The following is a 109,520-nucleotide window of genomic DNA, read 5'->3' on the forward strand; positions in this document are numbered from 1 at the left end:
CTTGCCCAGCTCCGCTTGGCATGTCTTAACAAGTACTGACTTACCAGCTCTGTAGGCAGAGGAGAGCTACTGCCCTCCAGTCCTGCTGCCACTGCTTGTGTGTGAGCTTGGAGCAAATCCCATGGCCCTCCCCCTTGCTCCCACTTTTCCTGTAGGATGTGGTTCTCCTACAGCTCTGTCCTTTCTGCAGAAGATTTTGTAGATGTGGGTTCTCTTAAACACACAGGTATGCGTTGCTGAAGCATAAAGAAAACAGTGCCCCACAGTGTCAGTTTGGAGATGTTGGTTTATTGTAGTAGGTGATTTGAACAGTCACATATACCAAAGCTGGGGGGATGTGGAACAGCTGTGGGCACTGCTCCCTGAGAGCTGGCTGTCCCTACCTGGCACGGAGGGTGCGTGGCAGCTGGGCCCCTCTCTGCAAAGGAACAGCCGCAGTCAGGGGAATCCGGGGGTCTGGCTGCCTGCTAGGTCTGGAGGAGCTGCGCCCTGAGCCCGTGGGAACCCCAGGCCAGTTCCTGCAGCCGGACAGGGATCTCTTGCCAGGCCAGAAGGCCAGGAGGCTCCCTGTCTCTGGAAAGCAGCCAGAAGTGCTTCCAGCTGCTCTGTAGTGAAAGGCAGAGGCAGGCAGCTGAATCCCTACATCATCCTGCCATCTGTGTCCATCCCATGCCATAGCAGAGCTGTCTAGACGTGCCAGAGCAAAGGGGAATGGAGTATGAGCAATCACCCTTAAGGACAAAGGGGGACAATCCCAGCACAAAACATCAAGTTGCTTTCAACACGCCTCATTCCCTTTCCAGCCCGCTGCCAGGGACCATGGCATCCTCCAAACCAGACAGGCAGCTCCAGTGGCCCTGCTGAGCCACACAGGCTGTGCCCCGCAGATCTGGGGCAGCCAGGCAGCCCTGTGAGGGCTGCAGGAGCAGGGCCAATGACCTTGCCTGGTGGAGCTGTGCCTGCAGGGCTGGAGAGCTCCATGTACCTGCTTTAGGGGCTGAGCAGGACTCTGCAGTGAGGCTCGGACAAACCGTTCATGGATTTTGCTCTGGGTCAGTGCTTCCTCCCCACTGCTGTGAGCGAGCCAGGCGGTGAAGCACAAGCTCAAGACTGCCCTGCAGCAGGCTGCAAGCACGCCTGCCCACCCCTCTCCTGCTATCCAGCACAGTGCTAATTTTGCAGATTTCCAAGGCTGGGCCGCAGAGCTGGAGGGGATGGTGCCAAGCAGCGGAGGGAAAGCAGGTGCTTGGGCTGGAGAGTCTGCCTTAGCGGGGGAGCAGGACTGAAGCATCTCTCTTCACTGCCTTAGGTGTGTAAGTCGTGGGGGCCTGGGCCAGACAGGAGCTGTAGAGCAGCTGTGCAGCTGCAAACAGGTATGTGGGGTTGTTCTCTGGGGACAAAACAACCCTCAGCACCCAGAACTGCCCAATCTTGCTCTGGCCTCCCTGGGTTACAGGGTCGGCGGCTTGACCTTTTCCCACAGCAACTGGACCTTCCTGCCCACTTCCCTGCAGCCACGCAGCCTCCGACTCCCCTCCAGATAGCACAGGAAGGAGCAGAGCAGACCTGAAGGCCCCCAAAGCATCTTCCCAATGGCAGCAGCCTTGGGAAAGGACAGAAAATGCCTTGCACACTCGCCCCTTTGGCTCCTTCCCGGTGGCCTGCGTTACAGTGCTGACTGGCACCAGCAGCCCCACAGCACAGAGGAGACTCCAACGTTGCAACTGCTGCCATGAGCCTGCTAGCCCTTTGGGGGCACAGCCAGGCTGGGGAGAGCTCTGCTGCACTTGGTGCCGAGTGCTGGCAGTCTTGACCCACCCTGGGTGCCCACACTCACCTTCCCCACTCCCACTGCCCCAGGAGCATCACGCTGCTGTCATGCTCCCAGTGGGATTTTGCAGTGTGGAGCTGAGAGTCAGCACTGTTCCTCCACCATCTCAGCCCTGCAGCCAGCTCTGCTCCAAACCCCACAGCAAAGGCAGGCTGGAGCCGAGGTTCCCACTAGAGATCGCTGCCTCAGGACAAGGACCCAGGCCCGGACACAGGATTGTCGCGCCTGGGGCAGCCCAGCACCAGGACGGCCTGGGGCAGGAAGCAGGTAGGTTCGCTCCCAGCCTCCGAGCACCGCTCTGGGTGCGAGGTGGGGAACCCCAGCAGCTCCCCCTCTCTCTGAACCAGGCCCTGGGCATGACCTCCCCACAGAGTGCAGGCTGGGGGCCCCCCCACTAACTCAGCTCTACCGCTTAGTGTTGCTTCCCAGGGAAATGCCACAGTAATAAATAAGTGTAAAAAGAGACCAATGCACCTTTAAAGCAAAGGAAAACCACGAGGAGAGTTACAACTGGAGACTCAAGCACAGCCGAGGTGCACACCAGGGAGCAGAGGGGCAGGCAGGGCGAGGACCCCTCATGGGCTGGCCCCATGAAGCCACCGGTCCCGGCGAGCCTGGCCGTGCTTTTGGCTGTGCCAGGCGGCAGCTAGCGGGACAGGGGCGTCTGTTTGAGGGAGATGAGCACTGAGCGCATCCGCGAGACATCCTTGCTCTGCTTGCTGCTCTTGGGGTTGAAATCACAGAGCTGGGCCACCTTCTCCCACTCAGAGCCTGGGGCTTCCTCCTTGGACTCCTTCAGGAATGCTTCCTCCGAGGCCCTGCAGAGATGTCAAGGGTCATCACCGGCAGAACCCTTTCCGAAGAGACCCTTCCCTCTGCCTGGGAACCCCTATATCCCCATTCCCAGTCCCATCGCTCCAGGCCATGAGCTCAGCTTCCTCCAGGATCCAGAGGCCCCAGGATGCTCAAGGCTGCTGCAGGCTGCACTCACCCAAGACAGCATTCATCCAGGGGCACTGGGGTCCCTGCCTGCTCCCGTGACTCCTCTGCCTCCGGGGATGTCCCCCTAGAGGCACAAAACCCCATGGCTTTGCCTCTTCGACCAGCCCCCACAGGGGCATTTTCAAGACCTCTGCTTGCCTCCTAAGAGTCCAGCATTTGGAGATGCTCAGCTGTACTGCCCTCCCACCAGGGCCCTCATGGGAGCCCGCTACCTCCCAGCACCCCCCCTTCCCTTGGCTGAGCAGCCAAAGTGCCAGGGCCAGGACCCCTGGACCTCGCGGGGCAGGATATGGTCTGTAGGAGGCACATACACATAGCCAATCACATCGGCGTCCGGCTGCTGGTAAAAGGCTTTGTCAGCGATCCTAGCCCCCGAGGCGCAGATAGAGAGAGAGCGCAGAGCAGACAGGCAGGCAGAGGGTTAGAGAGAGAGAAACAGAGAGGGGTTAGCGTCCTCCACAGAGCGCAATCAACTCATCATGGCACACAGAGCACCAGAAAAACCTGCCACTGATGACAGGGCTGCACAGAAACAGTGCCCCAACCTTGTCCCCATGTAAGGCCCAGCAGTAGCCCAACCTCCAGCTGGGGCCAGGGCAGCTTGGCACAGCTACCAGAGCTGCACAAAGCGCTGGGGCCTGCCCTCATCTGGCAGAGTTACCTCTCTGCAGGGCTGGGCTCCACCGTGGGGACAGGGACCCCCAGACATCCCAGGGAGGCAAATCTGAATGTACAGCAGCACCCTCCAAGCCCCGCAGTGGCTTCAGCCCTAGCGGCCGTGCTGACTCCCACATACCTGTTGTTCGCACGGTTTTTCTCCATCTGCTCGTTCTGACGCAGGTTCCACTCCTCCAGGTCCTTCTTGGCCTTCTCGCGCCATTCCTGCTCAGTCACCTTCGATGCCGCATCTAACGCCAGGGCCAGAGAGACAGACCCCATCAGACAGATAGGCGCCCCTCTGGCTCTGCTGGGCACCCCCCCATAGGGAGGACAGTTGCAGATCCCCAGCCCATGCCTGTCCCCAGTCCCCACTAAAGAACGGTCTGAAAGGCATCACTGCCTCCAAGGACGGCAAATTGTTGGCAGGGGTATCCATGTGGTGTGGGGCACGAGAGCCCTCTCTGGGGTGCAGCAAGTTGGCTGCTAGATGAGGCTCCCCAAGGGCCCCAACTGCCACATCACAAGGTGCTACAAGGGTGGCCACACACGGCTTTGCGTCTCACCCAGCTCCTCCAGCCGCTTCTTCTGTTCCTCCCTCCACTTGCGGATGCTCTCAGGCTCCTGGGTCAGCCGGTCAGCCTTGGCTATGGCTGCGTAAGCATCCGTGGGGCCGTTGGACTCCTGCAGGACACAATTGCCTCACTGTCAGCATCAGCTTCTCCTGCAGCCCAGCTCAGCCACCTCGAAGGGCTGGCACCGCAGGACAGGGCTCTGTGTTCCCAGCACTGAGGCAGGCTGAAGCGGGTGGTAGGGACGGTGACAGCCCTCCACACGCCAGCCCAAGGCATCCAGCACAGCGTCCCCAACAGCATTGCTCAAGCTGCCACCCCAGTTCCCAGCCCCAGGGCCCAGGCCCCGCCAGGCAGCAGGACTCACCAGCCCCCCTCTCCTTGGCTGGCTGCTCGCTGCCAACATGACGCTCAAGTTCTCTGCGCGTCCCACAGCAGAGAATGTCCAGGCAGCTCTGTGACATCGTGCCCACAGCTGTGACATCACAGCACCACGCTTTCACAGCCCTGACTCGGGGTAGAGGCAGGAGCGGTAGGGCAACCCCAAGAATTAGCATCATCACAGGTCTGGCGGTTTGGCCACCACAGACTGAAAGAGCCCAGGAGAGCAGCAGGACCCAAGGGAGGCACCACTATCTGCCTGGAGACCTGCCTGCAGGCAAAGCCTCCCTCACTCCTCAGAGCAAGCTGCCCCTATAGCTCCCCCCAAGCCCAGCATCCTGCTCTGCCCACATCAGTACCTCTCCCAATCCCTACCGCTGGTCAGGATGCTCAGCCCCGTGCTAAGCTCACTGATGGGATTACAGCTCTCCTCCAAGATCCCCAAATCTAATTAAGTCTGTCCCATCTCTGATGCGATTATCATCCCATAAACTAAGCACAGGCAACGCACATGCCACAGCGCTTGGCACTGTGTGGGGTGAAAAGCTTGTCAGCTTCTGGCACCACTTCCCCTGTAGCCACCATAGCTGGTCTTAGGGCTCCCTGAAGGAGCTGAGACCCAGTCAGGAGGCCCCCTGAAACACCCTTAGCCATAGAGCAAGTGGGTTTAATGAGAGATGTTGCCAGGGTGCTGCAGCAAGACCACTGCCATGTGCCAGCAAAGGGGGTTCCCCACAGCAACCCTGTCCTGGCTCTGGACTCTGCCAAGAGATGCTCCCGACTGCCCCAGAGGCCTCCAGGAGCTAGCCAGGCTGGAGAGAGGAGGCCTTTGCGGGGAATGGAGGATTTCTCCAGGTTTGTCATCTGCTCTTAGGACCCAGGCACTCCTTCAGGGTACAGCCCACCTGCAAACAGATTTGGGGCAAGCTAGGGCACAGTCAGAAGAGGATCAGGCTGGTTCTGCCAGTCTCAAAGCCTCTAATTCCCAACCCTGGGCCATGGCAGCTGGGACCAGACTTTCTCTTTCACACAGAGGTGAGAACGGAGCAGCCAGGACTCCCTCATGTGAGACCCAGACTTTCCCAGGAGCACCAGAGTTGATCTGGGCTGGATAGCAAAGTCCAACCAATCCTGCGGACAGGGCACTGGAGTGCTGGCCCCACACCCACCTAATCCCCCTTGGCACCACAGGCCAGGGCAAGGGGCTGAGCTCTCACCTGAAAGACGTCTCCATTGATAGTGGCTCCTCCGTTCTGGAAACCAGCTGAAGAGGAAGGAAGAGAAAAACAGCTATGGCAGCTGCAAGTGACCCCACAGGGGCTGGTGTTCATGAACTAGCAGCAAGTCAGTTCATGAGGGATGTGACTTTGCTGCTTCCAACCCAGCAGGCCCATCCACAACAGCCCTCCACACATGGGCCCCAGACCGAAGACCCCCAGGCTGGTCAGAACAATGGACACCAGCTGAGCCACATGCCAGAGCTCGAGCAGAGGCCAGCAAGGTCTCTGTGTCCAGAGGAGAACACGTTCCCAGCCTAATCGGTTCTGCCTGCTCCTAAATCTCATCCCTTTTCCAAACAGAGCAGAACACAACAGCACAGCCCACCCTGCCCACCCTAGGCCCCTCGCCTGCACTGCCTGCTGAGGATGGCAAGGGGAAGGGGAAGCGCACTGTCTGCACTGGTGGCCAGAGGCACTAACCCAGCAAATCCTCCCTGAGGCGCTGCTGTATGGTACCTAGGGTCTCCTTCCACCTTCGAGGGCACTCAGGGCCGGGTCCAGTGGTCTCCTGCCCCTGGCGGGATTCAGCCAGCACCTCTCTCCCTCCAAGACAAGTCTCCCTGGGCATTTATGTCTTTATGGTGTTTTCACTGGTGTTTTATCTTATCTGGAGATTAGGGTGACTGTTCAAGCACGGGGCTGGATACAGGCAGGTACTTTGACTGTAGAGAGACAACCTGAGTAAACCCCAACCTGCAAATGGCCAGGCAGAGGTTGCTTATGGAGACGGACTGGTGGCCCTGCAGCCGTCGGCTAAGTCCCCAGCAGAAGCAGGGCTGTTCTGAGCCTGCGACAGGAAGGCAAACTTGCCAGGAAGGGAGACGCTGCAGTGCACTCCGTGAGCAGGGAGGAGGGCGGCTGTGCATACCGAGGTCCTCAAGAGCCTGCCTGGGCAATGCGCGCAAGACTAGCTGCAAGATTTGGGCAGGGAATGAGGTGCTGCCGATACCCATGGCTCCAGTACATCACCACCTCCCTCCTGGCACCAGAAAACACCCCAAGAGCTGCACACCAGGGCCACGAGACCAGTCCCATGGGGGCTCTCTGCTGCTGTGCGGAGGAGAGGCTTTGCAGGAGGCAGACTCCAGGCCCTGAGCTCTTGCCAGTGACGGCCAGGCCAGCCGGGGCACAGGCAGGCGCACAGCCACAGCGCACTTCTGGAGCAGCCTAGGCAAACGCCCTCCCTGCAGTGCTGGCCCTACAGCTTCGCCTGCACCCAGCTTCAGCCTGTCTGACTGCATTTGCTGCCACCACTGCCAATGCCTTTCTGGGCTCCAGACCCAGCTCTGTGGCCCTGCTTCTGGAGAGGTGAACCGCCACCCCGCAGCCAGCACCAGAGGGCCCTGCAGGCCTGCCAGGTGAAGGAGCCAAGAGGACTGTGGCAGCAGTGGGGCCCAAATGGCAGCATCAGACCACAATTAGCGCCTTCTGCCTCCAGGGGCTGAGACGCCGATGTTCCTACTGGAAATGCTTTCCATTTTGCACCCCGAAGTACTCTGTCTCTGGGCCAGTGAAGGGGCTGCCCAGCCCCACCTGGATGGCTCACTGTCCCCTAATCCCACCTGGATCCCCCTCACCCTGCCCCAGCCAGGGGGACGGAGACATGGGGGGAAAGGGGGGTGTCCAGCCTGGGGAGCCTAGCCTGACCACACAAAGAAAGAATTGCCCCACAGCAGGCAAGGCCAAGCTCAAGGGCCACCCCACATCCTGAGGTTCAAGGGGAGGGAACCCCGAGCCCAGCTCCCTGGAGAGTCATTGCTGCGATGCAGAGGTGGTCCATAGGGGGGACCCCACTGCTTGCCCATTAGGGGCGCAGCACGGACCCAGCACATGGGGGGTCCCCATCACCCACTGAGGGCACCGTGCAGCCCATGGGGGACCCCAATTCAGCAACCACCAGGGGTGCAGCACAGGGATGACCCCTCTCTATGCCCTCAGGGGTGCAGATTGGAGGGGCCCCCCACACGCCACCCCTGTCCTTCAGGGAGCAGTCTGTGGGGATTCCCTCTGTGCCCTCGGTGGAGCAGCCCAGAGACGGATCCTCCTTTATATCCACGAGGGGTGCAGCCCAGGGGGGACCCCACTCTGTGCCTATTTCGGGGAGGGGGAACCCCCTCTTCGTGCCCCCAGGGAAGCAGCCCAGGGACCGATCCTCCCTCAAGCCCATGGGGATTGCAGCCGGGGGGGGGAAGCCTCCCCCCGTGCCCTCGAGGGCGCAGCCCGGAGGACCCCGCGGCCCCCGGCCGTGCCCACCGGTGTGGCACGGCGCTCACCCGGTTCCGGCGGGGCCGAGGCTGGGGCCGCCTCGCCGTCGGTCGGCCCGAAGCCCTCGTCGTTCTCGATGCCCGCGATCTCGCTCTCCTGCTGGGCCAAGAAGGCGGCGGCCGGGTCCTCCTCGGCGGCGGCGCCCTCGGACGAGGAGAAGAAGCCGAAGTCGTCGGCCATGGCGCCCCCCCCCCGCTCCCGCTCCGGCTGCAGCTGCAGGCGCGTCGCGGCGCGGCCCGGGCGTAGCTGTCACTGCGGCGGCGGCGGGGCCGGCGGCTGACATCAGCGGCGGGGCGGGCCCGGCGGGGCCGCGCACCGGGCCGGGGCCGCGCACAGGGCGCCGCGGGGCCCCCAGCCCGGCAGCTGGGCTCCCCCCGCCGGCCGCAGCCCCGACGCCGGGAGGGCCGGGGTTGCCCTGCTCCCGGCCGATGGGGGCCGCCGTGCTGGGCGCTGCCTCTCTGCGGAGCAGGGCCCTGTTTGCCCGTTACGCGGCACCGTGGCCATCCTGCCTCAGCCGGGCCCCTGGCTACCTGCCTCCCACCACCTCTTCGCGGTGCTGCCCCCGCCAGCGCCAGAGCTCCCACGGGCCGGGCTTGGGCCATTCCCTGTCCTCTCCCCCAGGACACGCTCTCCTGCAGGGCAAGGAGCCCCCGACCTCCCTCCAGAGGCTGCCTCGGCCCGAGCCACATGCTTATTTTTAGCCCTTCTCATTTCAGCGCGGCCCCGCCGCTGCCCTGGCGCTGGCAGCCCCGCACCTGCCATCTTGGTTGGGACCCGACCCCTCCCCCCCGTCCGCCATCTTGGGTGCGGCCACTGCCTGAGGATGGGTGTCCTCACAGAGCTGGAGGTGCTTGTACAAAACCCACCCGGTGGTTGAAGACCACCTCAGTGACTGGCCGACAAGCCAGCGCCCCGTAAGCTCCGGCCTACGACCTCCGCCACGGTTCCCCCCCGGGGTGACAGGCGCCAACCCGCGGCCGCGAGCCTCGGCCGAGCCCGGCTCGTATGGCCACGGAGCAGGCCTGAGGCAGCCCCCGCCTTCGGCCATCTCCGGAAATGCCCGAGCGCTTTTCGGCACCCTTCGGAACTCCTCGTGGGCCAATCGGCAGCACCCGAGCGGGTCGGGCTCGCGAATCCTTCGGATGGGCTTCGGGCATTTCCGGAGATCTCCGGGAGCTCTTCGGCCATCTCCGGAATGCGGCCGAGTATTTCCGGCTGTGGCCGAGAGACGGCTGTTGGGTTGCCAGTCGCGCGCGCGGGCGCGCGCCCTCCCCGAGAGCCGGGGCGGAAGTGCTGGTGGGCGACGTCAGTTCCGGAGAGTGACGGAGCGGCGGGTCAGAGGCGGCAGGAAAATGGCGGCGCCTGAGGAGCGGGAGCTGACGGCGGAGCAGACCGAGAAGCTGCTGCAGTTCCAGGTGCCGCGCCGGGGGGCGGCGGGGCGGCGTGCGGGTGCGGAGCGCCTGGGCCGGCCTGCCGGCCTGGGGTCCTGCCGGCTTGTCCCGGGCCGGGGGGGGGGGAGGGGCACGGGGCGCCCGCAGACCCGCTGTGGGCCCCGCCCGGAGCGGGCCCGGCGGGGAGCGGGGCGGAGGAGGAGAGCCCCGCGGGCCTGTCCCGTGTGGGGGCGGCGAGGGGGCCCGCAGCGGGGGGTGAGCGGGCCGCCTCCAGGCAGGGCACGGTCTCCGCCCCCCCGCCGGTGGGGGACCCCTCCGCTGTGGGCCTGGGGCCGCTCGCGGCCCGCCTCTCTGAGGGTCGGCCGGCGCTCTGCGCGCTCCTGGCACTCCGTGAGGAATGGTGTCTATCATCGTTAATTTGGAAGGCAGGAAGTGACTGGTGAATAAACCCCATCATCTCTGCACGGGAAAAACTTCTCGGTCTGTTCCGGCCATTTTAATTATCTAGTCTGAAAAATTCCCCTTGTTGCTGTTACTGGTGAATGAAAAACCCTTACTGGTGTGTGAGAAGGATTGGCCAGTGGCTTTCTACAGAATGCGGTTTCTCACAAAATTGTTCCCAACCCTCGTGGTTGGGTGGTAGCTGCTGGGGGAAGGCCACTGGGGATCATAATGATCTAATCTCACTATCTGCTATATAACACAGGCTGGGCGACTTAACCTTTGGTTTGCCAAGTCTGTGGGGCTGTGCAGCAGTCAAATAATTAAAAAAAAATCCAAATTTTCTTATTAGGGAGAAAACTGTGTTGCAGTCAGAGCTGAGATACTTTAGTCTGCTCAGTGAAAGGTAATTAAACTGTTGCTGACTGATGAAAATTGTGGTCAGGTGTCTTGTGCTTGTTTCTGAATTGAAGGGCATTGCATGCAGTTTCTTGATCACTTTTTTACCCCCCTCCAACAAATGTAATCTTTCTTTCTTCAGTGGTGTTTTGTCTAATTTTGTTCCTTCATGTTCATCTTAGGAATGTGCTTTGCTTTTTTCAATGCAACATAACTGTAGAATTACAGAGTTTAAACAGATTTCAAAAGCATCCAGTCTTGTTTCCCACTGCTGAGACAGGAGGAGGTATTCCTGGTCATTTCGGACAGATATTTGCCTAGCCTTTCTATTTGACAGTTCTGAGCAAGGGGATTCATCAACCTCCTGAAGTCATGTAGTACAGTGTTTCTCCATGGTTAACTTTTTGCTGATACCCCATATAAATCTGTACTGCAATTTAAGCTGATTGGACAGCCTTAATTTGCAGTCAAATGTTCATGAATAGCACTAATGATTGCTTTCCTATTGCCACTGTTTCCTTGGTAAGTGTGTGGAGTTTAAGAGACCGACTTGTGTCACATGTTATTGTTAATGTATGTGCAAAAATCAACTTTTGGGTCTGTTTTCCTCAATGTAAGATATCACCATACTTACTCATCTACTGAATCTGGACAGATAGGATCAGCTGCACTCATCTGTTTCACTGCTGCTATTTTCAAAGCCCTGTGGGCAGCAGTGGGGCTGTAAGGAATTGTGTCCATTTTCTAATGCTACCTGGTATTGCTGTGAGTAGCAGGCTAGGGTGCTGGAAGTGTTGGGTGGGGAGGGGAGGAAGGATTCAAAAGGGGGGGCTCTCTATGTTAGTCCAGCTTTCTTGTGAGCTCTGGTTTGAAATGGAGGGAGGGGGTGGAGAGAGAAGCTCCATGGAAAAAGCTTTGCAGTTAAAAGATAGCGGCTGACTAGAGCCTGATATGAAAGATGTAATCTAGAAGGCTGCAATACCAGGATCCTCTCATTCATCTATAGCCTAGAGTACACAGGATTAGCTTTTCACCAGGGTTGCACTAAGGATGGACTTCACTGGTGATGTCCATCTCCTGTGTTATCTTTATACCTGGCTGGAAGGTGCTCAGGCATGCAGTCCTGCTTGTTGGTCTGGAATGAGAGAGTAAATTAGTCCATCTGGAACAGTTTTTGTTTCCTTTAGGTGTCTGAGAAACTCTGGATTCTTTTAAGTAGCATGTGCTGTTTGGAGAAGACTTACGTCTTGCTAAAGTCATTTGTATGTTGCTGTTGTTGCAAGGCATGCTTACAGTTAGAAAACTGCAAAAGTTTCAGGGATTCACAGCCTCTTGGCAGGGGGCACTTTTCATATGCTTTCAAAGGTTGCTTTATGCTTTCATTGTGATGCACAATCATAACAAGTAATTTTTGCAAAATTCTGCCATTCCAAAGCATTGTGTTGCCACAGAAGGCATACCACTACAATGTAAATAAAGCAGGCAAGTGGGTTAGGAAGGAAGGAAGTGCAGGTAACTGAGATGAGAAAAGCAATAGCAGAAAGTCCTCAATAGTGTGTTAGTTAAATGGAGAATGAAGCAGAAAAAGATGCAGCTAGAGCTGTAGACTGGCATTCACCCAGCAAATAGCTCTTTTCATTGAAGATACCATCATCTTTGACTGTTTATCCTACCTCTGCTGGAAATGACTGCTTCTCAGGTAGAGTTGTAAATGCCTGTTCTCCTGTTCCTGGCCCAAGTTAGCTAGGTTACTGTAAAGTTTAAATACATACTGGGCATTAATCCTGCTGATGTTTGCCTGACATGTTTGGGAGTGCTCATATAAACAGCTCTGCTGGCAAAACTGTAAAAGTGGCAGCTCTTTTCCTACACAAAGGGCTGGAATAGGATTGTTATCTACCACCCTGGTGTGGTAGGTTAATGAGGGGGGGTGGCATACCAGTATGGAGAGATAATTAGGATAAATATGGAATAAAAGCAACAAAAAGCACTCCTGCATGCTTTCAGCCTCCCATTTACTGCTGAGACATTGGCTAATATAAATGAGTAAAAACATTTAAATTTTTCATCTGTCAGGGCTTGGCTGCCTGACATCTGTAGGGAGAAACTGGATGTGAATAGCTTAAGAAAGCTAGGGAGATAGAAGAAACAGCAAAGCAGCTTTTGTATGATTTTGTTATTGATCTGTGCCTGTTACATCTGGGCTGGTATCTACTGTAGTTAGAATATGCTAATCTAAAGCAATGCAGTGTTGTTTGCAAAGGAGGGGGGGGGGGGGAGTTATCACTCCTGATACCATTTCTAACTTCAACTGGGGAAAACAGAACACTCAAGGCAGAAAACATCTCTAGCTGAAAGAGGTTGGAGGAAATAAGACACTCCAAGCAGCTTTTCTATGTAGTGCATTGCATATCGATCAAAAACCCTCGTAAATGCATTTGCTGTAATGCTCAAAGAGAAAGTCTAATGGTAAAGTGTGGGGGTTTTGTTTGTTCCCCCCTCCCCCCCCCTTTCCTGAAGTCAGATGTTCTTTACCCTTGGAAACATAATTCTCTGGAATTTGGCAGTGGGTTTGGAATTAAGAACCGCGCCAGTTACAGTCGTGTGGATTTGCGTCTTTTATGCTGTGTTTCAACATATGCTTATATCTGGAGAGGGAACAATTTGCCTCTTTCAAAAAGTCCAGTCTACAAACTTTGTCCACTCAAGGGTGTTCCTCTGACCTTTAAAATGTGGAATTGCACTTTCTGCTACTTAAGTATTAAAAAGACTTCAGCATTCTAAGCAGTGTCTCAAAGGTGAGAGATAAGAAGAATTATACCTAAAACCAGCTTCAACATGTTTTGGGAAGGTGCTTCCCTTTAAGAATGGTGTTTGAGAAGGCAATGTTGAATGTTTCTGGCTTTTGTGTGCTTAGTATTTTGTCTTCTAAAGATTGTTATCAACTGTATTCAGTTTAGATCTGCATTTATTTGGAGGCTTCTATTTAAGAACTTGCTATTTTACTGGAATTAGTTGTATCTTTTTATTTAGTGTGTCAATGTAAGACATGGTCTCTGAGGCATGTAACTAGTGACTGAAAGTGAGCAGGAAGCTAGTAGCTGGTGATTGTGTTTGAAGATGCTGTTTATTCTATTAACCTTGGAGGAAATTAAGAGTATGCTCATTTGTCATGTTTGAATAATGTAATTGGCAGAATGGCTGCAAGATTTGCCAGAAATGGTAAAACTTGGAAGGTGGAAATGATGTGTTGCTTCAATTTTCTAATCTGTTTCTGTGACTAAGGTGAAGCAGTAACCATAGAAGGTGCTGAGATAATAATACAAGTGGTTGTTGAGTGTGATAATGAACAGTATCAGTGTTTACCAGGAAGTATCATTTAAACTGACAGTTGAACTGTCTACATGCTGCTCCTTACATTGGCTGCAAGTTATTCTGAAAATGTCTTTCAGAACATCTGGCAATAGTAGTGTTTTGCTCTGGCATCTGGGTGGTTTTATTACTGTTTCTATTGTTGAGAGCAACTGTATCAAGATGCTGAGGAAAACATAAATTTACCTACATTGAAAAGTGCCATTGTAGAAGTGTGTGAGATCTGACAAACACTGTACTTGTCACTGTGTAATGACAGTCGAAACAGTGAAGTTAGCCAACATGTAGTCTGTCTCTGAAGCTCAGTAGATCTGGCAAATACTGCAGAGATTCAGTGCTTGTTAAATGCTTGTTGCTAGTTACGTACCACTGTTACTTTAGCTGCTTTCTGACCTAAAACTGCTACTGCATTTTGCATAATTTAAAAAGGAGAGAGTGTTCAGTCATGAAGCCTTGTTAACAGTGCCTGGCAATGTTTCGTCTTTAGAGACAAAGGTGTGAATGAGTTTCTGAATCATTTAAATTTGCAAACACCAGCAGAATTTCTGGGGTGTTGAGAAACGGTGATCAGAAAACTAACAATGCATGTATTTCAAAGATGTAAGACTCCATTGTAAAATCAAATGATTAAACAAATCACAGATGCCTTTTAAAAGATGTCCTTTTAGGAGGACTGTTAAGGATTTTTTTTTTTTTTTGGTAGGAGTTTGGGGTAAAAAAAAAATCGGCCTACAAAAGTGGAATTTTACTCAGTGAAACAAATCTTGTGAGATCCGTAAGCTAAAATGCTACTAATGAAACTGGCTGGTAAGCTAAAGTATTCTAGCAACAAAAACTAAGTTCACTAAGCTTCATTTCTTCTATGAAATTCGTCTGAAGTAGTGTTCCAGTGCAATGTGTGCTGCAGGCTTACTTTTTAATAAATACTTATGCACCATTGGGCAGCAACTGAATCTTTCTATTAAATGACTACAGTCGCCAAGTTAGTCTCAGTAATACTTTGAGGAGTCCAAGTCTGTGCAGCAGATTGGAGCAGTGATCCTTGCCCAGTAGACTGGAGAGAGGGTAGAAATCTGAGGAGGCTTCTTGAGAAAGAAACCAAGAAGTGCTCAAAAGTAGCAGAATCTTCACTTGAACCCAGCTGTTGAATAAGGTGTTTGTCCATGGTGTGACTTCAGAGTGGAAATAGCACGTGGGACATTTGAATGAGGTGGAGGGGAAGGAGCGGAATAGATGCACCATCCTTCTCCAGTACAGAAATTAAAATCCCAATTTGGTCCATTCTGAAATGGTCAGCCAACACTTGTCAGGAGAGCCTGACAGTCTTTTAAATGAGGCAAGAAATTGGAGGAGATGGCGAGCAAAGCTGAATGGGAGTGCTAACAATGGACCGGAGCAAAAGGTGGAACAGAGGCTGCCCGAAAGGATTTATATCAGGTCAATGCTGTGCTTTAGTCATCACAAGCTGCCTCCTGCAGAAAGGCAGTGCTATACTGGGTGGCAGATGCAGGGAGCCAAGGTTCCCGGGTCTTCACTGAGCTCCTGCAAGGCTCAGAACTTCTCAACTCCTGCATAAGAGTCCACAGAACTGGCAGCAGCAGAACAGGCAAAGCTCTTGGGTAGTTTAGTTAATGTAACTTCTGTGGCTCAGCAGGCGTGGCTCAAGGAAGACATCTACTTAATTCCTCAGTTCCGGTCCCTGGGCAACTGAGGGAGATGAACCCTCCTCTTCCACTTTTAAACCACCTAGCTAGAGACACATTCATGACCTAGCAGATGTCTTGAGAGAAATCCATCAGGTCAGAACAAGAAGCCTTACCTCTGGAGTTGCCTTGTCACAAATGACCTTGCTGGAGAAACTGTCATATTTTGCCAGTGTTCTTGTATCATGGGCACATTTTTTTCATTGAATTTGTTACATTGCATGCGACAACTAAATGAGTCCTATCATTCCTTCTGCCATCTTGTATCCAGGTTAAATTGTTTCTGAAAATGTAATGTTTTTCTTGGCTTTCTGTTTCTCAGTGGAAAAACTTTTTACTCCTTTTTATTTTAAAATAAAACTAGGACTACCATTCATTCTCTTTCCTACAGAGTTGCTGGTGTTGTTAATGGCATCACCTGTAATGAATGTAACTTTGACTGACTGGTTCAAATGGTGGTTGTTAAAAGGTTAGCAGCAGCACATCTGTGGCTTTATGCTTTCCCATAAAAGTGTGTGCTTAGGCTTTGTGGTGATGGGCACAATATACAGTCCTGAAGTGTCTGCTGAAAGATCTTACAATGAGTGGTGTTGAGAGAGATGTATTTCTTTGGCACAGTGACAGGAATGTTCACTTCAGTGAAGATTCATCTCCATTTAAGAGATGCCGACTTGGCATCTTGTAATAACAAATACTCTTGTTTGCTCTCTCGTGCAGAAGCTCTGATGGCAGAGGGTTAAATATGCATTCCCAAAGGTTTACCTGAGAGCAAAGAGACTGAGGTCTACGGGTGGGTTTGGATTGTGTTTTTTGTTGAAGGTGCTGTCTGGTTTGGATTGGACTTCTTACTACAGCATCTCCTGTGAAGCTGGAGGACACCACCTTCAGTAGTGTTTGGCTTGTTTTGTTTTTAATGTCTGTTCATACTTGTAGTGAATGAAGTAACAGTCTTTAAGATTTCAGAAATACTTTGCCTGTGCTGTTTAAGGGGATGCTTTGAGGTGACGCTTGAGTGCATCTGCTTGCCATAGCCTTCCAGAGTGAAAATCATAGGCAATATCACCTGGATAGCCTCCTTGACTGGGCTGAATGCAATTCTAGTTACAGACCTCACACACCGAGGATTAACTAATGTTGGAAGAGTGCAAAGGCCTGTTTGAATTCAGCCACTTTCCTGTGCGTTTATGGATTTGGATTGGCTCAGGTACAGTAGCTCCAGCTGTTCTTTTCTGAACTGAGAGCAGAGAGCTTTAGAAAGGAGCCCTGGTTCTTAGCACTGTATTGCAGTAACTCCCGATTGTGCTAAAGCGTTGCAAGGAGCAGTAAAAATACAGCACTTCCCTGGCACTCACTTACTCTATCTCCTTCTTTAGGACTTGACTGGCATAGAGTCCATGGACCAATGTCGTCACACACTGGAGCAGCACAACTGGAACATAGAGGTACCATTTAAAATTAGCTTTTTGGCTGTTCCCAAGTACCTGGATTAAACTGAGTGCGTGTGGGGAGGGGGGTCTTCCTGCAATAAGATTTAACCTGTTAACCTATATATTTACACTAGCAGTTTCTTATAAGAATATCTTGGTATTGATAGAGAGCTGGTTTCAGGAATGCAGAATTTAAGGCTGTGAACAATTGCTTGGTTGACATATTATTTAAGTTCTCATGGTGTATACATGCAGAGTGCCTTGAAAAAGATTTTTGCATATAGAAATGAGTATTGGTGTTTACAATACATTGTAATGAGTTGTGCTTATCTGATGCTTTGGGTCTATGGACAACTAATACCTACTGTTAGTGTTGAAAGTACAGCAAAGATGTTTCCTGCCCTTCTTAAATGTCCAAAGCATTCCTTTGCCCTTTCTTGCATCATAGGCAGCTGTACAGGACCGACTGAATGAGCAAGAGGGTGTCCCGAGTGTCTTTAATCCACCTCCGTCTCGGCCATTGCAAGTCAATACAGCCGACCACAGGATCTACAGCTATGTCGTCTCAAGGCCACAGCCAAGGGCAAGTTATCTTACAGTGAATTTTGTCGTATTTTTTGGATGATTTCTGTGAACAAAACATGCCAAAAGGGAAAGGAACTGTTTCCTTTGTATGCTGTTACCTTCTTTCTAAACATTTTATCTTCTTGAAAACAAAATGTAGAACTGTTCTTTCAGCCTTTATTATTACTTTAGATATTTTCTCCCTGGTGGAATTCACAGTACGTGACAATTTTTTTTTGTTGTGCATCTTCTTGCTGTGATGTAGTAAGAGTTGTTGATCAATTGAGCTGGAACAAAGGACTGTCCCCTCCTTATTGCAGAGTAGTAATCTTTTTTCTTGTTAAAACCTCTGAAGAGCTGTTATTTATGTATGCCAACATAATGTATGTTAACTTCAGTACAGGATAAACTACTTGCATTAACAGTTCACAAGCAAATGTACACAAGTCCCTGTAGGACTCAGTGCTATTAATCCCATTGTACAGTTAATAAAACTACAGCAGAGAACAAAAGCATTGCTCTTTGAAGTAGTCACACCAGTTCTCAAAAATGTCATGTTGAATTCTTGGAGTGAACTGCATTAGATTTGATTTGACTTGTCCAAAGTCATGAAATGTTGCTGAAGTTTTTTTGCGGTGGTGGGTTAGAGGACTAGTTGCTTTCACATATGTGTGTTTGCTGGTGAATGCACTTGCTTTGGCAGGTTTGTTTCTGGGGTAGAGACTGTTCTAATTTTTTATTTATAATTGCAGGGTCTGTTAGGATGGGGTTACTACTTGATAATGCTTCCATTCCGATTTACCTATTACACATTACTTGATATATTTAGGTAAGTAGTTTTTGTGTGTGTGTGTGTGCGCACTGTCTCTTTTTGTATTGATTGCATGAAGGCACAATCTAGCTTAGAGTTGGCTGTCCTTCTGTCACTTGGATCTTTTTATTAAGTCTAATGACATATCTGTCTTTCCCTATATTTGCTCATGTGGCTTTATGTGTTGCCTTGTAAAGTTCCTACGGTATTTAGTAAAAAATGAACCTTATTACAGAGAAGTGTCTTATAGCTCTGTAAACATTTAGCTGGAATTCTAAATCAACATGACTTTACAGTTTGTGAATGCCAGACAAAGGGAATGCAAAAAGCAGTGTGAATTTCATGAATATTCTTGGAGAAATGTGCAACTTGGTCAGAATCTTGTGCCATTGGGCTAGGGTCTGTGTTAACCTGTTTTAGTCCCTGCTTTAGAATACACAAGATGAGATGAGAAAAACAGAAGGAAAATGTATAGTATATTACTTGGCAAAACTCAAACTGTAAAAACATCTGCTTTTTCCCCTTTTTGGTGTCTCTTGCATCTTCCACCTTTGTTGCCCCAAAGGGCTGGTTCATCTTGCCTCCTTATAATTCATAGAGAGAAAAGGGAAAGTTGAAAGGTGGTAAGTCTCCAACAGTCCTGCCATCTGCCTTATCTTGGCAGTTCCTGTTACTTTTTTTTTCCTTCTTAAAGGCTTTTCCAGAGTTCAGTATAACCTGTTTTTATGCATAACTAAAACCAAACCAAGGCTGATACCTGCCTTACAAAGATAGCTTTTTCAGCATTATGAGAACAGCTGTTTCTTTTCTCTTCACTTACTTGATTCCTAGTGTAGTGTCCTCTTCCTGCAGCTCTTTACACATTAGAATTGTGGGAAAGCAGAAATGCAGTTGTCAAAGTTAATCTGGAAGGAACTCTGATTTTTAACAGCCAGTCTTTTGACTAGTTTCCTCAAACCTCATTGCTGGTGTGGCCTCTGCCTGATGCTTCAGAAGTTGAAACTGTTAATCATACAGTTGTATTCAGAGAATGCAGGTACTTGTTGAAGTCTGACATGAGATATGTGACTGAGTTTTTCTGTAGCAGTGCTATCAGTTTGGAGCAGGTGGCAGTTTAGGTTGTAATTATAAAAGTTCAAGGGATTCAGCTGTGACTTTTTTCTCCTTGTGAATGCCAGTGACTATTTGCAGAAAAGAAAACATGTTCTTCAGGAAGTCTAGAAAGCTGAATTTCCAGTGTCCTTTGCTTCCTTCCTAGGTTTGCTCTGCGTTTTATACGCCCTGATCCTCGTAGTCGGGTCACTGACCCAGTGGGTGACATTATTTCGTTTATTCATATGTTTGAGGAAAAATATGGGAGGATACACCCTGTCTTCTACCAGGGAACTTACAGCCAGGTCAGTGTCACATGTTGGTGCATAGATATTGGTGAGATGGAGAGTGGGAATTCTGCCAGATGGTATCAGGGCCTACATGGCAAAACCACTTTTCATCTAAAAGCCCAGCCTTTGTCTCCAAACTCTGTAACAGGGTAATGGAGATCTAGCGAACAAGTGTATTAGAAAAACAGTGTCTGCCAGGCTCAATGACATGCCAAGCCTACAAAGTTGGAAAGCAAAGCTGCTCTGACTGTTCCTCGACCGTCTGTATGGCTCTGTAGCCAGCAGCTATTCTTTGTAATCCTGCTTTTGTTTTTATAAACTGATGTGGTGTGCCAAAGTCTGTCCTGTTCACCAAATTTGAATTGACTGCCTGGGCTTGTATCATAATGCAGCTCCAGAATTTGGTCCAGCACCTCAAAATTTAAAGTGGGAATCGTTGAGGAAATTGAGAGGTGAAGCTCCCGTATGCTGGATCTGGGTTTATGATGTTTTCTGTAAAAGAGGGACATCCCAATAGGTACCACCTCTTCTGCAGCTTCTTTCAGCTTAGTCAGGAGAAGGGCCTCTTGCAGTGCATCCTAGCAGACAGTTGGATCAGCACTACTCCTTGAATGCCAGAGAAGAATGTGGAGTCTGTATCTGTTCTGTGCTCCACAGTCGTGGAGCTTGCTGCCTCCACAACTGTCTTGCCTGGAATCCAGGCTTAAATCACCACCAAATGGTTAGGCTACCAAAACTCAGTGCCAGTTAAACAGGGAGCCTATTGTACACTTATTCTGCGGTCTTGTTAAGAAATGTTCTTGGGTGGGTGGAATACAGAGATTGTAGATGCAAAAAAGTGTTTTGTCCAGGCCTGTAGCATTATTAAGTTGCCTTTTTTTCATTTGTTGTGGTCTGAAGACTGCATCCTGTACAGGGTGGAGTAGAAAACTAAGCCTTGCCTGCTGTGAGTCTGAGGGGTGAAAGAGGGTTCATGCTGCTAGCTGAGTCTGGTGGGGGAGTTGCGGGGGTCCAGCTGTGCAGTTGTGTATCTGGCTTTGATCAGAGTTCAGCATTGTCCAAAGCCACAGTCTGAAAAGAGTATTGGAGATCATTATTGTGGCCCTCCTGAATGAGGATTTAGTTGGAAGGTCTGGTAGGCTTGTCCTCCATTGTCACTTCATTAAAACATTATTGGCAGAGTAATGTCCTGGGTAAATGCTACTGACCTGCTTCATGTAAGTCTTGTGGGTGCCACTTCCCTTTGCCTAAAGACCCTATAGCTTTACCTCCTTTGCTCTTATGCCCAAGGCACTGAACGATGCTAAGCGGGAGCTGCGTTTCCTGTTGGTTTATCTTCATGGAGATGACCACCAAGATACTGATGAATTCTGCCGGTAGGTCTGAGAAAAGCTTCCCAAATAGTTACCATTTCATTTTAAATGCAGTCTCACTCACGTGTTGTCTTCTTATCCTCTAGCAATACGCTGTGCGTACCTGAGGTGATCACCCTCATAAACACTAGGATGCTCTTTTGGGCTTGCTCAACCAATAAACCAGAGGGATACAGAGGTGAGTGTGTCCCACCTGGACTTTACCCGATTACCTTGATTCCTGTCTCTGGAACAAGCCAGATGTTCCTCAGTGAATTTTTGTTTGGAATGCTCTGGCTTCTGTGAAAGCAGACAAGAGATTGCAGGATTGCATGGGGAAACATGCTGTATTTTGTGAGATATTTCAGAGGGCCTGTTTTGGATCCTAGGGAAATATCCATGCTGTTAACCTCGATTGTTCCATATATTTCTGGGCAGTGCTAGTTGCTTACTGTTTGCAGGCATTCAAGCTACTTTCAGTGGTTTGTTAATGGGAGTTGGTGGGTCTGTACCAAGGATTAAACTGAGTGTAGAAACAAGTATATAACTAGCATGCCCTTAACAATGGTTTGTATTATGCTTGAGGCTAGAAGTGACTTGTTAGGTGCATTCTTCCTTCTCTTCAGTCATTTTTACTCCACACCCAGCCTTTCTGTCTCCTTGGAAGACCTGGCCTTCCAGTGTTTACAGTAGGGTTTTGCTACAGATGGAGACTTTTTTCCAAAGTTCTGTTTATGCCTTCTGTGCTTCTTCTGACCTTTCCTGGTTTATGGCAACAGAGGTTTGGAGTTCTAGTATTAAATCTGGATCATTCCTGGCTTCATAGTTCATCTGCCAGCTATTGACATCTTGAAAGAATGGCTTTCTAAGCAGACATTTTTACCCAACTGCTGTTTGAAATTGATGCGGTACTTCGGAGTCATGGCCTAGAGAGCCAGGCTGGAAGAGATCTTGGCCTTTAGTCTGTGGGATGCTCAGATTTAGTTTGGAAGGCTCTGCTGGTGATGATGGCTCCAAGCTCTGTGACATGCTGTGCGTGTTTTAAGGAGGAGGCAGTCAGCTACAGGGAGGGTTTGTACACCATTAGTCATAGGTGAACAGTGACTTTAAAGCCCCTGATCTGCTCCATTCCCTGCCTCAAGACAGAGTCAGTCTAATTTGTTCTGAAGTGTCCAGCCTGGAGATTCTGCCATCTTCCCTGTGACAGTGTATTCTGGGGTCCAGTTTTTCCCTGCATTTAGCCCATGTTTCTCTTTCTGCAGTTCAAACCCATGGCTTCTTGTCCCATTCTGAATGGACATTTAAAGCAATCTACTTCCTGCTTTAATTAAAGAAGCTTTTTAGTAACTTGAAGGCTTGTTTTCCCTCAGTAACTGTGTTCCAAGCCACTTTCTTTCCTTGCGGATTTATAGGCTTTAGTCTAACATCATGGAGCCTGAGACCTATTCTGCCTCGAAAGAGATAGTGGCTGTGGAAATTGCTTCTCTAGGCCCTTGGTGATGGGACAGTATTTGTTCTGTTCTTGCTGACCCTTCTGGAAGGGCTGGTTATGGTGATGTTTGTGCCCATCTCCCAGTCTCCCAGGCTCTGCGAGAGAACACATATCCATTCCTGGCTGTGATTATGCTGAAAGATCGCAGAATGACAGTAGTTGGGCGGCTAGAAGGCCTCATCCAGGCTGATGACCTCATTAATCAGCTGACATTCATCATGGATGCCAACCAGACTTACCTGGTGTCAGAGCGCCTGGAAAGGTATGCCGGGACCTGAGCTCCAGTAATGCTGACCTTGTGGAGGTAGGCTCTGCTCTGTTCCCCTCCTCTCTCCAGACACACCCTATGTAGGCAGGTGGGTCACCTATCTCCTGTTCTGTAACGCAGCCCATCTTCACAGTGGGAGCACTGTTGTAAGCAATGCTGTATTCTGGTCCAGAAACTCAGGACACCTTCATGCCAGGAAGTTGTGTTGTCCATACGTGCCCAATACTGAAAGATGAGGGTCATGGCTCTACTCTAGCTTCTACAGTTGGAGCAAACCCTTAGTGTGCTGGAGCTTTGCAGGTAAAGTTTGGACATAGTCAGCCAGTAGGAGCTAAGTGGGAGCATAGGCACTGCAGGCAGGAGGAGAGCTGATGTCTGCGGCCAGTTAGTGAGTGGTGCTGCTCAGGCTGGATGTGCTGAATGTTGACACGCTGCTGCGTTGCTGTTGGTGCCTTGCTAGCACAAGCTCCAGTTACTGATAAAGCTGTGGGGACTTACAAGCTGTGTCCAAAGCAGGATGCCATCTTCTAGGCTTCTGTCTTCCCCTTTTCTGCCCTGCAGTCTCTGTGGGGGGGTCCAGTAACATGTTTTTGATGCTTGTGGTTTCTAAAATGCACAAGGAATTATCAGAAGGAGATAAAACCATGGACAGTCTCAAGTGTGAAACAAATTCTAAGCACTGCTCAAATGGTATTTGTCCACTCAGCCAAGCTGCACTGGGTGAGAAATCTCATGTTCAGGCTGTTTCCATTCAACCTCAGCTTAAAGAAACAGTCTGTGGGCTAGGGACTGTAGAGAATCAGCCTGCCTTTTAGTAATATGCAGTACTCTGCACTGTAAATGAGGTGCTACCTAGTGTGCATTCTCTTACATGTTTGAGGCTCTACCTGCACCCTCAGGTCTGCCATCAGTCTCCCTTGCCTTAGCCTCTGGCCTTGATAGCCCTGACCACCCCTTGCTCTCTTTTGCAGGGAAGAGAGGAACCAAACCCAGGTTCTGAGGCAGCAGCAAGATGAGGCTTATCTGGCATCCTTGCGTGCAGACCAGGAAAAGGAGCGCAAGAAGAAGGAGGAACGGGAGAGGAAGAAGAAGAAGGAGGAGGAAGTGCAGCAGCAAAAACTAGCAGAGGAAAGACGGCGACAGGTGAGAGCAAACTGGGTCTGCCAGAGAAGCTGCTACATTCTGTTGGATGCTCAAGGCATGTAGCAGTAGTGCCTGCAGTAGGGTTTTCTGGTCAGACTGAAGTTGCTAGTCCTGTTTGGGGCTTGCCTGTTTTCCTCCAAGCCTCCTGGAGCAGCCATGCTGCATGGGATAAGCATAAATACCAGTTCAGTGCATACCCATTACTCCCACTCCTTCATTGCTTTACAGACGCTGCAGGAGGAGAAGGAGCGGAAGTCTGAATGCCTTCCTCCTGAGCCACATCCTGATGACCCCGAGAGTGTTAAGATCATTTTCAAGCTGCCTAATGATTCCAGAGTGGAGCGGCGATTCCACTTCACACAGTCATTGACGGTGAGCTTGGGGCAGAGCTGACAGGCTTCCCAAACAGAGTAGAAAAGATGTAGGAGATTCTCCAGGTGGCTCAGGAAAGCTTTGACTCTATTGGGCTTGGCCAAATAGTGACCTTTGCCTAGAGCCTTAGCAGGCAGACTTGTTCTTGGGTAAGGAGGGCATGTTTTGTCTCTGGGCCCAATCCCACCAACATAGGAAGCAAAGAGAAAGACTAGAGGAAAAAAAAATGGAAGAAATTTATTATCTTCCCAAAAAGCTGAGAACTTCTGTTGCTTCTGATTAAATAGAGGTATGGGAAAGCCAGAAACAGTATGTGGACTCTCCAAATATTCTGTGACAAGTCCTATTTCATTCATGCTAAAAAAAGGCTCTCATATCTATAATGCAGTGATGGTGCAAATTCTGTAACCTCCCCCCCATGAGATTGCATTCATGGTATCTAGTTGTGTCACTGCTCCCCCAGCTGGTAGTTATTTCTGTGCTTCCTTCCCAGGTGATACATGACTTCTTGTTCTCCTTGAAAGAGAGCCCTGAAAAGTTCCAGATTGAGGCCAACTTCCCTCGCCGTGTCCTGCCCTGCCTGCCTACAGAGGAGTGGCCCAACCCACCCACGCTGCAGGAGGCCGGACTCAGCCACACGGAAGTCCTCTTTGTGCAGGACCTTACGGACGATTGACACTTTTCCAGAATACACAAATGGAAAGAGGAAATTCATATTATTATTATAATACAATATTTTTTTTAAATGACTGCATACGAACGAGGGATCAGAGACCACATCGCCTGTGCCAGCCGTGCTATGTGTGTGCACTGGCGAGAGGAAGTGTGTGTGCATCCTCACACACTCATGCACACAGCCATCCCCTATACTTGGAGGGCAGAGAGGGAGGGGAGCTGGTGTTGCCCCTCCACCCTCCCTGGGGAGGAACAGGAATGGCAGCTCTTGGTAAATATTGCTTTTATTGACAATAATAATAAAACTCCGACAACCTGACATCTTGTGAAGATTTGATACTCTGCTGCTCCTGAGAGCCAGCCAGAAGACTGGGCACCTGAATGTGCTGGGAGTGGGGCAGGGGGGAGGGCTGGACAGAATCTCTTCAGCTTCCCTCTGTATAAATACCTTTCTTTTAATATTTCTCTTGCTTTGTAATGACCAAAGGAGAATGGGTTGACTATAGTATTAATTTTTTTGATAAAGAGCTGGTTAGATTCTTACCCATGTGGGATCTTGCCCAGGGTTCTTAGCCTGCGTAGTGTAATAAACTCTGCCTCTAGCATGTCTGTGCAAGTGCTTTCTGCGTGTGCCACATGCAGTGCTGCTGTGCTGTGGAAACTGAGTGCTGGGGATGGGATTCCAGCTGCTGTGACTCTACAGCAAGTCATTGCTCCTTATGTGGTGCTGGATATGCTTAACCTCTGGCCTGTTTTGGTTACTTGTGCCAGCAGAGAGCTGTAGGAGTAAGATAAACATGAAGTGTACACAAAGGTGGGGGGGAGGTGCTGTTGTACCCATGATATCAACTCTAACAGGTGAGTTTGGGCAAAAGGAAGATTACATGGAAAAGGGCAGGGAGAGGAGTGCCTGGCCTATGAGCTGCACTGTGGAAAAGGCTATAGGACCCTCTAGAGCGGGGTTCCTTGTGCTGTGAAGCCCCTGTAACCCAGGGTCCAGTTCAGAGCTGGTCCTGCAACTTCAGCTCCTGGCCAAAGGGAGATTCTCACTTCCCACCCCCCCAAAATCTGTTAGTCATATCTTTTTGGATAGAGAATTAGGTTGTTCCATTCAGTGCACTTCATTTGCTTGTGTGAAAGACAGGAGAGAGAAGGACTCTTCCCTTCCTGCTCAGGCTGCTGGAAAGAGAAATCTGTAGCAGATAGTCCTTTGCTTCTACTTCCTGAACATAATCCTCCTTTTCATAGCATCTCCAGGGCTGGGCAAGGCCTTGGGGGAGGATAATGAAGGAACCCTCTGCTGAAAGAAGAGCTGGTCTCCTCCTGGCCCTGGAATATTGGAGCAGCTTCCCTGCTCCTGATCCTAAGGAGCCAGAGCTGCTGCCCTCTGTCTCCCAGGCATGTGTGGGGTGTTAAGAGTTTCTCTTCCTCAGGCCTTATGCTGCCCTAGCTGAGTCTGTATCTGAGCACCTGGGCTAGTGCAGCTGGGCACCAGCATGCCCTCAGTCCCTGGGGTGAGACAGAAGTTGAGGGTTTCTGGGTCAGCATGGGCCTGGAAAGACCCTGGGCTGTAGGGTGTGGTTGGGGTACTACTGCCATGATTCCTTCACCTTGAAATGCCCTGCCTGTGGCTGCTGAAGGTGCCTTTTGGGGCAGCCTGGCTGTACTGGCTCTTGGTATCCTGCTTCCTGCACAGAGTGCCACCGGGGCTGGCAACACGGGCTGGACACACTGGCACCCACCTCAGCCTGGGTGCCCCATAGGGACTCCCAGCAGCATGGCCCTGGACGCCCCAAAAGACACCCTGAATCAGTCACTGTTCTGCAAGCCCCATGCCAGCCACCCCGGCCCCTCACCGAGCCCCCGCAGAGACAGAGCCAGGCACAGCGCGTTGGTATACATCATACATTTATTAGTGAATATCCCTCTCAAAATCAGCCACAACATTAAAAAAAATAATGATTGCACTACTTGGTCAAGCAGAACTAGCAACTTTCATTTTAAAAAAAGTACAAATCTGTTAAAAATTTCAATCAGTATAATACACATATATATAATACAACATACTAGTTATGTTAAATGCTACAAAACCAATATGATTCCAATGGAATGGAAAAAAAACAAACACTTTTAGAGCTTTAAGAACCTTTTTTCTATATATTAGCCTTTTTTCAAATACATACATGGGAAAAATGAGGTAACTGTAAAATGTGCAAGTAACAGAGCAAAAAAAATTATATATATATATTTATATATATATATATATATATATAAAAACTTTCTAACACAGAACACACGTCCTAGCACCTTCCAGGGACCCGCGGGGGGCCGCGGCGTTCCCACTGGAGGGCCCGGGGACTGGTATAATAGAACAGTAAACAGTCCACTATCCCACCACAGGAAATCATTGGTAAACAGTGGTATCTACAGCGCAGTCAGCAATCACAAACACCCTAAATAATTGTTTTTTAGTATTTTTTTGTATTTTTTTCTATTTTTTTAAATGATACTTTAGCTGCTCATTGGAATAAATTCTGCAGCACACGAGCTGTGAGCTTTCGAGTCGCCGTCAAAGGACCGTAAGGCTTTCCTGGCTCCCTGGGCACCACGAGGGCGGGAGGGGAGGAAGGGGCGTCTCCGGGGGCGCGAGGCCGGCTGCGGGCTGGGCCGCCGCGCGGCGCGGGGACTCCTTTGGTTATCTGTCACTGAGCGAGGGACGGGGAGGGGGCTGGGGTCCTGCCCGAGGGCACCGAGCCCAGCGGTGCCAGCGCCCGCCGCGGGGCCAGCGGCACCCTGGCTGCGGCGTGGCCACGCCAAGGCCCATGGTGCTGCTGCGCCAGCCATTTTGTATGGAGGGCAACCGCCGGATTGGCCGGGAAAGGGAGGCAAGGGGGAGCCACCCAATAAAAACATGGCACTTGCCATCCCCCACGCCCAATTGGCTGGGCAGTGACCGGCACCAGCCAACCAGCACGTGGGAAGAGGCGCCCTGATTGGCAGAGAGGGTGCATGGGTCTCCACCAATCAGCAGCAGGTGCGCCTCAGTGGCCCTGTGCTTGGCACCCCCCTCCCCGGACCAATGGGGCGGTGGCAGGGTGGCACTGGTCCACCTACACACGTGCAGGGCCTCGCGCCCAGCATGGCGGCCGGACCCCCAACCCGCCGCCGCCTGCCCCCCGCCCCGCGGGGAGCCGCCGGGCCAGGGGAGCCCCACGGCGCCCGGCCCCTTGCACACGCCGCCCACCGCCGCGGGCGCCCCTGGCCGCCGCCTCCGGCCCGGAGGGGCGCAGGCCCTGCGGGGACGGCCCTGAAAGTCTCACGGTCCTGCTGTGGCGTTGCGGACATGTGCAGTACAGTGCATGGCAGTATCAGCTGAGCACAAAAACCCCTCACCCCACCCCCCTCACCCCACAGCTGGCTAGACGTAGCCAATACCACGTTCCAAGCTGGTCATACATGCATGCATATTTGTGAACATTTACATAGGGTTGGCGTCCTCTCGGAGTCTCCCACGCGTCAGCAACACACACCGTTAAGGGAGGGCTCGTCTTTCCTTCCCCTCCCTCCCCCCCTCCCTCCTCCTCGTTAATTAATCATGCAAAACAACTTCGGCGATAAGAATTTCTGGAACCGGGTGGTGGCGGGTCGGTGGCTTCTCCCTTGCCTCGGGCCGGCGGGATGACGCGCGGGGGCGGGGGGGGGGGGGGGGGGGCCGCGCACCCTGCCGCCGGCCCCCCGGTGCATACGAGCAATGACGGGCCATTGCCATGGCCGGAGCCGGGCGGCCCAGGGCAGGGTTCCCCCGTGTGGCCCCGTGCTCGGTGCCGGCCGGGGCAGGGAGAGGGGGTTGGCGCTGAACGGGCCACTCGAGACCCGATGGGAAGATACACCACAAGGTTACGGATTAAAAAAAGCCCCAACTTCGGGGGGATTTTTGGGGGGGGGGGGGGTCGGAGAGGGGGTCCCCCCCGGCTGCAGCCATGCCAGCCCCCCACTGCCCACTGGCTCGGGACGCTCGGCGCCGTCCAGCCAGCAGGACGAGGTCGCCAGCTTGCGTGTGGGGCCATTTCCACCGGTGGCAGCGGGACCGGGAACCGGCGGCGAGGGGGGCCTGGCAGGGAGCCTGGGGGATGGGCCGGGGCCTCATCGCAGCCCCCGGGCCTGGCTGCCCCTCGGGACCTGCCCCCAGCCCTGGGAGCTGCACTGGCTCTCGCTGGGCACGAGGGAGCAGGGAAAGGGGCTGGGGCTGCGTGAGCATCGTCCTCCAGTCTGGGAGAGAAACCAAGCTGCCATCGCCCTCCTGGGCTACCCGGAGCAGCCGGGCCGGGCAGAGGGGCTGCGCCGGGCTCTGTGCGGGAGCGAGGGACGGACGCGGTCGCGCCCCAGTAATGCCTTGGGTTGCTGGTGTCCCACCTTCGCCGCGCTCCACTGACCAACTCCTGCGGCTGCCCCCGGGGCCGGTCCAGCCGCGGGCGCCCGCCCAGCGCTCCGGCTTGGGGCGGCTGCCGGCATCAAACCCGCGATGCTTCCTCCTCCTTCCTCCCCACTTCCTCTGTGAGCAACGCCGAGGGGAGGAGCCGCGCGCCGCTGGGCCGAACGGCCACGAAACCAAAAAACACAACGGAAAAGAAAAGGAAACGGAAAAAAAAAGTGTACCAGCATTAAAAAAAGGAAAAAAAAGAAAAAAAGAAAAAAAAAGTCCCTAACAGTACAAAGACCTGGAAAGCGATGGAGCAACAACAGCGTCTTTGGAGCGCGGAGAACACGGCCACGCGCCTCCCGCCACCAGCACAACACGATTCGGGGCCCCGGGAGCGCAGCGGGCAGGCGTCCGGCCGAGTCCGTGCCACGGCGGGGAGGAGGAGGACTGGCCGGGGTCCCGGATTGCTCAATTCTCACCACATCCGAGGAGAGGCTTTGGGAAGGGGGTAAGCGCACGGTCAGGCCCTGGCAGCGGGCAAGCGGCCCCCACCCCTGGCCCAACGTCCTCTTCCTCTAGCGAATTGTGCGGCACAGTGTCTGCCAGCCTCAGTCCGCCTCCCGCTGCACCTCCGACGCGTCCGCCCGGCAGATGGGGCACGTGCGGTTCGCCTGCGGCGGGGAGGAGAGACAGGGGCAATGAGCGGGGCGGCTCGAGGTGCAGGGTGCCACTTCCAGCCCAGCATGGAGGAGGGCACTCGCCCCATGCTCGCCCCCGAAAAATTCACGCCGGGAGTTTGGGCAACTCCCCGCCTCGGCGGTCATGCCGCAGCGCCGAGGCCACCCGAAAGGCAGCGCCCTGCACCCCAAAAAGCCGCCCCGCTCCCCAGGCCGCAAGGGGCAGTACCTTTAACCATTTGTCGACACACTTGGCGTGAAACTCGTGGTTGCAGGGCAGGACGCGGAGAAGCTGCCGTGCCTCGAAGTCGCTGAAGCACACGACGCACCTGGGAGAGGCAGCCAGTCGTCAGTGGGGCCCCACGGCGGCTCCCACCACCCCCTCCCGCCCCCCGGTGCCGCCGGGGCACTCACAAGGTCTGCTCGGACTGGTGGCTCTCAGGGTTGAAGCGGTAGGACGGGAGGTGCTCGATGTCTGCTTTGGTGAGTCCCCGCGGCTTGGCCTCCCCCAGCCGCTCGGCCAGGTTCAGCAATGCCTGCAGAAGGACGCAGAGGACGGCTCTGCTCAGCTTGGCTCCCGCTCTGGCACGGCACCCCCTGGGCTCTGGCAGAGGCACCCCAAAATCCCAGCCGCCCTCCTGGACTCTCACGGCTGCCTGCCCGCCCTGTCCCGCCGCGGGGAGGCGCAGCCGACGCACCTCGTAATTCTCCATCTCCACGTCATCCACGTCCAGGTCCAGGCTGATCGTGGGCCCCACGGCCGTTGGCGACACGGGAAGCATGGAGCTGCGGGGCAGGAGGACGGGGCAGTCGGCGTGGGGCCGGACAGCCCCGCGGAGCGCGGGGGGCTGGAGACCCCGACCTCCACCCTGGCATCCCTAGCGGGGGGGCAGAGCCGCCAGCGCCATGCCACTGCAGTGCCGTGGGGCCCCTGCCCCACAGGTTCCCCCCGCCCCAGTACTCACAGGAAATAGGGCAGGAAGCTCGGGTAGTATGGAGGGGGTGGTGGCGGGGGCGGCGGCGGGGGCAGCGCCTGCTGCAGCCGGTACCGCTGGGCGTTCAGCCGCCGGGGCATCATGTGGGGGTATGGCTGTGGGGAGAGATGGGGTGGTCAGAGCCCCACAGCACGGGCCGCCCCCCACCCCCAGCCCCACGCCGGGGACTTACCACGCCAAATGGCAGCTCTTGGTGCAGCGGGTCGTGGGGGAGGTAATGCAGCGGCACGGAGGGGGACAATGCGGGAGTGTGGTGGGACGGGGGGTATGTGAAGCCCGCGATGGGGTGCTGCTCCCCTCGCAGGTCCACGTCATTGTCTATCCTCTGCAGAGGCTGCCGGGGGGAGAGTTAGGCTGGCAGGGGGGTCCCCACCCCCCCGGCACCAGCAGGACGAGGTGCCCCTGGAGCCCGTCAGCCCCAGGTCACACCCACGGGGGCTGCAGAGAGACGAGACCCCACGGTTGTCCCCGTCTCGGGGCCCCCCCAGGCACCCCCCTCCCTGGGGCCCGGCCCTGCTGCGGGTGCGCAGTGCAGCCGTCCCCCCGGCCATGCCGCATCACCCTGCCCCTGCCCCCCCGCTCTCCTACTCACCATGCGCGGGTGCTGGGCTTGGAGAGGTACGAACTGCCCCAGGGGGGCCATGTGGGGTGGCTGGTGGGGGGGCACCGGTGGCGGCGGGGGGTGCAGGATGTAATGGTCGCTGGAGATGATGGGGGGAAACGTCTGGTAGGAGACGGGGAGCTGTTGCATGGCGCATGCCTGGATCAGCTGGGGGCCCGAGAGAGAGGAACACGGGTCAGACGCCAGCCGTGGGCATGGCTGTGCCTCTGCACCCTCCCTGGGGCTCCAACAGCCCCGCTCCCCCAGAAACCCTCACCCCAGCCCTTGCCCTCGGGCTGCCACTCACCGGGGGTGGGAGGCAGCAGAGCGGGTAGTGCTGTCCACTGAACATCACTGAGCATGCTGGGAGCTGCTGGGTGCTGCACCCAGGGATGTGCTGGCCGGTGTGGATGGGGAAGCCTTGCGTCGTGACGGTGGTAACCGTGTAGGAGAGAGGGACAGGTCCCTGGTGCACCTGGTGGCAAGGCACCCGAGGGTGCAGTCAGAAGGGGTTGCTCGTACCGGCCGGCTAGGCGCCAGCTGAGATCCCACCTCCTTACACAGTGGCAGCAGGGCGCTGAGCACCCGGTGCTGGGACAGCCCAGCAAAGGGTCCGGCATCTCCCCAACGCAGCCAGAGAAGCAGGGCTGGGTTCGATGCTGGCTCCGGTCCCCAGTTTGCTCCCAGCGGGCAGACTGGCATGGGCTCCAACCCAGCACCACCACTGCAGATAACGCTTGGCAGCACCAGCGTGAACAACCCTGGGAGGGGACCATCCCTGCCCTTGGGTGCGGGGACCACCCTGGCACCACCCGACACTGCCAGCAGCAAGTGACCGGGGACACCTGGAGCTGTGCCTGGCCACCCGGCCTGGGGCCACCACTGGGGAAGAGGGCTGAGCGCAGCGTCGCCCTTAGCACCGGGAGCTCGCAGCACCCACCTGGTCATGCAGATCCACCATGAATGGGTTCTGGTGGGGCGGGTGTGCGGCCGGGTGAAGCATTCGTGGCGGTGTGCTGGGGAGAGCGTAGGCGCGGGGCTCATCTACAGGGAGGTGCGGCTGCTGGGGGAAGGCAGGGTGCAGCTGGGTCTCATCCTGGCCCAGCAGGGTTGCCAGAGGTCGGTCGCGTCGTCCCCACTGACGCCTGGCAGGGGGGCTGCGGGGCCATTGCGGGAGAGAAACAGAGCAGGAGTGACCCCCAGCCCCGAGCAGGGGGGCTGCGGGGGGGTCAGCGCCCACCCCAGTTTCGAGGGTGAGATGCTCCCCATGCAAGATGCTCGGGACAGCGGGTGCTGCAGGGCACCATGCCCGGCTGGGCTCCTCATCCGGCTGGCCAGCTCCCGAGCCAGCTCCTCTGCTCGCCCCGCACGTGCCACCTCATGTCCTTTGCAATGAAGGGCCCCCTGCCCTCCCAGGGACTGCTCGGATGGGGCAGGGGGATGTGCTTTCCTGCCATGACCCCCCCCCCCCGAGCCTTGGACGGCCTCAGCCCATCGAGCCAGCGCCACGTCCCCATGTGCGGGCACGGTGGCTGGCAGGGCTCTGGGTCGCCGCGCTGCCCTGCACCCCGTACCTTCGCCGGAGGTGGTCGGGGCTGCTGCAGGGTCCCCCTGAGAAACGGCGTTGGTTAAAAGGGGCAGAGGGAGGCCGCCTATTCACTGCCAGTTCCCATGGTCGCATTGGTGACGTCGGGAGGCGGATGGGCACGTGGGACCTCAGGCTTCAGACAGGGCGAAACACCAGCACCTTGGACCCTATGAGAAGGACAGCAGGTTACGGCAGCCGAATCCCAGAGGTGGCGCAGGGCTGCAGCTGGGCCAAGGCCCGCTGGGCTCAGGAGCCCCAAATCTGCCCTCTTCCTCAGACCTGGCCCCTGCCATGGTCTGGAGCTGGTACCACAGTCACAGCCTGCTCCTCCACCACATGCTTTGGGAGTGGGGAAGAGAGGCACGGAGCCACCCAGAGATGACATGCCCAAGGACACGCAGGGGTCTGCAGCCCACCTGGCTCTGGCCTGTGCTCCCTCCACGCCGTAAGCTTGGCCACCCTCTCCGTGTCCAGCCCCAGCACACAGCGAGGGATCTGGCTGCCTGGCGCAGGAGGATGCACTAAAAAGAGATGCTGCCCCAAAAGCAGCACCCCTATCCCCTTCCCAGGTTGGGTCTTGGTCCAGGCGAGCATTTAAACCCCAGGATCAACCTTTCTGCAATGCTTTCACCAGCAAGCAGCACACGTGCAGAGCCAGTGGCACTTTTGCACCGGACATTGCCAAGAGCCTGCCTGCTCCTCTGCCAACCCCTTTGGGGGAAGTGCCTGTAGCCCAGCAGCCGCAGGAGGCATGCACTGAGCCAGGCAGCCAGCCCCACTGCTCCCAGCAGCCCTGGCAGTCAGCCCCAGCAAGCTGGCCTCCGCAGGGACGCCGGGCCGGCCTGGGGCAGCCGGTGGTCGCTCTGCCTGCGTGGGGAGCCGGCTGCACACACGTGCCGCAGGCAAAGGCGGCCCTCACAGCCAGGCAGCTCGGGGACCGCAAAGCCACTGGGGCCACGGGTGGCTGCGCCAGGCACATGTGCATGCACACGCATGTGCGTGGAAGTCTGGGGCTGGCACCCTGACACCAAGGAGAAGCCAGATTTCCTAAAAGTCCGTCTCTTGGCCGCTGCCATTGCATCAGCCTTCACCACGCGGCAAGCTGCCGTGACAGGCAGCACTGCTCTGTGCATGGGGAACCCAGCGCAGCCCTGCAGACCGGGCATTTTTGGCAGTGCCCTCTTTATGCAATGTCGTCAGCACCCCACCTCCCCTGTGCCATCCCCACGGGCTCAGTCCACAAACGTGGGACACGTCCTCTCCATGTCTGCAGCTCCCGCACCACCAGGTAGCCCCAGCCCTGGCACAGGCGGGCCATGGCCTTGCTGGCACCCCACCCTATGTCCTGCCCGCAGCGAGGCTCTCTGCAGGGGCAGGATGGGGTGCCCCGCTCCTGCCCCATGCCACCTTGCTGGACAGCAGCTCTTCAGCACTCATGGGGCTGGAGGCAGCCACTGGCACCCGCTCCGACATGCCACGGCCTGGCACAGCTCTCTCACCCCTGCCCGCAGCCCAAACTGCGCCGCCCTGGGGCCCTTGCCCTGCCACAGGCAGTTTTTCTTCCGTGCATCCCATGGGGCTGCATCCCCCAGGGCACCACGTGCCCGCCCCAGAGGCTCCCTTCCCAGCAGCAATAAGGCAGTTGCATTCATGGAGGGGGGGGTTGTCTCCTGGGACTGGTTCCTGCTTGCGGCACGGCAGCCCACGCACACCCATGGGGCCAGCCCCCAGCCTACCTGGGACGCCAGAGCAGGCAGAAGCGAGATCGGGCTCCAGCTGACATGGCAGGGGGCTGCCAAGAGAGGCACCCCTGAGGGTGCCCTGGGGACAGCTGGGGATGACTTACCCAGCTAAACCAGGCCACCAGGAGGACCCAGCTGGTCCTCTCCTCCTGCATGCTCGTTCACCCTGCACCCACTGCCCGCACCCAGCCAAGCCTGCCTCACCCAGGGAGAGGGGCTGCCTTGGGGCAGTCGGGGTGAGGACGCTGCTCATTCCGTGCCCCATGGCCACCCCAGCCAGGAAGCCTGGGGCAGAAGCTGGTTGCAAGGCAAGGCAAGGCAAGGCAAGGCAGGATGAACTGCCTGAGGCCCAGCAGCTTCATGGTCTGAGGCCGCAGGGCCAAGCCAATGGCAGCTCTGCACCCCTAGCCCCGGGGAAGCTGGCTGGGGCGAGGGTGCGCATGGCCAGATGCTCCCAGGAAACTTGACCCCAGCTTGGCTGCAGAGCAGCCTCCACTGCTGGGGGACGGAACAGCTTAACCCAGGTCCCCTGGGGCAAAGAGGTTTTTCCTTCCCTTACAACCCAGCAGGGCAACCCCCAGCACGGCTCAGCCTGCTGCCCCCAGAGCTGGACCCTTCCCTACCTGGCCCTGCCCGCAGCAGCAGTCCCGCTGTGGGGGAGAGCTTGCAGCCCCTGGCAGCTAGACCTGAGGCCTCCACAGCTCCTGGGGCTGGAGGTGGCCCTGGAAGGATGGATGGACCAAGGGAGACCTGCTCCATCCCGCTTGCCCGGTTACTGTCCCTCCTCACATGGCCAGAGCTACCCCCCATGCAAGACACGGACACTGAATGAGAGAGAATCACTTGTTTTTGGCAGAGAGAAAAGCAAGCTGTGAAGGCCCTTGTGGCTGTGCTGGCGTCCCAGGCTGCATCCCGGCTCCTGGGGAGCTGAGGACAAGGGCCTGGAGGGGTTTCCGGCACGTCCTTGGCCAGCGCAGGGCACGGAGCTGCTCTAAGGGCTGTGCTGTCTCGCTGGGCTCCTGCACATCCTACTCTGGACTCGCACCCCTGCCCCGCTGCCGGGCGCAGAGGGGCTGCCCAGGCCGGGCCGAGGGCAGCAGGGCTTGTCGCGGCCCCATCCTCGCAGCCCCGGCTAGTTGCCCAGCCCGCGCACGCTGACTCCCTGTCGTAAGCAGGGCGCAACCATGGCTCCGCGCTATGCTCCGGCGGCTGCCCGTGCTGGAAACGCTGCCCTGGGCCTGCGGGAGCACCCGCCTCGGCTCCTGTCCCCACGCCCCAGCCACGTGGGGCACTACCCTGCTCCCGTGGCAGGCGTGCGGCCTCCCCCCCACGAAGCTGACGGCTCAGCGCCGTTCAGGAGGTCCGTCCACGGGGTTGCTCCAGCCCCTTGGCCCCGACGGGGCTTTCCCCTGACCTGCACGCCCCAAGTATGAGCTGGGCAGGCCAGGGCACCGCTCTGCCCCGGGACGAGGGCTGGGGGGGGGGGGGTGTCTCTCCCCCTCCCCACCATCATGAAAGCTGCGGTGTCACCCCTGGGTGATGGGCGTCACCAGCCATATGAGGAAAGCCACTGGGGCAAGCCAGTGCCCCCGCGAGCCTCCTGCTACACGCAGGCCTCGTCCTAACCCCATCGCAGCCTGTGATATCAATTCTGAACTTGATAAATTTCTCTTTTTTTATAAAAGAAAAAAAAAGAAAAGCCCCAGGCGGGAGCCCCAGAGTGTGTCTGTGGCTCCCACCTGGGGCTGGGCCGCGCTCAGAGGAGATGGGTGTGATTTGCCCCAGCAGCGTTTTATTCTGCCCCAAGACTTTGCCCCAGGGACAAGGTGCTGGGGTTCCCCAGCCCCCAGGGAGGCTGCTGTAACCCCCCCAAGAACCCTTCCCGCGCCGAGACATTACTCCTCGCAATTTCACGTTATTATTCAATGACTGCACGTGCTGCAACAGCCCCGCACGCCCCACTGGGCCACCTTCCAGACCAGACGCAGCAGCGATGGGCGTAGGGACACAGAGCACCCCGGCGGCGGGATGGGAGAGCCGCGCAGCCCTGCCGTCTGGGGCACCCCCACCGCCCCCGGGGATGCGGGACACAGGCCAGCGCTGCACAACCGCACCGCGGTCCCCGGGACGAGGCCACCTGCCCCGTTGTGCCTCCGTGGGGGGCCCGGACCACGCGCAACCCTCCGGAGGGCAGCAGAGCCACGGCGAGCGGCCCGTGCTGGGGCAGCTTCCCAGGCACCGCTGCTACGCCACGAACAAAGTTAGTAACGCGCCAGCTCCCGCCCGCCCGATGCCATCTGCTCGGGCAGAGCCGGCCGCCGCGAGGGCTGCCCGGGCCGGCCGCGTGCCCCCGGCAGCGCCCTCCCCGACAGGCCCGTGCCCCCCAGCCCAGGGCCGCCCGCGCCCGGCTCCGAGCCCGCAGCAGCCCCTGGGCACCAAGGCTTCCCGCGCCCGCTTCCCCGCAGTGGGGTCGCTCCCTGGCCAGGAAAGGCCAGGCCGCACCGCGAGGCCCCACACGCCTGCCCCGACCCCGCACAAGGGGCCCCCAGACCTCCTGCACCCCCAGCCCAGGGCAGGGCAAGCAGCACCCTGCAGCCCGCCGCGGCCTGCAGCACCCTGACGGGTGCGGCATCCCACCGCTGGGCCTGAGCCTGCAGCGCCCCAGCAGGGCCCCCCAGCCTGCACACCCCAGCAGGTGCTGCACCCCGACGGGGCCCCCCAGCCTGCACACCCCGACGGGTGCAGCACCCCAGCGATGGGCCTGAGCCTGCAGTACCCCAGCGGGGCCCCCCGGCCCGCAGTGCCGCGACGAGTGCTGTACCCGACGGAGCACCCCAAAGAGCGCGGCGCCCCGACGGGTGCAGCCTCCCAGTGGGTGGCCTGAGCATGCAGCGCCCGGACGGGGCCCCCCAGCCAGCAGCGCCCCGAGGGGTGCAGCGCCCCGACGGGGCCCTCGAGGGTGCAGCCGCAGGAGCCCCGCGGCGGGCGGTCCGGTGCCCCCGGTGCCGGCCCCCAGCCCGGCCGCGCGGCGCCGGCGGTCCGCGGCGCGGAGCTGTGGCTTTAAGAGCGGCCGCTCCGGGGCCATGTGCTCGGCGCCAAACAAAAGCAATAACAAAGGCGGCCGCCGGGCCCCGCCGCCCCGGGCCGCCGCCGGCAGGTGCCCCGCGGGGGGCCGGGGCGCGGCGCCGCCCCCGCCGCGGGCCCGCTCCCCCCCGCCCTTCCGCACCTACCTGCGCCGATGGCCTCGGCCGCCGCTCCGGGTGCCGCTGCGGCTGCCCCCGCCCCCTCCCGCCGCTCTTTGTTCGCCGACGCCGGGCCCGGGCCTGCCCCCCCCGCCCCGCCGCCGGCCCTCCCTCCCTCCCTCCCTGCCCGCCCCCCGCCCCCCCGCCGGGGCCGGCCCCCTCCCCGCCGCCGCTGTTTCCGGTGCCTCTTTGTTTTCTGCTGCGCGGGGCGGCGGGGCTGCCGCGGCCGCCCGGGGCTGCGCGCGGCCCGCAGCGGGCGGGGGTGCCTGGCCCTTTAACAACCGGCGGCGGCGGCGGGGCGCACCGGGCCCACTCAGAACACTCGGAGGCCCCGGGGGCGCGCGCGCGCGGATGGCTGGGGGGGGGGGGGCGGGGGGCGCGCGGGGAGGGGGGGCGGCGCGGCGCGCGGCCCACGTGACCAGGCGTGTCACGCTCCGCAGCCATCTTGGAGGCGCGGGGCCGGGCTGCCACGCGGGGCAGCGACGTGCCCCCCCCCCCGGGGGGGCGGTGTCCTAGCAACGGTCTCCACGCGCGGGGGGGGAGCCTAGCAACGGGGCCCTGGGTGCCCCCCCCGCCAAACGGCCGGGCCGAGGCGCCGTCGAGGGGCCCTGCCCCGGGGGGACCCGCCACCCCGCACGCGACGTCCAGGCGGCGAGAGCGAGGCCGAGGCAGGCGCAGCCCTCGCCCCCCGCTCCCGCCCTCGGCGCTTTACTCACGGGCCAGCGTCGTCCTGCGGCTCCGGCGGGGGCTCCCGGCCGAGCCCCCCGCCTCGGCGGGGCTGTCGGCTGGCGCCAGCGCGGCCACTCCGATGAGGCGCGAGGTTGCCGAGGTGCTGCCTCCGTGTCCCCGCGCGCTCCCTGCCAGCTCGTGCTTCCGCTGCCATGTTACCACTCGAAGTTGCACGGAAAAGCCGCAGAAAGAGGGGAGCTAAACGCAACAAACGGCTCTCCGCCAGCCTGGGACAGCGGAGGACAGGCAACTTTCTCCTCTCCTGTTCAGCACGGCATCCAGCTGTCACCTGTACCAACAGCCTCTCCGGCACACACAAATCACTGGTCTGAGGGTCTCTCCACCCGGTTCGAAATCCTGGACAAGCCCCTTCTGGTTCAGAAAAGCCTGCTTGCTACCCTGAATTAAATAGGGAGCAAGAACTCCTAGGAGCGTCTCCAGGAGACGCACCGGCAGGTAAGCAGAGCAAATCACATGGTTGGCGGCTAGCGCCAAGAGCTGAGTGCCGAGAGGCTCTGCCACCGGCTCCCTGCGCGCCTCCGAGAGCATCCTTAAGCACGAGTCAAACCCCTGCGCTCAGGAGAGTGCAAAGCAGAAGCTTTGCTGAAAGCCAGATGCTGCATCCAAGCCAAACTTTCCCGAGTTACAGTCAGAGATTCGAAGGTAGGAGTGTGAGCCAGCCAACAGCCCTGATGTCATGGCTATAAAACAGCCCTCCCCTGACAGCTAGGCTTTAAAGAGCTAACAACCAAAAGGGAGCTAATTAATTTGCAACATCACTCCTTTAAAGAAAACCTCAGAGCAGTGACAAGGTTTTAACCACCCAGTAGCTCATCATGGCGATGACCAGTTGGATTCAGGTCTGTCCTGTCCCAACCCGCAACCCCGCTCGCTCCAGGCTCCTCTCAAGGCCAGTTTGCTGGGTCTCAGTTCCTCATGCCGAGTCCAGACACCCAGGAACAGCGATGAGCCACATCAGCCTCAAGGCTTCCTCTGGGGCACTGCAGAGTCCCTCGGGGAAACCGCCTCGTTGCTCCCTTTGCCATCACTGTCAACAGCACACAGCCAACCGCTTCTGACCCCCGGAGCAGGGGACATGCTGGGGACAGGAAAGGGGCACAGCCGGTCACGCTGCAGACCTCTGACGGGGTCAGACCCGTGTGCTTAGACAGGCAGCCTGGGAGGGGACAGACACGACTGAATCAGCAGCCCAGCCATGCACGATCACCCCACAGGGCCTGCTCTGCCTCTGGTGCAAGACCTGGGGACCGGAGGGGTGAGGAGGAAAGTGGCGCTCTGCACTTTGAGCTTGCCATCGGTTGCAGGCTGAGGCAGCCCCACGCATTCAGGAGGCTGCCAGAGCATGGCCCAAGCCCAGGCAAAGCGCAAGCAGCGAGGCCCCAGCTGCAGGCAGAGGCCACAAATGATGGATATGTGTGCAGACACTCCCTCCCGACCCACGCCAGCATCACCAGCTCCCCCACTGCCAGCAGCTATCGATGTCCTCAGGACGGCAGTGGGAGAAGCAATCAATGAAGCATGGCTCTCCGGTGAGGTGCTGCTCGCGCTGCCTGCCCGGCGAGGCTGGATGGTTCCTGTGGCAGCGCCAGGTCCAGTTGTGCTGAATGCGGCACCACATGCAGCCGCAGTGGCCAGGCCATGCCTTCCCAGCCAGCTCCTACAAGGATGGGGCACTGCACGTCCAGCTGCAGCATGGGAGCATGTGGAAGCAGCTCAGCCAACACCTGCCCCACGCTGTCTCCAGGAATCCAGACAACACCAACACATCACACTGCCCCGGGTCCAAGAGCTCTGCCACTGCGCAGAGGCTGGCTGCTGATGACCGGCAGTGTGACAGCATTTCCACATGGCGTACACCTGGAAGAGGCAGGCGAGGAGCCCGAGCAACGCCCCTCCAATGCTACAGCATGGCCAGCCGCTGGTAGTAGCTTTGGTCAGTGCTTTTGGGCCAGGTCAAGGGATGTGGAGTCTGTCTAATCGCCCTCCTCCAGCGAGCCTGACTCTCACCCTGGCCAACAAGACCTGTGACATCTCAAGCAAGCTGGGCCCTCCACACTACACAGCAGCCTTAGGTAGCTCCCTGCCTGCAGGGGCTGCACATACCCAGCTCTCATCCCAGAGGACTCCGCAGGCTGAACTCGGCTGCTTCGCGGTGAACAGGCGGCCCACCCTCTCCCTCGCTAAAGCCAGAGGTCAGCAGAATTCAAGCCTCCACGAGCCCAGGCTCTTTAAGACACCATCTGCCGCTGCAGACATGTGCTGCCTCCCTTGCCCCATATATAGGTCAGGTCTGTCACAGGATTAGCTGGGGTGATTTGAGTGGTGTGAGCACATCTCCCCCTTGAGATATGCTCCCCCCCCCATCCTCTCCCCCAGCATGCCAACAACTTGCATCCACACTCTCTGGCCTCTCCCTCAAGTTCAGGGGGAGGGAGAGGTCCCAGATCCTCCTCCACCCTCCCCAAGGCCTGGCAAACAAGTGGGAAGAGGCTGGCATCCAGAAGTTCCCAGGCTGCAGAGGGGCCAGGAGGAGTGTCCCCATCCGACCCAAAGGTCTGTCACAAATGCCACAGGGTCAAGTGCTTCTCCTCTGGGGAGAGGAGAAGGTGAGGAGCTCCCTCCCTGCGCCACGCAACTCGGCGAAGTTAACTTCGCTGGCAAGGGAGGCAGGACGCCTCTGCTGCGATCACACGCCACCCACTCACACCCCCAGAATGACAGCACTCCCGTCAAACGCCTCCAGCCACACACACGTGGAAGATGCTGACATGAGGAACAAGTAGCTGCACAGGCAGCGGAACTGATAAAGCCTGGTTTCCTGTCGATCTCTCCCACGTGGATTCTCTGATGTCTAATAGCAAGACTGAGCTGCACTGCAGAGGGAGCGCTAAGAGCATCTTTCTTCCCATGAGCCAGAACCTATAGCAAGCTAATACCTCTGAGACAGCTACCACACTGTCAGTCTTGACTGAAACGATTCAGCAGGTTCAAAGTGGAGGAGAGAAGGCTTGCAAATAGACAGCAAGCTTGCACATGTCTTCATTTTCTCAGGACAGGGTAGATAATCCACAGAGATATCCCCACCTTTCTTCGTTTGCTCCCAAAACACCTGCGTGACCTGGATATCGCGTCCAGAATGTTGCTGGTGCAGCAGCTGGATCCAGCTTGGGTACCTCTGCAGCTCAGCAGCATCAAGCAACGGGAAGTGTCCTCTATTGCCCTTCCCTCCCTGCAGCAGGCTAGAAAGCAGGCATCCTGGGTCAGCTTTCAACAGCTGTTGCCACAGATACAGGTCCTCACAGTCTAGGGGACCTCCCACGATGGGTACTGTGCAGCCCTTGGTGGGCTCTCCTCCCATGGACACAAGCACTTTGAACCCATGCACACCTCTGTCTTTTCTGGTGTCCTGCAGCAGCGAGTTCCACAGCTCGGTTACACACGGGTGGGGAAAAAAAAAGCTAATGCTGCCACATTCGTCTCCGACCCACTGCCTGGACAGTCCCCCCCAGGCCCTCTCCTACTGCAAGACCCAGCAGTTGAGGACTGATTACTGCTTTTCCCCTCACCTTTTTGTTCTCCTTTCAGATAGCTCTTTTCTAAAACGAAGAGACCCAACCTCTCCTTTGGCAGAGCCACCCCAAGGAGCAGGGATCCAACCCCATGCCTATCCCCATACGAGGTCTCTGGGAGTTCCCAGCTCACCTGCCACCTCTCCACATGCATCCTTCTACTCCAGCCCGCTCTCTACACGCTGTGGACAGTATTAATAGCATCTGCCAAGCAAACGGCCAAGGGCAGAAGGAGCTGGGCTCCAGACACCTTCCCTGCTGCTCCGCCGGCTGGGCGCAGACTGGACCCCTCCGCCTCCCCTCCCGTGCTCGCGGTGGCCCTTCTGCCGTCGCACAGGAAGCAGCACAGAGTGGTAGTGTCTGGTTTCGCGGCTCCAGCAAAAGGATGCAGGCAGAGCCAGAAGCTGGCGGATAGCAAAGAGCAATTTCGTTACCATTCAGCAAAACGAAGCGTCTCTCGAAAACGCTACTGACAATCAGGAAGTTGGGTTGGGTGTTTTGTTTTGTGTTTTAAGAAGCCCACAGGGACACTGACAACCTGCAATAATCATCTTCAGAAAGGAGCTCACAGAAATTTATGATTTTCAGCAATGATTTACTCTGTTTTGTCCTTGGTTTAAAAATTGCCAAGAGGACGCTTACAAGATGCACTGAAACAGGCACTGACCACTGCCTTAAGTGTGAAAGAAGCTTGCTACAATGTCTCCCCACTACAACCACTCACAGAGAACCCCTCCCCAGTGCCTGGGTATGGTTTTAAGAGAAAAAGCATGATTTCCAAGCTAACAGCCCCTGTGCACAAAGCGCGACTGTGCAGTGACAACAGAGCAGCCTGGGGCACAGGAGCTGGCTGACCCCTGCTACAGCTTTTGCCGGTGGATTTTTATTGTTCACCACTTTCCCAAAGTGCAGGCACGGAGAAAAAAGCAACTAAGACACTTGGATCAAAGAGCAAACACAGCCAGCGAGCCCCACCAGAACAGCAGGGAAAAGACGACCTGCCGGAGAGCATTGTGGCTCAGGGCTGCCTGGGCAGGGGAAGGAAGGATCAGAGCATCGACCCTCCCTTTCTGTAGGTGACAGGGAGAGGTGCTGGAGCCCTTGGTCACCGCGATGCAGGGTCACCCAAGAGAAAGCTGCTGCTAGCACACAGCATTGCAGGCCAGACCTCTGCTCTGCACAGTCGCGCTGAAAACCCTTGTCCTGCCTTCCTGGGTAGCCAAGGAAAGCCCAGAGCTACAGCTTCACAGCCGGTGAGGCCAAATCTCCAGAGACCAGGATGCAGCTGGAAAATAAGATTCCCCAGACCCAAGGCCCATCAGGAGCACTGCTTGCTGGGGACACTGCTCATCTCGGCCTCTGCCACGCACACAGCAAAGCGGGGAGTCCTCCCAAACTACCCCCACTCTGGAAAACCCAGAAAACCGCACACCTGCCCCTGCGAAGAGGAAGATGGCACAAACACAGCAGCTATCAGCCAAGCGCTGAGATGGCATCAGCGGGGGCACAAGAGCGGATGAAACCCTCCTGTCTGGCAGTCCTGGCCCCGCCTCACCCCCCATGCACACGGTCTTGCAGTCTCTTCTCCTCCGCTGCGTGCTGACAGAGAGCAGCATCCCCCTGCCAGGAAATGACACCCACCCCGGCCATGGGAGACTGAGGACCTGTGGGTGCAAGGACGAAGGAAAAGAAAAACACCTGGGGTGACGTTGCCCAAGAAATTTGCAGGCTGGCTCCTCCCAAAACCTTTGTGAGCACACGACACAGATCCGCACTGCTCCCCTCTAAAACCAGCTTGTGCTGGGGAGCCACGGCATGTCCCCACTCAGCTCAGTGGGTGCACAGCTCAGGGCCTGGCACTGCTGAGCTCCTGCCAGGCCAATGTCACAGGGCCTTCAGGAGGGCTCCCCAGCATCAGCTCATTTCCAGGACATTTTAGCAGCCTCTGAAAGCTTCACACATCAAACAGGCACCCTAACCATTGAGCCTGCCTGCTGGAGCACCTCCTGGGGTATGCAAATGCCTTGGCCAGCCATCCACCTCGCACAGGACAGGTGGCAAACCACGTTGCTCTGGCTCGCTCTGAGCAGGGAGCCAAGAGATGCGAGGGAAGATGCTGTGCATCAGCTTTTCAATTCAGAGATGAGAAATCAAAACCATCAAAAAGCTCCCTGCTTTTCTGCCAAAAACTAGTGCTGCACTGCTTACCGCTGGCTGCCCAGCTACCACCTCCCCAGCCATGCCCCGCGGCCAAGCTCACGTGACCGTGAAGTGGATGCACACAGTAGGAGTGGCTGTAGTGACAGTATTACAGCTTGTGTCGGACACACATCTAAGCCCAGCAAATCCCAGCGCTCTGCAGCTCTCATTTACAAACCCCACACGCTTTGCACAGGTAGACAGGCTTCAACGGGAGCTCGGCATCCACAGCGCTGGGAAACCACCCAGGTAGGGCCGCACCTGAGGAGCTGACAACACAGCAAGCTCAGAGCTCCCACACTTGCTGACGTCCACCAACGCAAGGAAGAGTCTGTGCCAACCCACAGGGACAGGGAGAGCTGTTCTTCACCAGCCCTCATTCAGGCTGGGGGTCTGTGCTGGGCCAACTCAGCCCACCACGCTACAACGTGTCTCCAGCCCCAGCCCCTGTGCCATCTCAGCGTGCTTCTCCCCTTGCGGATATTCCCACCCCAGGCCAGCGATGGGCACCCTGGGGAAGCAGGGACTTTTGACAGGACAAACAGGACTTTGCCACATCCTACTCCACTCCAAGCCACTTCACTTCTGTCCACGCCACTGCCCCAGGGTGGCAGGACTTCACTGGCTCTTCGCACACCTGGAAGAAGTGCTGCAAGCCAAAGCCCTACCTGCTGGCTGTTATTTCATTCCTCTAACAGGTCCATAAAACAGGGATAATTAAATCTCCCCTAAACTCTCTTCCATTTAAAATAAAAATCTATAGTCCCTATTTCATTAGCTGGCTCTGGGTTTTACAGCTTGATCAATTCCTCTGCACAGAGCTCTGGTCCCAGGCAGGCAGACACAAAACACACAGCGAGCAGCTTCCACTGTGCAAATCAATGGGGATTTGCAAAGTCTCCTTTCCCCGTTCTTTGTTCTGCGCTCACTAAACGGGAGCCATACAGTGTGTCAGGTAGGGGCGGCATGTTTCACTGCTCAAGGGAACGTCACTTCCATGCGCTGCTTCAGAAGTCAGATTTAGTGCCTGGCAAGAGCAGAGGCAGTGGCAACGCTCCTCCAGCACCGGGGTGGAGGGAGAGCCCAGCACAGTGCCCCTGGAACGCAGCACAACCCGAAGGGCATGGCAGCCCAGCACCGCAGGTCAGGTGCATGGCGGGGTAACGCCTCTCTGCTCACTTCTAGGCAAGGGTTGACCAGGCCCAGCTCTCACGACCCACCTCTGGAGCCAGAGCCCTTCGCAAGCACCAACCAGGAGCCAAAAGGAGCAGCCTGGGGCTGCAAGAGGGGAGCACCAGCCAGAGCTGGCTGCTGCTGCGACCTCCCTGCGCACAAAGCGGAAGAGGCTCAGCTCCGAGACCTGAGCACACAGGCTCACCACTTCCTGCCCTTCCCAGCCCTCTGCTTCTGCCCTGCCACGCACTGCCTTCCCCGTGCGAGTGTGCCAGGCCGGTCGCTGGAGCAGCCGGGGCTCCAGATGGCTCTCACCACCCCTGCAAACCTCTCCCTTCGTTGCAGCGGGGAGCTACCGGCTCCTGGCAGCAGATGGAGGGACCACAGCAGCAGCGAGAGCTGCACAGATACCAGACGGCAGGGCGCCTGCCTGCCCACGGAGCGGAGATCAGCACCCGGCTCCTGCTCTGCACCCCACGCTGGCACTGGCGGCTGCAGCCAGCCTGTGCCTGGTGGAGGGCACCGTCCCTTCCTCATCCCCGCAGGGTGCCCAGGCCGCAGGACCAGGATGACATGTACCAGAGGTGGCTTCAAGCAGACCACAGCTGTGTCACCCCAGGCAGCTCTGGCCCAAGGCCGGTGCCTAAATGCCACCCACCACACCACTTCACTCCAAACACACATTGCTCCCTTAGACCTTTGGTCAGACATAAAGCAGCGAGAGGCCCAGTAGTTCCTGTCCTGCTAGTGCCAGGACAGACCACAGGGAGCGCGCCGAAGGGACGGCCCAGCAGCCACAGCCATGAGGTGCTCTGACCTGGCTGCACGAGGCTGGTGGTGGACAGACCGCACTGCATGGGCCCTAACCCTGACCTCTGCCAGTCTGCCCGAGGGCAGGCTAGCATGGCTGTGGTCATATCTCCGCGAGGGGATGTCAGGGTAGGTCCCTGGGACGCAGGAACAGCCACCAGTCAGAGTGCCCCAGCTCCAAGCAAGGCTGGGGGGGGACAAAGCCCCACAGCCTGGCTGTGACTCCTGGTGCAGCATGGCTCTGTGCAGAGAGGAGTTGCACCTGAGCCTCCCGAATCCACCCAGGCAGCTCCCACCTCCCGTGCCAACACCCGCCCTGGCCCTGCCGACGCTGCCACCCGAGCAGAGGGAGGGAGATGGGCCGCAGGGCACCCGCCAAACCAAATCCCACAGCCCGAGAGACTTGCCGACGCAGAGCACAGCTCCTGCAGCCTGGCCAGCTTCAAAGCAAACACCCAAAGGTGACAAACAAAGGCACCCAGCAGGCACTCCGCATTAGCAGTATTTTTAGACACCGCTATGGAGCCGGCCTTATTATTTTCATTGCAACGTGCATAATTACCCACCATGCACTGCAGTGACATCAGACGGCAGCCTGCTCCCATCCGACAGCCGGCAAGGCCAGGCCCGCGCCTGCTCCTCTGCCCGCCACCCCAGCTACCGGGACAGATCCGGCCTCCGCAGCCTCCATCCTGCGCATCTCCCCGGGGCACGGTGTCACTGCTCCACGCAGGAGCTGCGCATCCCAGGGGATCAGGTCCTCGGGAAGCAGCGAAGGAGCCGAAACAGGTGCAGGTGGCCCAGGGGAGGTGAGAAGAGAGGCTGGACGAGGCAAGGACACAGCGCAGCGAGGAGCAAGGTGAAGCTCTGGAGCCACAGACGCGCAGGCAAGACCCGCTCAGCTGGCTGCCCGAGAGGCAAGGGGCCGGGCTCGCGGCGCGCGGGCTGCGCCCAAGACGCCACAGCGAGACCGGGACGCGCTCGTAGGAAGATGTGTTGGCCCGACAGCAGAGAGACGGCATCCGCCTTGGCACAGGCTGCTGACAGAGTTCAACCGGCCGAACTTCTGCCTGAGAAAGCGAACCCCGGCGTGTAGCCCCAAACCCGGGGCTCCTTCAGCCCTGTGGAGCCTGGGCTGTAGGTTTAGCACATCCCAAGGTATTGACACCCCCATTCCCGCACAACCTCTGCTCGCGAGCCCGGCCTGCCACACGCGTGCTGCCTGCGACCGTGCCAGGGGGTCTGCAGCAAAACGTGCCTCCCATTCCCCGCCGGGTCCAGGAGCCATCGCCACTGCCTGGGGTTTATTTATTTCCAAGCAGCTTCCCCATTTACGACTTTCTCAAGAGTTTCGCCACTTCCCCTTCCGCCCCTCCATCCCTCCCGAGCGGGGCGGGAGGCGGCAGATTTCAGGTCAGGCAGCACCGCGCCAGGAACGGCGGCGGCAGCTGGAGCAGTGTTATGTTGTCCTATAAAAAGTGCCCTTCGAGCCAGCAGCACCGAACTCAGCCTCGACGCAAGCCGCCGACTCGTGCGCAGCCGGAGACGCGCCGGTGCAGAAACAGGGCGGCCCTGGGAGAGAGGACAAGACCACGGCCCGGTGGCAGGGGGGTGACCTCGGGGCAGCCCCCGCTCTGCCAGCCAAGCCCCAAAGGGACGCGAGTGCCCAGCGCAGCCCACCCCGATGCCCCAAGCAACCTGAGGCACCCGGCACGGCCCTGCTCTCCCTGGGGGGCTCCCGCAGAGCCGGGTGGCTTTTTCTGCCCGTCCCTGGCGGCAGCCACCCCAGCACACCCACTCCCGGGGCACCGGGCCCTGCTCGCCCACCCCCCACGTCCAGCCCCGGTGCACGGGGTCCTGCTGCCCCCCACGACCGGCTCTCCCGTGCGCTGGGCCCCGGTGCACCGGGCCCTGCTTGCTCCCTTTCCGCTTGCATCAGGCCCTGCCCGTGCATCCGCCACCATGCACCGGTGCACCGGGCCTGCCCGCCCCCTTTCCCCGGGGCACCAGCCCTGCCTCCTTCCGCGGTGCACCGGGCCCTGCCAGCCTTTTTCCCAGTGCACCGGGCCCTGCCAGCCTTTTTCCCGGTGCACCGACCCTGCCTGTCCCCTTTTCTCGGTGGACCAGGTCCTGACCCCTTCTCGGTGCACCGGCTCTGCCTGCCCCGGTGTACCGGGCCCTGCCCGCCCCCCTTCCCCGGTGCATCGGGTTTTACCACCGTGCACCGGGCCCTGCCCGCCCCCCTCTCCGGTACACCGGGCCCTGCCCGCCCCCTTCCCCCGGTGCACCGGGCCCTGCCCGCCCCGTGCAACCACCCCCTTGCCCGGGCTCGGGCTCGGGCTCGGGCTCGGGCTCGGGCTCGGGCTCGGGCCCGGGCGCCGCCGCTCCCGCACCTACCGGAGGCGCCGCCCCCGCTGCTCGCCCGCTCTGCCCGGCGCACGAAGGCCGCTCGGTGCCTGCCCCGGCCCTGCCCGCGGCTCAGCCCGCTCGCATGGCGCGGCCGCCGGGCCCGCCGGGCTCGGTGTCCGTCCCGATGCCGCTCCCGCTCCGGCCTCGGCCCGGCCTCAGCCCCGCCTCATGGTGCCCCCGCGCCCGCCGCGCCGATGGAACCGGCCGCGCCGCGCCGCCAGCCCCCCCCGCCGCCCGAATGGGCGCGCCCGCCCTCCCACCGCCCTACTGCGCCTAAGAGCGGCGCCGCCGAAACCGCGAGGCGCTGCGCCGAGCCGCGGGGCGCTCTGCGCCGTAATGCTCCGAGCGGCAGCGCACTTGCCAGCTCGGCGGGTAGGGCTGGGGGCGTCCCGGGGCAGCCCCGGGGGGCCTGGCTGGGGGTGTCCCGGGGCAGCCCTGGGCGATTTTGGGGGTATTCTGGGTCAGCCCTGCTTCCCCTCCCCCCAGTATGGGGGGCAGGGATCTCTGGAGCTGGATGTCCTGGGGGAACCCCGGTGCCCTCCCGCCATCCCTGCTGCAGAGCTGCCCGGCGCCCTGACCTCCACCCCCTGCCAGTCAGTGGGGGCGAAGGGGCCAGGGAAACCCGGGCCAGGGTGCCGCAGGCCCTCGGGGGCTGGGGCTGACAAGGCCCGCGCCCCCGCCTCCCAGCCCTCTTCTGCCTGAGCGGAGCCACACAATCCGCCCTTGTCCCCGGCCGGCCCCAAGTAGGTCAGGGAGGCTGGGCTGAGCCCCCCGCCGCCCCGGGGAACCGCCGGGTGGGGCCACAGAGACCCAGGCTGCTGCCGGCTGTCCCCGACCCGGGGGACGGGGGGCCATCCCCAGCACCCTCAGCCCTTTTCGGAGGGCAGCCCCCTCTGTCCCGGGCGGTTTGGGGTTCCTCTGCCTGGCTCTGGGCCCTGCCGCGCTCCTGGCACCCGTGGGAGCTGCGGGGACGGCACCCAGTGCGGAGATCCAGGGGACTGCAGCTGGGGAGCGAGCACAGGGCCAGGCCAGACTGGGGGGGGTGAGCTCAAGGAAGGAGGAAGGTGACAGAAGGATTTCTCACCCCCTAATTCCAGTTAATGATTGATGAACCTGTTTACTGCAGGAGGCAAAGGTCCCCTGCAGCATCGGGGTGTGGGCGCGGGCGGCCGCCCGGCAGCATCCTCGCGGAGCCGGCCGCAGGTAAGGGATGCCGGCCCCGGCCCCAGCCCCGTGGGCCAGCAGCGATGGGAGGCGGTGGGTGTCCGGGTGCAGGGAAGACCTCTGGCCGTGGCCTGAGGAGGGGGGCAGCCGCGGCGGCATTACAGCTTACGCCTGGGCTCCAAGCACTGCCCTGGACAGCCCCATTGAGCTGGGGGCGATGGAGCCCCCAGTCATGCCCAGGGGAGGGTCCCGCGGGTCCCAAACACCTGCCTGGTCTGCTGTGCCCTGGTGCCAGCCCTGTCCCCGCCATGCTGCGGCCCCGAGGAGCCCGTGTCCAGGCTCCCATGGGATCTGGCACTGCAGGAGAGCAGCAATCCCATCCTGGGCTCTCCCAAATGTGTGCTGCAGCTCAGGGGCGCAGGCGGCTCCGGCACGCCAGCGCTGTGGGGCTGGCAGTGCCTGGGGGACGCCCCTGTGGGCTCTCCCCTGGCAGCTCCCCGGTGGATCAGCTGGGCCCCCAGCAAACCAAGCCCTCCGGGCTTGCAGGATGGGCTGTCCCCGTGCCTGGAGGCTGCCAGTGGCCCAGGGCCCATGGTGGGCTGCGAAGAGGCGCAGCTTGCCCCATACACTGCTTCGGGGACAGGGCAGAGCCCAGCGTCTTGCTCCCCAGCACACTCAGCCCCACTCGGCTCAGCGGAGGGGATCGTCCTGAACTGAACCCCTGCTGCCTGGGGGGCTGCTCCCGGGGAAGGGGCCAGGACACCCAGCGGGAGAGGCCGGCTGCTGACCCCGAGGCGTAGGGTCTCCGGTGCTGTGCCCGCAGGCTCCCCGGCAGGATGGCATGGCGCGTGCTGGTGCTGTTTCCCTTCCTCCTGGCGGCAGGTGAGGACTTTGCTCCGCAGCCGGCAAGGGTGGGTGGGAAGCACCGGAGGTGCTTAAGGCCCCGGCTCTCATTCTCGTTTCCTTGAGGGCAGCAGGGACGCCAAAACAGGTGCCCACCCCCTTGGCACCAGTGTTGGGGACCCAGTGGCTGTCCTGCCCCAGGGAGCAGAGATGGCCTGGACCTGAGAAGTGGGTGATGACACAAGGAGGGAGGGTGAGAAACAGCAGCCTGGGGAGTTGTCCACCTGCCCAGCACTCAAAGCACCTCCAGGAGCTGAGTGCTGGAGCTGGGCAGGCTCTGCTGGGCTCTGGGGTGCAGGGCCCGGGGCAGAGGCCAGCTCGGGACTGGGCTCAGCACATGTCCTCGCTGCAGTTTCAGGCAACACAGTCCCCTACTTCAACATGAGCATCGTGTATGTGCCAGAGGACCTGGAGATCGGTGAGTGGGGCAGTCTCAGACCTGCCTGGGTGAGGAGAGGCCCTGGGGGGCAAGAGGAGCACCTGGCTGTCCCCCCACACCCAGGGGCCCCGGGTGGGTGCTGACGCTGCCCTTGTCCCCAGGCCAGGAGGCCTTCCAGTTGCAGGCTTTCGATGTGGACGGAGACCCGCTCACCTACAGCATCAGCGGGTCAGAAGCCTTCTACTTCTCTGTCGTTGCTGATACAGGCCAAGTGCTGCTCAAGAACCCGCTGGACCGTGAGGTGAGGGCAGAGACCCTGGCCCCGAGCTGTGAGCTGGTGTCTTGGACGCTGGTGGGCTCCGGGAGTCCCGCGGGAGAGCTGTGGGTCACTGTCATGGGGCAAGGCCATGGGCAGCTCTGGGCTCTGCACAGGGAACCGCCGTGGGCTGGACGTCATGGGCAGAGGTGCACGTCGGGGAACCCAGGGCTGGGGCAGGGGGCAAGGGAAGTTTTCCACCAACTCCCTGGCCCCAAACCCCAGCTCGGGGAGGGATAGCCGGCCAGGGGGAGCAGCACACCCAGGGGTGGCGGGAAGAAGGGTCAAGGCCTGCCTGGCTCTGGCTGAGCACTCCTGTGTGTCTCCCCACAGTCCCTGGCCAGGCTCACGCTCACCATCACAGTGTCTGACGGGCAGAACGACGCAGTGAGTGCCAGGGTCACAGCGCGGTGGGGCGCAGGGAGGCTGCGGCAGGAGTTGGGGGCAAGTGGGATCTCGGTGTGGACAAGGATCAGCGGTGAAGGGTGCTGGGGCCACACTGTGTTGCGGGGCGGGTGCGGAGCCGTGGGGACGTGGGGCGCCGGAGCAGCACCCAGCTCTCCTGGGCACCCCATCTTCCTGCTCCTGCCCTTCACTGTCACTGATGCCCACTGCTCCTGATAGATCTCCAGAAAACTCACGGTCATCGTGGAGGACCGTAACGACAACGCCCCTGTCTTCCAGAACCTGCCGTATGCAACCACCGTCAATGAGGTAGCTCTCCATGGGGAGCAGGGCAGCTGTGAGGGGCTGGCCCCGGTGCCATGGGTGTGCCGGGAGCAGGGTGACAGCGTGTTGGAAGCAGGGTGATCACATGCCTGGGAGTGGGGTGACTGCGCACCAGCGAAGGCTCGACCTTGGAACAGCACGTGCCAGGACTGTTCCCGGACGGGTGCCTCCGTGTCTGTCCTAGGCACTGGCAGAGGGCTGGGACTCTGCCCTTGCAACGAGTTAGCGATCAGGGAGTGCCTGAACCACTTCTCCGCTCAGGCCGGGGTGAGGCCGGTTCGGGGTGCAGATGGCCTGTGGGTCTGAGCCTGACCCTCCCAGATGGCCCATGGGCTAGGTCGCAGCCCCTGCTCCTGGGGAGCCCCATGGAGGGCAGTGGGGCGACCTGGATCTGGCCTCCCATCCCACGTGAGCAAGGACAGCAGCTCAGCCCTGCACAGCCCGCAGCCCCAGGCAGCCCCCCAGCCCTGCAAGGCCGGGGCACCCCAGGCCAGGGCTAGTGGGGTCAGGCTCAGCACCACCTCCCCTGCCCTCCTGGGCAATGCTACCACCACTTGCCCCGTGTCTCCAGAACGTGACAGCTGGCAGCATCATCTACATTGTGTCAGCCAACGACAGTGACACCGGGAACGCCGCCAAAGTCAGCTATAGCATCGAGGAGGTGAGTCCTGGGGAGCCCTGGCTATGGGCTCCGGTGTGCTGGGGTTTAGGGGGCTGGGAAGAGGCTTGGGGCCCCAGGGAGCCACTGGACCCCTACCCAGCAAGCTTTCTGCCCCAATGCGAAGAACTTGGCTTGTCTTGATCGTGTGGGCCATGGCAAGCCCTGGCATCTTCCCTCATTGAGCCTGCCTGCTCCCAGGCACCGAGAGGGTCCATGCCCACTAGAGAGCAGCAGTGCATCACGCAGCTGGGCACACCATATCCGAAACCCACCTGTGAGCCACCACCATGGTGCAAATGCAGGGGGGGGACCTGGCCAGGGGCAGCCCCACAGCCCTGGGGGAGCAGGGGTGCATGTTGGGTCAGGAAGGCTCTGTGCCCCCTGAGCAATGGGTGCAACATGCTAGCTCCTGCCAAACAGCGTTGCAAGCTGGAAACAACCCAGGCAGTGAGTACCCCACAGCTGGTGGGCTCTCTGTGGGCCGAGCCTGGCAGAAGGGTGGGGGTTGTGCTCCCATCTCTGCTGGGCACCTCTGCTCCATGCCTTGGTGACACAGGATGCTGTCCCATGCCCAGGTGATCCCGGACAACACGAAGAATCTTTGGCTCTTCTACATCCTGCCCAATGGGAGCGTGGTGCTCAATGGCTCACTGGACTATACCCTGAACACCTTCTACCAGATCAAGATCCTCGCCAAGGTGGGAGCCGGCTGGGCCAGGGGCGTGAGGCTGGCAAGGAAAGGTGCTGCAGGGCTGACGGGCACTCTGCTCCCCAGGATGGCGGGGGGCTGCTGCACGGGGTGCTGACCTTCCAGCAGAGCGTGACCTACTTGTCTGTGACCGTCCGTGACCTGCCCAACCTCGACCCACGGTTCCTCAATGAGCCCTACTCTGGCTCTGTGCCGGAGAACTGCCCTCTGGTAAGGAGCCTGCCCGCCCCAGTGGCCTGCCCCTGCCATGGCCCGTCCCTGGGGGCTCTAACGCACGGGGGTGTCTGAGCCGCCAGGCATGGGGTGAGGTGGAGGCATCCTAGGTTCTGTCCTCATGGCTGTGTCCCTGCAGGGCACCACCGTGCTGACTGTCACCGCCATTGACAGAGACACAGGGGTGAATGATGAAATCTACTACAGCATCACCAGTGAGTGAGGGGTGGGACAGTGGGTTCCCAGGTGGGATGGGCACGGGTGGGTGGCCAAGCAGTAAGGGGTACTGTGGGGACTGGTGGCTCACGGAAGCCACCGGCCTGCCCCGCTGGTGGAGAGAAGGCCAGGCCTGTGTTTCCCAATGGCTGCAGCTGCTTCCCACTGTCCCCTTGCCCTAGCTGCCGACATCCCCTTTGCTATCGATGCCATGACGGGCACCATCAATGTGACTGGCCCCCTGGACCGGGAGCAGCTGCCAAATGAAGTGCTGCTGCTGGAAGTCACGGTGAGTAGGAGGTAGCCAGGGGAGTCCTGTCCTCTTCCTCCTCCCGGACCCATCTCACCCTCTCTCCCCTCTTGCACAGGCGCGGGAGAAGAACCTGGACATCTATGGCAATGTGGCCAAGATCAGCACCCAGGTGACAGTCACGGTGGCCGACATCAATGACAACAAGCCCCAGTTCTATCTCTGTTCCCTCTCCAGCTGCGACTTCTCTGCCGATGCCCAGAGCAACTTCACAGGCAGCGTTGTGGAGCACTCCTCCTCCAACCTGGCTGTGTCCGGCCTCAGCATCGTCGCACATGACCCTGACAAGGTTGGGAGCCCGTCCTCAGGGCTGGGCTGGGGACAGGGAGTCTGGGGTGCTTGGCTGGCTGCCCTCACTCCTGCATGTCTTTTTCCGGCAGGGCGTCAACAGCAGTTTTGAGCTGTACCTGCAAGGTCCGAATGCCAGCGCCTTCTTTGTCTCCCCTAAGACGATTGTGGGCACGGGGGAAGTCCAGATCCTAGTGCAAGACCCACTGTCTGTGGACTACGAAATAAGCCATGTCATGGTGGTGCAGGTGAGACTTGCAGGACTGGCTCACCATAGGGGACAGCTTCCCTCTCCCTGCACATGCTGGAGTGCATGGGGGACATGACTCTTCCCTTGCAGGGCACAGAAGCAAAGGCAGAATGTGACTCTGTGCCTGGAAGCTTGTTTGGTTCAGGGGAGCTGGATCAGAGTGTAATGGGTCTGTTTTCTGTCCTTGGAGACCTGTACGTAACACTGTCTCTTCTCCATGCTGCAGATTGTTGCTAATGACACGGGGAACCCCACAGACTGCTGCTCCACGGCCACTGTGACCATCAACCTCATTGACAGCAATGACCACAGCCCCGAGTTCCCCCAGAGTGTCTACAGCCTGAGTGTGGTGGAAAACAGCGTCGCCGGCACCGTCGTCTCCCCAGGCATCACGGTTAGGTGCTGGGCAGGGAATGGGCGCAGTTCACATCCCCCAAGTTGTGTCTGCTGGTGCAGCTCACTGGCATGGGCACAGCTGGGTTGGCACAGGAGCACCAGTTTCCTTGTGCACATATGAAGGATATGGTGCTAGTGGGTTCACAGAGTGCGGGTCCCAGTGTCTGTTTTTGGGGTGCCAGCTCCCAGCAGCAGATCCCCTCTGGTGCCCTGGATTCATCACTGCCCTGGGGGCTGAAGCAGATTCATCTGATATTTCCCTTTCTCTATTTTAGGCCTATGATCCGGATAGTGGTATCCTGGGCCAGATCACCTACCAGCTCTTCCCAGAGAGCATGTACGTAGGGGCACAGCCAGCCACAACTGGGCATCAGCCCTCTTTGAGGGCTGCAGGGCAGTGGCTGCTTCCAGCCCTGAGCCCCAGTAACAGGCCTGTGTGTGCTGCAGCCGGGAAGTCTTCACGGTGAACAGCACGAGTGGGGCTGTGTTGGTGCACAACGGGAGCTGGCTGGACCGTGAGACTCGCTCCATCTATTATGCCAACCTCCAGGCCAAGGATGGGGGCAACCTGACGGGCTCCACGCTACTGGAGATCACTGTGCTGGATGCCAATGACAACCACCCCATCATCACTGGCTCCTACTTTATCTCCGTGGACGAGGGGCAGAATGTCAGCGTGCAGATCCAGGTATGTGCGGCCTGAGGTGGAGGAGATGACCTGGTGACTGTCAGGAGATATGGCCTGTCCCGGAGGTGCCAGACAGCTCTGTTCCTGCCCACTGACCTTCCTGGTTGTCTCTTTTCAGGCCATGGACAATGATGAGCCTGGCACTCCCAACAGCGAGTTGCGCTTCGAGATCTTGCCAGGGTCATTCAGTGCCAACTTCACCATTGATGCAGTTACGGGAGAGATGCACAACAAGGGGCCATTGGACCGTGAGGCCTTGGATGATGACCGTGGGCAGATGGTGGTGACGGTGGAGGTGCACGACCTGGGCACGCCACAGCTCAGCACCTCTGTCAACGTCACCATCACTGTGGGGGTGAGTTCTGAGCACTGGCAGGGAGGCACTGAGGCAGGTGTGGGCTGGTGGCTGTGACCAGACTGATGCACAGACAAGGGAAGGCACATGAGGTCCCTGGCCATGGCAAGGGCACCATGTCCCCAAGCTCTCTGTGGGGGCAGAGGGAATGGTTGAGGCAGGAAGACAGGAAAGGGCTTTTGTGCCTCCTGCCTGAGGGAGGCAGGGATCTGCACTCCTGTCCTCCAGCCTGCTGTGGGACTGCCTGTCTCCAAGAGCAGCTGTGCCCATGGCGTTTATCTCCCACAGGACGTGAATGACAATGCACCCGTGTTCCTCAACCAGTCCTATGAGTTCTCAGTCTTTGAAGGATCTGCAGGTAAGAGCCACGTGGCCAGGCCCACGGGACATACGGGGGCCTGGGGCTGGTGCCTGCTGGTCACTGAGTGAGTGTCTGTCTCTATCTGCAGGGTCCTTTGTGGGCAACGTGGAGGCCACAGATGCTGACCAGACAGACATCAATTCCCGCATTTCCTTCCTGCTTCAGAGCGGCAGCGGCTCCAGCAACTTCCTAATCCGCTCGTCCCGCCTGGGGCCAGGGTACTACAGTGGGCGGCTGTCCCTGGATCCCGATGTGTCCCTGGACTATGACAGCTTGCAGCAGAAGTTCTTCTCCCTGGTGGTGCTGGCAGAGAACACAGCAGCGGAGAGTGTGGGGGACACTGCCAATGCCTCAGTGATGGTCTACGTCCTAGACGTCAATGATGAGCCTCCCACCATCCTGTCAACCTCTGTGTACAATGTGAGCGAGAACGGCACGCAGGAGGGCCTGGTCTGCACTGTGGTCGGCTCTGACCCGGACACCAACCACTCGTTGGTCTTTGAAGAGCTGTCAGTCACCTGCTTGAAGGGGACGAGCAGTGCCGGGGAGGTGTGCTGGGACTGGTTTGTGCTGGCACCCAACGGCTCAGTGCTGGTGAACAGCTCAGACATTGACTACGAGCTGTGCGATGTGGTGGTGCTCATGCTGCGGGCTGAAGACGTGTACACCGAGAAGGGCAACCGCTACAGCCAGAATGGTACAACGTCCGCACCCCTTTCCTCCCATGATGGCTGGGGCACACAGGGAGGTGGGAGTTGCCTCTCCAGCCCCCCAGGAGGAGCTGTGAGGAGCAGGGTGGGAGCTGACCAGTTTGGGGATGGAGGGAGGGCATCCTTGGCTGTTTTGGTCCCTGTGGCAGGGGCCTGAGCCTGCCAGGAGGAAGGGGCTCCTGTCTGTGGAGGGAGGTGTGGAGGAGATCACTGCAGGAATGCTGTCAGTGACCAGAGCTCTGCTTCTGGGGCCTCTGCAGAAACCCTGAGGATCCTCATCACTGATGTGAATGACAACGCACCGATTTTCCTGCCCTCCTCCGAGACATTCGGTGAGCAGCCGAGCCCCATGGGTGCTGTGTGCCCTGTGCTCCTGTCTACATGTGCATGTGTGCACTCACCTGTGCATGTCAGGACAAGGCACTCTGCCTTGCTCTCTGGCAGCAGGGTCCTCTCCCCAAAGCTGTTCCACTCCTGTGCACTTCCAGCCACTGCTAGAAGTGGGGGGCCAGGGCAGGGCTAGGATATATGCGGGCTCTAGTGTGGGATTAGTTAATGCTTTTTGTGAGGGCCTTGTCTGTCTCCCTGGGTCCAAAGGCAGCACTGGGATGCTCGGAGCTCTCTGCCTGCCATCTCTGAGCCCTGGGGTGCATGGGGCAAGGGGTCTGCAGCAAGCCTGGCTGCACACCAGCCTGGTCTCACTGTCTGTCCCTGGCAGTGGTCGTCCCTGACATCTCTCCTGTGGACCTACAAGTGGCTGAAGTGAAGGTGAGGAGCTGTGTGTGTGCATCTGTCCATCTGTGGATTTGGGCTCATCCATCCCTGCCCTGGGCAGGCAGTGGACCATTCCCACCTGTGCTCCTACCATGCTCTGCGCCCACAGGCCACGGATGCTGACTCGGGGCCCGGAGGAACTATCACCTTCTCCATCCTTAGTGTGGTGTTTGTGCAAGACAATGGCATCAGCCAGTCCTTCGAGAACCTCTTCAAGATGGTGACCACAACCGAGCAGGACACCTACATCGGGAGCATCCGGTAATGCTGTGGCTCTGGGCCGGGGCGGAGACGGAGAGCATGGGGCTGGCTCTGTCTCTGTGCAGCTCGACTCCTGCCTGCTGCCAAGCCAGGGGTGCAAGCAAGGCTAGTGTGGGCTGGCCAAGGGCCAAAGGGGTCCTGTCCCGGGCACAGTGGCAGGGTGGAGCTCAGGAGACAGCAGTGTCTGGGGATGTCCCATGCAGCCTGGTGGGATCGCTGATGTCCCTGTACTCCCAGGGTGGCCAGCAACCTTGACAGGTCACTGAAGGGGCAGTACCAGGTGACGGTGGAGGCCAAGGATGGTGAGGCACCGGTGCACACAACGCAGACTGTGCTGAATGTGAGTGTCACCTCCATCCCCCTGCCTGGGGATGCCCTGCACCCTGACCAGCCTTGCTTACCCCTGCTCTCCCCATGCAGATCTTCACGGTGGATAATAGCTACCTAGTTCGCCTCCAGTTCGTGGTCCCAGTGGATGAAGTCCAGAATAACTTGGACGAGATCACACTGTAAGGGGCACCTGGCCGGCAGTGGGGAGGGTGTGCTGTGCACGGCGGGGATGTCAGGTACCCCATGCAGCGGGGGAGACATAGGCACATGGGTGCCCCTTGCCCTGCAGGGCAGCTGCCTCCTCATCCAGCCCCCTGAAGGCACTGCGGGCTGTGCTATGGGGCTGGGACCCACAGCCCTGGTCTCTTCCAGCCTCACTGGGAGCAAAGGAGATGGGGCAGGTGGTGTTCTGGGGAGGGGATCCCTGCTGGAGCTGGGGGCTGCAGGGGGTCTGGCTGCTCCCTGTGCCTGCAAGCAGAGCAGCACGACACCCATCCCAGGCTCCCTGCGTTTCCACTGCTTCTAGGGCGCTGACCGTGGTGACCAAGGCACGGGTCTATGTAGTGGCCATCCAGACCCTGGAGGATGCCCGTGCCTCCCGGTAAGTCGGCCTGGGGGGGGTCACCTGGGTCTGCAGGTGTGGAGGGAGGGGGTGGTGAAGAGGGGACACAGCAGTGGCACCTCAGGGTGGGGGGTGGCCTCCTGGCACCCCACTCACCCCATGCCCCTTGCTACTGCAGGGCTCAAGCCAAGTCCGTGATGGAGGCGTACTTTGTCTACAGCAACGGCACTGCGTTGGAGGTCAATCAGCTGAGCGTGTGAGTGCCCGGGGAGGTGGCCCCGTGGGCAACACCTGCTAACCCAGCCTAGCCCCGCCACCTCACCTCTCTGCTTGTCCTTGGCAGGCTCATACAGAGCGACCTGCAGATCTTGACACAGCTGGTGAACCTTGGCCTGGCTGTCATCGTGAGTGGGGCAGGGCAGGGAGTATGGGGAGAGGATGCCAGCCCCGTGCTGGGCCACAGGGCCTGCTGCCCAGGGCTGCGCCCTCACCTCTGGTCTGTGCCAGGGCCCCGCCGAGGTGACAACGGCTGACAAGGAGAAGGAGCTGATTGGCGTTATTGCAGGGCTGGCAGCATTCATGCTCCTCTTCATCCTCATCATGACTCTGGCCTTGGTTCTCACCACCAGGAGGTAGCACACAGCCTGCACCCTGTCCTGCTTCCCCTAGCATCACCACTGCCCTTGTCCTTGCTGGCCACCCCTACAGATCCCAGCCCAGCCCTCACCCTGCTCCTGCCCATGCACATCCCAGTGCTCTGGCTCCAACCTCGTCTTTCTCACCCCCCCTCCCCCCCCCCCCCGCCCCGCCCCGGTCTTTGGGCTTTGCAGCTTCAAGAGGAAGCTGAATGCAATGAAGGCTCTGAAGGCGGCCACAACACTTACACCTGCCATGGTGCAGCAGGGTCCAGGCATCCCTGGGACCAACCTCTACAATGCTGAGGGGTGAGTGTGGACTCCCTGCAGCAGGAGAGGAGATCCCGGGTGCATCCCCTCAGCCAGGGGCTGCAGGCAGCAACAGCTGCAAGCAGCGCTTGCTGTCACAACCCCTGCCTGGGGGACATGGCTGCCCTGGGCTGACCCAAAGTGCTGCGGAGGCTGTCACTCACCTGCCACCCATCCTTCACTAGGGCAAACCCTGTGCTCAACCTCTCCTTGGATCCGTCCCATGACCTGGGCTTCCATGAAGACTCCTGCTCTATGGCCAGGTGAGCTCTCTGGGCAGGTCCCAAAGGCCATGGGGCCATCACCCTGTGTCTTGGCTCTGCCCAGGCCCTCTTTTAACCCATGCCCTCCACTCTCCCCAGCATGAATTCACTGGATGAAAACACAGTAAATGCACCTGGGGATGAAACCCCCAAGGCCAAGGTGAGTGTGTAAAGAGCTGCTGGTATCTGGCTGGGAGTCCTGCCCCCCCCAAGCACTCTGCCCAGCCCTGCTCCTTTCTGCTGTGGCACAGGGGCTTCCAGACCCCTTGTGTCCTCTTCTCTCCATCCCCTTCACAACCCCCAGCTCCTGGGGGGAAGTGTCCGTGTCCCTGTCCCCTCCTCCAGCTGCACTCTCCTGCTGCAGAACGGCAAAGCGAGGCACCTGGACCTGGCCAGGGACGAGGCACTGGTGGCTGCCCTGCACCTGAAGGAGCCCAGCAAAGTAGCATTCATCAACAATGCCTTCACCACCACAGACTTGTGAGCAGGCACATGGGTGGCAGCTGGGCCAGAGCGGGACTCGGGCAGCTGCTTTGGCGACAGTGTCCTCAGATGCCAATAATAAACCTGTCCCACCTGAGTCACAGCCCACTGCGGTGGCTGTCAGCCCAGTGGTGCCTGCGGGGGGGGGGGGGAGGGCAGCTGGTGCGGGGCCCAGCCAGCACCCCACAGGGCGGCCTTGGGGCAGGCGACAAGCTCTGCCATCTCTTCTGATGCTTCCCCTGGGTTGGGGGGGGGGGGGGGGGTTTGCTGGTTTCAGGCCATAATGGAGCAGGAGGGGAGGTTTGCTGCCACCGCCCCCCCCCCCCCCCCCGGGCTCAACACTGCTCCCTGCCCCCCAGGCCCCTTGCAAGGGCTGCCCCGCTCTCCCATCGCCCCAGTCGGCCCTGGGTGATGGAGGTGCAGGCAGCCCCGGGCAGAGATTTTGTGCAAGGTTTTATTACCCAACATCCAAACTGACAAGTTTAGCCATCCCACCATCACCCTCCCCCCCCCCAACCAGAAAAAAGAAAAGAAGAGGAAAAAGAAGAAAGTAGGTGATGAATTCATCGTGCCTGTGTGCCGTGGCTTGGCACCACACCAGCCAGCGCAGGGCCCGGAGGGAGAGGACAGGCCAGCACGGGGCAGCGGGGGGACAGCCCCAGCCCCTTGGGCCAGGGCACCGTGTTCCTGGCCTTTCCCCTGCGGGTGCAGCACCCACAGCCGCAAGGCACGGGGATGGGCTGGCTCCTGCGGGGCACGGCAGCACGGCCACAGCGGCCCTGGCTGCTGCTTAAGGGAGCCTCATAGCCCTCCCCAGGGCGAGACATGGCCCGCGCTGGCTCCTCCAGCCCAACACCAGCCCGAGATGTACGCTGTGAGTTTGGGGACCAACCCCACCCAGGGGAAGTGGCTGCCCCAGGCCCTCCTGCACCGCTCTGCCTGCAGTAGGTGGGGCAGCCCCCAGCACCTCCCTCTGCAGCCTCCTGCAGCCCTGGGGTTGCATCCTGCCAGGGCGTGCTGGGAGCCGCGCACCGCGTACGGCACTCCCCGCAGGTACAGCCAACCCCACACCACATCGGCAGCCCCCCGATCCTGCACGCCCCGCTGGAGCTGGCAGCTCCCGGTGCTGGGTCACCCTTTGGTGAGGGGACAAGGGGCTCCCTCCTGGGCCCGCACACGTACTCCGGCTCCCTGGGGCCATCCTCCACGCAGGCCAGGCTGCAGGAAGGAAGGAGGGGGCTGGGTCGTGCTCCGGGCAGGAACGCCAGGGCGGCGCTGGAAGCGGGGACGCTCGCCCGCCTGTCCGCCCCATGGCCAGCCCTGTGCTCCCTGTGCTGTGCCAACCTGGCAGGGCACAGGGAACAGAGGAAAAGCGTTTCCAGAGAGGTGCCAAGGGAGGAGGTGGCTCTGGGCAAGACACGCACAGCTGAAAGTGTCTCTTAAAAAGCTCCAAAAATGCAAACACGGTTCAATAAAAGCCCACCCCCGACCCCCCTTCCCTGTAAAACCCCAGCTGTAAAAATTGGCAGCATTTTGCAGCCAACGCGGCCCAGCTCCCATCCCGGGAGAGCAGTGAGCTGGGCAGGACGGACTTGCAGAGGGACACGCGGTCACAGCACGGTGCTGCCTCTCCAGGCGCGCAGGGCGGCTTGGGCGATGGGGCTCCCGGCCGTGACACCTGGGCCCAGGAGGCAGGACAGGCATGTGCCTCCACGCAGGGCCTCTGGCACACGGCCGGCAGCGCAGGCTCCATCCCCACCGCCAGCCACAACGAGGACCTGCCCTGGGCGCTGCATGCAGCCGGGACACACGGACAGGTCCCCAGGCAGGGGGCCGTGGGGACAGCCCCAGCATGCTCCCATGTGAGCTCTCACTGCAGTCACGGGTGGCCCCACGATCCCTCCAGCAAACCTGGCTCAGAGGGCTGCCCGGGCTGCCCCATGCCTCGCCTGGTGCTGCAGGGCCACGTCCTCCAGCCCTGGGCACCCGCAGCTCAGGGATGGCATGACAGCAAGGTGCAATGTCCAGGCAGAGTGCATGGGGCTGCAATGGGGCTGGATGAGATGGCAGCGCCCCGGGGACCTGCGTGTGTGCAGCCGCAGGCCCGAGAGGGCTGGAGCACCCGGAGGAAGCCAGGGCGCTCGGCAGAGCACAGCTGAGCCATGCGCGGGTGCAGCAGAGCTGGCAGTGCCCACCGGCCCCCGCAGTACCATGAGGCGCCAGCATCCCTCCAGACCGGGGAGCAAAGCTCCTGCCCAGGGTGTGAGCAAAGTCAAAGCTGCAGGGAGACAGCAGCGACCTGCCCCTTCCCCACCCTAAGCCATTGCTGGACCTGTGCTGGAGGCAGGAGACATGTCCCAGGAGCAGCCCTCCCCTGGCTGGAAGGAGCCGGGTGCTTCCTTGTGCACTGAGGAACGCCGCCCGGCTCCGTCCCCTGCGCAGTGCCGGGGAGAGAGCAGGTTTGGCTCCCAGGGTGCCTCCAGTCCCATGCCCCAGGCAGCCGGATCCCCCTGTGGAGCCAGGCCGAGGGGCACCCCAGGCTGCTCCCCTCTCGCGGTGGCGGAGACGCCTCGTCCCAGCGGGCAGCGCTCCGGCACCCCAGGAGGTGCGCACGCTGGCCGCAGGCATCTCGGGATGGCAAAGCCCGGTGAGCGGATGCCGGGGGCTGCCAGCCCGGTGGCGGGTGACCCAGGCAGCGCAGCAGCCCCCGGTCAGGGAGCCCCCTGCGTCTCTGGACGCCCCACGTTGCCCGAGAAACCCTGCGGCACCCTTCTCCCGGCAGCGCGGGAGCCGGCTCACTCCGTGGCGGGGCCAGCGCGGGAGCAGCACCGAGGCCGCCGGACGTTCTGCAGCAGGGCCCGAAAGACACTGGGCTGCCTCTTCGCCTCGCCTTTGCGGGGGGCCCCCTTGACGGAGCTGGCCCGGGTGCTCTGCGGTGTCACCAGCTGCCGCCCGTGCTCCTCGATCTGCTTCTCCAGGTGCTTCTGGATGGCCATGCCCAGCACCTCCACCTCCATGGAGGCCCCGTACACCTCCCACGTCATCCCCTTCTCGTCCCAGCTCACCTCCCGGATGGGCTCTGGAGCCTCCTCCACGGCCCCCTTCACGTGCACCTCGGGGTACGAGGTCTGCGGGGACTTAGCCACTGGCGTCATGGGCCCCGTGGCCACCGAGCGGGTCTCCACAGGCATGGACACCTGCATCTCCGCGTCCTTCTTGGGGGGCACCGGCTGCGGGGCAGAGGAGCCTGGCTCTCTCTTGGGGAAGGTGAACGCGCCAGCCCCGTCTGGGGGGCTCATGGGGCTCAAGGCCACCGACACCAGGGACACTCGGCTGTCCACTTGCGTCCCCATGTCCTGTGTCCCGGCGTCCTCAGGGGGGGTCACCTCGAATGAGTAGCTCTCGCACAGCAGCTTCGCTGTCCGGGGCTGCTGGCCGTTCTCCGCGCCGGGCCCCTGGGCCGGGCTCCCCTCCGCTCTGCCCTGGGCCAGGGCTCCTGCCTTGCTCCCCGTGGTGCCAGGGGGGTCCGGCGAGGTGGTCGGGGACATGCTGCCTGGTGGGGGGCCCTCGCTGTGGGACTGCTCCTGGCCATGCATCAGGGCACAGGTGGGCGGCTCAGCTCCTCCATCGGGCTCCCGAAATGCCACGTGCTTGGTGGGAGCCGGCGTGCTGCCCACGTCCTTGCCGGGCGCCTTGAGGCAGGGCTCGGGGGCCGCTTTCTCTGCCTGGCCGCCGGCCCCGCCGTGCTGCGCCCCGCAGCTCCCCGCAGCAGCCAGGTTCTGTGCCTGCATCTCCATGCCGGTGTCTGGGAGGAGCGCGCCAGGAGCCATTCCCGCCGGCGCCTTCTCCCCGGGGCCCTGGGCCTCCAGCTCGGCAGCGCAGCAGTTCCTCATGGCACGGCCCCCCGCGGTGCAGCGGGCGTCGGGCACGCAGTCACCTGCCGGCGGGCAGCCCGGGGCGCCGGCCTGGCAGCCCTCCTCGGCGGTGGCCGCACGGCCCAGCAGCTGCAGGCTCCGCGGCTCCTTAGCGCTGCCCATGCCCGGGGAAGGCCTCTCCCATGCTAGTCCTGCTGTGGGGCCTGGAGGGGCTGCAAGAGAGAGACGGGAAGGTGAGGGGGGCCGCACGTGGGCAGGCGCTGCAGGGCACCCCAGCTCCCTCGAGCGGGGTGCGAGCAGCCATCAGCTCTTTCTCTGGAGCTCTTTTTCTCCCCCTACCGCAAAAGCCAGCCTTCCTCCAAGCTCGGGCGAACGGGCAGCGAGATTCAGGCGGTGCTGCGGCTTCTCCAGCCGTGAGGACGTGGCGCTGGCACCCCTGCGGAGAGATCAGCAACTCGGGACCGTTTCCCCACACTGCGCGCACGGAGAGCACTGGGCACCCCAGGCAGTTGGCCCGTAGCCCTGCATGTCAGCAGGGTGCCCCGGTGCAGCCCGGGGAGGGAGAGGTCTCTGCCGGGCCAGGCGGGCACACGGCCTACTGCACATCCCCGCGCTGCCCTCGCTGGGTACCGGCCAGTGCCACCTCCTCTCCCAGCTCGGCACAACCCCACTCCACTGAAGGCGATTCATCAGGGCGGTTCCCCTCCGGGGCCAGCCACGCTCCCTTTCCACCTGCTCCCACTGCGCTGCCAGAGCCCAGCACCTCGAGGGACACTCCCCGCCAGGCCATGGGAACCCCCCAGCTCCCAGGCCTGCAGCTGGCCCCGCGCGGACGCGGTTTGCGTATCTCCAGATGCACACAGGCACCCCAGCCTGGGGCACCTCCAGCCAGCTCCTGCCCAGCACAAGTCCAAGCAGAGCGAGATGACTGCTCCCAAAACCCGGCCCCACGGCGTGGCTCGGGCACCGCGGGCAGGATCACCTGGCAGGGCCCTGCAGCGCTGGGGTAGCACTGAAAGGAGCTACGAAGGCACCGCTTGCCAACCTCCACCGGCAGCAAACGGGGCTTGGGGAGGGGAAGGGGCACCCACAGGCACAGCTTTCCTCCGTGCCCTGCCCCAGGGCTGTGCCTGCACAGCGCGGGGGTGACGCTGCTTTGCTTGGGGTGTCCGAGACACGCTTACATGGCTGTGCACGGGCTGATCCCTGTGCCCCGCTCACTGTGCCTGTGCCGACACCAAGCCGCATGGCACGGGCCGTGCGCTGCGGGGACAGGGCCGGTGTCTTGCAACCAGCCCCAAACTCCCTCCAGCCCCCTAACGCAAGGGTCTCTGGGGAGACCACGAACTCCCCGAGACCACGAGCCCAGCCAGCGCCAGCGAGTCCCCCGGAGCCCACAACCTCGCAGCCCATAGCCCACGAGCACCCGACGCCTCTGGGCACGGGCGCCGCCAGCTGCTTCCCGCCCCGGGCGGTCGCTGGCCTGGAGCCGCTCGGCGCCCGGAGGAGGCACAGCCAAGCAAAACAGGCTGGGGAGCAGCGCAGAGCAAGTCCCCGAGGGCTGCGGGATCAGGGCCAGCTCTCCCAGCCCTCCCCGGAGCAGGCAGGCACGGACACCCCCCCCCGTCGCCCCCGGCCGTACCGAGGGGCCCCAAAGGCCGCTGCCCCGCACCCTGCCGCCGGCAGCCCGCCCGGCTCGGCGCCGGGCACACACGCGTGTGCACACGCAGGCGGGCACGGACACGCGGGCAGGCACCGGCACGCGGGCACGCGCGTGTGCATGCCCCGCTCCGCGGCCGCGCGCGCCCGAACAAAGCCCCCCGGGTGCCCGCGCGGCGACGCCCCGGGAGCCCCCCGGACGGAGCGGGGGGCCGGGGCCGTCCCCGGGGGCCGCCGCCCCCTCCGGCCTGGGAGGCGCCGGGCAGAGGGGCGGCAGCTGGGCCCCGACGGCAGCGGGCAGCGCGGCCCCCGGCCCGGCCCGGCAGCGGCCCCGGGGCCGCGGTTACCTGCGGCGGTGGCGCGTCCCGTCCCGTGCCGTCCCGTCCCGCTCCGCTCCGCTCCGGCGCGGCGGGCTGGGCGGCGGCGAGCATGCGTGGGGCGGCGGCGGCGGTGGGGGCGGTGCCGCGCCCCGGGCCGCTCCCCCGGCTCCCGCCCGCAGCGGCACCGCGGCCGGCAGCCCGGTACCCCGGCACGGCACCGCGGCACCCCGGCTGGCACCCCGGCACGGCGGCCGTGGGGAGCGCGGGGTGCCGCCGCCGCGGCGCCGGGCACACCCCCCCCCCGGCAAGCACCCAGGCACCCACCGCAGCCACGGGCAGGCACCCCCGGTCTGACCCCCGGCACCCCCGGAGGGATCCTGGCACTGTCCCCCAGCACCCTGGGCAGGCACCCTGTCACTGACTCCCCATCACCCCGGCACCCCCCACGGGCACCCCGGCCAGCCCCTGTCACTGACATCCCATCAACCCACCGTGAGACCACCCAACTCACCCCAAGCAGCCACCCCGTTGACACGGTCGGGGCCACGTGTGCCCCAGCACAGCCACCCTGTCACCCTTGGGGACGTGCCCCCCCAGTACACCCTAGTGCAGTGGGACACAGGGCCCGGCTGGCGGGTCCCTGGCCGATGGGCACCACAGCAGCCCGGGGCACCATCCCCTGGCTGGGGGAGACGAGGAGCGCGAGGCCCATTTCCCTCCTACCTTGCAACAGAGATGGTCGTTTTCCGCCTTGCACCCTCCTCCCGGGCATCACCGCGGGGGCTGCCCACACAGCCCTGCTCCCGGCTCCCCCAGCCCCTTGGCGGGGGTCTGTGCCCCACGGCCTGCCGGGCCCTGGGGAAGGGGGTGTCAGGGCTCCCCTCTGCAGCACCAGCGGCCGCAGGGGGGAGGAAGGAGAGCTCCTTCGCACCCCTCGCCCTCGGGGGAGGACAGGTAGGAGAGAACTCCCCCCCGAAGCTTCCCCGTCTCCATCCCTGGCAGCGCTGCCTCTGCTCCCGGGCTCAGGCTTTGTCTAACTCCTTCCCACGCACTCCTGCTCGCGCTGCGGGGGGAAGGTGGCCCGCTCGCCTCGGCTCCGCTTGCCTCGGCGCCAGCTCCGCACTCCCCCTGCTCCCAGGGATTCCCCCAGCCGCCCCCCGGCACCTTGCTCTAGGGCCGGCAGGGTCACATGGCCGCCGCGGTGCCCCCTGCCCTGGGGAGCGCAGAGGGTGCCCGGCACCGTGCCGCACACGGTGCATCTCCGGCGTCCCTGGCGCTGTCCCCCGCGGGGCTGGGCGCTGGAGAGCTGCGGAGGGCAGGGAGCTCTTCCCATCGCCCCGTCAGCCACGGGCACGGAGGGGCGCGTGGGGCCCTGCTGTTTGCTCCCTGCCACCTGCACCCGTGACTCACGCCTGATTCACCCTCCCCTTGCTGCTGCGCACCATCTTTTATCTGCCAAACGCGGCACAGGAGCAGGGTCCCTCGCTGCGGCATGGCCGAGCACGGGCCTCCTGCCCGGGGACGGCTCTCGCTGCTGTGCCGGCGGGGACTGAGGAAGGGACAGCCGCAGCCCCGCGCCGGGCACGGTGCAACAGGGATGGTGGCATGACTCCTGCAGGTGGAGGCGAGCGGGCCGGCAGCCCCCCTCCCTCCGGGCACCCAGGGGTGCTGCGGGGCTGCTTTGGGGGCCTCCCGCTGCAGCCACTTCGGGGATCCCGCTCGTGCTGCTGAGTTTGCCTGCAGCTCTGCAGAGCCCCAGGGAGAGGGCTGCTCCCCAGCGCACCTCGGGCAGGAGCCTGGCGCCACAGGGGTTCATGCTAACCCTGAGATGGGTCCCTCCACCCCGCGCTCGTGCCAGGCCCTATAGATCTATAGGGCAGCATGCCGGCAGCGTGGCGCCAGAGCCGATCGGCAGGCCTGGCACACCTGGTTGCCTGGAAACGGGGGAGGTTGGCGGTGGAAATGCTCCTTCCAGTAAACAGCGAGGCTGGAACAAAACCCCGAATGCTAAAAATAGGGAGGAAGGATATCAAAATAAATAGTGGAGTGACGCCTCCCTGGGACAGAGCGGGGCAGGCCCCCGCCCCACCGCTGGGCCCCCAAGGGCCGCGACGGGCACGGGGCCACTCCAGTGCCGGCCCGGGCACTGCGGGCACTGGGGCAGGGTGCACGCACATGCGTGTGCAGGTGTGCTGGGGTGGGACACGCATGGCCGTGTGCTGCCTGCGGGGCAGCAGCAGGTAGAGGTGGGTGCTGGGACGGGCCGCCGACATCCCCCTGCTGCAGACTCCCCACGCAAGGACATCCCGCCCCTTGGCGAGACCCCAGAGCAGCCAGCACCATGCTCCGGCTGCCATGCTGGCAGCCCCTTCTTGCACAGGGTGCAAAACCACCGTACTCACAACCAGCCCGGCACCTCCCTGGCACGTGTGGGGTGCTTGCCCCGGCTGCAGCCACGGCCACCCACTGCCCCCACCCCCTTCTCCTGTCCCTGGGGACGTGCCCCAGTGCTCCCTCCAGCACCTCCTGGGCCCAGCTGGCCTCACTGTGGGGCTGGGAGTCCAAGCAAGGGGGCAGCGCCTGTGGGGCATGGTGTGGGGCACAGTGCAGGGTGCCCAGCCCAGCCTGGCGAGGGGTTCGTGTTGTGTGCAGCCCTGGGCGGGGACAGACCCAGGCCTGGACACTGACCCCCGGGAGGAGCAGGAAGAATGGACACCCCTGTCACCCTGCCCATGGAGTTGCAATGGGGTGGGGGCCCCCATCCCATCTTGCTGGCCCTCGCCTCCACTCTCAGCCCTGCCAGGAGCTGCTCTTCCCCACAGCGGCCCCGCGCTCCTCTCCCCCTTCGGCACCTTGCAGCCAAGCATCTTTCTATCCCCTCCCCAGTTGGCGGCCCTGCTGGCCGCGGGAGGCCCCTTCCCCTCTCGCCCGGCAGCCTTCCTCCCTGGCTGGCTCCCTCCTCCTCCTCCGCTCCCCACCCGGGCACCTCACGGGCTGGCAGGATAACAATAGCGAGGAGGATGAGTAAGATGGTCCCCATCGCCTTGGCAACGCACTCCCGCGCACGGTGCTGGAGGAGTCAGCCGCCTGAAAAGCTCATTCCCCCTCCCTGGAGGGGGCTGCTGGCGCAGGTAGCGTGGCAGCCCCCTCCCTCCGCGCTGTGTCCCCACCTCCCACATGCGCACGGGCAGAGCCACGTGAACGCGCCTGGCTGCACCCACACCAGCAGGCATGCAGCACACCGCCATCGGGGCCGCACACGCATGTGCACGCATGTGCACGCAGGAGCACTCATGTGCATGCATGCACACACAGCCTGGCGGTGGCATCCTGCCCCTCGCTGGGGTGGCCGGGGTGCCCATCGCCTGCTACGGACCCGCTAACCCACCCCCAGGGGTGCAACAGCTCAGCTCTCCGCGGCCACAGGCACCCTGGCATGCACGGCCCCTCCACAAATGGGCAAAGTGTTTGGGGCTTTTTGGCTCCCAGAAGCAGCTCCTGGGACGGCTCGTGGGTCTGTGGGTGCTGACCTCGGTCTGGTGCTGGGGGGACAGGGCCCCTCACAAGGGTTTTCCTGGGAATACTCTGCCCCGTGGCTCACCTGCTCCTGGCTTCCGCAGCAGCTGTGGGGCTGGGAAGCAACAGCACGGTTTGCAGGGCAGCGCAGCGGGGAGTGTGCGGGGGCCACGGCTGAGGCTGGCCCCGCTCCCGCACCTGGCTGAGAAAGGTGAGGGGCTTGCAGCGGCTGCTCCATGGCCACGCTGCATTCACACGTGGCCTCCCGTGTGATCTGCAGGAGCGCACCGCAGGCGCCTGCGGCAGCTGAGCAGAAAGGCCAGGCTCCAGAGTGGATGTGGTGCTGGCAAACGGAAAGCAAAGGTGTAACCCTGAGAAGAGAGGAGTCCCCCATGGCTGGGCCCTGAGCATCCCCATGCTCCCTGGTCTGGCAGCACGTGGGTCCCTGCCTGCGCCCCGCCAGCCTTGGGGACACATTCCCTAGATGCACCCAGCAGCAGGACATGGGTGCAGCTGGCTAGCCTTGGGTGCAGCCTGGCTGGTCCAGCTTCCAGTGGAGCACAAGAGCAGTGTGGCTAGTGGCCATCCCTGTGGGCATTGTAAACACCATACACTCACTGTGGGTATAACATACCCAAAACACACCTCAAAGCGGTTAATGTTGTTATGAGCCTGAGAGGGTTTGGCTCCCCTTCTCCTCACTGCCAGCCACAGACTTTAACCGTGCCATGGCTGGGCTATTCAAAGGTGCCCTCCAAAGCAAAGGCCTGCCCTGTAGGATGGCTGGTTTTTAGAAAATTGTGGTTACCCAGAGGAGCAGGTCTAGCTGAATGATTTTTGATCACCTATTGCAACTAGATGCTGCTGTTTCAGAAGAAGCAAAGCCCTTCCTACCTTTCCTCTGTGCCATTTGTGGCAACAAGGCAGGTACTCTTCATTTCTTCTTTCTCTTTTCCCAATGGTTTGTTTCAGCAGCTCAGTTGGTGCTGATGAAGTAAAAGCCCTGGCTGCATTAATGACATACAAATGTGCTGTAGTGAGGTAAGTGGGAGAGGAATGTAAAGCGGTTGGTGACTTGGGCTTGGGATGGAGCCGTGATACAGTGAGTCAGAGGAGCTTGTTAGAGGCTTTGAAAACCAGAAGCGCTGTGGAAGTGCAGAGTGTTCCTTCGGGCACAGATGTGCGAGGGCCAGGCTCACGGTGGCTGCAGTGCACACCGCTGGGAGCCCGGGCGGTTCGTGTTAATCAGGGAGTGTCAAGCATCATGCTTCTTAAATAGTCTCTGTTCCTGGGTTGTCATGGATTCAGCTCTGGCTGGTGGTGTTTGCAACAGGCTCAGGGGCCGTATCTTGTCTTGGCTTAGGCGCTGCTCTTCACAGGCCACTTATCATGTGGAAGGAGCCATGTGTGGCCAGGCAACCTGTGCCAGGGGCCTGGCTGCCAGTCCCTTGCCTTCCCAGGGCATCAGCTGCCCCTTTGCCTGGGTTTGCCAGCAGATTCATGACTGGGGTGGTCACCTTCTTGCCCTCGCAAGCAGGTGAGCTGGTGGAGGATGTCTGGCTGGGCTGCCAGGTCTCTTTCAGATGTTTCTTTTGGTGGTGCCATGGAGAGTGTGAAGACTGATCCGAGGAAACGCGCAGTGAGCTCCTTCAGCTCCTTCCCCGCTGCAGGCCTGCAGCTCACGCTCCATTTGCACAGCCCTTCCCCTCTGCGTGTGTCATGGTGATGCGCTCCAACAAGCAGGGAGAAGACGTTTGTAATGAGTAACACTCACCCAGCGCCTGCGAAAAGCAGCTCCGGGGGAGAGAGGGGTGGTGAGCTCTGATTTACGGTTCAGTGCACCCAGCCAGACGCACGCTGAACGCATCTGGCGGGGCCACACTCCTGCCACCGCCGGCAGTGCTGGCGCAGGGGTTGGTGGGGGTGAGCAAAGGGACTGAGAGCTCACATGGCTCCCTTTGCAATGCAGCAAGGATCCTCAGCTGCTGGGATTAATGCCCTGGGTGCATCGGGCCATATTACAGCCTCAGAGACAATAACGTGGGCTGTGCCTGCAGAAGGGCAGGGCAGCTGCCAGGGGCCTTACCGTGGCTCTGAGTTTATTCTTGGGGGCCTGCAATAACAACTGCATTTTGATGTTCTTGCACAGGCACATGAGCAAGAGACAATAATAAGGCATTTTATCATAAAGATGACCAAGAAGGGATTTATAGGTGAGAGCGGTTTCATCCCTGTTCTGTAAGAGGTGGGTGGTTTACAGGCAGGGGAGCAGAGAGCAGCTGCCCGGCTGGGCAGGGCATGACACTGCCTCTTGCATGCTGCCTGTCAGCATGGGTCACTGCCCTGCTGTACTGCTGTCAGCTCACCACTTATCTGTCTCATGGTAGGGTTGGAAATGGGAGCAGGGAAAGCCCGGTGAGCTCGGGCAGCACCAAGCATGGGGGGGCTGGCCCAGGTTGGGTAATGGGTGCTGCTGATCATTAGCAACAGGTTCTGACCTGGGCATTGCCCCTGGATTCCCGCTATCTGGCACAGGCATGGGGAGGAGTGAAGCTTCTTCCTGCCTCAGCCTGTGGCAGAGAACTCAGAGGATGCTAGTCACGGGGCAAGGGCTTCTGCATTTGTTGCTGGCTTGAAAGGCTGGGAAGGGACATCACAAAGACCCTGCAAGAACCAAAGGTGTTAATGCCTGAAGGAAGCTGAGGAGACCTTGGTTCATGGTCAGCACCAGGCTTCAGACAGGAGAGTTGGTGTGTCCTGGAACATGATCAGCCTGTGGAAATCACCTGGCCCAAAATGTCTCATCAGTTTGAGCAAAGCAATTGAATTGCAAGGACAGGTTCTGGTGGGTTTTCCACCTCCACAAGGCGTGGGATTGATGGACTGGCCCCAGATGTCAGTACTGGGGACTGGGTGATGTGCTGGATAGCTGATGCCTCCACCCCATGCTGGGGTACTGGGTAAGCTCAGGCACCTTGTACCATGTGAGACTTCAACTTTCACTCTTCCTTGCCTGATCCTGCAGGGTATCAATGCCCAGGTCTGTGTGACAGGAAAGCCCGTTAGCCGTGGGGGGTTCCATGGGCGCCCCACCACTGGGCACGGGGTTCTGCATGGCACTGAAGACTACATCACCAGCACGCACTGCATGGACACATCGGCCTGAGCCCAGGCTCCCCGGCAAGACCTTTGTGGTGCAGGTAAGTGCCCAGCCCGGCTGCAGCTCTGGGGATGGTGCTTTCTTGGGATCTTTCTGCCTCTACTTTCCAGGAGACCTTTCACAGTCAGCCTATCTCCAGGTAACATCCAGTGTTTGTACAAATCCGGTCTCTGTGGGTTTTGGTGCAGAGGGATGCATAGCGCCAGCTAGCACTCCTTAGGGCAGTTTTTCAGACCTGCTGCACACAGAGGTTAGGCTGCAGGATTGCTCACACTGCACAGGCATTTCCAGGATTTCTCTCTAGCCATTGAGTCTAAAAATGCTTGTAACACAGAAGCTGCTGCTGGCCCTTGTCTGCAGTAGGACTGAGTGAAGAGGTGGCAGGATGCGGGGAGCTCTGCCAGGCTGGGTGGAATGAGCTGACACCAGTGACAACTTTGTATTTCTATCATCTCCCAACTCAGCCACAGGCGAGCTCTGATGTTACCTGCTGTGAAGATCCTACCTGAGAGTGCAGCCCCCATCTCCTCTGGGTGCCTTGTGGGTCCTGTCTCACTCCGGTTGGCTGAAGCGAGTCAGGTCCCTGCCTCAGCCTGAGGGCTGGGAGCTCAGGGGGACACCCAGGGTGCTGGCCCTGCCTTTCCCTTCTTCTCCTGGGCAGGGCTTTCCTTCCTGCAGCCTGGGGCCTGTTCCCAAACTGTGGTAAGGTGCTTCCCCCTGCTGTATTTCCAAGAGCTCCTGCTCTCCGCCAGGCACTGCTGCCCTGATAACTGCTGAGCCACCATGGGTATTGCCACAAATGGCTGTCAGCGTTTCCTGCATTTCCCTCTCTTTGGAGGAACAAATAAGCTGGGATCTGGGTGGCTGACATCTGCTCCTGGCACTCTGCAGCTGGGCTACCTGGTGGTGCGATGCTTTCCTCCAGTCGCTTGCTCCCCAGCACAGCTCTCTGCAATGGAGAAGGAGGCTTTGCACTGAGCTTGCACCCAGAGCTGGTGCCTCCAGGAATTGCCCTGCCTTTGCTCATCCTTTCCCTTTCCCAAGGTCCCTCTGCTTTGCTGATGTTGCAGAGAATGAGAAGGATGAAGGCCTTGGCTACTTATGTTTATAATTTTGCTTTGTTTGGGAGATGTTTTTGCAGTGTCAGGAACCAGCTTTGCTTTTAGGACCTGTAGCAAGCCAGCAAACGCTTCGGGGCATACACTGCAAAACAGCTGTTCCTATGTGAAAAGCCAAGCTACCTGCATAGCCCTTCCTTCTGCTCGTACCTCTGCAGCTGGCTGCACACACGTGAGGTGCGGGAGGGCTGCCCGGGTTGTACCTGGATGCTGCATGGTGCCCACCAAGGGACTGTGTTTCTCACTGGGTCTGTTTGCTAACTGAGAACAGCTCTTAGACCCTGAACAACATGAGGATTTGGGGCATCACATCCAGCTTCTCTGGAGGTGGTAGAGAAGGGCAGAGCTGGGAGACTTTGTCCCATGGGGCCTGCTTTTCACAGTGCTGTAACTGGCTAAGAAGGTCTCAGTCCTGCCAGATCCGAGCCGCCATCCAGCCAAAACATTTGCCAGGGACTAGATAGGGGGGTTTCTGCTTCTGTTTCTCAGCTCAGGCTCCTGTATCGGGACCTGTTTTCAGAGCAGTGGGCAGTTTACAGTATCTGTCCCCATGACCTCCCTCTCCTGCTTGGAGGGAGCCCTGTGCTCTGCATTGTTGTAGGGTTTTGGTGCAGTGGGGCACTACAGCATGGGGTACCTGCACCAGCATGGACGCCACTGCCTCTGAGCTAGGGAGACCAACAAGGCTATTTGCAGTCTCAGCAGGACTAACCCCAAGGAGATGGAAGATCACAAGCAGGTGAGGTGAGACCAGCCCATGCACCTAGCAGGTGAGGGTGGGTGCTTGTCTCCAAAACATTCATAAAGGGGGGCTGCGCCCATCTCCTGCAGAGCCCAGCTCCGAGGGCAGTGCTGAATGATGCCAGGCAAGCCCAACACATGGCTGTCCTTCTCACTCCAGGGCCATGGCACAAGAGCTGGATTCCCAAAAGCAGAGCACTGTCCTGGAGCGGTCCTGTGACATCCTGATCCCCGCTGCTACTGAGAAACAGCTAATGAGGGAGAATGCACAATAGATGCAAGCGAAGGTACAGCCGACACCATGCCATTCATACCCTGTTGGTCATTCAATGCGCAAGGACCTGCACTGAAGTGCACAAGGGACAGGAGGCCAGCTTTACCTGGGCCTCTGCGCTTTCTCTCTCTCCTAACCCTAACCCTTACCCTAAACCTAAATCTTGCCTCAGGCGGGGCCCAAACCGCGGCCCAGCAGCCGCAATCGTGGCCCTGACCAGAAGACTGCCCTGCCATCAGTCTTGCTGCAGCCCCACCTTTTCTTTGGCATGCATTTGCAGCCCCCACTCCACCTTGGCCTCTAGGTTTTCTCTATCTTCTAATCCTAAACGTAACCCTTACCCTAAAGCTACCTAACCCTAACCCTAACCCTGAATCTCGCCTCAGGCGGGGCCCAAACCGCAGCCTGACAGCCCCATTGGTGGCCCTGACAAAATAATTGCCCTGCACTCAGCCTTGCTGCAGCCCCACCTTTCCTTTGGCATGCCCTTTGCAGCCCCACTCCACCTGGGCCTCTGCACTTTCTCTCTCTCCTAACCCTAACCCTAACCCTAACCCTGACCCTAACGCTAAATCTCGTCTCAGGCGGGGCCCAAAACGCAGCCCAGCAGCCCCATTGGTGGCCCTGACAAAAAAGTTGTCCTGCACTCAGCCTTGCTGCAGCCCCACCTTTCCTTTGGCATGCCCTTTGCAGCCCCACTCCACCTGGGCCTCTGCGCTTTCTCTCTCTCCTAACCCTAACCCTAATCCTAAGCCTAGATCTCGCGTCAGGCTGGCCCAAAACGCAGACTAGCAGCACCATTCGTGGCCCTGACAAAAAAGTTGCCCTGCACTCAGCCTTGCTGCAGCCCCACCTTTCCTTTGGCATGCCCTTTGCAGCCCCACTCCACCTGGGCCTCTGCGCTTTCTCTCTCTCCTAACCCTAACCCTAACCCTAAATCTCGCCTCAGGCGGGGCCCAAACCGCAGCCCAGCAGCCCCATTCGAGGCCCTGACAAAAGAGTTGTCCTGCACTCAGCCTTGCTGCAGCCCCACCTTTCCTTTGGCATGCCCTTTGCAGCCCCACTCCACCTGGGCCTCTGCGCTTTCTCTCTCTTCTAACCCTAACCCTAACCCTAACCCTAAATCTCGCCTCAGGCGGGGCCCAAACCGCAGACCAGCAGCCCCATTGGTGGCCCTGACAAAAGAGTTGCCCTGCACTCAGCCTTGCTGCAGCCCCACCTTTCCTTTGGCATGCCCTTTGCAGCCCCACTCCACCTGGGCCTCTGCGCTTTCTCTCTCTTCTAACCCTAACCCTAACCCTAACCCTAAATCTCGCCTCAGGCGGGGCCCAAACCGCAGATCAGCAGCCCCATTGGTGGCCCTGACAAAAAAGGTGCCCTGCCATCAGTCTTGCTGCAGCCCCACCTTTCCTTTGGCATGCCCTTTGCAGCCCCACTCCACCTGGGCCTCTGCGCTTTCTCTCTCTCCTAACCCTAACCCTACACCTAACCGTAACCCTAGAGCTCGCCTCAGGCGGGGCCCGAACCGCAGACTAGCAGCACCTTTCGTGGGCCTGACAAAAAAGTTGTCCTGCACTCAGCCTTGCTGCAGCCCCACCTTTCCTTTGGCATGCCCTTTGCAGCCCCACTCCACCTGGGCCTCTGCGCTTTCTCTCTCTCCTAACCCTAACCCTACACCTAACCGTAACCCTAGAGCTCGCCTCAGGCGGGGCCCGAACCGCAGACTAGCAGCACCATTGGTGGCCCTGACAAAAAAGGTGCCCTGCACTCAGCCTTGCTGCAGCCCCACCTTTCCTTTGGCATGCCCTTTGCAGCCCCACTCCACCTGGGCCTCTGCGCTTTCTCTCTCTCCTAACCGTAACCGTAACCGTAACCCTAACCCTAACCGTAACCCTAACCCTAACCCTAAGCCTAACCCTAAATCTCGCCTCAGGCGGGGCCCAAACCGCAGCCCGACAGCCCCATTGGTGGCCCTGACAAAAAAGTTGCCCTGCCATCAGTCTTGCTGCAGCCCCACCTTTCCTTTGGCATGCCCTTTGCAGCCCCACTCCACCTGGGCCTCTGCGCTTTCTCTCTCTCCTAACCCTAACCCTAACCCTAAATCTCGCCTCAGGCAGGGCCCGAACTGCAGCCCAGCAGCCCCATTCGAGGCCCTGACAAAATAATTGCCCTGCACTCAGCCTTGCTGCAGCCCCACCTTTCCTTTGGCATGCCCTTTGCAGCCCCACTGCACCTGGGCCTCTGCGCTTTCTCTCTCTCCTAACCCTAACCCTGACCCTAACCCTAAATCTCGCCTCAGGCGGGGCCCGAACCGCAGCCCAGCAGCACCATTGGTGGCCCTGACAAAAAAGTTGTCCTGCACTCAGCCTTGCTGCAGCCCCACCTTTCCTTTGGCATGCCCTTTGCAGCCCCACTCCACCTGGGCCTCTGCGCTTTCTCTCTCTCCTAACCCTAACCCTAACCCTAACCCTGACCCTAACCCTAAATCTCGCCTCAGGCGGGGCCCGAACCGCAGCCCAGCAGCACCATTGGTGGCCCTGACAAAAATGTTGTCCTGCACTCAGCCTTGCTGCAGCCCCACCTTTCCTCTGGCATGCCCTTTGCAGCCCCACTCCACCTGGGCCTCTGCGCTTTCTCTCTCTCCTAACCGTAACCGTAACCCTAACCCTAACCCTAACCGTAACCCTAACCCTAACCCTAACCCTAACCCTAAATCTCACCTCAGGCGGGACCCGCGCCGCAGCCCGGTAGCCCCACTCGAGGCCCTGACAAAAAAGTTGCCCTGCCATCAGTCTTGCTGCAGCCCCACCTTTCCTTTGGCATGCCCTTTGCAGCCCCACTGCACCTGGGCCTCTGCGCTTTCTCTCTCTCCTAACCCTAACCCTAACCCTAACCCTAAATCTCGCCTCAGGCGGGGCCCAAACCGCAGCCCGACAGCCCCATTGGAGGCCCTGACAAAAAAGTTGCCCTGCCATCAGTCTTGCTGCAGCCCCACCTTTCCTTTGGCATGCCCTTTGCAGCCCCACTCCACCTGGGACCCTGCGCTTTCTCTCTCTCCTAACCCTAACCCTAACCCTAAATCTCACCTCAGGCAGGGCCCGAACCGCAGCCCATCAGCCCCATTCGAGGCCCTGACAAAATAATTGCCCTGCACTCAGCCTTGCTGCAGCCCCACCTTTCCTTTGGCATGCCCTTTGCAGCCCCACTCCACCTGGGCCTCTGCGCTTTCTCTCTCTCCTAACCCTAGCCCTAACCCTGACCCTAACCCTAAATCTCGTCTCAGGCGGGGCCCGAACCGCAGCCCGGCAGCACCATTGGTGGCCCTGACAAAAGAGTTGCCCTGCACTCAGCCTTGCTGCAGCCCCACCTTTCCTTTGGCATGCCCTTTGCAGCCCCACTCCACCTGGGCCTCTGCGCTTTCTCTCTCTCCTAACCCTAGCCCTAACCCTGACCCTAACCCTAAATCTCGTCTCAGGCGGGGCCCGAACCGCAGCCCAGCAGCCCCATTGGTGGCCCTGACAAAAAAGGTGCCCTGCACTCAGCCTTGCTGCAGCCCCACCTTTCCTTTGGCATGCCCTTTGCAGCCCCACTCCACCTGGGCCTCTGCGCTTTCTCTCTCTTCTAACCCTAACCCTAACCCTAACCCTAAATCTCGCCTCAGGCGGGGCCCAAACCGCAGATCAGCAGCCCCATTGGTGGCCCTGACAAAAAAGGTGCCCTGCACTCAGTCTTGCTGCAGCCCCACCTTTCCTTTGGCATGCCCTTTGCAGCCCCACTCCACCTGGGCCTCTGCGCTTTCTCTCTCTCCTAACCCTAACCCTAACCCTAACCCTGACCCTAACCCTAAATCTCATCTCAGGCGGGGCCCGAACCGCAGCCCAGCAGCACCATTGGTGGCCCTGACAAAAAAGGTGCCCTGCACTCAGCCTTGCTGCAGCCCCACCTTTCCTCTGGCATGCCCTTTGCAGCCCCACTCCACCTGGGCCTCTGCGCTTTCTCTCTCTCCTAACCGTAACCGTAACCGTAACCCTAACCCTAACCGTAACCCTAACCCTAACCCTAAGCCTAACCCTAAATCTCGCCTCAGGCGGGACCCGAGCCGCAGCCCGGTAGCCCCACTCGAGGCCCTGACAAAAAAGTTGCCCTGCCATCAGTCTTGCTGCAGCCCCACCTTTCCTTTGGCATGCCCTTTGCAGCCCCACTCCACCTGGGCCTCTGCGCTTTCTCTCTCTCCTAACCCTAACCCTAACCCTAACCCTAAATCTCGCCTCAGGCGGGGCCCAAACCGCAGCCCGACAGCCCCATTGGTGGCCCTGACAAAAAAGTTGCCCTGCCATCAGTCTTGCTGCAGCCCCACCTTTCCTCTGGCATGCCCTTTGCAGCCCCACTCCACCTGGGACCCTGCGCTTTCTCTCTCTCCTAACCCTAACCCTAACCCTAAATCTCGCCTCAGGCAGGGCCCGAACTGCAGCCCAGCAGCCCCATTCGAGGCCCTGACAAAAAAGGTGCCCTGCACTCAGCCTTGCTGCAGCCCCACCTTTCCTTTGGCATGCCCTTTGCAGCCCCACTCCACCTGGGCCTCTGCGCTTTCTCTCTCTCCTAACCCTAACCCTAACCCTAACCCTGACCCTAACCCTAAATCTCGTCTCAGGCGGGGCCCGAACCGCAGCCCAGCAGCCCCATTGGTGGCCCTGACAAAAAAGTTGCCCTGCACTCAGCCTTGCTGCAGCCCCACCTTTCCTCTGGCATGCCCTTTGCAGCCCCACTCCACCTGGGCCTCTGCGCTTTCTCTCTCTCCTAACCGTAACCGTAACCCTAACCCTAACCCTAACCCTAACCCTAAATCTCGCCTCAGGCGGGACCCGAGCCGCAGCCCGGTAGCCCCACTCGAGGCCCTGACAAAAGAGTTGCCCTGCCATCAGTCTTGCTGCAGCCCCACCTTTCCTTTGGCATGCCCTTTGCAGCCCCACTGCACCTGGGCCTCTGCGCTTTCTCTCTCTCCTAACCCTAACCCTAAGCCTAAATCTCACCTCAGGCAGGGCCCGAACCGCAGCCCATCAGCCCCATTCGAGGCCCTGACAAAATAATTGCCCTGCACTCAGCCTTGCTGCAGCCCCACCTTTCCTTTGGCATGCCCTTTGCAGCCCCACTCCACCTGGGCCTCTGCGCTTTCTCTCTCTCCTAACCCTAGCCCTAACCCTGACCCTAACCCTAAATCTCGTCTCAGGCGGGGCCCGAACCGCAGCCCAGCAGCCCCATTCGAGGCCCTGACAAAAGAGTTGCCCTGCACTCAGCCTTGCTGCAGCCCCACCTTTCCTTTGGCATGCCCTTTGCAGCCCCACTCCACCTGGGCCTCTGCGCTTTCTCTCTCTCCTAACCCTAACCCTAACCCTAAATCTCGCGTCAGGCTGGCCCAAAACGCAGCCCGGCAGCCCCATGCGTGGCCCTGGCAAAAAAGTTGCCCTGCACTCAGCCTTGCTGCAGCCCCACCTTTCCTTTGGCATGCCCTTTGCAGCCCCACTCCACCTGGGCCTCTGCGCTTTCTCTCTCTCCTAACCCTAACCCTAACCCTAAATCTCGCCTCAGGCGGGGCCCAAACCGCAGCCCAGCAGCCCCATTGGTGGTCCTGACAAAAAAGTTGTCCTGCACTCAGCCTTGCTGCAGCCCCACCTTTCCTTTGGCATGCCCTTTGCAGCCCCACTCCACCTGGGCCTCTGCGCTTTCTCTCTCTCCTAACCCTAACCCTAAAGCCTAGGCCTAGATCTCGCATCAGGCAGGCCCAAAACGCAGCCCAGCAGCCCCATTGGTGGCCCTGACAAAAGAGTTGCCCTGCACTCAGCCTTGCTGCAGCCCCACCTTTCCTCTGGCATGCCCTTTGCAGCCCCACTCCACCTGGGCCTCTGCGCTTTCTCTCTCTCCTAACCCTAACCCTAACCCTAACCCTAAATCTCGCCTCAGGCGGGGCCCGAACCGCAGCCCAGCAGCACCATTGGTGGCCCTGACAAAAAAGTTGTCCTGCACTCAGCCTTGCTGCAGCCCCACCTTTCCTTTGGCATGCCCTTTGCAGCCCCACTCCACCTGGGCCTCTGCGCTTTCTCTCTCTCCTAACCCTAACCCTAACCCTAACCCTAAATCTCGCCTCAGGCGGGGCCCAAACCGCAGCCCAGCAGCCCCATTGGTGGCCCTGACAAAAAAGTTGCCCTGCACTCAGCCTTGCTGCAGCCCCACCTTTCCTCTGGCATGCCCTTTGCAGCCCCACTCCACCTGGGCCTCTGCGCTTTCTCTCTCTCCTAACTCTAACCCTAAATCTCGCCTCAGGCGGGGCCCGAACCGCAGCCCAGCAGCCCCATTGGTGGCCCTGACAAAAAAGTTGCCCTGCCATCAGCCTTGCTGCAGCCCCACCTTTCCTTTGGCATGCCCTTTGTAGCCCCACTCCACCTGGGCCTCTGCGCTTTCTCTCTCTCCTAAACCTAACCCTAAATCTCGCCTCAGGCGGGGCCCGAACCGCAGCCCAGCAGCACCATTGGTGGCCCTGACAAAAAAGGTGCCCTGCACTCAGCCTTGCTGCAGCCCCACCTTTCCTTTGGCATGCCTTTTGCAGCCCCACTCCACCTGGGCCTCTGCGCTTTCTCTCTCTCCTAACCCTAACCCTAACCGTAACCCTGACCCTAACCCTAAATCTCGTCTCAGGCGGGGCCCAAACCGCAGCCCAGCAGCCCCACTGGTGGCCCTGACAAAAAAGTTGCCCTGCACTCAGTCTTGCTGCAGCCCCACCTTTCCTTTGGCATGCCCTTTGCAGCCCCACTCCACCTGGGCCTCTGCACTTTCTCTCTCTCCTAACCCTAACCCTAACCCTAAATCTCACCTCAGGCAGGGCTCGAACCGCAGCCCAGCAGCCGCATTCGTGGCCCCGACAAAATCATTGCCCTGCACTCAGCCTTGCTGCAGCCCCACCTTTCCTTTAGCATGCCCTTTGCAGCCCGACTCCACCTGGGCCTCTGCGCTTTCTCTCTCTCCTAACCCTAACCCTAACCCTAACCCTAACCCTAACCCTAACCCTAACCCTAAATCTCGCCTCAGGCGGGACCCGAGCCGCAGCCTGGTAGCCCCATTCGATGCCCTGACAATAAAGGTGCCCTGCACTCAGCCTTGCTGCAGCCCCACCTTTCCTTTGGCATGCCCTTTGCAGCCCCACTCCACCTGGGCCTCTGCGCTTTCTCTCTCTCCTAACCGTAACCGTAACCGTAACCCTAACCCTAACCGTAACCCTAACCCTAACCCTAACCCTAACCCTAAATCTCGCCTCAGGCGGGACCCGAGCCGCAGCCCGGCAGCCCCATTCGTGGCCCTGAAGAAAAAGGTGCCCTGCACTCAGTCTTGCTGCAGCCCCACCTTTCCTCTGGCATGCCCTTTGCAGCCCCACTCCACCTGGGCCTCTGCGCTTTCTCTCTCTCCTAACCCTAACCCTAACCCTAAATCTAGCCTCAGGCGGGGCTCAAACCGCAGCCCAGCAGCCCCATTGGTGGCCCTGACAAAAGAGTTGCCCTGCACTCAGCCTTGCTGCAGCCCCACCTTTCCTCTGGCATGCCCTTTGCAGCCCCACTCCACCTGGGCCTCTGCGCTTTCTCTCTCTCCTAAACCTAACCCTAACTCTAACCCTAAATCTCGCGTCAGGAGGGCCCAAAACGCAGCCTGGCAGCCCCATGCGTGGCCCTGGCAAAAAAGTTGCCCTGCACTCAGCCTTGCTGCAGCCCCACCTTTCCTTTGGCATGCCCTTTGCAGCCCCACTCCACCTGGGCCTCTGCGCTTTCTCTCTCTCCTAACCCTAACCCTAACCCTAACCCTAAATCTCGCCTCAGGCTGGCCCAAAACGCAGCCCGGCAGCCCAATTCGTGGCCCTGGCAAAAAAGTTGTCCTGCACTCAGCCTTGCTGCAGCCCCACCTTTCCTTTGGCATGCCCTTTGCAGCCCCACTGCACCTGGGCCTCTGCGCTTTCTCTCTCTCCTAACCCTAACCCTAACCCTAACCCTAACCCTAACCCTAAATCTCGTCTCAGGCGGGACCCAAACCGCAGCCCAGCAGCCCCACTGGTGGCCCTGACAAAAAAGATGCCCTGCACTCAGTCTTGCTGCAGCACCACCTTTCCTTTGGCATGCCCTTTGCAGCCCCACTCCACCTGGGCCTCTGCACTTTCTCTCTCTCCTAACCCTGACCCTAACCCTAAATCTCACCTCAGGCAGGGCTCGAACCGCAGCCCAGCAGCCGCATTCGTGGCCCCGACAAAAGAGTTGCCCTGCACTCAGCCTTGCTGCAGCCCCACCTTTCCTTTGGCATGCCTTTTGCAGCCCCACTCCACCTGGGCCTCTGCGCTTTCTCTCTCTCCTAACCGTAACCCTAAAGCCTAGGCCTAGATCTCGCATCAGGCAGGCCCAAACCGCAGCCCAGCAGCCCCATTGGTGGCCCTGACAAAAAAGTTGTCCTGCACTCAGTCTTGCTGCAGCCCCACCTTTCCTTTGGCATGCCCTTTGCAGCCCCACTCCACCTGGGCCTCTGCGCTTTCTCTCTCTCCTAACCCTAACCCTAAAGCCTAAGCCTATATCTCGCGTCAGGCAGGCCCAAAACGCAGCCCAGCAGCCCCATTGGTGGCCCTGACAAAAGAGTTGCCCTGCACTCAGTCTTGCTGCAGCCCCACCTTTCCTTTGGCATGCCCTTTGCAGCCCCACTCCACCTGGGCCTCTGCGCTTTCTCTCTCTCCTAAACCTAACCCTAACGCTAACCCTAAATCTCGCCTCAGGCGGGGCCCAAACCGCAGCCCAGCAGCCCCATTGGTGGCCCTGGCAAAAGAGTTGCCCTGCACTCAGCCTTGCTGCAGCCCCACCTTTCCTTTAGCATGCCCTTTGCAGCCCCACTCCACCTGGGCCTCTGCGCTTTCTCTCTCTCCTAACCCTAACCCTAACCCTAACCCTAACCGTAACCGTAACCCTAACCCTAACCCTAAATCTCGCCTCAGGCGGGACCCGAGCCGCAGCCTGGTAGCCCCATTCGGTGCCCTGACAATAAAGGTGCCCTGCACTCAGCCTTGCTGCAGCCCCACCTTTCCTTTGGCATGCCTTTTGCAGCCCCACTGCACCTGGGCCTCTGCGCTTTCTCTCTCTCCTAACCCTAACCCTAACCCTAACCCTAACCCTAACCCTAACCCTAACCCTAACCCTAAATCTCGCCTCAGGCTGGCCCGAACCGCAGCCCGACAGCCCCATTCGTGGCCCTGACAAAAGAGTTGCCCTGCACTCAGCCTTGCTGCAGCCCCACCTTTCCTTTGGCATGCCCTTTGCAGCCCCACTCCACCTGGGCCTCTGCGCTTTCTCTCTCTCCTAACCCTAACCCTAACCCTAAATCTCGTCTCAGGCGGGGCCCAAACCGCAGCCCAGCAGCCCCATTGGTGGCCCTGACAAAAGAGTTGTCCTGCACTCAGCCTTGCTGCAGCCCCACCTTTCCTTTGGCATGCCCTTTGCAGCCCCACTCCACCTGGGCCTCTGCGCTTTCTCTCTCTCCTAACCCTAACCCTAACCCTAACCCTGACCCTAATCCTAAATCTCGTCTCAGGCGGGGCCCGAACCGCAACCCGGCAGCACCATTGGTGGCCCTGACAAAAAAGGTGCCCTGCACTCAGCCTTGCTGCAGCCCCACCTTTCCTTTGGCATGCCCTTTGTAGCCCCACTCCACCTGGGCCTCTGCGCTTTCTCTCTCTCCTAACCCTAACCCTAAGCCTAACCCTGACCCTAACCCTAAATCTCGTCTCAGGCGGGGCCCAAACCGCAGACCAGCAGCCCCATTGGTGGCCCTGACAAAAAAGGTGCCCTGCACTCAGTCTTGCTGCAGCCCCACCTTTCCTTTGGCATGCCCTTTGCAGCCCCACTCCACCTGGGCCTCTGCGCTTTCTCTCTCTCCTAACCCTAACCCTAACCCTAACCCTGACCCTAACCCTAAATCTCGCCTCAGGCGGGGCCCGAACCGCAGCCCAGCAGCACCATTGGTGGCCCTGACAAAAAAGTTGTCCTGCACTCAGCCTTGCTGCAGCCCCACCTTTCCTTTGGCATGCCCTTTGCAGCCCCACTCCACCTGGGCCTCTGCGCTTTCTCTCTCTCCTAACCCTAACCCTAACCCTAACCCTAACCCTAACCCTAACCCTGACCCTAACCCTAAATCTCGTCTCAGGTGGGGCCCGAACCGCTGCCCGGCAGCCCCATTCGTGGCCCTGAAGAAAAAGGTGCCCTGCCATCAGTCTTGCTGCAGCCCCACCTTTCCTCTGGCATGCCCTTTGCAGCCCCACTCCACCTGGGCCTCTGCGCTTTCTCTCTCTCCTAACCCTAACCCTAACCCTAAATCTAGCCTCAGGCGGGGCCCAAACCGCAGCCCAGCAGCCCCATTGGTGGTCCTGACAAAAAAGTTGTCCTGCACTCAGCCTTGCTGCAGCCCCACCTTTCCTTTGGCATGCCCTTTGCAGCCCCACTCCACCTGGGCCTCTGCGCTTTCTCTCTCTCCTAACCCTAACCCTAAAGCCTAGGCCTAGATCTCGCATCAGGCAGGCCCAAAACGCAGCCCAGCAGCCCCATTGGTGGCCCTGACAAAAGAGTTGCCCTGCACTCAGCCTTGCTGCAGCCCCACCTTTCCTCTGGCATGCCCTTTGCAGCCCCACTCCACCTGGGCCTCTGCGCTTTCTCTCTCTCCTAAACCTAACCCTAACTCTAACCCTAAATCTCGCGTCAGGAGGGCCCAAAACGCAGCCCGGCAGCCCCATGCGTGGCCCTGGCAAAAAAGTTGCCCTGCACTCAGCCTTGCTGCAGCCCCACCTTTCCTTTGGCATGCCCTTTGCAGCCCCACTCCACCTGGGCCTCTGCGCTTTCTCTCTCTCCTAACCCTAACCCTAACCCTAACCCTAAATCTCGCCTCAGGCGGGGCCCGAACCGCAGCCCAGCAGCACCATTGGTGGCCCTGACAAAAAAGTTGTCCTGCACTCAGCCTTGCTGCAGCCCCACCTTTCCTTTGGCATGCCCTTTGCAGCCCCACTCCACCTGGGCCTCTGCGCTTTCTCTCTCTCCTAAACCTAACCCTAACCCTAACCCTAACCGTAACTCTAACCCTAAATCTCGCCTCAGGCGGGGCCCGAACCGCAGCCCAGCAGCACCATTGGTGGCCCTGACAAAAAAGGTGCCCTGCACTCAGCCTTGCTGCAGCCCCACCTTTCCTTTGGCATGCCTTTTGCAGCCCCACTCCACCTGGGCCTCTGCGCTTTCTCTCTCTCCTAACCCTAACCCTAACCCTAACCCTAAATCTCGCCTCAGGCTGGCCCAAAACGCAGCCCGGCAGCCCAATTCGTGGCCCTGGCAAAAAAGTTGTCCTGCACTCAGCCTTGCTGCAGCCCCACCTTTCCTTTGGCATGCCCTTTGCAGCCCCACTGCACCTGGGCCTCTGCGCTTTCTCTCTCTCCTAACCCTAACCCTAAGCCTAACCCTGACCCTAACCCTAAATCTCGTCTCAGGCGGGACCCAAACCGCAGCCCAGCAGCCCCACTGGTGGCCCTGACAAAAAAGATGCCCTGCACTCAGTCTTGCTGCAGCACCACCTTTCCTTTGGCATGCCCTTTGCAGCCCCACTCCACCTGGGCCTCTGCACTTTCTCTCTCTCCTAACCCTGACCCTAACCCTAAATCTCACCTCAGGCAGGGCTCGAACCGCAGCCCAGCAGCCGCATTCGTGGCCCCGACAAAATCATTGCCCTGCACTCAGCCTTGCTGCAGCCCCACCTTTCCTTTGGCATGCCTTTTGCAGCCCCACTCCACCTGGGCCTCTGCGCTTTCTCTCTCTCCTAACCCTAACCCTAAAGCCTAGGCCTAGATCTCGCATCAGGCAGGCCCAAACCGCAGCCCAGCAGCCCCATTGGTGGCCCTGACAATAAAGGTGCCCTGCACTCAGTCTTGCTGCAGCCCCACCTTTCCTTTGGCATGCCCTTTGCAGCCCCACTCCACCTGGGCCTCTGCGCTTTCTCTCTCTCCTAAACCTAACCCTAACCCTAACCCTAAATCTCGCCTCAGGCGGGGCCCAAACCGCAGCCCAGCAGCCCCATTGGTGGCCCTGGCAAAAGAGTTGCCCTGCACTCAGCCTTGCTGCAGCCCCACCTTTCCTTTAGCATGCCCTTTGCAGCCCCACTCCACCTGGGCCTCTGCGCTTTCTCTCTCTCCTAACCCTAACCCTAACCCTAACCCTAACCGTAACCGTAACCCTAACCCTAACCCTAAATCTCGCGTCAGGAGGGCCCAAAACGCAGCCCAGCAGCCCCATTCGGTGCCCTGACAATAAAGGTGCCCTGCACTCAGCCTTGCTGCAGCCCCACCTTTCCTTTGGCATGCCCTTTGCAGCCCCACTCCACCTGGGCCTCTGCACTTTCTCTCTCTCCTAACCCTAACCCTAACCCTAACCCTAACCCTAACCCTAACCCTAACCCTAAATCTCGTCTCAGGCGGGGCCCGAACCGCAGCCCAGCAGCCCCATTCGTGGCCCTGACAAAAAAGTTGTCCTGCACTCAGCCTTGCTGCAGCCCCACCTTTCCTTTGGCATGCCCTTTGCAGCCCCACTCCACCTGGGCCTCTGCACTTTCTCTCTCTCCTAACCCTAACCCTAACCCTAACCCTAACCCTAACCCTAACCCTAACCCTAAATCTCGCCTCAGGCTGGCCCGAACCGCAGCCCGACAGCCCCATTCGTGGCCCTGACAAAAGAGTTGCCCTGCACTCAGCCTTGCTGCAGCCCCACCTTTCCTTTGGCATGCCCTTTGCAGCCCCACTCCACCTGGGCCTCTGCGTTTTCTCTCTCTCCTAACCCTAACCCTAACCCTAAATCTCGTCTCAGGCGGGGCCCAAACCGCAGACCAGCAGCCCCATTGGTGGCCCTGACAAAAGAGTTGTCCTGCACTCAGCCTTGCTGCAGCCCCACCTTTCCTTTGGCATGCCCTTTGCAGCCCCACTCCACCTGGGCCTCTGCGCTTTCTCTCTCTCCTAACCCTAACCCTAACCCTAACCCTGACCCTAATCCTAAATCTCGTCTCAGGCGGGGCCCGAACCGCAACCCGGCAGCACCATTGGTGGCCCTGACAAAAAAGGTGCCCTGCACTCAGCCTTGCTGCAGCCCCACCTTTCCTTTGGCATGCCCTTTGCAGCCCCACTCCACCTGGGCCTCTGCGCTTTCTCTCTCTCCTAACCCTTACCTTAATCCTAGCTCTTTACTTAACCCTCGCCCATATCTTATCGGCCCATAACCTAGCCCTCTCTTAAGAGGTAGTTATAATCTTTTTATTTAGCTCTTTTGCCTCCTCTGGTATCCTCAATCTTCATTCCTCTGTCAGACACTCACCTGGGGACAATGTTGCTGATGTCTCTAAAGGTACCGGCTGTCACACTTTCAACCCTCTGCAGATCATAGGTAGATCCAAGTGAGCTGAGCAGGGGCCTGCTGCAGACATCAGCTTCCTCCCTTGAGCATGAGGTCTATGTACCAAAGGGACAGGTCATGCTGACACCTGAGACTCTGTCACAGCCAAGGGCTTTTGCAGCAGTAACTTTTAACGGTCCTGTGCAGAAAAGGTCCTCTGAGTGTTTGCTAATGCTGAACTTGAACAGCTCTGGTTGGGAGGCGAGAGCTCAGGCCCTTCCACTAGAAATGGCCTGGTGTGGGGAATCCCAGCAGCAGGGAAAGCTGCCTGTCACTGGCTTTCTTTCTTTTTTTTTTTGTCTCATGTCAGCTCTGCTCTACTTGTTCTCTCAGATCACTGCAGAAGCTGACAATGGCCCCAGTACACCAGTAGCACATGAGATATTCCTGCAAAGAAACATCCTTGTCATCCTGGTATGTTCATCCCCATTTGCAAAGGGAGATGGCAGGTTTGTGGGCCATTAGGGCCAAATGCTGTTCTCAGCTGCATTGTTGAAGATCCAGCCTCGCTCCACGGGGATCTGCAGTGTTAATGCTGCTGTCTCGGCTGACCTCTTTCCCTGCCTTGCCCCCAGGCCCTAAGCACATATCGGGAGTCCAGCTTGCTGTTTTTCCTCCTGTACCCACCTGCTGGGCTGGGCTGGCTGCAGCAATGGTAGATTATGGGGCTCCTGGCCAGCACCAGGCTGTTGCGTGGATGCTGGTGGGCCAACAGCAAACGTTGCTGCCTCGTTTGGACTGTCAGAGCAGCTGGCATCTCTGCTCAGAGACAGTAGAGAGCCACCACGGTGCTAGGATTCACACCAGGACCCTCAGGACTGTGCCTGAGAGGAGAGCCATAGGGTATGGGGAGGGAGGCAAGTCAGATGGGGAGAGACCCCCACATCAGTCATGGGGCTCAGATCACCCTAAGCAGCAAGTCTGAAGCATGCACTTGCCCTTGGCAGGACATGTATGTGAACGCAGGTGGCATGATCATATTCTTCCTCCAGTAGTTGAAGAGCCTGAACCACGTTCACTATGGCCGCCTCAGCTTCAGGCATGAGCAGGAGTCCAGCTGCCACCACCTGCTCCACCTGAGCAGTGCTTGAGCAAGGCCAGGGAGAGATCTGCATTGTTCCGACCCCATCTCCAGGCCCACGTCGTGCAAGTGCCTACCAAGGGCTGTCCTAGCTCACTTGTTTCATGCTCCCAGGTGCTCCCTTCTGCTGCCTGATGCTGAGGGCTGAGCCAGCAGCACATGCGGAGCCCCCCGTGCTGTCATCCCGCTGGGGAAGGGATGCCCAGTGAGGTGGTGCAGCCCCACTGTCCCAGTGGGCTGCTCTCTGTGGGGCACTGGGCACTGTGGGGAGTCCCCAGGGCTTGGGCCAGCTGCAGAGATGCCCAGAGGTGGCAGGCCAGGCTCTGTGCTTATGCAAACCCCGAGAGCCCTGGGGATGTGACAGATGGGGTCTGGCAGGTGGAGATGGTCAGCCATGCAGGTAGGGCAGGAGCCCCTGCACTGTGCATGCTCCTGCCTTAGTCCCAGCAAGGGGCAGCAAGTTTGGGGGAAGGTTGTGGAGGGGCTTGGGTATGCACAGTGTCAGGTTGCTGTGGGTAAGTCGCATGCCTTCCCATCAGTGCAGAGCCAGGGCAGTGCCGGCTGTGGGTGGAAATGCAGGAACGGAAGGTCCTCAGAGAGGGCCATCATGCGTTCAGGACTGGCCTACACCATGGAGCAGTGGGCCAAGGGACCTCTCAGGGCTCCCCGCCTCACCCCATCTCTGCTGTGGGGCCCCTTACCATGCTGCAGCAGCTCTGTGCTGTATTTGAGGGGTGCCCACCCCATCATCACTCCCTGCGGGTGAACCCAAGGCCTAGATTCGTGTCCTTCATGGTGGTAGTGTCTGCCCTCGGATTAAAGCCGCTTGCTAAGCCAGTGTCCCTTGTTGCTCCTGGCAAGGAGGAACACGTGGGTCTCTGTCGTTCCATCTGCCTGAACGTGCACGTCCCATTGCCAGGGTTGCTCAGCTGAGCCCAGGCACATCAGGTGGTGCTGCCACTGCCAGTGTGGAGTGTCCAAGCCACCTTGGAGGAGCAGTGTGAGCAGTGTGCGTGGGGCCCAGCCGTGAGGGCAGGCCAGGTCCCCAGCAGACTAGCATGGGGCAGCAGCAGGACAATGCATTCAAACTCACCCGCACACAGCTCCAGGTCTTCCCAAACAGTCCCCTTGTTCATTTATAGCGAAAGTGGCCTTTTACCCTCTGGGTGCTCAGGGACCTGGTGCGGTGCCTGCGTGCATGGCAAGGCGTGCACCCTCCTCTCCGGTTCCTCAGATCCCCCTTTCTTCCTACACATGCTGACTTCACAGCTCCTCTGCTTCTCTAGCAAACTATGGACATGGCTGCAAAGCACAGCCTGAGCCTGGGCCTGAGACCTGCTGTCTGGCCGTGTGCTCTGGAGAGGGTGTTCACTGTGTAGGACAAGGCCAGCCTCTCCTGCTGAGCAAGCGTCCGTCAGGGCTTCTGTCCCAGGCATTGCTGTCAGCCGCATGGTGAGGGTCACCATCCTGCTGCGCAGAGCCAGGTGGCTCAGGGTGCCCAGGACATCACATGCTGCACAGAGGGGACACCGTGGTCTCTATAAATGGTTTATCTGAGCATGTCCTCTCCCTGGCCCCTGGCTCTCAGCTGCCCTGGGCGGCAGGCTGTTTTCCTCTGCACCCCCTCTGCCCCAGCCCCCTTGCAGCCTCCTGAGCTCTGAAGGAAGCTGTGCTGGTGGTGGTGTGGGTCTGCTTGTCCACCTCCTTCATGGCTGGGGGCACCCAGGTGGCACAGTTGGACAAGGGGATAAAAAAGCAGAATTTGCTCTTGGATAGGGACCAGGCCATGCATGCTGCAAGGGCTGTAGGAGGCTGTTCCTGGAGAACTGCAGCAGGGGTGTCTCAGCCTGGCTCTGGGGACACAGCACAGTGAGGTCAGCAGATGGCAACCCGGCTCCCGGTGCCAACCTGCAGAGTCCGTCACACCATCAGCCACTGCCCACACCTTTCATGCAGGCTCTCAAAGCTGTCCCTAGCACTGCTCCCTCCTAGCCTGCTACCATTTGAGGGAGCCCAGCTTAGCCCATTTAACACAGGGCCCAGGGGCGCATGGTGGGCACTGCAGGCACTGCTGCGACTGGCACTGGTACAGACAGCAGAGCCACAGCCGGGATTTGCAGGTGTCAGCAAGCCCGTTTTGTGTCCATGCTGACTGCTGCAGTTTCACTCTTTGCCAACAAGGCTGGCAAGCCAGTGCGGGTGGGGGATTTAATCTGATGTGCGTGGGGGGAGGCTCAGCCCTGTCCCTCATCCCCGCCTGTGCCACAGCCGTGGGCTGGAGGCTGGCCGGGTACCCAGGCTGGGCTGGTGGCCCCATTCTCTGGGCACTGGAAGGATCATGCTCTGGGGTGGACGCAGGGCCCTTGCAGTGGTGGGCAGGTGCCCAGCACCTGTACGCCATTTGCTAGCACAGCCTGTAGCGCCAGGGATGAGAGCAGGAAGGGAACCAGTGCTGGGGTCCAGGACCATGTCCAGCCTCCCTCAGGCTCAGGATCCTAAGCCCCAAAGGGTGCCTCTGCCTTCACCCAGAGACACAAAGCATTGCAGCCCACAGAGCAGGCAGGTGGCATGGGGACACCATCTGCACTCTGGGCCTCAGCCAGTGCCTGCCACCTGCAACCAGGCCCTGGAGCACCGTGCAGCTCCCAGGAGGGAGCCAGGAGCATCCAGGAGAACATGTTGTCTCCACAAGGGCCAGAACTGCCCAGTCCCCCATCTGCCTGAGGGGGAGTGGGTCTCCTGCCCCAGCCTGTTTCCTCTCCCCCATCCCCAGGCCACAGCTCCCCCTGCCCCGAGGGGCCCCACAACCAGGACCAGGGGGCTACAGACAAGAGTTGGCTTTATTCACGGACAGGGGAGCAGCCATGTCACTGGTGGCTGCGCTCCTATTGCACATCGAGCGACGGGGTGGGGGATATCCATGCCACGTCACAACACAGCGTCGGCACTATGGGACCCAGGAGGGGGGGCGCGGGCACCACCACTGCCCAGCAGGCTGGGGGAGTGGGCCCAGGTGCCAAGGGCTCACAAAGGCAAAAGACCCGTCCACCCATAGATAGATAGATAGATATATAAAAAAAAAGAAAAGAAAAAAAAAAAAAAAAGAAGTTCCACGATTACTGGAGCAGAACCACAGGGACGCGTGTGCAAGCAAAATGTACAGCAGCCCGCGAGCGGGTGAACATGCTTTGTACAGACACGGACGCACCAGGACACAGCCGGGGCTTATGGCGCTGGGAGGGACACAGGGCGATAAACCCAGGCTTCACGGACTCACGCACCCACGCACGCACACACACTAGCCCCTGCGGGCAGCGCCATGGCTCGGGCACACGCTGGGGCTCTGGGGCTCGGACACAACAGGTTTCTCATGGCTAGACATGACACGGAGACACAGACACGGTCCCTTGGAACGGAACTGCAGGAAGAACTCGTGAGCGAACGGGGCAGGGGCACCGCTGACCCTCCCCCGCACATGGGCACCGGCCAGGGCCGGCTGGGGAGGAGCAGGGGGCCACTGGTGGTTCGTTGTGCTGCTGGTGGAAGAGGCGAGGATGGGGGTCCATTATGCCTCTGGCTCGTATTCCTGGTATTCCTCCTGTGGGGCGGGGAAAGAAGGAGTTTGCAAGAGAGCCCAGGAGGCAAGGCATGGGGAGTCCAGCCAGGCTGCGCCCTGCCAGCCCCATGCCAACCTGCCCCACAGCCCCACCGCTTCGGGGCGGCAGGGCTGCGTGCACCCAGGCGGGCTCCAAGCTTTGCTTGGGATGACAGTGGCCACCGCGTGCTGAGCGTGCCTCCTGCAGTGCCCCATCCCACCCCGTCCCCTCACCTGCGGGGGCTCCTCGTAGTTCTCCCCCTCCGGCCCCAGCAGCGGCTCAACCAGCGGCTCCTCAACAGCCTCCTGGGCCACCTCCTCTGGCTGGGGGTGAACGGGCGGTCAGTGCCACACATGCAGCCCCCACACATCACCCGCATGTCACCCATCCGCTCTGCCCCTGGGGGGGACCAGGGGGACGGAGCAGAGACTGGCAACACTGCAAGGTGCGCATAGGGGGCACCGGCTGGGGGGCACAGTGGTGGGGAACCAGCAGGGCACCAAGGGGCGCCTAGCTGGGGGGTGACAGGCACCTGGGGGAGCCAAGACCGGTCATGCGCATCCTTGCATTGCTCCCAGCCATGGGCCCAGGCCATAGACACATGCTGGCCCTATGTGGGCCACCCTGCAGGCTCCAGGCACTGGCATACCACAGGAGCCTCCTGCATCCCCAGTGGGCCATGGGGAGCCCCCTGCATCCCAGCAGGGGAGGGTGGTGCTGGGTAACCCCTCCCCAGGGCTGGCAGAGCAGCTGCCAGGAAGGAAGGGGGGCTGCCAATCTCCCCCCCCCACTGCCATGCAGTGGCAGCGGCTGCTGTGGCCTCATTTCTTCAGCTGTTGCTATTTTGGGCTAAGCTGGAAGCGACCAGCTCATTGGGGCGGCGAGATGCAAACCCGCCACCCCTCCCTGCTCCTCCGCTCCCGCAGCTGTCAGGTCACCTCACAGCCCGCAGGAGCGATGCACCGCCACGGGCCCCCACGCCGCCAGCTGCCGTGTGTAAGCACACGCACGCACACGCCTGCAGCAGCCATGCACTTGCCCCGCACGGCTTGGGGCAGCAACGCTCCGGCCCTGGGTGCAGGCAGGGGACCCACGGGGGCAAGGCAGCGGGCGCATGCTGCCAGCCCCCTCCCGCCAGGCTGGGAGCAGCTGGAGGGATCCCTGCCAAGTGTGGGGACGTGTCAGCCTCCCCGCAGGTGCAGCAAAGCACCCAGGGCTGCCCCTGTCCCCCGCGGGGCGGCTCACCTTCAGGTCCGCAGGGAATTCCTCCTTCTTGACCAGCCCCGTGGCAGCCGCAATGTTGCCAGCGCCGGAGAAAGCCGCTTCACCCAGCTGGGACGCCTGCTCCTTCGCCTTCTCAGCCACTGCAAGAGCCGGGGACAAGCGTCAGCCAGGGAGGGCGACAGGGTCCCCACCACTGCACCATAGCATAGGGGGGCCCTGGGGCCTGCCAGGGAGTAGCGGGGCAGGATGAGGCTGTTCCCTCCTTCTCCTCCTCTGCAGGCCCAGCACCGGGAGGGGGGCTGGGATGCAGCTCTGCAGCTGGGCACGGAGTGTGAGCAGCAGCCACAAATCCTTTGTTGCGGGCCCAGTTATGTAAGAGGCTTTAGCCGGGTGACATCACAGCCCCTCAATTAGCCTCTGATCTCGTTAGGGCAGCTGCCACCTCGGGGAGCCGGAGGGCAGCAGTACCTGAGGTGACGCCTTGCACCATGCCTTGGGTTTTGCTCCCTGCGGGTAGAAAGAGAGAAAGAAAGGCATTAGAGGGGCTGGGGCCGGAGCAGTGCCCCGCGCCTAGCCAGGCTGTGCCATGCTGGGGCAGCATCCTGCCCACCCCTGCACAGGGCATCAGCCCCTGCGCTATGCTGGGGCAGCCAGGGGTGCTGAGCACCCACCTGGCTCCATGTGAGGCTCATTCAGTGGACGTCGGCTGGGGCAGTGCAGCTGCCAACGAGCAGGTTAGAGGGGCTCAGGGCGGGCACTGTGGCACACCAGTGCGCAGGGCTGCTGTGCCATGGCCTTGGGGCCGTGGGAAACCCCATGGGCACAGCACGGCTCAGAGCCGGGGAGCTGTGAGGAAGAACCAGGTCTGGGGCAGGGGACCAGCCCTGCGAGCCCCGGAGCCATGCCATGCAGCAGCCCGCGGCACAACCACATGCCAAGGCAGAGGCCCTGGGGGCCTGGTTTCACGCCGGAGTGTAGATGGGCAGCGCACTCGCCAGCTGCGCCGCTGAGCAAGACCTCCTCTGCGAGCCGGGATCAATACCCCAAATCGATGCCAGCGCAGCACGGGCAGTGCTGCAGTCAGAGCAGCCTGGGGCCAGGTCCTGCTGCTGGCTGTGCTGGCCCGGCCAGGCTGCTTTCCAGCCTGCACAATTCAGGATGCCTGGCAGGATGGGAGCAGGGCAAGGCAAGGGCAGCAGCAGAAGGGGCAGCTCCTGCAGGACAGGGATCTTAGGGCGCTCCTTGAGCTGCTGGACCCCCATCCAGGGCACGACCCCCCAGGTACAAGGAGCCCTGCTCCCTGCCAGCCTCCTGGGCACAGGTCCTGCACCCAGCCCTGCGGGGCTGCCAGGCTGGGCCCCAGGGCTCACAGAGCTCAGCGATACAGGAACGGCTCTGGGGTCAGAGCCCTATGGCAGAGCCCACGCGCCCTCCAGCCAGGCAGAGCACTGGTGGGATGGAGCCGGCCTGGAGCAGCCAGCCCTCCTGCTCCGTCCCTCTGGCTGCAAGCCATGGGCAGTCACCGGTGCTTTCCCCAGCCAGCCCAAAGCCACAGCTGGGCCTGCGCAGCCCGCTGGGGAGCCACCTCTTCCCTCCCAGTGATGTCTTCTAGGAAACAGCCACGAGTGGCAGGGCCAGGCCATGCCTGTGGCCCCCAGCCCAGTTGGGGCAGTGCGGAGTGAGTACCCCCAGCTGCCTGTCCCAGCACAGGGGAGAGGCTTGCAGAGCTCCGGGTGCCGAGGCAGGGTGCATGGTTGCATGGCACATGCAGTCCAGGGCCTGGCCTCTCCAAGGGAGCTGGCACAAACATGCCCCCAGCCCCTTCAAGACAGATTTATCCCAGCAAGGTGGTCACTGAGCTGCGGGGAAACCGCTGAAAGCAGGGCCTGGCCTCTGGTCCCTCTGCACTCATGTTCCCAGAGCATCCTCAGCAAGGAGCTGTGGGGCTCACCAGGTCAGACCGCAGGGAGCTGGGGGGGGGAGTCCTATCCGGGGGGTCCCAGCCTTGCAACAAGCCCCAAACCCTGCCCTGCCCACGGGTCCCCATCCTTCTCTGTGCACAGCGGGTGGGCACAGGGGCAAGGGCAGGGGCAGGGCAGGGAGCAAGCAGGGGAACGTAGAGGGGCCAGGACTGGCAGGGACAGCAGGGGATGGGCAGAGGCAGGGACAGACAAGGGCAGAGGCAGGGACAAGCAAGGGCAGGCAGGGGACAGGCCCTTACCGACATAGAGGACCCCCTCCTTGGTCTTCTCGGCCGCCTCGGCCACCCCTTGCTTCGTCTTCTCGGCGGCGGCGACCACCCCCTCCTTGGCCTTGGACAAGCCCTTCATGAACACCTCCATGGCGGCTCTGCGGGGACAGGCCGCACGGCTTCACCCCCGGTCCCCCCCGCCGCCCGGCCCGGCCCCGTGCATCCCCTGCCCCGGGCATCCCTCGCCCGCCCCCGGCCCCAGCCCCGGCCCCGCGCCGCGGCCGCGCTCCCGACCTGGCTCGGTGGCGGCGGCGACGGGCGGGGCTCCGCGCGGGCCGGGCCGGGCCGGGCCGGGCTGCGGCGGGGCGGGCTCAGTGCGGCTGTGCCGGAGCGCGGGGCGCGCCGCGCTGCGCTGCGCTGCGCTGCGCCGCGCCGCGCCGCGCTGCGCGGGGGGGACCGCGCCGGGCCGCGCCCGCCCCCCGCCCCGCGCGGCAGTGGCAGCAGCAGCGGCACCGTTCCCCCGCGGCGCGGCGCGGCGCGGCGCGGCACCCCCTTCCCGGAGGGGAGCGTGGGCACTGCGGGCTGCTTCCCACGGCACTGCTCTGCCCTGGCCCCCCCACCCGGCCTGTCGCCATCCCCTCGGATCCCATCCTGATCCCACCCCCTCCCCATATCCCATCTCTTCCCCATCGCATCTGTCCTGATCCTATCCCTGTCCCCATCCCATCCCATCCTGTCCTGATCCCATCCCATCCTGATCCCATCCCGTCCTGATCCCATCCCCTCCCCATTATATCCCCTCCCCATCACGTCTTGTCCCCATCCCTTCCCATCCTGTCCTGATCCCAGCTCATCCTGATCCCATCCCCTCCCCTCCCCATTATATCCCCTCCCCATCACGTCTTGTCCCCATCCCTTCCCATCCTGTCCTGGTCCCATCCCATCCCCTCCCCATTATATCCCCTCCCCATCACATCTTGTCTCCATCCCTTCCTGATCCCATCCCATCCTGATCCTCCATCCCCGTCACTCCTGGTCCCATTCCACCTTATCCCCAACCCATCCATCCATATCTCATTCCCTTCCCTCCCTGTCCTAATCCCATCCCCATCCCTTCCCAATCCCATCCCACCCAGATCCTCCATCCCCATCAATCCTGGTCTCTTCTCACCTTGTTCCCAACCTATCCATCTGTATTACATTGCCATCCCACCCTGTCCTATTCCCATCCCTTCCCATCACATTTTGTTTCCATCCCATCCCATCCTGTCCTGTCCTCATCCTGTTATGGTCCCATTCCTTCTGCATTCCATCCCATCCTGATCTGGTCCCATTCTGTCCTGATCCCATCCTCCACATCCCACCCTGTCCCCATCCCATCCCATCCTAATGCTATCCCATCCTGTCTCCATACCATCCCACCCTGCCCCATTCCTCACCATCATCTCTCAACCCCATCCCACACTGTCCCCATCTCATCCCATCTTGTCCCCCCCTGACCCCATGCCCTGACCCCATCCTTGCCTTGCCCCCATCACTGGAGGAGCAGGCCCTGTGCCCCTTCCCAGCATGCTGCCCTCCCACCCGGCCGGGCCTGGCCAGGTGCAGTGGGGCTGGCTGCTCATCCCGCCCAGCTGAGGACCCTTAAGAGCTGGAGGCAGCTGAGGGCCCTGTGCTGGGCATGATGGCTACAGGGGAACAGGTGGGTTCCTGCCATGTGGGTTGCATCCCTGGGGCTCCTGGCTCCAGGGCCTGTTTGGGGGAGGCTGGCAGGCCCCTGGGGGGTCCCAGCATCCATGCACCCTAGCTGCTGATGCTGGGGGTGGCCCTGGTGGAGTGGCCATGGGGCTCCTAGGAGCTGTCTCTCCTTCCCCAGAGGAGGCAAATGGAGCAGAGGCGGCGGCGGGCTCAGCAGCAGGAGCTGCTCCTGGCAGAAAGCCTGGGCAAGCACCCCCTGCAGAACAGGTATGGGATCCTGGGGTGAGTGGCTGAGGCTTAGCCACAGGGAGCATCCCCTGGCATGAGGAGGGGAGCCCTGGGGTGCTAGGGCTGGTGAGGGGCTCTGGCATTGCTGATCCCCCCCCCTCCCTCCCCAGGTGGGCGCTGTGGTTCTTCAAGAATGACAAGAGCAAGATGTGGCAGGCAAACCTGCGCCTTGTCACCAAGTTCAGCACCGTGGAGGACTTCTGGGCGTGAGTGCCCTGCTGGGTGGCTGATGTGCCCCCTCAGGGTGGCAAGAAGGGATGCTGGGGTCTCTGTGCCATGCAGCATGCTGCTGTGATATGGGGAGAGCCTGGTGCTGGGGGTTTGGGCTGCAGCAGGGATGCTGGGGTCTCAAAGATGCCTGTTCTCACCTACTCTTGTGTCTTGTCTCTGACCCGGTGCAGCCTGTACAGTCACATCCAGCTTGCCAGCAAGCTCACGTCGGGCTGTGACTACTCCCTCTTCAAGGTGGGACACCTTGCATGCTGCAGTCCTTCCTCTCCCTGGAGCAACTCATGGCAACCTGGGTGCAATCCCTGCCTGCCTCATGGTCCCCATCCCTCACCATTCCTCTCCCCATGTTGCCCCTCTGTCTGGGGATATGTTCCCAGTCCCTGCAGAGGTGGCACGGGCTCACTGGTACACTCCAGCCATAACATGGGAGGGGAAGCCTGGCTGAGTGCAGCAGGGCCATGCTCGCGGCTCCCCACACCCTGAGCCAGCTCTGGCCATGCACTCAGCAGGCCTGACTACCGTCTTGCCTGTGCCCAGGATGGGATTGAGCCCATGTGGGAGGACAGCCAGAACAAGCGTGGCGGGCGCTGGCTCATCACACTGGCCAAGCAGCAGAGGCACACAGAGCTGGACCGCTTCTGGCTGGAGACGGTGAGTGTGCACCCTGTGCTGGCCCCACTCCAGTCTCCGTGGAGTCAAGGCGGTGGTGTTTTCCCCCTGTGGTAGCCCTCCAAGCCCTGGCCCCACGGTTAGCAGGGACTGTCCTGAGCTCCCCTTCTTCTCTGCGCAGCTGCTGTGCCTCATTGGGGAGATGTTTGATGAGTACAGTGATGAGGTCTGCGGGGCTGTCATCAACATCCGTGCCAAGGGGGACAAGATCGCCATCTGGACCAGGGAGGCAGAGAACCGTGAAGGGGTCACCCACATTGGGTAATGTGGCCCTTGCAGCTCCCTCTCTGTAAAGGTTGCTCAGCTCCTTGTTGGGCTTGGAGGGGAATGAGCTCCTAGCATGAGCTGTCCCCCCTGAGGGATGGGCCCTGTAACAGTGGGGTCATTTCTTCACCTTTTGCCCTGAGCTGGTTTTCCTCCATTGTCCCCAGCGGCTGATCAGGGTTGGTAGTTTGGGTGTCCCATTTCCCAGCAGGGAGCTGGTGGGGGGAAGTGCCCCTGCCCAGCCCCTGCAACCCCCTCTCTCCTCCAGGCGTGTCTACAAGGAGCACCTGGGCCTGTCACAGAAGGTGGCTATTGGGTACCAGGCCCACGCGGACACGGCCACCAAGAGCGGCTCCCTCACCAAGAACAAGTTTGTGGTGTGACTGTGGGCGGAGCTGGGGGCCCTGCCCCCTGCGAGGGGGAACCTGTGAAACCCCACAATGAAATTGCTGCAGCTGAATGCAGTTGCTGTGTCCTGGGCTGTGCCAGGGCCCTGGGTGTGCTGGTGCGTGGGGGGGGGGGGGGGGGCTGGTTCTTGCTTTGGGGGAGGTGGGGGGGAAGTCTTGTAAGAGGGTGACCGTGAGCTGCCATACCCTGTACCTGCCCGGCTGTGTGAGCAGGGCTGGGAGTGCAGCTTCAGCTTGGGTGACTGCCTGCCCTGGTGCTGAGCATCTGCTGCAGCACAGCTGCCTGCAACCCTAGCACCTGGGACCTGGTGGGGTCCCCTCTTCCTGGGACTGCAGGGGTACCTCTGTGGTCTGGGGGAGCCTCGGGATAGTCCCTGGGAGGATGCTGGCTCTGTCCTCCCTGGCCCAGGCATGGTTACGGCCTGGTGCCCTGCAAGCTGAGGCGTGAGATGGGGGTACTTGGAGTCCGGCTCCCTCAACTGGCTCAGCCCAGGTGGCCCTGGGAGCTGGTCCTCCACCCCTGCCAGGCCCCAGAACACCTTTGCAGCAGTGGGACACAGGCCTCCGGCTGGAAGACCAGCTCCCTGCTGAGGGGTGCCCCATCAGGGCCCATCCTGGGGATGCTGTGTGCATCCTCACAAGTGCCCAGGCCTGGTGGGAGCCCTGCATGCTGCCGAGTTCAGGCTGCCTTCACCTGCACCCCTATCTCCTCCCTCAGTGCATGTGATGAGGTGGCACTGCCAGGGCTTATAGTCTGGCAGCAGTAAACTGTGCAATGGCTTACTGGTGACAGGGATCTCTCTCACTGCAAGTCCAGCCCTGTGACATTTGATTGTCATCCCCCCACCTCCACCTGCCCCCCCTTAGCTGCAGCCACTTTTGCCCCCTCCCTTCCACGGCCCTCCCCCTTGCTGTTCTGTGTCCTTTGCTGTCCATCCTGGTGGCCCTTGCTCTGGGGTGCCCCAGGCTGCCTGTCCCCTCTGTGACCCCCAGCCTTAGCACAATGGCTTTTGCCCTGTCTTGGGGCAGCATGTCTAGCAGATCTGCACCTCTTGAACCCAGAGCCCCCTCTGTGCATGCGGGGCCCTGCAGCGCAGGGGGCGGGGGGCAAATGCCCCTTTGCTCCCTACTGCTCTGCATGGCCCATGCTCTTAGTGCTGTTCCTGCTTGCAGCTGGGGCTGCTGGCATGTGAGGTGTGCAGGGAGCTGGCTCCATGCTGGGGCCCTCCTGCAAAGGGACAAAGTCACAACTATGTCTCTGCTATTAAAATTGCTGGAGGTGGGCCCAGCCCGTGCAGCCTCTGCGCCAAGAAGCTGCAGACGCAGTGCCCTGTGGCCTTGGCAGGCCACCTTTGCGCTGGGCAATGCTCCGTGCTTCCATGAGCTGGGGTGTGCTGAGCTCTGGCCTGGGGGGCTGCCCCATGTGGAGATGAGCTGTGCCCCAGCCCCATGGCTCCTTCTGGGCAGCTGCAGTGGGGCTCTGCACCTGCCCCTGCCTGGCGTGCCCCACACCGCCTTCCCTGGGGTGAGGGGCACATGGTTGGTGTGAGATGCGGGCAGACAGGGGAGGTGGGAGCAGGATCCCGCAAAGAGCGTACCAGCTCGTGTCCCCATGTCCCCTCAGCACAGGCTGGCCCTGCGCTTCACTGCTGCATACACCACATGCTGGCACCCTTTTCCCTTCTGCTGTATGGCCGCCAGGGAGCCCAGCTGCATGAGCACCCATGGCATGGCCCAAAAATACCAGCCCTGGGACGGTCAGCACCCCAAAGCGTGGGGTCTCTGTGCTGGGGACGGCTGGCCAGCTGGGGGGCACTAACCAGGGGAGTGGGTCCGGCTGCCCCCCCTTTGGGGGTTGGGGCTGCAGAGCCTCCCCCGCCCAGGGCTCCAGGAGGGGCAGGGGATGGCACTGGGTGGGCAGGGGTCTGCCAGGGCTGGCATTAGGCAGACAGGGGGTGTCACTGCGTGGACAGGGCTCTGTCAGGGGCTCCTCGGGCCGGGCAGCGGGCGCAGCCCGGGCGCTCGCCTGCACTGGCAGCCGCTCGCCACGCGATGGAGCCGCTCGCCCGGCCTTGGCCACCTCCGGCACGGCGGGGCCCGGCAGCCGGCCCTGCCTGCCCTGCCTGCCCTGCCTGCCTGCACCAGGGTACCAGCCCTGCCCTGCCTGGCTGCCTGCAGCGGGTTACCAGTCCTGCCTGCAGCAGGGTAGCAGAGCTGCCCCCCAGGTGAGAGGCAAGCAGGAGCCGGGCCCTTGTCACACGTTGCCAAGCTGACTGGGGTGAAGCAGGGGAAGGGTTGGAGGTGCTGAGCCCCCCGGTTAATGCACCAGTAATTTTTTGGGGCCCCTTGTTTGTGCCCCCCAGCAGCGGCAGCGTGCAGGGGGTGGGGGCTGCCTGCCCCTCTGCAGCCTGAACCTGCCCCCTGCCCAGCACAGGCTCCCGTCCAACTTGTTATGGGGCTAAGCACCTGTGGCACCCACTGCCCTGCCTGCCCAGGCACCCCTGTGCCCCCCATCTCTCCATGGGCCATGCCCATCCCCTCGCCCCCATGCCCGGAGCAGCAAGGCTGCCAGGCCTGCCCACCCTGGGGGAGAGAAGCACCTCGTCAGCAAGGCTCAGCGCCTGGTGCTGACTGCTCTTCCCGGTGCTGGCAGGGGGTGCGGGCTGACAGGGATGGACCAGGCAGGGACCCATGCAGTAGCACCCCAGGGTGCTGGAGCCCTTGGCAGGGGCTGTGCCTGGCTCAGCAGCCGGGATGGGACAGGCGGTGTGAGCGTCCCTGCCTTGCCCCTGCCGGCATGTTCGTGTGTGTGTGTGTGCGCGTTGCACATGAGAGCTGGTGGGCCGGGTGTGCTGTGGCAGGCCAGCATCAGAGGCGACCCCCCACCCTGTGCCCACCCTCCAGCACAGCCACGTCCCTCAGTGTTCGGGGCAGCACGTGCCTCAGTTTTCGCCCTGCCCGGGCAGCATGGTGTCTCCAGGGCTCAGCCCAGCAGGGACAGGTGCTGGCGGAGCAGAGATGGGGCACATGTGCCCAGGGGCATGGAGGGGGTGTGGTGCTGGGGCCGGTGGCTGTGCAGGGTACGCTGCTGCCAGGGGATGTTGGACCCTGGGTGCCAGGTGGGGAGGCTGCAAAGTGGGTGGTGTGGGGCACTGTGCAGTGTGGGCACAGGGTGGTGTGTGTCCACAAGCCAAGTGCCCCCAGGCTAATGCCACAGTGGCAGCAATCTCCTGCCAGCAGTTTGCCCTCCAGGTCTGCCCCCCAGCAGGGACAGGGTATTGGAGGGCCATGGGTGCACGGGGGGTGGGGTGGCATGCCCTCAGGGACCACAGGTGCACTTGGGCGCGATGCCCTCGGGGGCTTTGGGCGCACAGGGCGGTGCCCTCAGGCCATGGCACGCCGGGGGGGGGGGGGGGGGGGCAAGGTTACCTTGGCGGCGTGAGTGGCACATGCTGCTGTGCGCTGGTGCTGTTTATTGCCATTCACATGAAGCCGTAGCGGTGATTTCATTTGATTGGAGTAGTAATAGGAGCCATTTATCTCTGGTGGCTTTATGGGCTCCCGGCAGCCCTGCAGCTGAGCCAGGCCAGGGGCTGAAGGGTGCCCACCGGGCACCCTCCCTTTGGGAACACGATGTCCATCCTCAGCCCGGCCTGGGGGGTGGAGGGGGCTGCGAGACGGGAGGCACCCAGGGCCCCCAGGCAGGCGCAGCAGTGGCCAGGAGCCGCCCGGCGGGCACGGCAGTGCCAGGGCTGCCCTGGCCCGTCTCGCGCCGGGCAGCCATCCCAGCTGGCAGCCAAGCTGACAGCCCTATCAAAAAATCAGGATTAAAAATTAATACTGATCAACAGGGAGGGGCAGATGGCAGCAGGCATGATGCTCCCTTGCAGTGGGGGCTGCAGGTGGGGTGGGGGCACAGGAGCTGTGAGGTCCTGGGGGACAAAGATGTGGGGCCAGGGCACTGTGGGGACAGGGAGAGGGTGCAGCAGGGATGGGGGATGCGGGGGCAGTGGGGCACAGCAGCAATGGGAGTGGTCACCCCGCTGTGGCTCACTCTTGCTGCCCAGGCTAACACTGGGGCTGGGCCCCATGTCCCCCCCCCAGGGCAGGACACCCCTCCCAGGTGGCCAGCGCAGGTCACCTCACTGGCAGCTGGCACGCGGCCAGGCCCATGCCCCAGCTCAGCGGGCTGCCAACCCAGGATCCCCCCACGCCACTGGCACAGGCGGCTCCGGCCATGAGGACAGATCCTGCCTCTGTGCCGAGTCCCCCAGCTCCTGGCACGTGCCTGGCACAGAGGGCCACTGGGCACCCGTCCTGCTGCAACCATGGTCATGGGTGCTGCAGGGTTAAAATCCCCAAAAGAGATGGGCAAAGAAACTGCTGGTTCCGCCGCCAGGCGCGTGGGCCGGGGAAGAACAGGCAGCGCTGGCTCACCAGGGAGTGGGCAGGCAGCGCGGTGCCGGCTCTGTGGCTGTGCCCAGCCGGTGCCCACCAGCACCTCTCTGGCCTCGCTGTGCCACGGCACCCTGTTCCCTCCAGCACCGCCTGTGCCCACCTCGCCATCCCCTCCACCTGCCTGGGTGCCATGGGGACGCTGCAGGCCCCAGCGAGTGGGACGTGGGCACGCTGGGCACCTCCGGCCCCAGGACCAGCAGCAGCATCCCGTCTCCGTGGCAAGGGGTACCCGTGGCGCGCCGTTCCCATGACAACTCCCTGGAGACGGCAGCCAGCGCAGGAGACGTGGGAGGCGAGGGGCCCACGGACCCCTCGGGCTCCCCGCATGGCCTGCCCTCCCCGCAGCCCCCAACCTGTGTGCCTCAGGATGCCCTGGATTAATGGGGTGCAGCTAACGAGACATTGCATTCAGCCCCCCCCACTGGCTCCTCTCCTACACAGCAGGCACGGCAAGATGAGGCTTGTTACTTCTTTGCATTAGTGCCCCAGGAAAGCAAGGCAGCCAGTGCTAATGGGGCTGGTGGAGCAGCCCTGGAGAGGGTGACGGGGCAGACCGACGAGCAGCAGCAGGACCAGACCCAGGTGTCCTGCTCCCAGCCTCAGGCTCCTTGTAGCATGGGCCAGGCAGTCATCAGCAGCACCAGTGCTGTCTGGCTGTTCTGTGCTGCTCCTGCCCGATGGCTGGGTTTGCATGGCGGGGTTTGCATAGCATGGTTTGCGTGGCAGGGTGTGCAGAGCATGATGTGCATGGCAGGGTGTGCAGAGCATGGTTTGCGTGGCAGGGTTTGCACAGCTGGGTTTGCATGGTGGGGAAGGGGTTAAGCACCTGCAGGGCCATCTCCAGCACCAGGGGTGGAGGCGGAGAGGGGAGAGGAGGACAGCGTCTCTGTGCCCCACGCTGCAGGGAACCCGTACCTGAGAAGGGTCCCTTGCTGTCACTTCTCATCTGCATGATGCTGGCAGCCACAGTCCTGCAACACGGCTGAGCACTCTCCTTCCCCGCAGGGATGGGCTGGCACTTGCCGGCTTGGCAGAGACAGGCGGGGGGAGCAGGGGGGTGGGATAGGGACAGGGACCAGAACAGGGACAGAGGCAGCATGTCCACGGGCCTGCAGCAATCGCTATAGTGTGCTGCTATGGAGGGCTGCAAATGGTGCCCTGCTGCTGGCAGAGCTGTCCTTGCCGCCCCTGCCCTGCGCCCCTCTGGCCATGGGTCCTTTGGGGTTTGCTCCGCTGGCCCCGTGCTGTGGCCTCGGTGTGCCCCGGCTAGCTGGCATGTACCTGCAGGGCCCTGTCCTCCCCCAGGCACTGTGCCCACGCGGCCCCAAGCCTCCAGCACAGTCCCAGCGGCAGCAGTGCACCCACAACCTTGCTGTGCGCCTGCGGCTGGGCACTGCCCAGGGGCACAGCGGAGCCGACACCATGCCCGTCTCTGCAGCCAGTGCTGCAGCCCCATCCCTCAGCTCCCCCAGCTGATGCCACTGGCTCAAAGGGACCAGCCTGCGTCTCCCCTTGGCACAGATGCATCCAAACAGCCTGCGAGGGGGGGCTCCATTAGTGCTGCCACCTCCCTGCAGTGTGACATGGGGACCTGCCACCCCCCCCCCCCGGCTTGGGGGGAGCAGCCACAGGCCGGGGGTTGCCGGGGGGCAGAGCACATGGCGGGCAGCACTCCGTGTGTCTGTGCTTCCCCTCCTTGCACCATGCCCTGGCATGACCCTGTGCACCCCAGGGTCCCCTTGCAAGGGGCGATGCTCCGGGCTTAGACCCCATCAGCCAGCAGCCACCTCCCGGCAGCAACCGGGGCTGGCTCCGGGAATGGGGGGGTACCAGGCCCCCTGCCCACCGCCCAGCCCCGTGGCTCTCTATGGGAGGGCTGGTGTTTCCCAGCCGGTCGATGCGCCCATCGATCCCAGAGCAGCTCTGCCGTCTGCTCTCCCGCCGCCCTGCTAATTAATTGCCTTTTGCTGCTGCTGCAGGAGCGCAGGCTGCGCCGAGTGTGTGGGGCTGCTGGGCTCACCAGACCCTCCCCTGCCCACGGGCACACAGCCCCCCACCCCACACACAGCCTGCAGCCCCTGAGCTGTGGGTCTGGTGCCAGGGCCTGTGGACAGTGTGGCCGGAGCATCGGGTCCCTCGACCGCCTCTGCGACAAGAGCCCCGTCGCTGGGGTCGCCTGCGCTGCGGAGGGAGGGGCTCTGGCAGCCCCTGGGCTGTGGTCAGGCTCCGGCGGGGCCCGGGGTGGTCAGGAGCAGTGTCTGTACGAGGTGGCCAGGCCTGGGGCTGGGGGATGCTGCAGGGGGGTACAGGGGCCTTGCAAGGGGGGCAGGAAGTCGCAAGGGTGCAGAGGAGGCACGGGGCACTGCAGGGGTGGAGGGGAGGTGCAGAGCATTGCAGTGGCGCTGGCCGCTGCAGGGGGGTGCAGGGGAGGTGGGGGGCCTGTTCACCACCCCGGCGGCTGCCCGTGCTCCGGGACGCCCACCACTCCCACCGCAGCCCGGCCAGCTCCGAGCCATGCTCGGGGACGCTGCCTTTGTGCCGGGCTGTAATGAGATTTCTGCTTGGCTGCCTGGATAGAAAATCCGAGACGAAGGATGCAAAAAGCTTCCAGGAGCCCCGGCAGCCTCCCGCTCCTGCCCAGCCCCAGGGCGCACATGGGCGCTCCACGGCCTCGAGCACCCAGTGCCGAGGGGCTGCTCCCTGCCCACAGGGGCACCGGTTCCCACAAGGAGCACCGGGCACAGGGTTGCACGCGCAGGCACTCGGGCGGCTTTGCCCGTGATCCATCCTCCATGCAGGCACGGTGGCAGGGAGCAGGGCATTGCCTCCAGCTCCTTGCTGCCCACAGGAGATGCTGGGGCCCACTGGGGGCTCCCTTCCTTTGGGGACCCCCCGGCACTCGCCAGCAAGGTCCCAGCACCGCGGCGTCATGCCTGGCTGCATCCCTCTGTGCCGGGAAGGGTCCGCAGGCAGGCACGGGGGCTGCGCCCCCTTCCAGCTGGCCTGTTTACCAGCACGCCAGCGGCAAATTAGTTTTCCTAAAAAGCATCGAGCGCTTCGGCAGGTGCTGGAGGCTGCGAGCAGAGGGCTGGGCCAAGCCGGGGTTTGCTGTGTATCTTAATAGAGCGCTTCCCACCCCCAGCATTAAACTTAGTTAATCTACTCTTGCAAACGGCTAATTTTGAAAATCCGCTTATCAGAATTAGGTCCTCAACATCCATATTTATTTACTTTCCATTTTCATAATCTGTCTGTTCTAGGGCTGGGGTTGCTCTCCGGCGCCTGGCTCCATTTCAGGGCGGCGGAGGCTGGTCCCCGCTGTGTCCCCAGTAGCTCACGCCGCGACCGTCCAGCACTCACGACTGCGCCCCGTCCCGCGCGTTGCCTCGCCGCGCAGGACGAGGCCGGGGACATGCCGTGCTCCGGCAAGTGTTGCAGCCCCGCGTGCTGCCCTCGGCCCGGCCGGTGCCCGCTCTTGGCCGAGGCCCGGCGTCCCACGCAGCATCCCTACGGCCCTGTTGGTGCCGGGGCCATGCAGGCCATGCATTATGCATTGTTTACTCGTCAGCACCTTCTCCGTTGGTAACTCAATTAAGCAGCCGGCAGTTTTGCTAATACAATGGTGTTTAATATTCTACTTCCTTAAATACCGCAAATGGATGGGGAGGAAGCGTGAGGGTGATCCATTATACATGAGCTCAAATACCTATTTAAATATTTGATGGGAGTTTAGAAAATCTTGGTGCTGGCCATGCCCGCGGTGGCCCCGGAGGTGGATTGGGCCAGCGGGACGCAGTGCCTGGACACGCGGTGAGGGCGATGGCAGTGCCCGGGGCTGCCGGTGTCCCCGCAGGAGGAGGAGGAGGTGACGGCCGCGGCCAGCGGAGATGCCCTGCACCGTGCCACATGCCTGGCACTCCACTGCCTCCCTCCCTGCGCCTCCACCCCGATCCGATTTCTTCCAGAAAAAGCCCTCACACAACGGCTGTGGCACGCAGCTCAGCCCAGACCCCGGCGCTCCAGAGAAAAGAATTAATTTTTAATTC

At 60.6% G+C, this 109,520-nt stretch overlaps 7 protein-coding genes and 1 pseudogene across 11 annotated transcripts; 4 read left to right on the forward strand and 4 right to left on the reverse strand.

Annotated features, from left to right (window-relative positions):
• Positions 1–2,280: 2,280 nt before the first annotated feature.
• Positions 2,281–8,379, reverse strand: CLTB (clathrin light chain B). Of its 2 annotated transcripts, XM_026122663.2 has the most exons (6): positions 7,997–8,379; positions 5,661–5,707; positions 4,057–4,174; positions 3,630–3,741; positions 3,145–3,198; positions 2,281–2,649 (listed from the first exon to the last, which is right to left on the reverse strand). In XM_026122663.2, exons 1-6 carry the CDS (start codon positions 8,166–8,168, stop codon positions 2,478–2,480), a joined length of 675 nt encoding a protein of 224 aa, XP_025978448.2. In that variant the 5' UTR covers positions 8,169–8,379; the 3' UTR covers positions 2,281–2,477. The 2 variants fall into 2 exon arrangements, with proteins under 2 accessions (XP_025978448.2, XP_025978449.2); XM_026122664.2 differs by lacking the exon at positions 3,145–3,198 and having other exon boundaries at positions 7,997–8,352.
• Positions 8,380–9,060: 681 nt separating this feature from the next.
• FAF2 (Fas associated factor family member 2) lies at positions 9,061–25,385 on the forward strand. Of its 2 annotated transcripts, XM_026122689.2 has the most exons (12): positions 9,303–9,403; positions 10,173–10,226; positions 16,668–16,736; positions 17,170–17,304; positions 18,038–18,114; positions 19,355–19,493; positions 20,769–20,854; positions 20,938–21,029; positions 22,407–22,584; positions 23,562–23,733; positions 23,962–24,105; positions 24,599–25,385. In XM_026122689.2, exons 3-12 carry the CDS (start codon positions 16,689–16,691, stop codon positions 24,779–24,781), a joined length of 1,254 nt encoding a protein of 417 aa, XP_025978474.1. In that variant the 5' UTR covers positions 9,303–9,403; positions 10,173–10,226; positions 16,668–16,688; the 3' UTR covers positions 24,782–25,385. The 2 variants fall into 2 exon arrangements, with proteins under 2 accessions (XP_025978472.2, XP_025978474.1); XM_026122687.2 differs by lacking the exon at positions 10,173–10,226 and having other exon boundaries at positions 9,061–9,403.
• A 1,286-nt stretch (positions 25,386–26,671) lies between these two features.
• RNF44 (ring finger protein 44) lies at positions 26,672–49,191 on the reverse strand. 2 transcript variants are annotated; one of them, XM_026122667.2, is made up of 11 exons: positions 48,944–49,191; positions 33,048–33,228; positions 32,414–32,630; positions 31,781–31,948; positions 31,465–31,641; positions 31,045–31,206; positions 30,843–30,967; positions 30,576–30,663; positions 30,292–30,413; positions 30,107–30,206; positions 26,672–29,871 (listed from the first exon to the last, which is right to left on the reverse strand). In XM_026122667.2, the coding sequence occupies exons 2-11, from the start codon at positions 33,152–33,154 to the stop codon at positions 29,809–29,811; spliced, it is 1,329 nt and encodes a 442-aa protein (XP_025978452.1). In that variant the 5' UTR covers positions 33,155–33,228; positions 48,944–49,191; the 3' UTR covers positions 26,672–29,808. The 2 variants fall into 2 exon arrangements, with proteins under 2 accessions (XP_025978452.1, XP_064377025.1); XM_064520955.1 differs by lacking the exon at positions 48,944–49,191 and adding an exon at positions 38,034–38,135.
• An 85-nt stretch (positions 49,192–49,276) lies between these two features.
• On the forward strand, positions 49,277–61,317 carry CDHR2 (cadherin related family member 2). Of its 2 annotated transcripts, XM_064520956.1 has the most exons (33): positions 49,277–49,327; positions 50,082–50,158; positions 50,943–51,001; positions 51,375–51,440; positions 51,563–51,702; positions 52,051–52,104; positions 52,342–52,431; positions 53,018–53,107; positions 53,683–53,805; positions 53,883–54,026; positions 54,169–54,244; positions 54,428–54,534; positions 54,614–54,844; positions 54,936–55,091; positions 55,320–55,487; positions 55,765–55,826; positions 55,937–56,177; positions 56,296–56,532; positions 56,821–56,890; positions 56,982–57,590; positions 57,864–57,935; positions 58,322–58,371; positions 58,487–58,638; positions 58,876–58,978; positions 59,059–59,147; positions 59,495–59,569; positions 59,709–59,786; positions 59,874–59,934; positions 60,038–60,162; positions 60,361–60,474; positions 60,660–60,737; positions 60,837–60,897; positions 61,102–61,317. In XM_064520956.1, exons 1-33 carry the CDS (start codon positions 49,292–49,294, stop codon positions 61,219–61,221), a joined length of 4,014 nt encoding a protein of 1,337 aa, XP_064377026.1. In that variant the 5' UTR covers positions 49,277–49,291; the 3' UTR covers positions 61,222–61,317. The 2 variants fall into 2 exon arrangements, with proteins under 2 accessions (XP_064377026.1, XP_064377027.1); XM_064520957.1 differs by lacking the exon at positions 49,277–49,327 and having other exon boundaries at positions 50,138–50,158; positions 50,790–51,001.
• A 337-nt stretch (positions 61,318–61,654) lies between these two features.
• Positions 61,655–67,200, reverse strand: GPRIN1 (G protein regulated inducer of neurite outgrowth 1). Its single transcript, XM_064520958.1, has 3 exons — positions 67,102–67,200; positions 65,435–65,531; positions 61,655–65,307 (listed from the first exon to the last, which is right to left on the reverse strand). The coding sequence occupies exons 1-3, from the start codon at positions 67,183–67,185 to the stop codon at positions 64,016–64,018; spliced, it is 1,473 nt and encodes a 490-aa protein (XP_064377028.1). The 5' UTR covers positions 67,186–67,200; the 3' UTR covers positions 61,655–64,015.
• A 5,827-nt stretch (positions 67,201–73,027) lies between these two features.
• LOC112996894 (glutamate dehydrogenase 2, mitochondrial-like) lies at positions 73,028–90,458 on the forward strand (annotated as a pseudogene).
• A 2,812-nt stretch (positions 90,459–93,270) lies between these two features.
• On the reverse strand, positions 93,271–97,874 carry SNCB (synuclein beta). The gene is made up of 6 exons (XM_064520960.1): positions 97,754–97,874; positions 97,490–97,617; positions 95,737–95,775; positions 95,290–95,408; positions 94,278–94,367; positions 93,271–94,046 (listed from the first exon to the last, which is right to left on the reverse strand). Exons 2-6 carry the CDS (start codon positions 97,608–97,610, stop codon positions 94,014–94,016), a joined length of 402 nt encoding a protein of 133 aa, XP_064377030.1. The 5' UTR covers positions 97,611–97,617; positions 97,754–97,874; the 3' UTR covers positions 93,271–94,013.
• A 1,269-nt stretch (positions 97,875–99,143) lies between these two features.
• On the forward strand, positions 99,144–101,059 carry EIF4E1B (eukaryotic translation initiation factor 4E family member 1B). Its single transcript, XM_064520959.1, has 7 exons — positions 99,144–99,161; positions 99,336–99,424; positions 99,556–99,651; positions 99,847–99,910; positions 100,214–100,327; positions 100,467–100,606; positions 100,878–101,059. The coding sequence occupies exons 1-7, from the start codon at positions 99,144–99,146 to the stop codon at positions 100,990–100,992; spliced, it is 636 nt and encodes a 211-aa protein (XP_064377029.1). The 3' UTR covers positions 100,993–101,059.
• The last annotated feature ends 8,461 nt before the right edge of the window (positions 101,060–109,520 follow it).

This window comes from Dromaius novaehollandiae, chromosome 15 (genome assembly GCF_036370855.1).
Source record: "Dromaius novaehollandiae isolate bDroNov1 chromosome 15, bDroNov1.hap1, whole genome shotgun sequence".
NCBI lineage: Eukaryota > Metazoa > Chordata > Aves > Casuariiformes > Dromaiidae > Dromaius > Dromaius novaehollandiae.

Excerpts from the sequence above, each read along its gene's own strand:
- GPRIN1 (XM_064520958.1), bottom strand. The coding sequence starts at position 67,185 with ATGCTCGCCGCCGCCCAGCCCGCCGCGCCGGAGCGGAGCGGAGCGGGA. Across the intron at positions 65,532-67,101 it reads GGGACGCGCCACCGCCGCAG|GGGTGCCAGCGCCACGTCCT; the intron begins GTAACCGCGGCC and ends ATCTCTCCGCAG. Across the intron at positions 65,308-65,434 it reads GAGGAAGGCTGGCTTTTGCG|CCCCTCCAGGCCCCACAGCA; the intron begins GTAGGGGGAGAA and ends TCTCTCTTGCAG.
- CDHR2 (XM_064520956.1), top strand. The coding sequence starts at position 49,292 with ATGCTCCGAGCGGCAGCGCACTTGCCAGCTCGGCGG. Across the intron at positions 51,441-51,562 it reads GCCAGAGGACCTGGAGATCG|GCCAGGAGGCCTTCCAGTTG; the intron begins GTGAGTGGGGCA and ends CCTTGTCCCCAG. Across the intron at positions 60,475-60,659 it reads AACCTCTACAATGCTGAGGG|GGCAAACCCTGTGCTCAACC; the intron begins GTGAGTGTGGAC and ends ATCCTTCACTAG.
- CLTB (XM_026122663.2), bottom strand. The coding sequence starts at position 8,168 with ATGGCCGACGACTTCGGCTTCTTCTCCTCGTCCGAGGGCGCCGCCGCC. Across the intron at positions 3,199-3,629 it reads AAAAACCGTGCGAACAACAG|GATCGCTGACAAAGCCTTTT; the intron begins GTATGTGGGAGT and ends CTCGGGGGCTAG. Across the intron at positions 2,650-3,144 it reads GCCGATGTGATTGGCTATGT|GGCCTCGGAGGAAGCATTCC; the intron begins GTATGTGCCTCC and ends ACATCTCTGCAG.
- SNCB (XM_064520960.1), bottom strand. The coding sequence starts at position 97,610 with ATGGAGGTGTTCATGAAGGGCTTGTCCAAGGCCAAGGAGGGGGTGGTC. Across the intron at positions 95,409-95,736 it reads GGTGCAAGGCGTCACCTCAG|TGGCTGAGAAGGCGAAGGAG; the intron begins GTACTGCTGCCC and ends CGGCTCTTGCAG. Across the intron at positions 94,047-94,277 it reads ACTACGAGGAGCCCCCGCAG|GAGGAATACCAGGAATACGA; the intron begins GTGAGGGGACGG and ends CCCGCCCCACAG.
- EIF4E1B (XM_064520959.1), top strand. Across the intron at positions 99,911-100,213 it reads GTGACTACTCCCTCTTCAAG|GATGGGATTGAGCCCATGTG; the intron begins GTGGGACACCTT and ends GCCTGTGCCCAG. Across the intron at positions 100,328-100,466 it reads ACCGCTTCTGGCTGGAGACG|CTGCTGTGCCTCATTGGGGA; the intron begins GTGAGTGTGCAC and ends TTCTCTGCGCAG.
- FAF2 (XM_026122687.2), top strand. The coding sequence starts at position 9,131 with ATGGGCTTCGGGCATTTCCGGAGATCTCCGGGAGCTCTTCGGCCATCT. Across the intron at positions 19,494-20,768 it reads ACCAGGGAACTTACAGCCAG|GCACTGAACGATGCTAAGCG; the intron begins GTCAGTGTCACA and ends CTTATGCCCAAG. Across the intron at positions 20,855-20,937 it reads GATACTGATGAATTCTGCCG|CAATACGCTGTGCGTACCTG; the intron begins GTAGGTCTGAGA and ends CTTATCCTCTAG.
- RNF44 (XM_026122667.2), bottom strand. The coding sequence starts at position 33,154 with ATGCGACCATGGGAACTGGCAGTGAATAGGCGGCCTCCCTCTGCCCCT. Across the intron at positions 30,664-30,842 it reads AGCTTCCTGCCCTATTTCCT|CTCCATGCTTCCCGTGTCGC; the intron begins GTGAGTACTGGG and ends CCTGCCCCGCAG. Across the intron at positions 30,414-30,575 it reads TGGAGATGGAGAATTACGAG|GCATTGCTGAACCTGGCCGA; the intron begins GTGCGTCGGCTG and ends GTCCTTCTGCAG.